This window comes from Rattus rattus, chromosome 17 (genome assembly GCF_011064425.1).
Source record: "Rattus rattus isolate New Zealand chromosome 17, Rrattus_CSIRO_v1, whole genome shotgun sequence".
NCBI classification, from domain to species: domain Eukaryota; kingdom Metazoa; phylum Chordata; class Mammalia; order Rodentia; family Muridae; genus Rattus; species Rattus rattus.
Window position 1 is genome coordinate 31458151 of NC_046170.1, and position 144179 is coordinate 31602329.

The window sequence follows — 144179 nt, forward strand, 5'->3', positions numbered from 1 at the left end:
TGACTGAGAGATGATATAGTAAGGCAACATCAATGATCTGTTGATGACACTGGGTCCTTCTGGTCTGCTGGCTCGTCATATTCAAATCACTTCTTGTCTAGATCTGTGTGCTGCAAACTATCAGTTATGTCTTACCAGCACACCTAAGCCCTTCTAGCTGTCATGAGGAACTTGTACCAAGAGGCAGAAGACTCTATTTTCTGGAGTGTTCTAGAGCCTTCTACTGTGTCCTGCCTTGACAGACACCAGAGCAATCAAATCCAGTTTGCCACCCGAACATGAGGTAGCAGTGTCCGGAGCCTGTCACGTTGTTGTCCTCGTCCTGACTGTGCAGAAGCACCCTGGCTCCACTCTCTCCAAAGATGTCCTGGTCTTCCTGTGGTGCTGGCCAGGGCCTCAGTGCCGTTCTTCCTCCTTGGCTGTTTATACCACTCTCAAGGTTACTTCTTAATGTGTCCCTGTAAGGCTCAAGAGGCCTTATGTAGAATTCGTAATTAGAGCACTGAGTCCCTCAAGAAATAGGCACGCAGAGTACAGAGAGAGGCTTGTTTAACTCCTTGACCTCACACTGCTTTATGGCGCTCTGCCCCCAGCTCCCATAGAGGGTAGCAGATTCTTTGGAATTCTGACACACCATGGGGACATAGAGAAGACAAAGGACTAATGGGAACTTAGCGCCTAAGAGTCTGCTCCACAGGAGTGCTCTTAGGCCACCATAGTCAGTAAGACCATGGACATTCCCTAACAATTCCTAATTCCTGAATAGAGGACACCACCTCCTGTGGGAACCAAGTTCTGCCATTGTTTGAACCAACTGTCAGAAAAGAGGGTGCTTTTGGCGGGGAGAGGGGTTGTGTGGTCTGAACCCAGGGTCCACTGAGGAAGGCCAGGTATTGTTCAAGGTGGTTTAGTTCTTTGACAATGAGGCAGGGCAGCTAACAATGTGGCTGAGAGAGCAACCCACCCCCCACTAAGAACTCTGATGTGCTCACATGCGAGTATCGACCAAGAGAAAAAGCTCAGTGACCCATGTCTGCCTCAGGTGTCCCTGTGGGTGCCTACTTATGTAGTTCTCTGCCTCCATTTTGCAGTCATCACACACAGCCCAGTGTGTGGCCGGGCAGGGCTGCAAAGACTCCTCAGGTTACACCTATGAGAAACAGCCACTTTTAGACAATAGCCTCGCCTACTTTAGGCAGTCTGTCTTGCTGGTAGTTTCTCTGTCCCCCAACTCTGTCATTCCCATCAGAAGTGACAGAGTGTGCTCTGAAGCAGAGAGGACCTTCTTTCTCCTCAAAGGCCTGGACTCCTGTGGGCCTGAGAGACGGCTGACCCTCTTCTGGCTCGGCTTGAAGTGCTTCGAAATCTTCCTTATACAGAACACACTTCTGTGTCACTTGGACAACTTTAGAAAATATTTTATTATGAAAAGTTGAAATCCATATCGAAGCTGAGAATAAAACGAGGATTGTGTACACCTCTCCAGGCTCAGTAACTACCAACACGTGGCCGTCGGCTTTCATCTTGACCTCCCTATTCTCCGGGACACCTTTAGAAAAAGATGGTCAGCTTTTGAGAGGGGCTGGGAAAACTGCATGCACACATCTGCAGCCTCCCCTGCAGCCAGACTGCCATGATGACCCAGGTCTGCTGTGAGTCTCACTGATGCCGACACACGTTGGTACATACACACACTTCAATTAGTGCACGTACCTAAGTCAGTCAAAGCAGTATCACCTGGGTCACAAGTGCCCACACCCAGGAGAAAGAGACAGCCTTTTCTACTTTTTTTTTTGGAACTGAGGACCGAACCCAGGGCCTTGCGCTTGCTAGGCAAGTGCTCTACCACTGAGCTAAATCCCCAACCCCAGCCCCAGCCTTTTCTAGAGAGGTAATGAACACTGAATGCAGGCCATGGATGGAAAGACTATTGTGAGGGCTAGCAGGGCTGACACCCATAGACGAGTCTCACTGATCCACACTGACTTTGCTAAGAGGAAAACCCAAGTTACCGTTGTGTGCATGGCCCTTTAGCCTAAGGATTGCAGAGTATCTGCATATACGGCCAGAGCTGGCTCATGCACTGATGATACTATGGCTGCTGAGATGGGATGCTGGGGTACACAGAACCGCAAGAGAAATACCAAGCCAGTGCAGTGGGTGACATGCCAGGCAGACTACAGGTAGGCCCCGTCTTACAGGTATGGAGGTCCTATCCTACTGGGGTGCTGGCTGGTTCTGGTTACATGACTTCCTTCATCATCTAAATCTCAGTAGAGACCATCTGTCATGATGCCAGCTTGGTATGCCCTGTGTCACCTGTACAGTCCTTTGCAGATGGATGTGAACAGACCATGAGTTCAAACGTAGCTTGTAAACTTCCTTTTTGGCTAATGAGATGCCAGCCATCTGGTGCCACCAACTCAGTTTTGGCTGTTACAAATACAATGGGGAAGCCCACTGTGACCCAGTGTTCTTTGGTCTTAGGCTGCCATCAGCTCACTGATGATTTGACCCTCTGAGAGACTGATGTGATTCACACCATCCACAGCCCAGAAAACAAAGCTATGGTAAGGCCACAGAGCTGTGTCTGAGCAGGAAACAGAATGCAGTCTTTGCAGCCCATTTTCTCTCCATTCCCATGCCCTTGGAACAGGGGATGGAATTTAATGCTGTAATGGGTGGCTTGTTACTTAGTCTTCTCTTCAATGCTTCCTGGGCAGGAAGTTTGAGTTGGGAAGTCTCCTAAGGAGTATAAAGAACACGAGGTCTTTGGAATGCTCCCTACCCCATTACTCACTCTCCATCCTAGGCTGGTCTGGAACTATGTAGCCCAGGCTGCCCTCAGATTTGCAGAAGTTCTGGTCAGTTCCCAGCGCTGGGACTGTAGGTGTGTGCCAGCATTACTGGCCAGGATCTCTCTCGACAACACACAGAGCTGAAGGACCACTGAGGTGGAAATACACAGCTTATCCAGTGTCCCCACCTTACACAAGAGGCTCTCACACAAGAGAAAAGCTGAATGAACTGAGAACAAATGCTCAGAGACTCTGCCTGCCCCAGAAAACGCCCTTAGGGGTCTCTGGGAAAGGCTGATTTTAGAGACCTGTGAACGGGCAGGTCTGAGATGTGGCAGCGGGTCCTGGCTGGCCAGGGAAGGGGCACAGCAGCTTTCCTTTCACCAATCTCACAGAGGGCTTCTATTTGTTTATTTAAAAACAAATTTTAAAAAGTAAAATGAAACCAGGTGAGATTAAGATACATAAACCAAACTGCAACGTAGAAAAAGGGACTTGCTGGAAACATGACGGAGACCACTGGAGATTTCACAGACACACAGAAGAGCTCACATTGTCAACAGAATTAAGCTGCTACGAATTCTCCCCAGAACATCAAGGTTTCATTTTGCTCAGCCTGAGATCTCGCTCAATTTCAAACTGCCTGTGGTCCACGCGCTCCAGAAAAGCTTTCCGTTCGATGTACCTGGGTGAAGACAAAATCAGTGTCAGCACAACCTGGCTGAAGAGGCCTGCGCAGCTCCAACCCCAGGGATAAGTCAGGTTTCGGCAAAGCAGCCCACTGGTGAGCCAGGCTGCTGTCTGGAGACTACTCTGGAATCTGACGCCATCCAAACCGCTTCCAGCTTTTCCACAGAAGGATGATTCTGTTCAGACACGAATGAAACTAAACTGGAAGAGGATGGGTTTTTTGTTTGTTTTGAGGTGCCTCCCAGCACCTAGGAGGCAGAGGCAGGGGGATCTCTGGGAGTCTGAGGCCAGCCTGGTCTACAGAGTGAGTTCAGGACCACTGAGGGCTGCTGTGGGAGTGGAAGCAGCTGAGGTTTGCAGAGCTATTCTGTTTCCTCTGCTCTTTCCCTAGATATCTACTCAGTCAGGGGCCAGGCTGCTTCTGCGGCATAAAAAGAAGAGGTCCTTCCCTGAATTCCTCTAAGCAACAAGATGGAACACCCCTGTACCCATGTCACACATACGGTTTGCTTGGAAGTGGGAGTTCTGGTTCTGCTCTGGCTCTCAGGCCAAGGTCAGAGATCTCTCCCGAGGCCTCCTTCAGTCTTCCCAGACAGGGTGGGAGGGAGGCCAGCCTACGCTAGCAGGCACGCTGGTCAGAAGGGAGCCTGGCTGCTTAATGGGACACAGCTGCATTTTAATGTACCTTTTCTTGCTATAAAGTGTGCTACGATTTGCTTTCAGGGAGGAATTCTCTGCTGCTAATTAATCTACTGAGGGAGCAAAATTGTCATTAAAAATGGGAGACATAATTGAATCCCTGCACTAATTTTTCTTTGTTGCGCCATGGAAAATGCATCTGTCACTACAAGGTTATTACATTCACGGTGAGGATGTGACCAGATCCAGGCCTGTGCTCCTCACTCAGCCCAGGGCGGGTCTGCCTGCCCTTCAGTTTCCACCCCATCTGCTTGCCGGTGGAGCCTGGGGCTACCGATCCTCCACACAAGGACTGGTCAGAAGACACTTCTCAGGCCAGAGGAACTGGACTCCAATCTTGTCCCTCCTATCTGTGCAGTATAAACTTAGCAGTTCTTGGTTTCCTAGCAATATAAAAAAGGGGGTGGACAACAACGAAGACATATACGTATACTGTTTGCCCCTCTCTCTCCTGTATTTTTATTTTTTTGGAGACAGGGTTGCATGTGCTTCAGGCTGCAAGCTTCTGCCTTTACCTTCCTGTTGGTAGGAGTGTGTGTCTGAACCCTGTGCCTGTCTTATGTGATGCCAGGGCCTTTGTACATACTAGGCAAACACTATACCAAGTGAACCATATCCCCAGGTCCTGAAAAACTGTCTTAACAAAACAGCACAAAATACCCAAACCCAAAAAGCTGAAGACAGCTCAATCCTCCTTACTCAGATGGGCTGCTATGAGGAGTAAGTGAAATAGTGTATTAACGATGCTTAGCATGGAGCATGAGTTCAACAAAGTGGTAGCTAATACTGTCACTGTGATTTTAGGCAGCCAGCTTCCATCAGGGTCCTGAGGACAGCAGATGGCCCAATTGGGATGTGTGCTGTCTGAAACTAGTAACTGCCATCTGGTCTGGATCAGAAATTAGGCTGTGGTGTTGAAACTGTCAATGAGGCCAGACTAGCTAGAACACACAATAATGCTGTGCCTGGGTTTGACACAAGTCTCTCAGGTCAGAGTTGTCATATTTAGTAAGTGAAAAGAAAGGAGACCCAGTTAAATCTGAAATTCAGATTCCCTGGCAGAGAGAACAGTGGCAGATACTGTATGCTCCTTCAGATAGGCATAGAATGGGGACCTGGGTGAGGAAGTATGGATACACAAACAACGCAACGTGGCAGCCTGAGGCCCTCAAGCATGGCTGCTTAGGAAATTAACTGAGGGCCCCACCGACCGTAATCAGTTGTCCCTTACCCTGCCTGACCTGGATTGGATACATGGGAATTGGGAACTTGGTGGCAGGAGTGCCGACTGCCCCTTGAAGAGCCAGGAGAGAGGCCAACACAGGGAGAGATGGTGCTGGTAGGCATCGTGCGTGGGTGTTTCAGAGCTCTCAGGATGGAGAAGGAGAGATCCTAACAACGGATGTTAACCAAATAGGATAAGGGCTTGTAGTGTCTCTGACGTCTACGGAGAGCAAAGTCCAGAATATATGTTAAAGGGGCAGCAGCAACAAGTTACAATCACAGATGCAACTCAGCTCTCCAAGGAAGTCCACTGAAGATCAAAACAGCCACTGGAGCTGCTAAGAGGATCTGGGACAGCGTGGTCTACATGCACGAGGTGACTGTAGACAAACCTTGCATTGGACATGGACTTGCTGAAGTACAGAAGCTGACCAGGTGCTGTGGAGGAGAGCGACTCTGATACTCACTATTGGTGTTTTTGGGTGAGGTAGGTAATCTCTGAACTTCTGTGGATGCAATGAAACTGAGAAGTGCTTTATAGAAGACAGCCACGAGAGCGGCTTTGGGTAGATGCTCTTTCTCTTTTTTTTTTTTTGGTTCTTTTTTTCGGAGCTGGGGACCGAACCCAGGGCCTTGCGCTTCCTAGGCAAGCACTCTACCACTGAGCTAAATCCCCAACCCCTGCTCTTTCTCATTAATGTAATCATATCCATTACCTGCGAGGCCTCAGACCAAGACTGGAAATGCTCCCAAGGAAAGGCTGCCTTGAAAGCCACCTGAGGGTTCACCTACTTCAACTGGGCCACCGGGTTTCCAGGAACTTTAATTGGGTCACAGTTCCAGAACAGACCCGCTGGCTGACAAGTGCAATGGGAATTATGGTTCTTGCTGTTTTTCTGGCCCGTGCCCAGCCCTTCAATCAGACTGACCCACAAGGAAACTTAGGGCTGAAAGGGTGTGTCATCGTCTTCTGCTACTATGCCTTTATGGCCCAGTTAAGTAGCAGATTTTTTATTTTATTTATTGTTTATACATACGAGTGCTCTATTTGCAGGTGTGCCTGCATGACAGAAGAGGGCATCAGATCCCATTGGTTGTGAGCCACCATGTGGTTGCTGGGACTTGAACTAGGGACCTTTGCAAGAGCAGCCAGTATTCTTAACTGCTGAACCATCTCTCTAGCCCTTGTCTGTCTGTCTGCCCGCCTGCCTGCCTGTTAAGAAAGACTTTCTTTGTATAACTCTGGCTGTCCAGGAACTCCCTATGTAGCCCAGGTTAACCCCAAACTCATTAAGATTAGCCTATCTCTGCCTCCCCAGTGCTTAGATTAAAGGTGTGGGCTACATTATTTGTTTATTATCATTAACAAAATATGCTAATAGCATCAAAACCCTAGGTGATATTCTAGTTTTCCCTTTCAGAGTCAGGTTATACACAATAGATAGGCTCTGACATCTTTTTGATCTTCCTGGAGATTCAGGACACTGGGTAGGGAAGAGCAGAGAGCACTATCAGAGAAGAGGTTAGCACCTCTTGTCAGAGAACCGCACCTGGTCCGTGTCAGGGCTGGTACTCTGTTACTCATGCTGTGGTGCTGGCTCCCTGTGTATATCTGGTGCCACACAAAAGGCTCATATCGATTAACTTTAGCTCTTGGCAGGCAACAGAAGGGCTAAGACTCAGCACATCCTGGGGTAGCCAACAGGGCAGGATTTCTCCACTCTGGGAATGCAACTGAAAGATGCAAACTGTCAGGGCCAGGCTTGGCGCCAAAGCCAACATATCTCATATCACCTCAAGGCTGTGATGGTCCTGGGAGACATCCTGATAGATTTTTCACAGAATGAAAAGTATTTTAGCAGTCCCTCCTTCGCATCGTCCCAATCAACAAATACTTGGCTTCCAAATCAATGAGCTCTGTGACCTTCAGCTTACTGGACAGAGAGCAGTGGCCAGGACCGAGCTTGGTTTCTTGTCACTGTACATTTTATACACTGATCCCATCCACTCAGGGCCTCTGCCTCAACATCACTATTTGGAAAGCTGTGTTGATGGCGCCCACCATCAGGCAGTCTGTGTGATTAGTTGACAGAGCTGGAGGAAGCCATGCTCAACACCTGAACAAAGTCGGCTAACAGCCTGAGTGTTTCTGGGACAGCACCTCACTCTGCTGACTGGAAATGCTGGACAGAAACCTATTCTCATCTGTCATGCTGGTCTTTCCTGATACTATCAGGCTGCCGAACACAGCCAGGGGCATCCATTAGCTAGTGCACCGGGCACTTAGATACTGCAGTTGTGTGGTTCCTACTCTGGAGGCTTACTGCACACTAATAAAACCTAACAGTGGTGATGTGATGAGTGGTGGAGCTATTCCAGAGTGGCCCGAGCCGAGCCCTTAGCCTTCTCAGGGGAGGTACACTACAGAGGGAGGGGCTCTAAGGCTGGACTGCAGCAAGCAGCTGGAGAAACGGATAGAGATGGGCAGGAAAGGCCCTTTTCTTCTGAGTCACTGGCAGCAAATGGTGGGTAAGTCTTAGAACTAGTGTTTGCTTGGGGAGGAAGAAGAAAACAGCTGCCCAGGGCCCACACACAGGGGTGAGGGGCTGGGGAATGTGAAAGGCCAGCCTGGGAGACCTAGGGAGATGCCTCCTTCATATCACCGTGGAAAGTATTCCTCAACAGCTGGCGAGGAATGAAATGAATGAAGCATCCAGCTTTCCAGTAAGGCCTGAGTCTGAGGATGGTCAGTTAATGGCAAGTGGGAGAAGAGAGTTCTAAGCAGAGGCCTGGGGGAGGAGGAGGCATTCTGCCTATTTGCGCCATTCCCCTAACACTCTGAGAGGCTCAGGGGAAGGTCTCCACTGTAAGATGACTGAACGGGGGCCAGTCTTGTCCTCATTAGCTCTTTGTTGCTGTGAGGTACACTGACCACAACTAACAGAAAAGCCGTAACAGCAGGTTTATGTGTCTGACAAGTACTAGTGCATTATGGAGTAAGCCAAGGAAGGAAGCCAGGCAGGAGTGAAGGAGAGTGCTAGGATTAAAGGTCTGGATTACGCTGGCGTAGGGGAGTGGGGGTGGTAGGTAGGTGTGCTGGATTGAATAGGTCTGATCCCCACAGACTCAGTTGTTTGAATGGTTGGCCACAGGGAGTGGCACTATTAAGAGGTGTGGACTTGTTGGAATAGGTGTGGTCTTGTTGGAGAAAGTGTGTCACTGTGGAGGTGGGCTGTGAGATTATATATGCTCAAACTAAGCCTACTGTGAGAGACAGTCTCCTTCTGCTACCTGTGGATCAAGATGTAGAACTCTCAGCTCCTTCAGCACCATGTCTGCCTGGATACCTCCATGCTTCCTGTCATGATGAAAATGGACTAAACTTCTGAAACTGTGAGCCAGCCCCAATTAAATGTCTTCTTTTATAAGAGTTGCCGTGGTCATGGTGTCTCTTCATAACAATAAAATCCTAACAGAGACGGTAGGTTAGTGGTGTGGTGGCACAGGTTTTTAATACTAGCACATAGGATGCAGAGAAAGGTGGATCTCTGAGTTCGAAGTCAGCCAGGTTTACAGATATAATTCAAGGACAGCCAGGGTCACATAGAAAAACAACCCTGTCTGGAAAACAATAATTAAAAAAAAAAGAAAAGGATGTGTTTCCTTAGCCTGGATCATGATTTACCTTATTTTTAGTTGTGTGTGTGTGTGTGTGTGTGTGTGTGTGTGTGTGCGCACGCACACGCTCATGGAAGTCAAAGGAAGGTATCAGATTCCCAGGAGCTAAGCTAGAGTTGCAGGCTCTGGTCCTACTTATATGATCTCATTACAGATGGTTGTGAGCCATCACATGGTTGCTGGGAATTGAACTCAGGACCTCTGGAAGAGCAGTCAGTGTTCTTAACCACTGAGCCATCTCTCCAGCCCTACCCCCACCCTTTTTTTTTTTGTATTTCCATTAACCTCTGTTTGTTGCTATTGCTATTTTTGATTCTGACAGAAACTGATCTACTGGTTTTGCCTGCTTTGACCTCATTTAAGTAGAGTCACAGCCTACCTCCCACACTGTGTGCTCTTCTGATTTATCTATGTCCACTCTCATTGCTAGACAGTAGCCCGCGGTGTAGACAGATGATATCTGACTTCACTCTAACACTGCTGACAGACCTTTGAGTTCTCAGTTTCTTGTCTTGGATGGTGTTCCTATTGTTGGTATATATCTGCAGTTCTCCGGGAATAAAGTTAAAAGGAACTGAATCATGAACATTACTGTGATTATAGACATGACTAACTCTAAGAATCCTAGCTGGTTACAGTAAGTGGTGCCTTCCAGGTTAACCATCCACACCTCTCAGGCTCTCACACGAAGAGCCTGCCTTTTTAATAACTGGTTATGTTCGTCTTAAAATCTACTTTGTCTAACATGAATGTCAGTGTTATCCGTTTTCTTTTGGTTACTACTTGCATAATTCATCTTTTTCTAACCTTTGTATTTTCAACATTCCTTCATTCCACATCAATGTTTTAAAACAAAGTTTCATCTGTCAACTTCTGACCTTTAATCGGAACATTCAGCTTATTCACGTTTAATAAAAATGTGAATAATCCGATAAACGTAGTCTTAAATCTACCATCCTGAGTGTTAGCGTGATGGCTCAGCCAGTATTGCTATTGTTAAGGACCCAAATTCTGCTCCTACCCACACTGGGTGGCTCATGACTGCCTGTACTTCCAGTTCCAGAGGATGAAACATGTGCACATACCCACAGGCACTCATACACATAATTAAAAAGAAAACAAGCCTTGAAACAAAACCCCAAACCTGTCCATCCTATTTTTCTTACTGTTCCCAGGTTAGCCTAGAACTCCCTAAGGATGGTCTTGAACTTCTGATCCTTCTGTTTCCACCTCCAAGTGTTGGACCTACCAAGTCCAGTTTATATGGTGCTGGGATTGAACCCAGTGCTTCATGCCCAATAGGCAAGTGCTCGACCAAAAGAGCTACACCCATCTCAGCTTTCTCCGAAGTAGACAACTTTAATTGTTTTATTATTATGTTATGTGTTTTGCTTAAATGTATTGAAAGAGGAAATTGATGGTTGTCACTGCCTCCAGTTCCCCACCCTCCCTGGGTACAGGGAAGTCCCAGTTCAAAGAACAATGAAAGAGGAAACTGGCAGTAGTCATAGCCCTCCAGTCCTTTACACACACACACACACACACACACACACACACACACACACACACACACACACACACACACACACACGTACAGGGATATATGTCCCAGTTCAAAGAACAACCACAAGATGTACATTCCCAATCGAATCAACTGCACCTGCACTTGTAGCTGGTCAATTAGCCCGAAAATCAATACCCAATTCTGCTGTTCCCTTTTTTAAATTTAGAAAGACCCCTTGGTGGTTTGGCCAATCCTCCCCCTACAACTCTTCCCAAATGCCTAAGGCCAAGGCACGGACATCCCCACTTGTGGTTTTTTTCTTTATAAACCCTGATACCCTGGGGCCTGAGCCTCACCACCACCATTCTCCTGTCCTGTTGCTCTAGTGTTTGCATTGGATGCTGAGTCCTTGGTGGTCTTGGGGTCTAGCAGATTGGGCTTAACATTACCTGGGCACCACGTGTGCTGGGTGCCAGTGGGGGCCGGAAAAGCCATCAATCCCGAGACTGGAGTTACAGATTGTTGAAGGCTGCCATGTGGGAGCTGGGAATTGAACCAGGTGTTCTGGAAGAACAGCCAGTGCTATTAACGACTTACTGAGCTGAGCCATCAGTTTTCCAGCCCGTGTGTAGGTCTTTTAAATCGTTTTTTTAAAGCTCTCACTTTAAATCTTTTCTTTTCCACTGTATTTTATTAACACTCCCTCATCTCTAACAGCACCCCCTTACTTTTTTAAGACCTCGATCTGCTTGAACACAGTGAATGCTTTCAACCCACATGATCAATACTCAAGAGAGGCAATCCAGGGTAGTACACTCTGGCCCTTCTGCTATTTCAGATCCCTGTGCAAAATTGGATACCTTAAACTGTCTGACCTGGATCCAAGTGGTTAAGCAACCACATGATCTTGTTTTTAAAAAGTAAAACATATTAGATAGCATCCAGGTTGATTTAAATAACATTAAGACATATTTAGAAATATATACTCCCAGGGCCAGTGAAATGGCTCAATGTGTAAAGATGCTTGCTGCCAAGCCTGGTGACCTAAGTTCAATCTCTGGGACCCACTATGTGAGGAACGGCCTGAAACCTGTCATGTGCCCCCCTCTTCATAAATAAATGTAAAAGAACCAAACCAACCAAACAAACAACAAAAAAGGGAAACCAAATGCTCCCAGGTTGGCTCAATACGGTTACGGACTAGTAAGAGCTGGGTGTGATATGCTTGCCTATAATCTCACTCAGCACTCAGGAGGCTGAGGCAAGGGCTAGCTTGGGGCTGCACAGCAAAACTTTACCTCAAGAGAAAGAAATACAACCCCTAAATTAGCCCCTCCACTTGTTCTTATTATAACTCAGGATGTGCATTTATTTGTTTATTTATTTATTTACCTACCCGCCTGTTTGTTTTGATTTTTTTTTTTTTTTTTTTTTTTTGAAACAGGGTCTCATCTGGCTAGTCTGGACCAGGCTGGCCTCAAACTCAGAGATCGATCTACTCCTGCCTCCCAAATGCTGAGATTAAAGGCTAATTTAGGCTAATGAACAACTTGAATGGCACGTACTTATTGTGTAGGCCTTCTTGTGGGTGTTTCTCAAAGTGCTCTGTGCACATCACATCCCTGTAAGTAGTACATACACTCTGCATTATCTCATAAGACCTGCACATCTGGAGGGAAGGTGTAAGATTATCCCAATGTTCTGAGATAACTGCTACAGTGAGGGCAGGGTTGATGAGAGGCCGGACCATATAAAAGCCCAAGCACTACCTCAGGGGTGAGAAATGCTGACCTGTAGCCATGGGCCTTATGTTTCTTTATGTTCTTTTGCATTCCCTAAACACTTAATGAGCCCCATTTTTGTCTACTCACCTGAAACAAAACAAACAAATACCCCATGCTCGAGAACTGGATGTGGTGGCTCTTACCAGTGATCCTAGAACTTGGAGGACTGAGACAGGAGGATTACCTTGACTGTGAGGCTGGAGTAGGTTACAGAGTGAGATCCTTTCTCAACAACCCCACAGGGAAATCAAAAGAAAATAAACATTAACAAGGAAAAGATCACTTTTGACTTGTGGAATATCCTTGTGTTCCTGAGTGGTGGGAAATGGTACAGCAATGGCCTCTTACGGATCATACAGGCTACAGCGAACAGTGCCATGTTTAGGACTACAGGAACACAGTGGAACAAACTAGCACCAAACCCTTCATGATAATGTGACAGTGTCTTGGCACCTGAACTAGGCCAGATTAGCTGAAGGCCAAGTGATCCAGATTAGGATAAGCCAGTCATGGTGAGCCAGACCCTGTCTAAACCAAGCGACTTACATTCACTGACGCTGTAACTCACTAACAAACAGTCCTGGGAACACTGCTGCTGACGGATGGGATCGGCGCATCTTGGAACAGAGCTTCGCCAGGTACTGAAGCATGGAAGGCCCTATTTGCTTAAATAGACTGCTGCAGAGCCCTCAGGCTACGGAGGACCTCTTACCCTTCTTTCCCTCGGTTATGGATGGCCAGCTCTTCACCAATCCCTTCTTCCTCCTTGAAGCTCTCCCAGTCCAATTTGGATTTCTCAAGGGTGCTCATTTTCTGTTTCTTGGCTCCAATTTTCCCTAAAAGGCTGCTCATCCCACTTGTTCTTTTTATCCTATGGAAGAAAAATGAATATGAGAACTCTGATTTTTACATTAACAGTGTTTTTTACAATTTTTGATGGACAGGAGGATACCAGATTGAAGCTTGTGTCTCAGTAGAAACCATGCTTGTACCTAGGATATTTTCTTTGCTGTGTGGCAACCATAGGTAGGTATTGTCCTAATATGCCTCCTACCTAACATACATGACTGCTCAGCTGTACAGCTGACAGGAAGCCCTCACCCTGGACCTCCTTGTGCTGTGTGGCAGGTCTCTGCTTGCAGGGAGGGCGGAGAATGGTGAGGTTCAGGCAAGGCCTTGCAATCACACACACGCACGCAGAGGCTCGAATTCCAGCTCTGCCCCAGTGACTCAGGGCTAGCTGTTCAAGTGCATGCCCTGGTTTCTCAATCTGCACTGAATGCTCACTCATGGGCAGTGAGGAACTGTCCATGCAAAAGGCCAAAACAGCATCCGGCACAGGGTCAAGGGTGCAGTTAACTGTTGGCCACTGTGAATCACTGTCCTCGTTTGTGCTTTGAAGCCCCAGGGTACTCTTCCACAGACTAAGACAGTTCCCAGTACATATGAGCAAGGAGTCACAGCACTGGAAAAGGGCCTTTTAAAGGCAACTGCCTTTCAACTCCCGTAAGCTGGGGCCGATTTTCCCAGGAGGTGGAGAACATCCCGAAAGCAGAGACTGTACAGCCTGTGCCCTGCTTGCTGGTGATGCTATCTATCACGGGCTCTGGGAGAACCCCAAATGCCAAATTCAAGTCTTGGCAGGTCAAATGCTTCCAGTCAATGCTACATGAATGAGATAAGAGAAGAGAGGCAGCTAGAGTTTGTAAGAAGATGACAGCAGGGGAAGAAAGCATAGAAAGAACATGGACTAAACAAACAAACAAACACCCTATCTTTTATGGGTTGGGGGCAGGAATGTACGGCCCAGAGGACAACTTTGTGGCCTTGTTTCTCTCCCTCTATCTGATAATCATTACCAGACTTATAGGCTTGTGTTGTTGGGTGCCAAGGGCCTTTGCCCACCAAGCCATCTTGCCAGCCTGCTTTTGGCTTTATGAAAGTAAATGAGCTGTCTGCTGGAAGAAATCAGAGGTTCCTTTCTGCTTCACAGAGACAGGCGAGAGCTGAGACACTGAAGCAGTGCCTGCTAACAATGCCACGCTTACTCTTGTGGTACTTTCTCTGCCTCTGCCCATCTGACCTGAGTGTGGCCTGTTGTAGTTAGTGCAAGTTACTGTGAGTATAGTTAGTAGTGGTCTTCCCAGGTTAGTGCCGAGGGCAGTGTCTCTGAGCTGACCTGGTATCATTCTAACTCATCATGAAACCATGGGCCACCGGCTACCTGTGTCCTTGGCCAACAGGTCAGTGCCCACACCAGACATAAGACTTGGGAGTGGTATATTCTCACTCTAGTGACACTGGTCCAGAGGATGTTAGCATCCCTGTCTAGGTCACACCCCTTAATACAATGGACTCGCTAAGATCAATTCTGAATGGCTAGGCAGGCATCACTGTCCTTGTGATGAGCTGGATAAATAAGCGAAGTTCAGAGAGGTTAAGCAAAATACAACAAAGGTCAAAACAGCAGAAAATACAGACCAGGACAAAATAGGACCTCAGGACTGGAGTAATCTCCAAGGTGAGAAGCTGTTTGAGAGTTTTTTGTGAGCAATTTTGTTGTGCTTAAGATAATTCTAAATTAGACCAAACGCATTGAATGTACCTATGTAAGGGACCCTGGTCCTTTGTGTGCGGTAGTATTGACCTTCTGTAACCAGGACAGAGTTCATTGCAACTAGGTGGTAAATGTCCCATTAAGGACATATGTGTTCCATGTTCTGCTTTGCTCTGTGCCCTGTGAAGCCCTGGGCCTCCTGTCTGCTTCTAAGAGACCTGGAAAGAACTGAAGAGGGGCCCTAATGAAGAGGCCGGCAGACCTGCCACTGGGGTTGTGAGAAGGCACCAGACCGTCAAGTAGCTCCACACTGCTGAGGACTAGGAACAGAAAAGCCATACGGCCTGATCGTTGGCGATGGTGAGAAAGAAATGAGCAAAAGGGGAAACAAATAGACAAACGGTGACCATTTAGTAAAGACCCCGAAGGAGGAATCGCTGGGGCTGTTTAATGTTATTCAGACTCGAGATAACCAGACTCCACTTTAGGAGAAAGTAACCCGCCACAGTCCACAGTGGTGGACTCCTCACCAGTGGCTGTGCTTGACCTCACAGTAAGGGACACAAACCCTGTAGCTGCATGCACACTCCAATTTCTACGACTGCTCAGTTGGGAGAAGCGTCTACTTTCCCTGTTATTCGGAGCTCATTGTGTGCGGGATCCGTGCCTTCCCTTTTTCTATTGAGATGGTCTCACTGTGCAGCCTCGGCCAGTCTGAAGCTGACTGAACTCAAGAGATCTACCTGCCTGTGCTAGGATTAAAGGCGTGAGCCACCACACCCTGCCGCTTTACTCAGTCTGTCTCACCCACAGGGAAGCAAAAAGCTTACTCACAGTGAAAGAGTGCTGGATTTTCAATTGACCAAGTCCCAGATTTGATAGCACAGTTACCCAAACAAAAATTCCCCCTCACAACAGAAAGACTGAATAGCATGCTTGAAATGATAGATTAGGAAAATTAATCCCAAACCTGAACCATCAAGCACGGGGCCGTGTTTGGGAACACTAGTGACATTTCCTCATACAGCAATATACAGAGTTGGGCTCAAGTCTACACCTCTCATATCAAAACTGGCAGAACCACTAACACGCAAGTCATCTGCAACAAGACTCCTGGCAGAGATTTACGTTTTCCTTAGTGTCTGTTGTCTGTTTACAAGGGAGGGGCACACACATGAACTACTGCCCAGGGCCATGCACAGGTCTGACACCTTGTACGAATGTGAGGAAACTCAGGCTGAGAATTCCCTGTTGCGGGCTTGGGGCTGCTGGATTCCTAGATTTAGCTGAAGTCTGTAAGAATGAAAAGTACAATCCAGTCCCCGGCTGATTTCACCACCCACCCGTTAACCCATGTCCTCAAAGCCCAACTTCAGGGCAGAGCACTCAAGGAAAGGACTGACCGAAGCCAGTCACACATCTCCAGACCCTCGCACCTCACCACTGAGTTGGAAAGCAGAAACCAGGAGGAAGTCCTAAAGAACCTCCAGTGGGTTCAGGCCCCAGAGCCTTCCCTCCACATTACTGGGCTGACAGAACACAGGGAAAGAGTAGCCCCTGCCAGCGAGCAGTGAGGACGAGAGAAGCTATGCAGATTCCCAGCTTTTCATTAACACAGCGCTCCTCACATAGCCTGTCCTGTGATAATCCAAGGGCATTTGCTGCTGTGGTTTGACTTCAGATGGGTTTTCTCCCTGAGAGAGGGTCTCGCAATGCAGTCCAGGCTAGCTCCAGATTTTTAAAATATGCGATTATTTTGATGGCAAAAGTCCTGAACTTCTCTTCCAAAAACAATGCTCTGAGCTCCTTTCCATGTGCTAAGTGTAGAGGTCTGATCTGTCCTGCTGTGGACTCTCAATACAAAAGAGACCATGTTGTCAAGTGACACCAGTGTGACTGGCCTGCTGGGCTCTCACCACACCCCAGGAGACAGTTACTGCCCTCTCCTCTGTGCAGAGGAGTCCTCAGCTGATCTCTGAGACCAAGCAGCTCAGTGGGTTTGCGTCTACAGTGTGGTCTGTTACTTGTGCTTACTAACTTGCCTAGTGCAGAGCTTTTGGAGGGAATCTCAGTCTGACCAAGTGTTAGGGACTGGGCGCGCCCTTTTTGCTTCTTTCTTGGCACACACAGCGCTTGTCATACCTGGTTCACATATTTAATACAGAAGGATAATCCAGGGGATGGAATGCTCTGTGTTCAGCACTGAGTAGCCAAGGCAGAACCTGCCAGCCTGGGCTACACAATGAGACTCTTTTCCAAAAAAAAAAAAAAAAAAAAAGAAGCAGCAGCAAAGACAAAAAGCCAATGGATACGCTTTCCCAGCAAGAGTGTGAGCTGTAAGGCATGGCATGTCACCTTCCTGCTGTCCCTACTTCTGAGCAAGCTTATGACAGAGCACGCCTTGATTCTTTAGAAATCAGGATTCCACTAAGCTAGTGTTTCTGTTTGCATGCAAATGCTTGAATTATATAAAATAGACATCAATTTTAGCTTCAAAGCTGAGTTGCTGAATCTGCCTCTAACCAAACCTAACTGATTTGACACATTCAAATGGTCAAGTAACCAGAGACTGGGAACTGTGGCCCACACCTATGATCCTAGCAGGGCTCAGATGGTTAAGGTCACCTTCTCCTACAGATACATTAGATGTGGGACAAGAGGGAGAAAAGGAGGCAAAACAGGAGGGAGGGAATCCCTAAGTACATGCTTCAACATGGACGATCCATGGAAACACTACATTAAATGAAAGAAAAAGTCATGAGACTGCAGATGACGTACATGAAATGTCCAGAGCAGGCAAATCCGTGCAGACTAGAAATACTATGAGGTTAAGAATTTCCACGACAGAGGGAAATGGAAGGAGCTGGAGAGCTGGAGTCAGTCAATGGCAGCTGCTATGGCTGGGATAGGAACTCTCCACACCCTGTTCCCCCAAAGGCTCAAGTACTAAAAAGGCTTGGATTCCAGACTGGTGCTGTTGGCAGGTAAGTGGATCACTAGCCTAGGAATGGATCAATCTGCTCAAAGCTGTAAGAGCTACCAGGAAACAGTGCCTGGTGAGAGGAAGAGGGTCACCGGAGGCGTACTCCTCCTTTACTTTTAAAAACCTGATACACGCTTGCCTAGGAAGCGCAAGGCCCTGGGTTCGGTCCCCAGCTCCAAAAAAAAGAACCAAAAAAAAACAAAACAAAACAAAAAACCAAAAACCTGATACAGACTTGCTATGTTATGTAGTCTGGACTCAAATTTATGTTCCTCCTGCTCATCCTCTGTGTGCTGGACGTGTGCTACCACATCTAGCTTTAGGCATGTCTTCTCAGGGTGTATTTTTGTCCCTGGACCTTTCCTTTTCTCTCTGCTTTCTGGCTACTGAGTTGAAGAGCTTGTCCCACCATGCCTTTCTGCCAGTGTGCTGGCTAAGATGTCAACCTGACGCAAGTCAGAGTCCTTTTGGAAGAGGGAACTTTCACTAGGAAATAACTGTCCCCACCAGACTGTTGTGTGGGCAAGCCTGTTGTATGGCTTGATTGATGGTTGATGTGGGAGGGCCCTGCTCATTGTGGGAAGTGCCATCCCTAGGCTGGTGGTCCTGGATGGTATAAGAAAGCAGGAGCAAGCCAGTGAGTAGTACACCACGGCTTCTGCCCCAGTTCCCACCTCCAGGTCACTGCCCTAACTTCCTCCCTTGACTCCCTTGGATGACGAACTGAGTTATAGAAGTATATAGGAAATAAGCCCTTTCCCCCAGCAATAGATAACTAAAAGTGTTGGTGTCACATATCTCAAAGCTGACCACAGGCTGAACTTCTAAAACCACTATGGAAAATACATAACTTCAAAATTAAATAGATAAAGGGCCAGCAAGGTGGTTCAGAAGATAAGGAGTTTGCTGTTTGATCCCTGAACCTAGACAGTGGAAAGAAGGAACAGATCTACCACCCCTGAGCACACACACAAAATACATAAACGTAAACAATTTTTTAGCTAATAAACTTTTCCTTCCTGGGCTATTTTTCTCAGGTATGCCACAGCAATGAACGTGACTAACAGCAGAAAAGGGGTGCAGGACTCCTTTCTGGGACAATGGAATCTCCCCTGGAGCGTTCCACGGGAGCTGTTGGAAGACATGGCTCAGTTTCCAGATTCTGGTTCTAAAACTGTGCTTCCAGAGGCAAAGTCAGCTAACTCTACTCTCAATGGGGACAATCTCCCTCAGTAAAGCTATTCCAGAAAATATAACCATTTCTCTACACGCTGAACTTATGTGCCTAATTAATTTCTCATCATTCGGGGAAAATAAAAGGAAATAAAAGCTATTTTTAAAGTAAAAATGTTACTCAGATTCCCAAAAGTACCTTAAAATTGAATTATGTGGTCAATCAGGCTTTCAGGCCAGACATGGGGGCACATGTCTTTGATTCCAGCACTTATAAGGTAGAGGCAGGCAGGTCTCCATGAGTTCAAGGCTAGCCTGGTCTACTAGTGAGTTCTGGTCCAGCTAAGACTGCATAGCGAGATCCTGTTCAAGAAGTAAGCCAGCCAACTCGTCAATCAGCCAGCCAGCCAACCAAAGACACAAGGCTTTCTGGCACATGGTTTATAATGATACTAGTGAGGGAAATGGTCCTCAGTCTCTACTCACACCTCCCTGACCTCGCTCGTAGATGCTCAGGAGGGCTGGGCTGGGCTGGGCTGCTCTTAGAAGGAAGGAACAGGAACACGGTTAGTCAGCGGTTTGTGGTGGTTGCCCTTCACCCCGACACCACCACTTGTTTTTATAGCAATATGAAGATAATTTAGAAAGGTCATGAGAAATAGTAGAAAACATTCCAATTTGAAAGTGTCAAAGCGAGAGATACTGTGGTTATCTGAATAAGCCTCACTGAGACTCACCAGTTCACATTTACCACACATACCTATTGTAAGCACACTTTGCTCTGGGGGAGAGTATGGGGCTATTTTAAAGGAACAATCGTTATACCACGGCACCTCTCCTTTTTTTTTTTTTTTTTTCCGGGGCTGGGGACCAACCAGGACCTTGGCGCTTCCTAGGCAAGCGCTCTACCACTGAGCCAAATCCCCAACCCCCACGGCACCTCTCAATACTTGAGTTTGCACCTAAGACTCCTGCAAACTCAACGCCTCATTTATACTGAAGAAACAATGCTGACACAAGCTCTAACAGGGCAACCTCTGAATTTTCATCAGCGACAGTCCCTGGTCATACTCATCCCAGCACAGCACATTTGGAGGAGTCTTAATCTCCTTTCAAACTTTCATCTCCAACAGTCTTCTGCCTCCTGGCCTTGGTGTCATTACTAATTTTTAAGAGTCTACTCTGGCTGTCTCATGGACTGTAGCTCACTGGGTTTATCTGTCTCCCGGGGACAGATTGAGGTTAAACATTTTTGCTGAGCTTGCTACTGTGAGGCTGATCTGCTGCTGCACCCTCTCAGTGGTGTGTGACCTGAGGTCAGAGCAGAAGACACCGAGTGTGGGTCCCATGGTCAGCGAGGACTGTAGCTACACGGCCTCCCTCTGTTGAGAATTAATGTTCTCAGAAGCCCAGCTAGTCCTGGTTGCTTATTTCTTCTAGAACCTCATTTTGTAAGCCCAGCCATGTCTAAGTACAGACGTGGTACAATGAACAGGGCAGGATCCTATTAGAAGGATTAGCGGACACAAGACCTCCAGGATGATGAGCTCCTGCAGGAGAAATTCTGAAACTCAGGAGAGCAACACTAAAGACATGGCAAAGGATTCTGAGATTACTACAGAGTCCTGGTCTCAACAGTACAGCAGTAAGGACAGGGCCTCTCAGGCCAACACACGAGAAATGCACCTAGATGTGTAAACCATGAGGGGTCAATGATGAGAAGCTGGTGGGAAGGCAGAGTCTCTGACTCTCAGACATCTAGGACATCCGACTCCTAAGTTTCCCTTGTCCAGTTCCATTCCAGTGCAGTTAGTTTACTTATTCCCAGGGAAAGGTAATTCCACAGCCCTTCCAGCAGCTTCCTTCCGGGAGTCATCCCAAGGTGAGGTTGGGGAGCCTCATGGTAAACAGGGAAAGGCACGCCACTGCTTCCTGGCAGTAAGGAAGGAAGGGAGAGGTGAGGACGTTGAGAGGGAATATCCAGTTTAATGGAAGAGGATCATGCACAGAGAGGGGAGGATGTTTTGTCCCTGAGCTGCAAACAGCTGTTGCTTTCCTTTGTATTATCACATTAGGTCGGATGACTTATTGACCAACACAATAGACCATTTACACTTCTGAGATGGAATTTTAAACAAATTATTAAACACAGCTTCTAAGAAAAACCGTGCTGACATTTTGCTTTATGTACAGCCCTGAGAACTCAGTGGAGGAAGACGAAGCTCATTTTCCAGATACTGATTCCATATGGGCTGCCAACCACTCCAAACACCAAAGCTAAGGGGAGCCCAGGCAGACTCGGAATCTGCCATTTAAAAGGTAAGGATCTCTCTGAAGGAGAACAGTGCCTAGCTTTCTGCTCTGCCCCTGCCAAACCCATGAAGGTCAGGCACGTGCTGGTCTGAGGGACAGAGCTATATGCTCACACACTTATACTCCTGTTAGGACAATATGGCTGAAGACATCTTCCTGAGCTAGCCAGGGTGAGAAGCAAAGCAGGAGACTTACGTGTCTCAATGATGGGCTGTTTGTCTATCTGCTGAGTGAAGACTTGGCGTATTTCCTAAGCCCTGGTGTTCTGCTTTTTCCAGAACTTTCAGCATCCCTTCCTCCCCCAACCCTGTCTCCTTACAACAAACGAACCCTGCGGAGGCTGAGACACAGCTCACTGATGCGGCATTGGCCTAGCATTTCCTAGGATGCAGCGAGCCTGCCCGAGGTCTCAGTTGCAGTGTCAAGGAAACCAAGCTCATGCCAGCTCAGCACTCAGGAAGGGGATGCAGGAGGAGCAGAAATTCAAGGCCATTTTCAGCTACACTGAGTCTGAGCTCAGCATGGGATACATGAAACCCTGTCTCAAAACAAAGAGAATACCGAACAACCAACCACTGGTCAACATTTTAAAAGACAGGTTTAGTGGTGCATGCCCATAATTCAGGGTTTGGGGTACTGAGGCAAGAGAGGAGTAGGAGTTCAACTTCAAATCCATCTATAAAGGCAGCTTGAGGCAGCATGAACTACATGTGATCCTCAGTAAAAACAAGGAAAAACCCAGATGTCAACTTAAGATAAATTTAGAATTCACAGGCATCTCCAAGGTTGAGGTCATGTTTAAACGTCAGGACACGTGGTGGTCTCCATCAGTGCAGAAACAATTCCCTCAGTCCCATACCACAGGCACCCCAGTTAAACTGCTGGTCTGCCCCTTATTAAGACTAGGAGGCACACTAAGCACACGGCACTAAATGGACTTACACGACCTGGCTCACATACACTTTGCAGACATTTCCCCAAGCCTTTGCTAAACTTTTGACTGCCACTAAATATTATGTGAAATTCCAAGTGAGGAGATGGGGCTCTCCTACAGCAGCATTCAGTCGGGGGAAGGAATGTGAGATACGGTTTGTGTTTGTGAGACAGCGTTGCTCTGTGTCGCCCCGACCACCCTGGCACTCCCTCTGTAGATCAGGTTATTCTTTTTTTTTTTTTTTTAAATATTTTATTTATTTATTATATATGAGTACATTGTAGCTGTCTTCAGACACACCAGAAGAGGGCATCAGATCTCGTTACAGATGGTTGTGAGCCACCATGTGGTTGCTGGGATTTGAACTCAGGATCTCAGGAAGAACAGTCAGTGCTCTTAACCACTGAGCCATCTCTCCAGCCCCGACCAGGTTACTCTTAAACTCACGGAAATCACTTGGTTCTACCTCCGGAGTGCTGGGACTTAAGGTGTGAACTACTACCACAGAGAGATGTCCTTTTATTAGGTGAGGAAGCCCCTAGCCCTCCTCCTATGGGGCCCAACTCCGAAACTCCTTTTTGGTCAGCATCTCCAACATGGCTGCTTACTCAGCTGCCAGAACAGTCAGTGAGTCTAGTCTCAGAGAAGCCACATCCTGCTAAAACCTCACTGGAAAATGCAATGTTTACCTCAACCAATCCTTCTACCTCCCAGGGCAGTTCCGTCTCTCCTCAGAATGTTCCACAACAGCTTTTGCCTTGTCATGCCACCCCTGCTAATCCAGAATCTAACGGATCCCTGAGAAGCAAATATCTATTATGCAAGTGATTCCTGGAAGGTAGCTGGAATCCCGCTTCACTCTGCTAAGAAAATGCAAAGGATTTTTAACAAAGAAATAATCTCATGTAACTTGGGACCAGCGGGAGAAAATTCTTTCTCCCCTTCACTCCCCTTTCCCTCTTTGTTGAACTCAGAAGTGGTTTTCATAGATGGTATCCACAGCCAGGCTATCTGTAAACCACAATATTGCTTCTTTAACAGGTGGGAGATTTTTACTCATTGCCATCAGTGACCCTCCCAACCCCACCCCAAATTCCCATCTTTAAGGCAAGAGAAAATGGTTAAACACAGCCTCTGACTGATCATTAGATGTTAAAGCAGCTTTCTCATATGCAAATTAGAAGGTTCTCCAAGGCACAAATCCTATGCTAAATGATGCTGCCTCCCATTTGCATCCAGGCCCCTCAGTTCACCTGCTTTTGTGTTCATGGTCAAAACATCTCCAAAGGGGAAGACAATCGCAGGCTGTCACTGGCTGACAGGCCATGAAACAAAGCTAGCAGACCCACCAGACAACTAAGCCAACTAAGAGGCTGCTGTAAGATTCGAGTGTGACTGACCCTGCAGTAGCAGCACATGCCTTGTGGATCTCTGTGAGTTTCAGGTCAGCCTGGTTGACAGAGAAAATTCTAGGATGGCCAAGGCCACACAGAGAAACCCTGTCTTGAAAACAAACAAACAAACAAACAAACAAACAAACAAACGAGAAAGAAAAAGAGAAGAGCTTGCTGTTTGTCCCCACGAACTGGCCACATGCTCTGGGGAATGTGGTGCCATACTCCCTTGATGAGTGTGGCTCTCATGGTTTTTCAGTACAACGCTTCAGCACACCTTCAAGGAGTGTATGGCTGCTCCTCTTTCCTGGGGGACCAGTGGCTTTGTGCTATCTGCCCCCGTCACCCTGAGGCTTGGCCAGTAATCCTGCCATGGATGTTCTCACAGTCCAGACAGGAAGGAGACCGAGCATGACCACTGACTGTCACAGTGACCTGAATGACACAGCTCAACGTGGGCCCTCAAGAAAACCAGAACCCAACCCAAGCTTAGCCGCAACCACTCAACAAAGTTCTCCTGGGAATGAAAATGACGGACATCATCCAAGTATAAGCTACTATCCTTATGCTCTGAAACAATTCATATTCTCAGAGAATACAGAGTCCACCCACATAAGGCATACAATTCAATGTGGGTTTTTTTTTTTTTTGAAGGGGGAAGGTTCAAGATGTGGTGTCCCTGGCTGTTCTTGAACTCAGAGATCTGCCTGTCCCTGTCTTCAAAGTACTGCGATTAAAGGAGTGTACCACCATGGTCAGCACAATGGTTTTCAATATATTACCATAATCTAATTTTAGAATACTTTGCCATTACCACAAAAATTCTCATAGTGAGTATGGGTAGGATAGCACAATGCCTGAGAAGTATTTGTGTAGCAAAGTTCTAGGTGTTATCAATACTACCTTGGATCTTTCAAAAACACTGGTTACTAAGGTTTTGCAGCCAATGAAGAGAATTATTTACCCTACCCTGTAATTACTAAACATTTATTTGTAATCTGAACAAGTTAAGTTCTCTGAATCTCAAGTAATCAATTAGTAAAATGAGAGTAATGATAACCACATTGAAGGATGATAATTAATAACTAACCCAGAGATACGACACTGATAAACTCTTATCTATGGAATGCCTTCAGTGAGCCAAACCCCCTGGTGGCCATTAGAGACAGAGTTCTTCTCCTTTAACTCAGTCACAGGAGACAAATATGCAAACAAGCAGTTACTTTCTTTAAAAATTGCACTCGGGAAGTGCAGCTGAGCAGGACAGGGATTGAAGAGATGAGGAAAGAAGAGAAGAAGAAAGCAGTGTCTCATTAGAAGGGCAGAAGAAATGTGGCAGAAGCAGTAGAACAAAGGTCAGAGCATCTGCAGAGTGGAGAATGCCACAGTGCTCGGCACACTACAGAAATACGGTTTTCCAGATGTCTCCATGTGTCCCAAACAAGTGCACTCTAAAATCCATACACATACAAATTTAAAACTTTTAAATATTTGTTTTTATGTATGTGTATTTGTCCACATTTTGAGTAGGTTTTGAGGGCTCTAAAAGGAGTTTTGGATCCCACGGAATTGGGGTTAAGGTAGTTGTGAACCTGGTATGAACGCTAGGTACCAAACTTTGGCCCTGGAAGAGCAGAAAGCACAGTTGAGTGATGAGGGTCCCTGTGGTCCCCAGGTTTAAACTGTTACTGCTAGGAACAGTAGTGGACTTGGGGTCTAAGAGCTTCCTGTTCTGCTGTTGGGAAGGTAAGTCATGTCTGGCAGCAAGGTACATTTCATCCACAACACCCCTAGAAAACACCTTGGATTTCAAACCAAGAAAAGTCTATCTATTGCGTCAAAACTCCCCAATTCCCAGAATAGCTTTCTATGTAGCCTTGATCTGATTGGTAATTTCAGTTTCTCTGAAGATCTTTGGGAGCGTCTAAGAGTCACTCACCTTTTGGACATTTTCCCCAGCATTCACTTAATGGATGTGTCACTTCTAAGGCACTGGTACTATAATGCTCTCATGACACACAAGTGTTCTGACTTCAGTCTGGACTATTTTCTCTAACTTAGTCTCACACACCCAACTGCCCACTGCAGTCTCCAAGGGGATACATGAGACATGCTCTACCTGAAACCCTCCACATCTTAGCTAACCCCTGTCTTGTTGCCTTGACCTCTACTTCAGGAAACAGCCCACATGGGCCAAGTCTCTAGCCACTTCTTCAACCTAGGCTCCTCTCTCTCATATCCTTTTGGTCAGCTTCCTCGCCTCCTGAGGTCTCTGCTGGAGAGAACACTGGCCGGCCAGTTAACACTCAGCTGTCACGCTCACGCTCCTGCTCCACCGCTCCTCCTCATCTTCTGTATTCCCCACACACTACCTCTTTCCTGCAGCGCCTACGATTCACGTATACTTATGCAGTATGTACTTGCTTACGCAGTATGTATTTACTGCATACTTTCTTTGTATCTCCCTCTAGAAATGGAAATTCCACGAGAGCTGAACCAACTTCTCTTTGCCCAGCCCACTGCCGAGGATCAAAGCTATACTGTTAGGCTCCGGAGACAAACACTACACGAATGTGCTAGTCCCCAGTGAGTTTTGTTCAGATGTGACCTTAACACTTGGCATATTTCCTGGTCCTGCTATACACTCCATAAATATTTGTTAAAAGAATGTATGAATCTTGGGAAATGTCAATTTTGTATATCATGCATAAACTCTCCTAAGTGAAATGCATTTAAGAAAACTGCACGGGCTAGGGTCTTCGTGACTGCCCTTCCCTAGCCACTCCCAGTGCAGCTGTGGACTTTGAATATGCAGAGGACAACTGTCTACTGTCACATATGACAGACATTCTTACACAGTTGTCAGCAGCTTGGAACTTACTGTAGCTGGCCTGTACCTTCCTGAGGTCTGCAGGATGTTGTATTACTTGTCATAAACTCTAATCCTAGATACTTAGTCACAATCCCATATATGACAAGAACTACAGAGGAAGAGTAGAAAGGAAGGCTGATGAATCTTCTTCCTTCTTCTAGGACAGAATTTACAGAAAGTGAAAGAAATTTTATGTGAAAATGGAACTCTGTAAAAACAATCATAAAACCAACTGAAGACTTCCTATTGTGCAGGCTTTTTTCACTTTGATGACACAGCTGAGTTACCTTTTCCGGTGTGTGTTTTTGGAGGGGCTGTAGGGCTTGTGTATGTGTTTTGGGGGTTAGTGTTGTATGTGGGCATATGTACAAGGATGTGTTGCTAGCAACAGGACACTAGGTAAGCATTCTGTCCCCAACACTGTATACTCCGGTCTTTGGGAAGCAGGGCTATTTTCAAAGTTCTATCTAACTTGATGAACATAATAAAGTTCTATCTAACTTGACGAACATCATCGGAGCAGTTAGCTAACTCAACACTCACACAACTGCAGATTCGCTACAGGCAAAAGATAGCTGCAGGCAATGGAGCCCTCCCTCCAGCTATGCCCAGCCACACCAAAGTGAGACTCATGCAGACACCAGCTTCCTATTTCCTGGGGACTTGAGCTGTGTGCACAGCAGGACATGAAAGGCAGTGACGCTAGCTAGGAAGAGGTGAGAAAGGAAACTGGTGTTTCTCACTGGTGGGGTTCCTAGTGCCCACTACGGGCCTCAGAGATAAAAAGAAGACTAGAAGACTTCCTAAGATCCAGGTATGATGGCTCAGATCTGTGATTTAGTCCTCGGCAGATCGATCATGGAGAATTACCATGACCTAGAGGCTAGGCAACCTACACAGAAAAACCCTGTCTCAAAAACAAACAAGAGGACCATAGAAACTTTCAGAGGAGGAGGTGTGAAGTGAGGTCAGATACAAAGACCCCCAAACTCTAAATCGTTCTGCACTCTCAAGAGCAGCCCTGGACACTGGAAGCCTAACGGCTGGCAGAGCGGTCTTCCCGCCATCCTGAAGACACTTCTCACCTGCAGGGATGGATGAGCAGTGACATGAAGGCAGAACAGTCATTCCACACACTTAACCTCTCCCAAGTCTATTCCTCAGGAAGGCACTAGAAGATGAGGCCTATCACAACCCAGAAAATAAACCTAAAAAGAGGGAGCTACAAGCAGGGGAATAGGAAAGGTCCACAAAAGGGTAAAAGGCAGCCCTAGAAAAAGCTGCACAGAAGACTGACAGACCAAAGAGCAAAGAACTGAGGAGGAAAGACTTGAGACGGAACTAGGAAGGACTGGAGAAAGATGGGTAGATTATAGAACGTAGGCTAGGATTATGGCTCGATCAGAATAGGTGCCTAGCATTTGTGAGGACCTGACTTTGTTACTCCATAAAAAAAAAAAAAAAATCCAACGTAGGAGAATATAAGACAATAAGTATATAATATAGTAGATTCTTCAGGCAGATTTTAAGCTTTGATGAAGCATGGAAGAAACTGAAACACAGACAATCAACCAAATAATAAAACATACATTATTTGTGAAAAACACAGAGTCCACACCCTTTAGGTACTGAGCAACACACACACAATAATTGCTATGAAGAAAAGGTGCTGAGGGTGAAAGCTGGTGCAAGAATTCCTAACCTCCTTGCCTCACATGGGAGGGCAGGCAGCTGCTTAGTTTTTCTACCTTGAAAACAGAATCCAGGGCCTTCTGCATGCTAAACATGAGTTCTACCCAATGAGCTACGTCCAGCCAAGTTGGAGCTTCTTAAAAACTAGAGGAAAATAACAGAATGTGTAAAACTTCTAAAACAAGAAGCAGCACTACAGAAGCATATTATTTTAAAATATGGAAGAAAACACACACACACACTACACGCACATACACACTCACTCACACTCTCACTGGGATATGATAGAGTTCATGGCACAGACTTTCAATTCTAGCACCCAAAATGCAGAGACAGGTAACAGTTATCTCTAAGGCTAGCCCAGACTATTCATAGAGTTCCAGGCTAGCCAGGACTACACAGTAAGACCCTACCTATATTAAACAACAAAAAAAAACTTAAAAAAAAAAAAACATTGATAGCAAATTTTGATTAACCTTAAAGTCTCCTTTTGGGGGAAAAGTTGCAGTGTGACTCAATGGTGTAGCATATGCCAGGCCTATGTGAATTCAATTTAACATCCACCTAAAGCGGAAAATCCAGGGAGTCTGCCCTTTCCTCCTCTCCTGCTGCAGTCCTCTGCACCCTGCTTGCTCTTACTGAACACCATGCTTAGGGATCTGCACGTCCCTCCATGGCATCAAAGGTCCCAGATGGGGCTGTTTTCCCAGCATCTGTGTGTGTCACCTCTCAATTAGTTCATGTGCTCATTCACAATGTCCAGCACTCCTTCCTCCGTGCCAGCAGCCATGCTGAAGCCAGGGACACAGTGTACCCAGGTTCCTGTTCTTGGGAGCTCTGGCTCCTAACACTGCATGATAAATAGAATACCAAGAACTTCTGCTGCCTGCTTCTCCCTCCAACACTGCTAAATAGTGTTTAGTGTTCCTTAGAATTCTGTCTAAGAACCACCCCACAAGATGGCTGTGTGGGTGAAGGCTGCCAAGCCTGATCACCTGTGTTTCATTCCTAGACTCCACATAGTAGGAGAAAACTGACCCCACAAGTTGTCCTTTTACATATGTGTGCATACAAATAGAAACACTGTCAAAAGGGACCCCACTAGGTCCCTAAAGCATCCTTTAGGAGGAAGGCAACAGCCTCTACACATTACTAGGAATACACTGGGGGTGAGGACCAGCATTTGAGCACATTTTTGCTTTCTTTGCTGAAGCACAAGTAGTTACCCAGACATTAAAGCCTAGACAGAAGCTGACTTGGCCGTAACTGGGTGTGGTTACTAAAAAGAGGCAGGTTTAAAAAACAATGAATGTATAGACTTAAGATTCAGGAGTGGCCAGAATGGATAGCTCATCTTCTGTATCTGGCTTTGAATCCCTCTTTAGGCAAAATTCACTTAATTTATTGCTTTTTCTCCATTAAAACTCTCATTGAGTACGGTGCTGGAATGAAGACCGGTGAGAAGCTAGAATATTCTTTTAGTACCTGACAGAAAAGGTTTCTCAGAATCCCACTTCTTAGTAGATGACTGGATGCTGGATAACTGATAACCAGAGCACGAAGAGTTAATTGTCTGTGACAATGACCCTCCCTCTACAACTAATCAGCTCTTCTCCAAGTACACTGTATCCAAGTAGCACACTTTTGCTCTTATTTTGAAGGCTCTAGGCGGGCCATCTAATCTCCAGGAAAAAAATGAAACAAATTCCAGCTCTTAAAACACAAAGCTGGTTTTGTTGACCCGGGTTCCTTTCGTGGGGGGATGTGGAGCCCCCCTCTCCAGCTGGGGGGGTTGCTCCAGGAGACAGGAGCTTGAAAAAAAAAAAAAAAAAAAAAAAAACAAAACTCACCACTGATGTGATGGTTCACTCCTGTAGTGCCAGCATTTAGGAGGCTGAGGCAGGATGATGATCAATCCAAAGCCAGCCTTAGCTCCATAGTGAAACTCCACCTCAAAAATACCAAAGGAGCAGTACTGTGTAGTCTTTGTGCCTGTCTTGTTCCAATGGAGGCCAAGCGGATTGTACCTTCGAGTCAGGCACTCGTGGCATGGCAGAAGGGCGATGAATCTTGAATCTTTTCCCACACTCTATTCCTCCCACCCCCATACTGAGATGTATTATGCATAGTAAAACACTGGCCCTCAGTCTACCAGAGAACACTTCCATTCTAGAAAGTTCTCTGATACTTTCCTATGTCCAGTAATCACTGTTCTGACTCCTCTCATACATGCCACCTCATCTTGAACTACAAAGAGATAGGGCAGTGTGGTATCTACCCTTGTGCGGTTGCTGTCCTTACCAGCACAGTGCTCCTCAGACTCGGGTTTGACGTGTACTAGTGAACAGTCCTCGGGATCACCACTCTGCTAATCCATCCTCCCATCCCGGGACACCTGGGCTGTTTGCACTTTTACACTATTAGGGATAAAACAGTGTAAATAAAGCAAAATGGTTGCATGAAGTCTCTAAACTCCACACATTCTCACTTCTTTTGAATAAAAACAGAAGCAGACTTGCTAGTGTGGAGTGGGTGCACATTAAACCAACGACAATGCCCAGGAGTTCTCCAAACTCTCCTAACAATGCCCAGTAGTTCTCCAAACTCTCCTAAGCACTTCCGATAAGTTCTGTGTCCATGCCAACATTCAGTGTTCCTCATCTCATCAACTAACATGGAGGGTGACTCTCACTTCCTTGAAATCTCTTTCTGAGGAACATAGTTTTGTGTACTTAGTTATCTATCTTCTTTTATAAAGTCTATCAATTTTTATTTAAAACACTGGGTTTCTTTTTTTTTTTTTTTTTTTTTTGGAGCTGGGGACCGAACCCAGGGCCTTGCGCTTCCTAGGCAAGCGCTCTACCGCTGAGCTAAATCCCCAACCCAAACACTGGGTTTCTTATGTAGTCAAATTATATATACAGATATGTATGCATATACCAAAATACCTCCAGTAAACATTTCCTATCTTTCCCTGCCTACTTATTTTCTTAATAATATTTCTTGATTAGCAGGAGAGGTACCCACATGGCTACTGGGTCAACACGAGAGAGAGAGAGAGAGAGAGAGAGAGATCAATGCCTCAGATTTAAAGATCAAATAGGGGCTGGTGAGATGGCTCACTTGCTATGCAAAGTAGCACCCTGAATGTGATCCCTAAAACCCACACAAAGTTGGACAGAGAGAACTGATTCTACCATCCCTGACCTCCATGCATGCTGTGGCATGTGTGCTCACACATATGTATGTACATACCAATAATTTAAAAAAAAAGAAAAGGAATATTTCAACTTGCTTATATTTAGAAGTCTGAATCATAGATGGTGTCTATCTGTATGTACATACTCAGCACTGGGGAAAGGTTGGGAGATCCAGGTTAGCCTGCACCGCAGTGAAGACAGTCTCAATGGCCCACCCCACAAAAGGAAAACTGTCTCTAAGGAAAGTTACAACATTACACTCATCCCACTGCCTAAGCACAAGCTAATTCTAAAAAGTTAAATCTTTGACGGTTGCCTCTTTCAGATACATGCTGTGTTTGCTTCAGGAATAAAAAAACCCACAGGAGATGGCTACATGGGACATGCCTCTGTCAAACAGGAATCAAGAAGGGAAGCCCTGAAATGCTATTGAGATTGCTACAAACCACAGTGGTGGGGCTTTAAAACCAAAAGAAGACAAGAAAGGAAGCACTTCAAAGCCTTCGCTCCACACTGATTATAACCTCGAACACTGTTCTTCTCATACACAAGCTGACTATGCTTAAGGAAGGAAGTTGTGGTGGTTAGAGAAAGGTGTGACCATGACAAGGCTTCTGGGCTGCACTTCTAACTCCTCTGCTATGTGGACTGCCCCAGCCCTGGAGAAAGCACTTGGGCACATGTTTCCCTTCAGTGGCCGAGGTACCAATTTACCTCAGGAGACACTGAGAGCTTTACTAATTATTAAGGCTTTTCAAGAACCTATGTAGAACAGAAGTACTGGATTATCAGTTACCTCATGGTCCTCTAGAAAAGCCCAGAACTGGGCTCCCCGCAGTGTGTGTGGCACCTGTCAGCCCTTTATAGCACTGTAACCATCCAAGACCCTCCTCTCCTCTTAAATCCCAACAAACTCCTTTAAAACAACAAGATGAATACAAGGACCAGAAGAGTATGACGCTGAGAACAGAACTGTCACAGTGACCTCAACTGTACAGAGAATCTTGCAGTTCCACTGGCTTTTCTAACAGCCTGAGACACAAGCCAGAGACAGTCTACAAGGTTGACTGAGGTAAGCAGAAGCCGAAGCAAAGGCACAATAAATCTCCTGCCTTTTTCGGAGCTGGGGAATCGAACCCAGGGCCTTGCGCTTCCTAGGCTCTCCTGCCTTTTTCTACTACTTATGTTCACCGTGGGCTAGAGAGGAGGCCCAGAGGTTGAGTCCTTGCTGCTCAATCATGAGAACCAGAGTTCAAATCCTAACAAACATCTGTAACTCCAGTTCCAAAGGATCTAATGACCCCTTCTGGTCCTTGGCAGGCACCCAGTGTCTTCACACACATACAGATGCATGCACACACACACACACACACACACACACACACACACACAATAAATCGAGAGAGAGAGAGAGAGAGAGAGAGAGAGAAACAATCTCAGTTCAGCAAACTGAAATATGGAGACATAATTTTAAAATGAGCAAGAAGATAACACAGTCAAATATTACCTACCTGTTCCTCACAGACCCTTTCACCCAAGTTTTAAAAAGGTTAAATTTTTTGTTCCATTTACTTATCTAACTTATTGTGTGAAGTGTGTGCATATGCTTGCACACACCATAGTGTTTTATGTGGAACCCAGGGGACAACTTTCAGGAGGACATTCTCTCATCTGCCTTATGGTCCTAAGCCTCCATGGCGATCATTTACAGTCCATTTCCCACCCATACACAAAGGACATCCTCCCTCCTTTGAAGGTGAATGACACTTGATGGCACAGAAGGACCATAATTTATCCTGGTTACTACAGATGAGGAGAAGGGGATGGTGTGGGAGAGCCAAGTCACTGATGTTTCAATGTACAGGCGGCCTATAAGAAACACAGGCCTTGAAAAAGCAGGTTACTGTTTCGGCAAAAAAGAAAAAGACATCTTCTGACCTGAATCTGAGGGTTTGGGGATGGAGAGATGGTTCAGTGATAAGAGCACCAGCTGCCCTTCCAGGGGGCCTGGGTTTGAGTCCACGCACCCATATGGTAGCTCAGAACTGTCAGTAATTCTAGTTCCAGAGGATCGGACGCCCACTTCTGGGCTCCACAGGCACTGCATGCATGTGGTGATTGGACATGATACAAAGTCCCCATACACATAAAGCAAAACAAAATCTGTGTGGGGTGTGTGTTTTGTTTTATTTTATTATTGTTTTTTGTTTGTTTGGTTTTTTTTTTTTTTTTTTTTTTGAGACAGGGTTTCTCTGTGTAGCCCTAGCTGTCCTGGAACTCACTCTAGACCAGGCTGGCCTCAAACTCACAGAGATCCACTTGCCTCTGCCTCCCAAGTGCTGGGATTAAAGGCATCTGCCACCATACCCGGCTTTACTTTTTATTTTATTTTACTTTGCAAAAATGTCAAAATTATGTTAGAGGGAAAAAAACAATCTTCAACAAATAATAAGAGGAACCTAGGCATCTACACATAGTAGAACTCAGTTCTTATCTCTCACCCTGTACAAAAAGCAATTCCACAGAGACCAAAGACCTTTCTGTAGGATCTGAAACTGTTAAGAGGAAAATCAGAAAAAGGATTTTCTGAGTAGGATTTCAGCCACTCAGGAAAGAATGCCAATAACTGACAAGACCCATGAAATTTAAACATTTCTCCACTGCAAGGGGCACAATCAAATGAAGAAGAGATGGTCTATGGAATGGAAAGAAACATATACATATGGCTAGCTATACATCAGACAGAGTAGTAATATATAAAAAATACAACTCAAAAAACTAAATAGCAAGGAATCAAAAGATCCAACCAGTTAAACAGGATAATGGAATGAACAGTTCTCAGAAGATGATTTGAGTGGCAAAAAACCATGAAACAAGCAAGCACTATTAAGTCATCTCCCTGGCCCACCGTTTACCACCTTAAACTGTATGATTCCGTGGCTTGTTAGTGTAGTCTCAGTGTTCCATTAACTCTTACCAACACTTAATTCAGAATGTATTCTCTCCCCAAAAGAAATCCCCCAATCCCTCCCACTTCCTTCCCTGATCCCTCCCTCCTCCAGCTAGAATTTCCTGCACTCCGAGGATCTTCCACTCCTGATCCCACCCTTCCAAGTGTCGGGATGGTAAGTGACCACACCACACCACACCACACCACACCACACCTGGCTCTTCCTATGCTGGGAACACTTCTTCTTGTGTAATTCTTGCTCCTCTCTACTTTCCCACTCTCCCACAGCTCACACTGCCTGGATACTGGGACTTAGGAAATGGTACTCCTCATTCTATTTCTTTTTTGTCATTCTTACCACTTCTTTATGTATTATTATTTTTTATACAAGGTCCCATGTATTTCACGTTGACTTGAACCTGATCCTTTTACCTCCACATCCTCAGAGCTGAGATTACAGCCATGTGACATCCTGCTGGCTTATTTAATGCTTGTGATGGAAGCCAGGACTGTGTACCCACTAGACAAATATTCTAGAAAGTGAAGCAGATCTACAACCCCAAACATCTGGGTTTTTCTTTTTGTGTTGATTTTATTTATGTGTGTGTACATGACAGACAGACAGACAGACAGACAGACAGACAGACACACACACACACACACACACACACACACACGTCAGAGAACAACCTGTGGAAGCTGGCTTCTCTCTACCACGTGGGTTGTGGGACCTGAACTCAGGTTATCGGACTTGGAGGCAACTCTTCTTGGGTTTCTAAATAAATGTAACACCAGCCTTACAAGTACCACAATCAGTTTATCAGAATCTAAATGATTTTTCTGTTGTTTCTCTAGATCTGCAGGACTAGGAAATGACCCTAGAGGAGAGACAGCGTTGACAGCTCCCATGGCCTCTTTTAAATCACAGGACACCACCAACAATCAATCACTAAGAGAAAAAAAAAATGATTTGGGAGAAGAAATAATTTCTGGTTCCTCAAATACAGCCTGATTTAAAGGAGACTTCTGTTGTACAGCAGGCTACGGATGAGATCTGCTTCCTTTAATGAGATACTTATTTAATAATGCTTTCTTTTCCTCATCTACCACACTGAAATAGTTACATAAAACCCAAGCCACTTAAATTGCTCTACTGGAAAGTTTTTTGTTTGAATTATAAGAGGGGGAAATTCTTTAAAGCATCAGTCCTCACAGATCAGTGCACTTCTTTTTTTTTTTTTGGTTCTTTTTTTTTTTCGGGGCTGGGGACCGAACCCAGGACCTTTGCGCTTCCTAGGCAAGCGCTCTACCACTGAGCTAAATCCCCAACCCCATCAGTGCACTTCTTAACCCTCACTGAGAAGCTTCTAGCTACAGTGGGTGGTGACTGGCCAAAGGGCAGAGAACAGGAGACTGACTATAATGTTCGTCCATCCCTCAGTGGAACAGAGCCCACTCTCCCCTCCCCAAAAGCTCAGTGAGCATCGAGGAAGAGGGGGAGAAGGAGTCTAAGAGTCAGAGGCAGTAGATGAGTAGATGACCATCAAGAACAGGCCTCTTCCATACCCAGTGGGCAGCAGCACGCTAAAGTCCTGTGTAAGCTCAGACCAGACCAAACCCCAGCATGAGGGGGGCGGGGGGCTGGGCACGGAATCGCACACGCTGGCATGTGTTAGATGCTGGGAGAGAAGGGATTTTCTCCAGTGGATGACCACACAGCCAAGAGTATTTGGGCAGCACAAATTAGTTTTGTTGTTTTTTGTTTCTGAAGTGGGATGGATCTGAAAGGAGGGGTAGATCTGGGAGAGGGATGAATATAATAAAAACTCACTGTATGAAACTCTTAAAGAATATGGGATAAAAGCACCATATAAGTAGAGGGCGGTTTGGACTGGGGCAAAGGCTGAGTGGTAGGTGCCGGCCTTGCTATTCTCAAACATGTAGGTCTGATCACTACACATATACCACACAGTAAAAAGAACAGTTTTACTATGGTCCTGCAGTAAGAGAAAAAAATGGAATAAAAAATTTCTCTGCAAATGGAGTCAAAATTCAAATAAAAACTCCAAGTCATAGAAGCCCCTCTGCAGACTCCACTTCTCTGCCTCGGATTCTTTTCTCGCTTCTGGTTCTCGTTCGCTCAGTAAGAGTTAACTGTGAGTTAGAGGAATGTTGTTTCAGCTTTACAGAATGCTCTAAGGACAGGGTCAGTGCAAGGACCAGATTCTTCATGAACTCGTTAACAGGACGGGTCACTGTGGCCTCAGGGTTCATTCATCAGCAGGAAAAGCTCCACTGGTAATGGCTAGTTGTTTCCTGTACATCTCAGAACGTACAGCAGAGCCATGGTCTCTATTGTGAGTCTGCTTCCTGACTGGGAAGGAAAGAAAATACTTTCATGATGACTATTCTTTTCTTAGGCTGGTGTTACATTTGGCCAAAAGACATCACGAGCAAGGGACAGGGCTTCTGCCCCAGGCACTGTCTAATGCCCCCCTTTCCAGTTAATTGTGCTCTGATGATGCTTGCTTACTTTACCGGTTTTTAATGATTTTTGTGTCCATACTGACAGTTATCATTAGGACAGTTTTGCAGTAATTGCCTTCTTTTGACCTGTAGAGCCTTGACCTCCCGTTCCTACTCCCAAGTGAGATTCAAGGCTTTCCCGTGACATTCAGAAAGCTTTGTTGTACAATGTCGAACCTCAGCACCTAACCTGAGAAAACCATTCAAGATTACCATGCTGTCAAGATTACCATGCTGTCAAGAGAAAGCCAGGCGCTTCTCTCTAAAGCAAGAGACTGGTGGATTGACAGAGGGCTCCAAAACACAACTCTTAGACAAGCCTCTCAGTGATGGACAGAGACAGAGTGTACTCAGCATGGTGCTCACACAACCACAGGCAGGAAGGTTTCTCTCAACTTTATATCCATAGCAGTTGGGCAGGAAATGGGGACAGGGTGGTTGTGGGAAAACTGACCCACAATACCCATACTTTTCATAGCTTAAGACTCAGCATCTCTGGAGAAGGCAGAGCTCTGTTCCTCTTCCTGCTTTCATTTACTCTCACTGCTAAGATCCTCTCTGCATGCTGGGTTCATGTTTTTCTCCAATAAAAAGGCACCATGCATGGATCCATGCCAACAGCTCTGGTTGGAAGAATCAACTGTTTCAATCTCGTATCTCTGTTTGTTCTTGACCTTGCTGAGGTCCATTTCCCTACAAAAAATGTCAGCTCCCACAGTCTGTTTCACACCTAAAGCCCCAAGGCTTTTACCCGATAGACATTTTAGCTTAGAGCTTTAAGATGTCTGTCATTGGTCTGCACAGAAGGAAACACCATCCCTGCCACACCCCAAGCATAACAGTACAGTAATAGGAGAGGAAGGTCAGGTTCCTACAGTGGATGACTTGAGGTGGAGCAACATGGATTACAAGGACTGAGGTTCAATAACCTTAAAACAATGGCTCCGGTGTGGACCTTTGGCCTTCATGATAATCGCCTGTGAGGACCTGGCCTAGTCAAAGTGTGCTGCATATTCAGGGTTTGCTATTACAGGCCTGAGGTCAGTGCCGAAGGTCAGGAGACTACATCCTGGCTCTGACAGGAAAGAAACAGGCGAACAGAGACAGAAAGGCAAACTGCTTAGCCTCATGCTCTGTCAACTTGACAAACCTCTCAGGGAACCATCGGCTGCACATCATAGAGACTGAAAGAGAGGATGCAGGAAGCCACAACTACACAATCTACAATAGTCAGATTTTGACTTTCCAAAGTAGCTCTAAAAACTTCACCAAAGAAGAGTCAACACTCCTGCAAGAGAGTCTATGCCATCCACTCCCACTCTGGAAGCAAACCTCTACTCCTCTCTGTTCCACTGCTTAAAAAGGCGCTGTGAGTTCTGTCAGTCAGTGGCCTCCCTACCCTGAGAGATGACTTGGTTTGTCTTGGGAAAGTGCATGTGGCCTCATCTCTCCTTTCATCTGACAGCGGTCAGAACCACGGTGAAGTCTGAGAGCTGGAACACACTGACAGAACTAAGTACTGACTTTGAGTTACGGTCTCACTGTATAGCTCAGGATGACTTCACTCTTACAGAAATTCCCTGCCTCAGCCTCCCAAATGCTGTGATTACAGACATGGACCACTACACAAAGCACTATATCTTTATTACAAATAGAAAACTGAATAATAAAAAAAGGAAGCTAGTGAACAGAGACCCTGTTACAACTGGTGAAGACCCAGAAGATCCGGCAACTTACTACAAGACAAAACTCATATGGATCCTAGAAGAGTGGACGACTTTCGAATGAGGTAGACGAGCGAGGAGTGGCGGGAATGGACATCCTGTCCTGCTCTTATCTCACTGGAAGGTACCGTGTTTCTCACAGTACGTATGCTGGAGATGGGACTTTCCTACACGGGCCTTATCAGGGTGTTCCGAGGTTGTTGAAAGTTTATCTGCTTACCGGTTGTAATGACCATTAATGGTAATAATTACAAACTACTTTTCGGCACCTTTGTGCACCTCTGTGGCTGTTTTAATTTCTCACAGGAATAGTGAGTGGAATTATGGGGAACATGGTATCTGTGCTGGCTAGTTTAACGTTAATTTGACACAGGCTAGAGTCATCTGAGAGAAGCGAGCCCCAATTAAGAAAAGGCCTCCATAGACTGGTCTACAGGCAAGCCGCTGGAGGATTTTCTTAAGTAGTGACTGTTAGAGGAGGACTTAGTCCATGGCGTGTGGTGCCACTTCTGGGCAGGCAGTTCTTGGTTCTAAAAGAAAGCAGGCTGAGGGGTTGGGGATTTAGCTCAGTGGTAGAGCGCTTGCCTAGGAAGCGCAAGGCCCTGGGTTCAGTTCCCAGCTCCGAAAAGAAGAACCAAAAAAAAAAAAAAAAAGCAAGCAGGCTGAGCAAGCCCTGAGGAGCAAGACTCAAAGCAACTCCGGCCTTCAAGTTCAAACCCTGCATGAGTCCCTGTCGTGACTTCCCTCAGTGATGGAAAGTTGCCTGGAATCATAAGCTGAAATAAACCCTTTCCTCTCCAAATTACATTGGTCACAGTGTTTCATCACATCAATAGTGACCCTAACTGTATAGTAACTATTTTTTTGAGAAACTGTCAACTTCCTTCCTAAAAGGCTGCAAAGCACATCATATACAATAAGGGTCTCAGTATCTCCACTCTACGTCTAACTCTTATTATGCTCAGCGTCTTGTTATTATTGTTCTGGTTTTTTGTTTTGTTTTATTTTGTTTTTGAGAAACAGCCCCTCTGCAGTGCACACTGACCTGAAACACAATCCTCCTGCCTCAGGCTACGGAACATTGGGATAACAAGTGATGAACCCAACCACCACTACTGGCTCATCTTTAAAAAAAATTATTTACTTTTTATTTTATTTTACATGGGTGCTTTGCCGCATACACATCTATGTACCACAAAAGTACCTGGTGCCTGGTGGGGCCAGAAAAAGGTACAGATGTTGAGAATTGCTATATGGGTTCTGGGAATCCAACCCAGGTCCTCTGGAAGAGGACCTTTTAACCTGAAAGCCCCCCAATTATTATATGAGCTATCCTGGTGGGAGTGACGTGGAATATCATTATGGTTTGATCTGCATTTCCCTAACTAATTATATACAGCAAGCTCTTTAAGTAAATATTATCTTAACTGGCCATATTTTAAGTACCAGATAACCTTGAATCCCACTGAAATTCTTGCCAGAAACCACAAGAACACAGTGTAAGTCTGTTCACTGCAGGACTTTATGTTGTCACAGAGATGAGAAATGGACCCAAGTTTAACAAGGAAAGTTACCCAAATACCACAACTACCTTGGTTGTCAAACAACCGGTAAGAAAACTTGTGAGTGGACGATCACGTGACTCCAGGGTATGTGAATGGAAACCAAATGGGGGGAGCTCTGTGGTACAAGAAGTTTCATCTGTGGAAGCAAATATAGCCGCGCTTATGTGGAAACAAAGCCATCTTTCTCATAGCCAAGGAGCCTAATTTGTATCCAATAGTGAATTACAAAGATAAAGAGGGGAAGCCCTTCCACAGTCTCTAGTGACTTCAAGGACAAACAGAAGCAAAAATAATAGATAGCCAACACCGACTTATCATACAGGCGATGATGGTGGCGCTGTCTGTCACTCTGAGGGTGGGTGTCCTGAGATAACGTAGATGTGTATCTAGATCTCGCACCCCTCCTGCTGCTCTTCCTGAGTTAAGGAGGAAGAAGACTCCTTCTTCCAAACTTGGTTTAGAAAAGCCAGCCTGGGGCGGGGGGGAGAATGAGAGAAATAGCTCAGCGGTTAGGAGCACTGACTACTCTTCCAGAGGTCCTGAGTTCAAATCCCAGCAATCACATGGTGGCTCACAACCATCTGTAATGGGATCCGATGCCCTCTTCTGGTGCGTCTGAAGACAGCTACAGTGTACTCATATAAATAAAATAAATTAAAAAAAAAAAAAAAAAGGTGCCAGACTGCCTTCAGAGTCACAAAATAAAAAACAAAGCCAGGGGTGGTATTTTTTCAGTCAATTGAAAAGCCCTAGAAGTAAAACCAACTAGGAAACAGCTTCTTATCCCTATTGTCTCGAGATTTTCCTACTAAAAGGAGCCAGGCTGTTCAGTGACTCTCTAGAGAAACAGGATTTATCAGAATGGCTCACAGGCAGTGGTCTACCCGGCTCAGCAATGGCTGCCCACCAATGGAAGGTCAAAGAGAACAGTAGCTGCTTGGTCCACAAAGCTGGAAGTCTCCACTGGTCTTCAGTCTATCATAGAATCCCGAAGACATAGGCTCTAAGGTCAGGAAAGGAACAGACCTGCCAGTGACAGCAAGCAGGCAGACAGAGCTAGTGTCCTTCTTCCATGTCCTTCAGACAAGCAGCCAGCAGCCCGTGGGGCCCGGATTAAAGGTGGATCTTTCCACCTCAAAAGGTCTACATTAAAAGTGGGTCTTCTACCCTCAAATGATTTAATTAAGGGGAAAAAATCCCTCACAGGTGTACTCAGCCGCCTGAGTCTCAGCTAATTTTAGATGTAGTCAAGCTGACAACTACCACAAGCAGAAAATGCACAAAATGAGTCTGGATTACTTGGCCACACCAGAAAAAAATGGCAGCTGTCAAAGGGTATGTGAACTTATATGAAGTAATGATAGACAAAGATGAAAAATGTGCAAATCGGTAAAGATGGGAACTACAATAAACTGAAATAACACCAAGTATTCATTACATTCACAGGTTCAAAAAATGACAATCAAAATCTGAAAAATAATGTAATGGCTTCATGATACAAATACTTAACCAGTCACTATTGAAAAATGTTAATAACTGAGTCAGTCTGCAAACACGTAAATAAATAAAAACATTTACTTTTCATATATGAACTAAAGAGAAATTTTGTTAATCTTTGATTTTTACTTACAATACTTATAAAGACATCAATTTCTCCTCCTCCCTCAGTATTTTCCAATCATGACCAGATTTAAAACCATCAGCAGCTACTAATATCACAAAACACTTTTAAAATTGAAACAAAAATTTAAATTTTGTGGGTTTCCTAGTAACAAAATTTTATTCAACATTTTTAATACCGAGCATGATACAGTCTTGGTAATAAAAAAGTAATACAGCGAGGGGTGGTAGCACTTTTGTTCCTGGCACTGGGGGAGCAGAGTTAGAGCTGTGTAAGCTGGTCTACACAGTGAGTTCTAGGCTAGCCAGGGCTACACAGTGAGACTCAGTCCCCAGAACAAGTAACAAACATTTATATATGTATATATGCTCAGATATATATGAGATTTAATCAAGTCTCTAGATCCAATTCCCAATCTGTAAGAAACACAAAGGCCAGAGAAACATTAAATGTCACCATGAAGTCAGGTGGGTGCACATGCCTGTAACACTAGCACTTGGAGGTTGAAGACTAGAGGTCCAGATATTCAAGGCCAGTCTGGGCTACCCAAGATTCTGTCGGGAAAAAAAAAGCCTTTCTTTGAGAATGTATCCAACAAAATCTAGGATATGGGAGATGCCATGGGATAAGCACAATCTAGTTTCTTCAACATATACAGTCCAGGTGTAAATAAATAAATATTCACTAAGGCTCAAAGGCACGGAGACTACCAACACTACCTTTAATGGGCAGAATTGGATCCAAGTAACTGCAGAGCCAGTGAACACCAGACAACAACAGGCTCTCTGACCATGATGGGATGCCTGCAGCAGAACAAAGTCCCCTGGTCCAGGCTGGCCTCACACCTGCTCTCTAGCTGAGGATGACCTGAATGACCTCCTGACCCCTGACTCTATTTGCCAAGCGCTAGAATTATAGGAGTGTGGCATAAAACTAACTTAATTTTTACATACTGAAGCTGAGTAAAAATAAATAAATAAGTGAATAAGAAAGGCCTGTGAAATAATGATTTTAAAAGTCGTTAGGAGGGTTTTGGCTTCTTTCCCGAGAGCTTTGTATCATTTACTGAACTCTCTGCTCTGTGCCTTTCAGAGAACAGAAAAGACTATCTGTAACTGAAATAGAACGCTTATCCGCTCTGCTGCCAGTATTATTATGTTTAAAAGGATTTCTGCAGAAATTATCATAAGGAATCTTAATGATACCACCCATGTCTCCCCTGAAACAGGTGCAGTCCCCTCATACCAATATCACAACAGGAAATAAGCTGGACTGCTGGGGCGAACACAGCATTTCCCCGCTGAGGGAGTATTTTAGGATTTACAACCTTCATGTATTTTCTAGTTCTCAAAATGAATGACATCCACACAGGGGAAAGCCCTTCACTTAGAAAATGGACAAAAGCATCCTCACGCCAGGAATGCCCAATACCTCCCACGCTGATGGTTGTTCCTCTTCCAACATGACAGCCGTGATCAGTTATAGGGTACCAGGATACTTATCCGTCACCCTTGTCTCTGCCTTTGCCTCCTGCTCCCACCTCCTTGGAAAAATGTCACGATACAGTGGGAAGAAGAACCCCAGTTGTAAAGTCAGATAATCTGTCTCTTAAGACATTGAGCAAACTAATACAACTGTATGAACTTGGTTTTTTAGATGTGTAGAAGTGGATAAAACGGTTCCCTAGTCTTAGAGATGATGCAGATTAGAAAGTCATGATAGGGTTATGGGGACTGGAAAGACAGCCAGGGCTGAAGAGTGTTTGCTGCTCTTGCAGAGGACTCAATCCAGTTCCCAGCACCCATGTACAGTGGCTCACAATTGCTTGTAGCTCAACCTTCAGAGGATCCAATACACTCTTCTGGACTAACTGGATACATCACGTGTATATACAGCCTCTCCCACCACACACACACACACACACACACACACATACACACACACACCCCTCATTAAAAAATAAAAATATTTTTAAAAAAAGCTAGGAGTTCACTAAGTAACTGTTACTTCTGTTCTCTTTGTGTCTGTCCTACTAAAAGAACAGAGAGCCAAGCTCTATAGCCATCACTACCTGAGGGGCGGCAAAGTGTCTCTGAGGAAAGGAAGAATTGGTACTATTTCATTTTAAAAGAGTGACTGGCAGATAAAACTATACTCATTCACAGTTGGAAACTTCATAGACACAGTCTCATTTCTCAAAAATGAACTAAGTCTGTCACTTCAAGGAGAATGGCTAACAGCTCTGGTTGCCAATGTCAAATTGTGAGCTTTAGCATTTTGAAAAATTTATACATACGACCATGGGCTGGACAACCTCCCAGTGCTTTCTGCTTCTCAGGAAATTGGCAGTATAATAATCAATGTTATTTACTGAAGCTACTGAGTGATGTCAGCCAACATTAGAAGAGCAGCATAGTCCAGCAACTAGGTATCTTCCAAATGAATGATGTCATGCTACAGGTCATGCTGGCGAGAAGCTCCTCAGGCTGCGATGAAACTGTATCAGGCGCACAGACAGGGCTCAGACTGTACTCATAACTAAAGCTGAGGAAACCAGCACTCTCCACACTGTAGACAACAGCACAGGACAGCCAACATTAGCCAACCTGCTAAACCGCTCCTTCCTCAACTACCTGTCTGCAGAAAGCAATCTGTCAGAGCAGACCACATGCTCACACAGATGTGAGGCTAGCTATGCTGTATTAAGCCGGACATTAAAGAGATGTACAACAATGCTATTTTTCCTAATTAAAAAAACATATTAACATGCAACAGGCTTATCCTTATTGTTATTAAAAAATGAATTGCAAGTTGAGCACAGACACACATCCTTATAATCCCAGCACTTGAAAGGTAGAGGCAGGAAGATTGTTGTAAAGTCAAGGGCTACCTGGTTTACAAGTGCACAGGGCTGCACAGTGAGATCTTGTCACACAAAAATGAATAAACAGAAAAGGATATCAAATATTTTTATTTTCTCTCAACTCTAATTTTACTTACAATAAATAACAAATTAAAACTCAGCCAAGGGCTGGAGAGATGGTTCAGTGGTCAAGAGAGCATTCGGCTTTGCCAGATGACCTGACTTTAGTTCCTATTACCAAGGCAGCTCACTCCTCCACACACACAGCGCACACCCAGAGACATATACATAATCAAAAATAATAAAAACAAAATGTATAAACCTGCTCAATAATTCTGAAGAGTGGAAAGAGCCTGAAGAACAAAAAGATCAGAACGCTGATTTAGAGCGATGTGCACATTAGCTTCTCACACATTAGCAGGGGAAGCCAGAGGTTCTATTAACAGGGAATAATTCACACCCACAGCTCTAAAATAGCAAAGCTCTGTGGAAGCAACTATGCTGTTGATTAAGTGTTAGATTCTAGTCAGTGCATTAGCACCAACCCCTGCAAAAAGACCCAGGGGAGGAGAGGGAGGGGGAGGCGGGAAAGATAGCACGGCCATTTTGAAAACCATTCAACCAGTCTTCCCTGAAATAACAGCGTAGTTATGACCTGTAAGCTGTCATCACTATACCAAGACTAACCACCTCTGCTCACCTTCTGCCAGATTCTCTCTCCTACAAGGGTTAGCAGCCAGCAAATCTAGACATTCAGGACCATTAAATATTATGCTTTGTTTACTGTGTTACCTCAAATCCCCTGACTGAGCTACTTTTCAAGGAAATAGTTGTCCCCAGTGTATGACTACAGTCCTAACTACTTAGAAGGCTGAAGCAGAAAGATTACTTGAGCCTTTGAACTGGAGATCAGTTCAGGCAATACAGCAAGACTATCTCAAAAAACTCCCCAAACACAAAAGACCACCACAGCAAGTTTGAGGCTAATCTGGGCTACATTGAGACCCTGTCTCAAAAACAGCGATCAAAAACCATCCAGAGTATTAAAAACTTATTTTGTGATTAACCTGCCTCGCCCTTCCACTACGCCCCTCCCACCCCTACCTGACTTTGGTGTGCTGGGGATTGAACTCAGGGTTTTGTGAGTTAGGCAAGTAAGTACTCCATCAGCATGACTCATCTTTAGCCCACACTGTGTCTGTATGCACACAATGTTCTAGATGGTGATAGACCCATCATGGCCACTGACTCAAAACTGTCACCAAATGTAAGGCTGTAGGTCACATCTTATTTCCACCGGTTATTGGCCTGGGAGGAGGGGCAAGTGGAAAAGAAGGGTCTCACCCAACACAGTAATGTCTCAGAGCAGAAGGGAGAAATAGCATTTTGCTATCCCTTCCCCTTATGGGTTCCTGAGGGCCAAAGAGTCAAGTTGTATGCCAAGTTTACACACCTGCATATGTGTATGCCTTTTCTAAGAAGCAGGTCCATCATCTTTGTCAAATATCAAAGGCTTCATTTAAGATATAAAAAAGGTTAAGATTGGGCTGGAGAGGTGGCTCAGCGGTTAAGAGCACCGACTGCTCTTCCCGAGGTCCTGAGTTCAATTCCCAGCAACCACATGGTGGCTCACAACCATCTGTAATGGGGTTGGGTGTGTCTGAAGAAAGCTACAGTGTACTCGTATACATTAAATAAATAAATAAATCTTTAAAAAAAAAAAAAAAAGTTAAGATTTACCTGAAATGTAAATAAATATTAAAGTATAGTGAGAGTAAATAAGAAGTCATCTAAGAAGTCAGATCAGAAATGACTTCTGGGGCCAGGGGTGCACACCTTTAATCCTAGCACTCAGGATCTCTGAGGCAGGTGGATCTCTGAGTTTGAGGCTAACCTGGTTGTATGAAAGCAAGTTGTAGGATAGCCAGGGCTACACAGAGAAACCCCTTGGAAGAGAGAGAGAGAAAGAGAGAGAGAGAGAGAGAGAGAGAGACAGAGAGAGAGAGAGAGAGAGAGAGAGAGAGAGAGAGAGAGAGAGAGAGAGAGAGACAGGCACAGGCACAGACACAGACACAGACAGAGGGGAGAGGGAAGGAGGGAGGGAGGAAGAAAGAGATGACTTCTGAAACTCAATCCTCCTGACTGACTGTGGTGCTCTTTCTGAACCCCGCAGACCAGCAGGTGCTTTCATGTCTGGCTTTCCCCACACCCCACACCATACGCACAGTCCCAGGACTGCCTTGTAGTAAGCAGTCTGCAGTAACTCCTCCTCACTAGATGATGCAATTAGTGATGAGGAAATGCAAACCAAACCTCTAGGAACAGCACTGCACACTTGAATGGCTGACAACTTTCCAACCTTCTTACAGTAAGCACTGGAGTGACAGCTCTGCCTACTCTGAAAACCACATATACATCTCCTTACTTTAACAGTCACCATATTCTAGACAAGCCAGAGTATATTTACAATTCTTTAAAACTTCTAGCTGTAACTCAATGGGTCACGAATCAACTTAAGAGGCTGTCTTAGTTAGGGTTCTATTGCTGCGAAGAAGAAACACCACGACCAAGACAAGTCCTATAAAGGGGAACATTTCACTGGGGCTGGCTTACAGTTTCAGAGGTTCAGTCCATTATCATGGTGGAAAGCATGGCGACCTGGAAGCAGATGTGGTGCTAGAGGAACCAAGAATTCTATCTCTTGATCAGAAGGCAGCCAGACCATCTTCTGCAGGCAGCCAGGAAGAGGCTCTTTCACAGTGGAAGCAGCATCAACACAGAAGGCCTCAAAACCTACCTCAGCAAAGACACACTTCCCACAAGAAGGTCATGCCTCTTAATAGCACCACTCCTTATGGCCAAGCATATTCAAACCACCGCAGAGTCAGAGCCAGTATTTAGTTTTTGTCATGGTATGGAAAAAGAGAACACTTGACCCAAACCTTCATCTTCCTAATAAAGTTGTTTTGGGGCTCCAGAAACCCTGTGTCTCAGTAAGGAAGGAGGGAGGTAAGTGGACAATGAACAAACAACTCCCCTGAGGGCTACAGAAGGCAACCACATGAAGAAGGCTGCCTGAAAATGTGCTGTACTGCTTACCCATTCACTTAGGTATGTTCTGTACGCAAGAAATGTAATAGAAAGAAAGCAAAGCTCTACTACCAGAAGTACCTTCACCTGGGTGTGGGGTGTGATGGTTTGTATATGTTTGGCCAGGGAGTGGCACTACTGGGATGTGTGGCCTTCTTGGAATAGGTGTGTCACTGTGGGCATGGGCTTAAAACCTTCACCCTAGCTTCCTGGAGTCTCCCACCAGCAGCCTTTCAATGAAGATGTAGAACCCTCAGCTCCTCTAGCGCCATGCCTGCCTAGACGCTGCCATGCTCCTGCCTTGATGATTATGGACTGAACTTCTGAACCTCTAAGCCAGCCCAAATATATGTTGTCCTTTGTAAGACTTGCCTTGGTCCTGGTGTCTGCTCACAGCAGTGATCCCCAACTCAGACAGGGAGTGCACACCTTTGATCCCAACACTCAGGAGGCAGAGGCGGGCATAGTTCTGAGCTGAAGGCTACTTAGTGAACACCATAACAGCCAGGACTACAAAAACAGACCCTGGGGGTTGGGGATTTAGCTCAGTGGTAGAGCGCTTGCCTAGCAAATGCAAGGCCCTGGGTTCGGTCCCCAGCTCCGAAAAAAAAAAGAAAAACAGACCCTGTCTAAAATAAAGAAAAGATAGATACTGCTGATACAGAAGCAAGCAAGCCAGAGCAAGCAGACCGGGTTCCCACTGCCTAGAGTTTACAGCCTCCTTCTGTCAACATGGTCCTATGAATGCATGCAGGTGACCCTGCCCAGTAAACTGTTAGAGCTAAAATGTTGGGTGTAAGCCACAACTCACATCTCTATAAGCAGCCACCAATATTAATGGTAGAATGATCCTTCTTTAAATATCACAGAACTTGCTTCTTTCAGACAAGAACTAAAAATCTCATTTAAAAACCAAATGTTAGGGGGTTGGGGATTTAGCTCAGTGGTAGAGTGCTTGCCTAGCAAGCATGAGGCCCTGGGTTCGGTCCCCAGCCCCCCCCCCAAAAAAAAAAAAAAACAAAAAACTAAATGTTAGGTCAGATATTATAATAATTTAGAAAGGATAACCTTTCCTACTCCTTTGTTGAGACAAGGAATCTCTACATATCCCTGGCTGTCCTGGAACTCACAGAGATCTGTTAGCCTCTATATCTTGAGTGCTGGGATCAAAGGTATGGACCACTGAGTCTGGCTAGGGATAATCTTTTAAAAGGCTCGGGGTTGGGGATTTAGCTCAGTGGTAGAGCGCTTGCCTGGGAAGCGCAAGGCCCTGGGTTGGGTCCCCAGCTCGGAAAAAAAAAAAAAAAAAAAAAAAAAAGGCTCCAATGATGAAACGCAGTTTGTTTCAACAGAGCTCTCAGGCCCCTACAGAACCACTCTGAGCACATGGGCGTGCTCTCTCTGTTGTCTGCTTTCTCTGAATCTCTTGATGCTGTTTCCTCTTCAGTTCCTGTTTTCTTATATTCATTTTCAGCACTTTTGTTAATTCTTTGTCTTCCTCTTCTATCCCACATTGTGTAGCCATGGCATGGGCTGAAGCATGGTTTAAGAAAACCAACAAAAAAGTCTCTCTTGACCTCAATTTCCATCCATACAAGAAGACAAAAAAGTTCAAGAATTTAATGAAGTTACTGGATCCTGAGTGCTTCTGTTTAGATCAAACATATTCAACTTCTTATCTCATGTGAACTTTAGTGGTTGTCAGTAGTCAGACGGACAGTCCTGGGTGGGGAACGCTGGCCCCTTTCTACTTCTATCCTATAGGCTTCAAGGCAAAGGAAGCTTTGGGAATGGATGTGGTATTTCCTGTGTGTAATCCAGTACTAGGGAGGCTGAGGCAGGAGGACTACCAACGTGGGTTATAGCTCAGACTATACAGCAAGACTCAGACTCAAAAACAAACAACCCAGTAAAAACAAAGAATCCAAAAGAGAGAAAGAAAGAACACTTCATACTGAATAGCAAGTCTCCACGCAGGCCAAGGCTCAATGCACTCTGTGGCACATTGCTTTGGACAGAGACAGGAACAGGATACAGCTTCAGAAGTGTTGATAGCAGTAATGTGTTAACATACCTTAAAGCTGACCTTTGGCCAACATAGTTTCAATTGGGAAAAGTCAGCGTCCTGTCCTTGAGGCACAGCTAGCATCTAATACTGAGCTACATAACCTACCTCAGAGGACAGTTTTTGAAGCCAGGCTGATAGCAGCGCACGCCTTTAATCCTAGCACTCAAGAGCAGAAGCGGGGGCCTCTGAGTTTGAGGCCAGCCTGGTCTACAGAGTGAGTTCAAGGATACCCAGGGTAAAAACTCTGTCTTGGAAAACAAAACAAAACAAAACAAAAAACAAGAAAACAAACAAAAAGAGTTTTAGAGACAGAATCTCATGGAATTTAGCCTAAGCTGGCCTAAAATTTATGATCCTCTTGCCTCGCACTACTGAATGTTATGAATACAAGTGTACAACATCCCAACCACCACCCAGCTGACTTGTTTTTAAAATTATGAAATAATACTATTTTGATATTAATATATATTAGGAAGTAAGTCAACAAGTTAACAAGTAAAGATATGGTTGGGCCAGGTATAGCACTGCATGCCTCCCCTAATCTTCTGGGGTGTTAAGGCAGGTAATCTCGAGTGTGAGCTCAGTCTGGGCTCAGTGTTGTGAGACTGTACTCTAAACTAAAAAGGAAGAAAACTGGGTAGAGCTGAGAAGTAGCATGCTTGCCCAGTGTAAGTAAGGTCTGGATTCAATCCCAGGATGGGGAAAGGCACTTTTAGAGCAGGTATGGCTTTGCTTAAGAAAATATGCTCACTATAGTTCAAGAAAATATGCAGCGCGCACACACACACACACACACACACACACACACACACACACACACACGCCAGACTTCGCCCATAGCACAAGCCGTAAGCCTGTGGGCTGACTGCTGTACCTTCCACAAGACTACCTGTTGCTCTTCATTTCGTCCCTCACAAGTAAGCCTGGATTGATGCTACGTAGGATGTGGTTCTGATGCTTCGAGCAGGAGTCTGGGTGTGAACAATGAATGTCCTGCTCCTCAATTGGTTCTTGATCGATAAATAAAGATGCTAGCACCAATGGCTGGGCAGAAGAGGGGGGATTTTCAGGTTCCTACAGGCAGGCTAGAAGAATAGAAGATGCCGGAGGAAAAAGGATTTGCCATGCTTTGGAGGCAGAGAGAGCCACCAGACATGAGAAATCTCGGGTGGAGTGGCCTGGGGTAGTAGACAGGAAATTAGAAAGGCATCTAAGCTGAGGGCAGATTCAGAGGTGCTGAGCTGGGAGTGAAGGTAAGGGCAGCAGGCTTAGATGTGCCCAGCCATTGAGCTAAAAAGCATATAAAAATAAATGTGTGTGTGTTTTTCCCCCCAGAGCTGAGGACCGAACCCAGGGCCTTGCGCTTGCTAGGCAAGCACTCTACCACTGAGCTAAATCTCCAACCCGACCTTTATACTTTTTTGTGTGTATTTTTGTTGTTGTTGCTTGTTTGTTTTTAAGCAAGATCTTATTGCATCCTAGACTGCCCTCAAACTCAGGTCAAATTCTCCACTGAGTGGCCTCCAGAAAGCTGGGATTGTGGGCCTGAGTCACTAGGCACAAATCCCATTTACTTCTGACAGCAAAATCTCTATCCTACAGGGCTGTTTTATATATAACTGCTAAGTCTCCCTTTAAACAAAGAGACTGCATGGAAGCAGAGGCCAGGGCAGGAGGCTTCTCATGGAACTCAAGCTGCAGCACAAGGTCTAGCTGAGAGTCTACTACTGTGGCAGCTGTAGGTCTTGAGCAATGGACAGCCTTACAGTTTATGAGCCTAACTGTTAGCTCTGAGTCCGGCCACTCACTTTCTGCAATGCAGTGGCATGTCCGCTCAAATACTCAAGAATCACAAGAAGACAGAGCATTAGGCCACCTATACTCAGGTATACAGTGCTTGGCATAATGTTCTGCATTAGAGCCCTGACAAAGCTAAAGTCTGAGGAAGGAGGGAGGGAGGGAAGGAGGGAGGGAGGGAGGGAGGGAGGGAGGGAGGGGTGGGAGGTTCATCTAGGAAAAACACTTAAACACACCCCACCCCCAACAAAGTGACCACACAATCTTTACAACAGAGGAGACTTCACAGCTGAAGTCTGACCCGAAAAGCCACTTTCCACGGTTAACCCTGAATGCTCATCTGGGACCTACACACAAACAAGAAGAAGGCTGGAAGCACTGTGACCCACACGGAGGGCTGGAGCCCAGCTTGATGATGCAGTGCTGTAATTTCAGCATTCGTCAGGCTGGGCCAGGCAGGAGGACTTGCTCACATTTGAGGCTAGCCTGAACTACAGCGTGAGTTATAGGTCGCCTCAGGCTAAAGAGTGAGATGCTGTCTCACAAACAAAACCACGCCCACAAGCATCAATCTATTAATTAAAGCATCTTTTTGGCCAGAAGATAAAGGTTTTATTTAATAATTAAACTTAAAATGGCTATTAATACACAAAGCAAAATATACTCAAAAAGTATCTGAGAGTCTGCCTTTTACTCTCTGCTGCCTCTGAACCAGCGAAGGACCCTTTGCCTCCAAGACCTATCACCAAACCTACAGTTCTCAGTGTCACAGGACCTACAGAGGCCTCACATCTTTCCAGGGAGCTGAAAAGGTTAAAACCACTTTTGTGACAACAATGAGACAGTATTTCCCTTTTTCTCTTATAAGCTATGTTGGCATTTTCCACAGACCATGTATTATAACTCTGACATCTAGTGGAAACACTAGGTAGCTGTTAACGAGCCATCCTCTATGCAAACAGATACTAAGGAGATTTTAAAAAATATAAAAATGCCACATTTCATACTAGAGTTATTTTTGCTTTACAAAATACACACAAAATTATGCTAGCCACATCAACAGTTTGCCATTCTATTACAAAATCATCTCACTGTGTGTGGAGGGTGTGAGTGCAAGTGCCTGTGTTTACAGGTCAGAGGACAACATCAGGTCTCTGTCCTTATCTTCCGCCTTGTTTTGAGGCAGATCTCTTCAATGCTGAATAAATCAGGCTAGCTGGATGCCAGCTTCTGGGGATTTTCTTGTCTTTGTCTCCCAGTCACAGAGGAGCTGGGATTATAAAAGCATGCTACTGTACCAGGCCTTTCTTTGTACGAACCCCCAACTCCAGTCCTTATACTTGCAAAACAAATGCTCTCCTTGCCAAGCCCTCTCCCAAGCCCCTAAGCACTTACCACATGTATGCTAAGCCAGGAGGCCTCATACACCCCTGTAATCACAGCACTTCAGGGTAGAGACAGGAAGATCAGCAGCTCTAGGCCAACTTGAACTACTACAAGAGACCTTGTGCCAAAAAACAAAGGTGAGCATAGTGGAGCAGTATTCTAATGCCAGCACTTGGGAGGCAGACACAGGTGGATCTCTGGGAGTTTAAGGACTGCCTGGTCTATGTGGTGAGACTCTGCCTCAAACAAAAACAAGCCATCAAAGACAGGCTGGCCGATGGCTCAGTGGGTCTACATGAGCCTAGCAACCTGGGCATGATTCCCATGTGAAGGTGGAAGGGGACAGTGACTCCTCAGCTCTTCTCAGTTCCATATGTGCATGTGCACACACTGTACATGCACTTATAAAGACAGGACTTAGAACGGCCAGTGGGTTTTGGTTTTCTGTTGTTTAAATCAGACTACAGGCTTAATTCCCTGACCTGGAACAGACATAGTTCTGGCTTGGAGGTGAAGCAGTGAGAGTTTGTTGGGTGCCCCTCTCTGCAGCAACTGCTCTCAGCTGTCCACGTCCACTGCTTGCTCTAGAAGCCCCTTCAGACCTGGGTTTACTCAGCTACATTTGCCGAGACAAAAAGCAAGCACATTTCCTAGGCCACATTCATACAAAATAGCACAGGCCCCGTTTTACACCTAAGCAATCTCATTTCATTCATTCTTTGATTATATACTTACATGCGTGTGTGCATGCATGCACTCAAGCTATGGTGCAAATGTGAAAGTCAGATGACAACCTGCAGGAGTCTGGTTTCCCTTCCACTGTGTAGACCCTGGGCAGAGAGCTTGGGCTGTCAGGCCAACAGCATTACCTGCTGTGCCTTCGTGCCTGCCCCATCTTATCTATTCTCGCTTATCCTTACATTTCACACTCTCTGGATCCTTCTCTGAAGAAAGTGGCTGGGTGATTTCTTTAATATACAGTTGAATTAAAAATAATTCACACAGTTATATATTCTTTACTAAATGCCTATAGCAAGACGCCTTAGTTAGGGTTTTATTGCTTTAAAGAAACACCATGATCACAGCAACTCTTATAAAGGAAAATATTTAATTGGGACTGGATTACAGTTTCAAAGGCTTAGTCCATTATCATGATGTTGGGAAACATGGCTGCAAGCAGGCATACATGTTGTTAAGAGAAGCTGAGTTCTACATCTTGATCCACCAGCTGCAGAAGGAGACTATGAGCCACACTGGGTGCAGCTTGAGCATAGGAGGGCGTCCTCAAAGCCCACCTCCACAGTGACACACTTCCTCCAACAAGGCCACACCTATCCTACAAGGCCACACCTCCTAATAGTGCCATTCCCTGTGGGTCAAGCATTCAAACACATGAGTCTATGGGGCTATACTTATTAAAACCATCACAGGAGGTCTAGAATAGAAATGTACAACAGAAATATAATTTAAAACCCTACAGTAGCCATTCTAAAGTAACAACCTTATTTTTAATTATTTGCTTAACCTAATACATCTAAAATATTATATCAACAATATCATTATAAAAATTGAGACTTGCTTATTCTCATTATTAATTCTTCAAACTTCAGTGTGTGTTATACTCCCAGCAGCTCTTTTAGACTGACCTCTTCCCAACGCTCCACAGCCACACATGGCTTAGAGACCACTACGTCAGACAGCAGAGGCCTAAAACAAGGAAGCCCACAGCTCTCCTTAACAAGCTCCGAGGGACTTGACCCCCTTTTCTTGCCTCTGGGATAGCAGCCACACTCATGGTGCACATACATACACGGAGAAAAACACTCACACACATAAAATAACACTAACATTTAATAATGTCTTTAAAATTAAAAATTAAAAAAATGAGTAAGACTAGAAGACAGACTTTACACATATGCACACATGCCAGACAGTCATGTGAAAAGACATTATCAGTGTAAAATTTCAAGGCAATGCAAGCTAAAATGACAGGAAATACCATTGCACACTGAAATAAAAGACAAACCACACCAAATGTAGACAGGATATGGGCCAGTCAGAGCTCTCATGGACCAATGAAAAAATCAAATGGGATGACCACCCTAGAGAACAGTTTTCTGTTTGCTGTAATATTTAACACTTTTATCCTGACTTGACATGCCCATTCCCAAGTATTTATCCAAAGGAAGCAAAAATGTTTGGCTATGAAAGACCAGGAGACCGAGTATGGTGATGCATGCCTGGAACCCCAGGTAGAGGCAGGAAGATTAGGAGCTTAAGAGCAAGTCAAGGCCTGCCCTGCCAAGGTTACACAACACAACCTCCCATCACATCTCCACACTCCCCACCCCCATCCCAAAAATGATTTACAGATAACCATGAGCTGGTGAGATGGCTTAATGGGTAAAGGCACTTTCCAGTAAGCCTGACAACCTGAGGGCCATCCCTGGAACCCACAACGTAGAAAGACAGAAACCCCTAAAGTTCCCTTCTGGCTTCTACAAGTGTATATACGCACACTTACACACACACAGGAGAATTTAAAACATTATAAACAAAACCAAAAACCTGTAAGCCAGCCCAGCAGTAGGCTGGATGGACACAGTCTGCTACATCTATACAATGGAGATGAACAGGAATGAACTACTAATACACACACCGAGGAAAATCTCAGAAACAGCAAGTCAAAGAAGCCAGGAACAAACAGCAAAATACCATACAATCTGTTCACATAAAGTTCTGAAATAGGTGCAGAGGTGTGGGACAGAGTATGAAGAAACTTTCTGGAGAGATGGCATAAAACATCCTAGTTGGGGTTTGAAGCATACAATTGTCAAAACCCACTGAGCTGCACAGTGAGGGTCCCTGTGGTAACTAACCTACTTCCTGTCTTGAAAGCTACATGCTACGAGGCCAAAAGAGTAACAATCAACAGAGGCTGCTAAATCCACAACAACTAAGCTTCCATGCAGATGAGGAGCAGAGTGTGGAGAATTCGCACTCAAATGCTTTCCTTCTTTCTTTCATCGTACAGTGCCGTGGGCCCACCCAAACACCTCAATTTTACTAGTCAGTTATTTATAAATGATATTAACGCACACTAACCACAACTAAGACCACATGCTTGTCTCTCTGAAATCTTATTTTCATGTGCCCTAGGCATGAAATAGCTTTGGCCACCAAGCCAGGCATCAAGCTAGGATGAACTAAGGCCTTGCCATCTGCTCTGCCCTGACTGATACAGGAACACCACCACCATGGTGTCTCTCTGCAAAATCTTATTTTCAATGTCCAAATTAAAGAAAGAAAGAAAAGAAAAAGAAAAAGGAAGGAAGAAAGAGGGAAGGAAGGGGAATGAAGTATGAGAGAGAAGCTATGAGAAGATACAGAAAACACTCGCAGGGTTAGGGAAGAATCTAGTCAGTTGAATCTCAAAAGAACAGGACATGAAGCTATCTGGCATGCTTGAACTGAAAAGGAAAACAGAGAAGTCGAGAAGTTTCCCTGGGCATAGTGACACACACCTTTAATTCCAAGAGGCAGAGGCAGGTGAGTCTCTGTGAGTTAGGGACCAGCCTGAGCTACACAGCAAGCTTCAGGTCAGCCAGCGCTGCATAGTGAAACTTATCTCAAAAAAGAAGACAAACAAAAGGAAGTGATGCCTCCACCTTTCCCTTTACACCACCCAGAAGCATTCCCCGAAGCTACGACAGGTATTTATATTCCAGTGCCTTAGCAAAACACAGTATCAGACCCGACTGCACCGGGTTTTAGCTTACACCCCTACAGCTACATCACCCAACGACTTTATCCATCACGGCCTAAACACTGGGTAACGGACACTACAGATCAAAAGCCCTTCAGCACACTTTAATCTGGAACCTGTGCTATGGGGAGAGAGCAACTTAAGGGCTTTCCTGTTGTCCACAAGGCAGCCCAAGTTAAGACAGGAAAGGCTGACAGAATGAATGCCATGTGTTTCCTGGCTAGAAAACAAGGCTACCAGGCACATGGCAGGGCTTCTGAGTATCCCAATAAGGATGTGCGTTCTGAAATGTTATCGTGGAAACAACACTTCCACACAGACAAGTTGACAAGAAAGAAGGGAAATAGCAGAAACTGCAAAATAGGCCTGTGGGGTGGGTAAAGAACTCCATACATATCTATACTTGAACTACGTGATTAAGCTGAGGTGCCATTCCAATTGCATTTCTGGCATTGCAAACTGTTTCAGACTTAGCTACTTGCCGGACACAAGCTATGGAACCACAGCAACCTGCTGTCATGACCAACACTAGAATAGACATTCATAAAGGATAGCAAGTCTCCAGAGACAAATGTTTACTTGTTGCTTTCTTTGTAACGATGACGCTGAGGATCATGTATGTATGTAATGGCGGCGGAGGGAGAGGGAGGGGAAAGGAGAGGGAGAGGGAGGGGAGAGGGAGAGGGAGAGAAATTGCTTGGATCACTTCAAATTTCACCAAATGCAATCACAACTCTGAACTAGTTGTTCAGTCTGCTGGCTAGCATTTATGTCAACTTGACACAAGCCAGAGACATCTGAGAGGAAGGAATGTCAATTGAAAAAAATGCCTAAAATCAGGCTGTAGGTGAGACTGAAGGGCATTTTCGATTAATGATTGGTGGGAGAGGACCCACGCCATTGTGGGTGGTGCTATCTTGGGCAGTGGCTCTGAGTATATAAGAGAGCAGGCTGAGCAAGCACCCCTCCGTGACCATGGTCAGCTCCTGCCTCCAGGTTCCTGCCAGGAGTTCCTTTGGACTGCTTTCATGAAAGACAGTGGCATGAAGTGTAAGCAAAATAACCCTTTCCTCCCCAGGTGCTTTTGGTCAGGACATTATTCATCACACTAACAGAAACCTAAGACACTCAGAAACATGAAAAAACCAACAGGTCTTCTGTGAAGGACGGCTAAGACATTTGCCACACAGTGACCTAGAAATAGTAGACAGACTGTATCACTATTTTAAAAACTGACAAAAGAAAGGGAACCTCTACATTTCAAGGAGGAAGTGAAAAACCACAGTAGTGCACATGATCTGATAGAATGATTGAGGGCAGGGAGTGGGTTTTAATAACTTCCGGGCCTGGGTTTTGTAAACCAAATCAAAACAGAACTTGTCTGGTATAAGAGAGGCGAAACCGAAGCCCTGACGTCCAGAAGACGGACTGAGGAGTATGCTCATGTGATGCTGCAGGGAGCACAGGAGAGCGCTCAGGGTCACGAGTGAGTAATGAACTGAGGATTCAAGACTAGAATCTTAACTTCAGCATGTACTCGCTGATCAGTGGATTTTAGCCAAAAAGTTCAGTGTACCTAGGATACAACCCACAGACTGTAAGAAGTTTAATGAGGAGGAAAGCCCAAGTGAGAATCCTTCAATCCCACTTAGAAGAGGGAACAATATAATCACAGGAGGCAGGAGGGAGGAGCCTGGGTAGGAGAGGGAAGGGAGAGGAGAAAAGGGGAACAGGATCAGGTATTTGGGGAGTGGGGATAGGAAAGAAGCCCAGAGGGCCAGGAGAATGAATGGTAATATGCAGCTTCTGGGGGTAAGCGGAGGGGACCCTCTAGAAAATCCCAATGACCTGGTATGTGAGAGACTCCCAGGACTCAACGAGGGTAAACTTAGCCAAAATGCTCAACAATGGAGCGTGGGAACCTGAAGAGAACACCTCCAGTTGACAGGGCCCCAAGAAGAGGGACAGAGTTACCAATCCATCATCAAAATTTCTGACTCAGAATTGTTCCTGTCTAAGAGAAATGCAGGGACAAAACTGGAGAGCAGAGACTGAAGAAAAGGCAGTCCAGTGACTGGGTCAATTTGGGATCCATCTCATTGTGGGGGAGGAGGGCAACAAAGCCTGACACTATTCCTGATGCTATGCCGTGCTTGCAGACAAGAGCCTAGCATGGCTGTCCTCTGAAAGGCCCTACAGATGTAGATACTTACAGCCAACCATTGGATGGAGGTCGGGGACACCTATGATTGAGTTAGGAGAAGGAAGGATGGCAAGTGCTGAAGAGGACGTCAACCCTATGGGAGAAACAACAGTGTAAACGAACCCAGACCCCTGGGCGCTCCCAGAGACTAACCCATCAACCCTATGGGAGAAACAACAGTGTAAACGAACCCAGACCCCTGGGCACTCCCAGAGACTAACCCATCAACCAAAGGGTATACTCAGCCTGGTCCGAGGCCCCCAACACTTATGTAGCAGATGATTGCCTTGTCTGGCCTCAGTTGGAGAGGATGCATCTAATCATGTAGAGACTTCAGGCCCCGGGGAAGGGGGATGCTTGAGGGTGGGGGTACCTTCCCGGAGGCAAAGGGCAGGAGGAAGGGGACTGGGATGGGGACTGGGAAGGGGAATGTAAATAAATGATTTTTTTAAAAAAGGACAAAATTAAAAGAACTTGTTGGATTGGGTACAGGGTAGGGGTAGAGAAGAACTCTGAAGTCTGGGCACACGTGAGCAAGAGAGCAGAGTACATCCCCCATCCCCCAACACAGAAAAGGGCTGTGCAGGTGGAACTGCAGGACTGGAGAGAGGCTTTTGGCAAAGCTACTTCTAACATCAGGGCTCACCAAGAGACGGGAGTGAGGGACCTGCCCAACAATTACTATAGTAAAAGAGATTTCCCTCAAACTTCTGACTATGAGGTACACTCCCTTTTCTTCCTCCACACTTCTCAAACATCTGGAGTGAAGGAAGGGCTCTCGGTTGAAAATGGAAGGCATGACAAGGCACAGGCTCCCCATCCTTCCTCAAGTTAGCTGGTAGCTGTCAGGTACCGCTAAGAAGCATATTGTGCTTTTACCGTCTTAGACATTCAGGCTTCCTAGGTCAGACATATGCTCGTATAGACTCTGTCATCTCCCCTTTCGCTTCTTTAGGTTTTTCTAGATCACCTGTTTTCAAAGTTTTAAATTCTTTCACCTTACATATACAATAGCTTTGTTGTTTTGGCAAGAGCCCCGGACCATGTAACTGGACACAACAGATGCAGGTCAGCCTGGTCTTCATCCTCAACCAGAATGACCAGAACACCACTGCTCAGTCTCTCCTGAGGAAAATCCCAACTGAAATCAAAAATGTAATATGATGTGAGTCTTACTATATACTCATAACCATCACAAATAGTGCTAAGATTCTTTTGCCAGAACTCTGGTCAGAACAGATGCACTGACTGTCATGCTCCAGGTGAACACAGGCTTCACCGACACTAGAACAGAGGTAAATCCACACAAAAGCGCCTGAGAAGAACAGCATAGAGCGTTTTTAAAGCTTCAATATTAAAAATGCAGTCCCTGAAGTGGCCACAATGTCTCTCTTTAACTTTTTTATATTTATTCTTTTTTGGGGGTAGGGAGTGAACCTGGAGACCATCATGAGTATCACATCCGGTGTGTGGAGGCCACAGGACAACTCACGGGGGTCAGTTCTCTCATGAGATTTGACAACAGTTGTGCCATATGTTAGCATGCCTACTTGTAATTAACAAAAAAATCTCCACAAATAAAACTTAGTTTTACAAAAATGAGAGGGAAAATCATTTTCTAAAGCAGAGTTGAGAACAAACCAAACTGTAACTTGATATATCTAGAAATACTAAACAAAGGAAACAGAACAAAGAAATCTCTTATCAAAGACTAATCTAATTAGATAAACAAAAATATATAGCACTGTATAGGCTTAGGACTGCTTTGTGCACCTGAGTGCTTGCTTTCTCAGGACTAACTCTGCCCTCTAGTGCATACTCACTGCTCACTGCTGTAAGTGACCAGGAGACTCTACCCCAGATGATGACAATGCTTACTGAAGGTCTTCCCCTCCTTCTTCACAAACCCATCCCCACCAGTAAGCTGAGTAAATTCTGCAAGTGCAGTCACTTCACATGCCCATTCTACCCACGCAGAAAGCCTCAAAAGTACTTCAGTATTTTTCACACCAGGAGAAGTGTAGCACAATTAAGACCATAGTCTAACAGAAATGGTCTATGATACAGAAACACCTCTCCAGCTCTCCAATTGTACTTTTTGAAGACTTCACACACAGATCTTTTGTTGTTGGGTTATTTTGTTAAGACGGGGTTTGCTAACATCCCTGGCTTGCCTAGAATCTGTTATGTGGATCAAGCTGGCATCAAACCTGCAACAGTCAATCTTCTTACCTCTGGCTTCTAGGACTTCAGTCACCACAGTCAGTTAGAGGGTTTTTTTTGTTTTTTTAAAGAATAGTTTAAAAGCACCTAAGGAGGCTGGAGATGGCTCAGTGGTTAAAAGCATTGGCTGCTCTTGCAGGGGACACGGGTTCAGTTCCTAGAACCTATATACAGTGTGGCTCATAACCATCTCCTGAACTCTACCCTCTAAGGAATCTAACATCTTCTGGCTCTGTGGGCATCAGGCGCATGAGACACAGAAACACATACAGGCAAAACTCCCATATGCATAGATTAAAATTTTTTGAAAAATTAAAGAGCTTGTTCTAGCTACTGTCTAATCTACAAATTCTTGTAGGGATATACTCCAGAGGAATGAAAACACCCAATAACACAAAAGTTTGTACATGAATATCCACAAAACATTTGCAATAAACAAATGTAAAAACCACCCTAAGTCCGTTAATTAGCACCTATATAAACAAAATGGAGTATAACCTTACAATTACATTAGTCTACAAAGGGCATAGAAAAGAGTAAATTATAGACAGATGCTGCCACATGAACCCTGGAGATATTATGTTAAGTCAGAGGGGTCAGAACGAGGACTGGGGAACCACTGGGAACCACAGTGGTTAAGAGGACTCACTGACTTGTTTTTTGAGACAGGGTTTCTCTGTGTCTCCCTGGCTGTCCCGGAACTCGCTCTGCAGACCAGGCTGGCCTCGAACTCACAGAGAGTACCTGCCTTTGCCTCCTAAATGCTGGGATTACAGTGGTACACCACCACCACCACCCAGCCTGACTTGCTGCTCTTACAGAAGACCCAGGTTCTGTTCTGAGTACCCACAGGACAACTCATCACTACCTATAACTCCAGTTCCCACAGACGCATGCACACGTGCAGACACACATGCTGGCAAACTCTCATACATACATACATAGACATAGACATAGATATAGATATATAGATCTCTCTCTCTCTCTCTCTACATATATATATATATATAATGTAAATACATCTTTTAAAAAGGAAAAATATTGGGATTCCACTCGTGAAATGCCTAAATAAACAAACCTGGACCCAGAAAGTCCATGAGTAGACTGAGGGTGAAGACAGAGAGTAGCTGGTAACAGGTCTAGTGTTGTAGCTGCCCATTACTGTGAATATATCCCATGAGTATGCGAGAAACTAATAAATGATAAAATTCAAACTGATAAATTACATAGTGTCACATTTAGACTCATGGAAGCTGTATGTTGTTTTGAGGCCAGGTTTGGTGATGCACACCTGTAACCCCAGCACTCAAAGGTTGAGGCAAGAGGATCACAGGCTTGAGGTCAGCCTACCTATATAGTAAGACTCTGCAATATAAACAAACAAACAACCATTCCAAATATACATTTCTTTTTTTAAAAAAGATTTATTTATTTCATGTATATGAATACATAGTAGCTGTCTTCAGACACACCAGAAGAGGGTATCAGATCTCATTTCAGATGGTTGTGAGCCACCATGTGGTTGCTGGGAATTGTACTCAGGACCTCTGGAAGAGCAGTCAGTGCTCTTAACTGCTGAGCCATCTCTCCAGCCCCCAATTACACATTTCTAAACAAACAATGCATTGTTTGTTTTCTTACAAAAAATTACTTTCCGATCTCTCATATAATCAGAGGTCTGTTTGCTAAAATATCTATTTTCCTCTATTATTAATAACTACCAATAAACTTTTACCCATGACATCCTAGACAGTTCTATTAGGACCCTGCTGGAAGCCTTACTTCTTGAACTGAACCACTCAAAGGACTCAGCTCTGGAGTGTGTGCAGGCTTTTAATATACATTCGACTGTAAACACATCATAGGAGAAAAATATGAACACAACCAAACAGCAAAGGAAAAGAAGTCAACTGAGACAGTCAGATTCCAGAACCAGTTCCTCCAGTACTGTGGCTACGTCTGATTTCTAACACTCTGAGAGGAATGCTCACTACTCTATCAAAACTCAATGATTGTGCTCACTTAAAAACTAAAAATGAGCCAAGTTCATAATTACCAACTTCTCAGGACTCTGGGAAAAATCACATTAGCTGTTTAGACAGAAAACCATCCACAAATGTGAGGTTCCTGGGACAGTCAGAGACACCGACAACTGACAGACCACTGGACCAGTATTATTTACTGTTGGTTTTCAGGGGAAAACATCTCACGTAGTCCAGAAGGACCACAGACTCACCATGCAGTCAAGGCTGGCCTTGAGCTCCCAGATCCTACTGCTTCACCTCTAGGTACTAGGATGACAGTCTATTGCCCAGATCATCAATTTGAGACATAATTTTCATATGGCTCTAGCACAAATCTTTTCTGTCTTTGGGACAAATATGCCTAACCTGATACCACCAGGAGGTTGTCTGAGGTTCAACAACAAAGCCTTTTTTCCTATGTCCAAAAGGCAAGACAAAAGCACATGGGAAAAACAACTCAGTGCTTACAGCCAGGACTGAGTTCTGATGAGACTAGGGGTAATCAAGTCAGACTGGAAGAAGAGAGCAGTGTGGGGTCGAAGCCCAGCCAGCTTCCAGCTGTTAGAAGCTCGATGCAAGAATTCAGTGTGCAGAGGAAAAGGGAGATCAAGAGGCTTGGATGATGAAGCCATGGGATTTAGACACACTTGGTAAGCACTGTGTAAGCACTACCAAATGTAACAGCCTGATACTGTCCTCTAATTAAAAGAGGGTTTGCTCCATTCCTGACACACTAACTCTGGCTTTTTATAGCCTAAGCACATGCTATTTTAAACATGTGGAGGAAATGCATTTTCAGATCCAAACACTGGCTCTCTGTATCTGTCCTTATTTGTTACTGAAGGATGTGGGACAGGATGTTTTACTCTGCTGCACTGGTTTTCCTGTATTGCTTAAATCTGTTTAGAGAAAACGAAAACACACGTTTCTATAAACGAAAGCAATTCCCAAAGTGGGGGTGGGGGTGGGGGGCAGGAAAACATTTTACTGTATACTTCTCCTTTATATATTGGATGACTCCTGCAAACTCTTCCCTTGAAGGACCTTCCATTCATATGGAACTGTTGCAGATTCTCATGTTTTCAATGATAAAATGAGTCTACTTTCAAACCCCAAAGCAGATGATTTCTTTTGGCATTCCAAGCAGTTTTCTGAGACACGGGTTTAAAAAACAAGCAGATACACCTTGAAGGGCCATTTGAGATTTTTTTTTTTTCTTTTTTCTTTTTTTTCGGAGCTGGGGACCAAACCCAGGGTAGGCAAGCGCTCTACCACTGAGCTAAATCCCCAACCCCCTATTTGAGATTTTAAATGTCCCACGTTCATGCACTTTCACTCAGATACTTAGATATCCTATACTCTGGTATATTCCGTTATAGCTTTCACAGAAGTTGATTAGCAGAGATTTCATTTGACCTTTTGTCAGGGAGTCAGTAGGTCATTCATCTACTGGAAAGTAGTTTACTAGAATGGCTGCCAGTAATAGCACCGTTTCCAGCTGCCCTTACCCCAGGAGCTCTTCTGTGCACAGCCTGAGGACAACTCCCCCCTTACTATAGTCAGACTCTTCTCAGACCTTTTCTCAGGAGTCTCCATGTTGACCCTTGTCTGCCAGGGCTCTACAGCTCGGGTTTGGGAGGAATCCCTCCCAGTCCATTTAAAGAGACTGTCCTTTGCTGAATCAGCCCAGATGCACCTAGAAAGAGTCTTCAGGACAATCAATACACTGATAAGTAACAGAAAAGGCAGCTGGCAGTATCTGAGAGGCCTCTTCCTTTCACCTACTTCCTGGGTCTCCCTGGAGTCACTTCTCACATAAATAAACCTTTGTCTTGTATTCTGCTACTGAGTGTATCCTCACAACGCACACCACTTTAACACCACTATTCAAAGTCAGGCTAAAGAGATGAAAATTTACCTACAAAGTTTAATAGGAAAAGCTTGTGAATTTTTTTTTTTTCTTTTTTCTTTTTTTTGGAGCTGGGGACCGAACCCAGGGCCTTGCGCTGTCTACCACTGAGCTAAATCCCCAACCCCGCTTGTAGATTTTTAATGGGAGAAAAAAATGTAAAATAAAACTTTCCTGTTTGTCAGACAAGATGACACACACCTTTAATCCCAACACTCAGGAGAAAGGTAGATTTTGGTAAATTTGATACCAGCCTGCTCTACACAGTTAGCTCCGGGCAAAGTCATGCCTTGTCTTAAAAACAAGAAAAACAAACAAACAAACACCAACTTTCCTGTTCACACCAAAGGTGTCTATGTTTAATGAGGTGACAGTCCCCATCTAAAAGGTCACAGAAGTCAGCTTAGGAGCCTGGCCTACCCTGTCTCCGCTGGCTGGTCAGAGATGCCCTGTGATGACGTCTATGGCCATCTCCTTACAGCCTGCAGCCTTGGGCATCTCCTTTTTACTTTTTACATATGTTAAGGCGGGAACTTTTGTTTTCTCAAAGAAAAGGAATTCTAACCGTCTAAAAATATAGTATGGAAAGATCAAAAGAAGTAAACAAAGTTTCTTTTTTTAAAAAAAAAATAATTTTTGACTGTTTTCTTTGAGACAGGGAGTTTACTCTGATGCCTAGGCTAGCTCGGAACTCCTTGGCTCACGTGATCTACCTATCTCAGTCTCAAGTAGTTAGACTACAGATATAGATCCCCGTCCTACCTGACCCTCTGATGTTCCTTTGCCATCAGGGGTCTGGAACTAAGAACTCTATTCAAAATTTATTAAACATTCTGATGAACTGCTAATATTGTCATGCAAAAATAATAATTTTAGGTATGCAATTTACACGTTCATCTTGGTGGTTAACTTCTTTCAGGTTGGGATTTTTTTTTTTTTTTTTTGGAGCTGGGGACCAACAGGGCCTTGCGCTTCCCTAGGCAAGCGCTCTACCACTGAGCTAAATCCCCAACCCCTCAGGTTGGGATTATTAAATAAGCAATTCATGCTAATTTTTCTAGCAAACGCCATCTGGGTAGACTTCTGACAAGGCAGAGTTTCATTCCTTATGTCATAATGGAGTGGAGACAGCTGCAGTTAGAAACAGGTCCTCACACAGAGAAGAGTTTCCCAGTGTGCCAACTACACCTGGAACTGAGACAAATACTCACCCTGACCCAGCAGGGGGTGGTGTCGCCGCTGAAGTGACAAGAGCATGTGGTTTTTCTTTCTCTGTTTGCTTGAGGAAAGACTTGGCTTCCTTAGATGTGGCATCTACTTCCTTAGTCACCCTATTTCAAGGAAAGAGAAAACAAACTTACAAGTGGGATAGGAAGCAAAAATTAGGGAGCTAGAGAGATAGCTTAGCAGTTAAGAGCACTGATTGTTCTTCTAGAGGACCCAGGATCAATTCCCAGGGCCCACACGGCTGCTCACCACTGTCTGTAACGCCAGCTCCAGAGGATCCACCCTTACACAGACGTACATGCAAGCAACACCAATGTACATAAAATTAAAAAGGAATAAAATGTTTAAAAAGAAGCAAAAAATTGGGGGGTGGGGATTTAGCCCAGGGGGAAAGCCCTTGCCTAACAAACGCAAGGGCCTGGGTTCGGTCCCCAGCTCCGAAAAAAAGAAAAAAAGGAAAAAAAAAAAAAAAAGAAGCAAAAATTATAGCAAAGGAAATAAATGAAAACCAAGAACATGCCACTGAATTTTCAATAAATTCTGGCCACTGAGTCTTATGAATAAGTTCACTCTAACAGATCTATAAATAGGCATTTCTCAGACTGACACTAACAAACAAAACAACAATATAGTTCAACGGTCCCCTTCAAGTCTCCCATTCTATCTGCCAGTGTGAAGACTCCAGCTTCCACCGAGGCTCAGCTCACTTGGTTACTAACTCAGATCTACAGAGACCCTGCCTGCACTCTCCCTCACTTACCAGATCAGCACCAACTCAGAGGGCCAATCAACAGTGAGATGGGGATGGGACACAGAGACAAAAGCACTGCAGTCATTGCAAGAAGAAAAGCAAACAAATGGGAATATCCCACAGAAGGCTCCTACTCACTCTATTCCTAAAACCCCAAAACAAAATGCAATTTCTTTAAACTGGGCAAATTAGAGCTACCTAGGGAGTGGCAGAATGTGACACAATCAGATAAAAAGTTCTAAAGGGGGGTTGGGGATTTAGCTCAGTGGTAGAGCGCTTGCCTAGCAAGCGCAAGGCCCTGGGTTCGGTCCCCAGCTCTGAAAAAAAGAAAAGAAAGAAAAAAAAAGTTCTAAAGGATGAAATAAAGACACTAAGGCGCCTCATATTTCAGGTAAAGAGCAGAGAAACATGCAACCCCTGTTTTGACATGCCAGAGCAACACAAACATTTAAGGAATTTTGCTTAAATTCCAATGTACCAGTGGGCAGATCCAAAACTACATCAGTGTATTATAAATATTCAACCAAAGATTAGCCAAAAATGATAAACTAAACCCATCTATGAGGATGTACTAGTCTCTACCACCTTCTAGGATAATTTTTCTAATGAATAGTCACTCTCTGCTGTATTTAACACTGAATTAACATTGTGTAAGCAGCACAAAGCTAAGCGAGGAGCCACGATGACACAGGACAAATTCCAGCTAAGGCAGGGACACACGGCACCACTCCAAGGCTCACACACTGCTGCTGCCTGCAGCTGATACTGGCAGGTCTGCTCTACAGCACTGTCACCCTGACAGGAAGCTCATTACGTCTGTCCCTAAGGATTAAAACTGAAATCTAAGCAGCTACTCGGCTTATTCAACGATCCAGAGTCTACACAGCAATGCTAGTCAAAATTCTGTCAACAGATGGTATTTTCCAAACTGGTCGTCACACATTTCCTATCCATATGCTCCTCCCGAACCTTAAGCAAACCCCTGCAAACTGAATGGGGTTTTATGACTGTGTCACCTAAGGGAGTCCTGTGCAAGGCCTCCTGAAGCTTTTCTGCTCTGGGAATGTATCTTTAGAACTCCATCCACTCTACAGCACAGATCACACGGAAAGACACAGACAGACGGCTGGGCAATCATCCCTAGTGTGAAGGTATCTGAGTCCTTGTAAGAGCATCAGGAGAGGAAGTAAGTGGTCTTGAAAGTGGTCCCAACACTGGTTCAAGGGAACAAGCGAGGCTGAGCAACTGCCTGTGGGGACCCAGTGGCCTCGGCAACTCTGAGAAACTGCAACGGGACAGCCAGCTGCTTCATGCAAACTTTAGGTCATCTGTTATATTGCCAATCAATACCCAAATTAAACCTACATCAAAATCTTGGGCTTAAGGCAGAACTCAAAATACTATACTGAAAATAGAACCTTTGGGTTTCCTTGTCTTGTACAGATCTACAGAAGACTGGTGAGATTAATGAAGAAGCAGCACATACTTTACTGTCCACATCCTGTCAAAGTCCCACAAGAGTGACAGATAAATGTGACCAACTCCACAACAGCAGTAAGCGGAGGGACAACAGAGAAAGACGTCCATCTAACTTTCAGAAAGTAACACACCAGCCGGGCATGGTGGTACATGCCTGCGACATCTCCACATAGGACAGTGAGCAAGAGCGCAGGAGTTCAAGGCCAGCCTCAGCTAAGTGAGATTCTGACTCAAAAGGGAGCAGCCAGTCTGAAGTACTAGCTGGCTCTGGTTTCCTCTGATCTCCGGAGCTTGTTGCCATGTGGAATGGATGACAACAAGAAAGCTGATTTGTTTTACAGAACCCTAGAAAGGCTAATTAAATTTAATGATCAAAGGTGGAAGAGAGGCGCAGCCACAACCAGCTCAAAGTCTGCATTAGGAACAAAGCCTCTCTTACATCAAAACACAGGCTCTATCCCAGCACTGCTGATCCAGAGGGACCCAATACACTTAGAGAAAACAGAAGGACAGGCATGAAGAATAAAGCCCCATCCTGAAATTAAAGAATTAATGCAAAGCCGTCCTTAAAGGCTGTATTTGCCAAGGGCTGAGAGACAAGGCAAAGAGCTAACCAACCCATAACGTTCGTAGTAAGAAATAGTTTACTGGGGTTGGGGATTTGGCTCAGTGGTAGAGCACTTGCCTAGGAAGCGCAAGGTCCTGGGTTCAATCCCCAGCCCCGAAAAAAAGAAAAAAAAAAAAAAAAAAAAAAGAAATAGTTTACTGTTACGCTACTGAGGCACACAGCTGCTGCCCAACTATAGTGCAGTCTAGTCTGAATTCAAATAATACACACTTCAGAAAAAGGGAAAAATACAACAAAAAGAATCTAGAATTGAAGGGTGAGGTTGAGCAAAGAGCCACACAATACTTTGACACGGCACTTTAAAGGATCAAATCACAGCTGACTTCAAGAATGCTAGGAAACGAAGAACGAGTGGTCTAAGCAGCAAAGAGAAGAAAGCAGCAATCATGACCTTATGTTGGGCTTTGTTGTTCTTGTCTTGTAGCAGGCCTGACAAGACCCCAGTACACACTTCGGTAAACATGTTCTGGAAAGCATGCAACAGATGCAACAGGACACGTAAAGAAACATGATATGACTTCTGCCATTAAAAACTCATAGTCTGGGGGTTGGGGATTTAGCTCAGTGGTAGAGCACTTGCCTAGGAAGCACAAGGCCCTGGGTTCGGTCCCCAGCTCCGAAAAAAAAAAAAAGAACAACAAAAAAAAAACTCATAGTCCAGCAACACAGTCAACCACAAAAGCAATGACAAGACAAGAAACAAGTCACAGTGGAGGGTGGGGAAATCTAACCCATGGGAATATCCTTCTTAACCTCCCTGCCAATGTCTACAGCCCCCACCGGAAACACTATGTAGCCTGAGGTACTTCTGAAGGAACCTAATCGCTGACACAAAGTAACATCAGACTGCTCTCTGCTGGTAGCATCCCTAGAGCAACTCCACTTCCTGCCATTTTGTCTCCCAAGACACGTCTCGCAGTAAACTCCAAGCTGGCCCTCTCCTGTGCTCAGGGCCCCAGGTGCCAGAGAGTAAGCTCCCTTTTAGGAAGCAGTGAAGGATTTAGCTATCATAGTACTTTTAAGTAGGGGAATGGTTAGCTTATAATCATCTCATGCATGAGGGACTCCTGATAGGAAAGGGTCTATTAGCAACAATAATTAATTCACCTGCTTTTCAACAGAAATTCCATTTTAACTTCATTTTCACTCACTCAACTTCCTGGAAGGTCTTTACTTGGATGGAACTTTTCCATGACTGGAATTTTCCAAAAGGTGAATCATTTTGGAAAGTCTGAGCTCACAGGGTCAGCTGGCTCTGCCATAGGAAAGGGTAAGAACGGCAATCACCTCCCTTTCCCAAGGCTTCAAGAAAGTACACAGTGCTCACCGAGGAAAGACAAACAGAACAGCCAAATCCTAAATTCTGCCATTACGACCAAGTTAGAGAAACTAAAAAGACTAATCTCATGCCAACACTACTTCATGCTTTCACTGAGACATTTCTCCCACTAGCTCTTTCACATTTCTTAAAGATGCAGGGATGCTCTTGAGACAAAGACAAAAAAGGAGAGAAACAATGATGTCAAGAAATTAAAAAAGATATCTCAAAGACAAACACCAAGTTGTGCCTTGGAAGTCAAAGTTCAAATCTCCTAAGCTCATTCAAGAAAGCTCCTTACAGTATCTTAAATATGTGCTCTTTAAAAAGTCTTTCCAATAGCCGGGGAGTGGTGGCACACACCTTTAATTCTGGGGCTTGGGAAACAGAGGGAGAAGAATCAGAGTTCGAGGCCAACCTGAAAAATCCTTTCTCAAAAAAAAAAAAAAAAAAAAAAAAGTCTTTTTTAAGATTTATTTATTTATTTTATGTATGTGAGTACACTGTAGCTGTCTTCAGACACACCAGAAGAGGGCATCAGATCCCATTACAGATGGTTGTGAGCCACCATGTGGTTGCTGGGATTTGAACTCAGGACCTCTGGAAGAGCAGTCAGTGCTCTTAACTGCTGAGCCATCTCTCCAGCTTTCTTTTGTATTCTTTTGGGAGAAGGAGTTTGAGAAGACACTCACTCGTTCTGTTATATATATCCCAATAATATATAATTGTTTTTAAATTAACGTGTTTTACTGAGAACTATAAATAAATCCATGTGCTGAGTGTGTCCTGTTTTATTTGACAGACAGTGCTGCCCTCTTCTGACAAACTGTACACATGCAGGCTCCCTGAGTACTCTTCATTATTTACAAACGTGGACAGTGAGAGGGCAAGCCTTTGATCCCAGCACTCAGGAGGCAGAGGCAGGTGGATCTCTGAGTTTGAAGCCAGCCTGGTCTACCAAGTGATTCCAGGACAGCCAGGGCTACAAACAAACCCTATCTCAAAAAAACAATCAAAAAAGTCAAGAGTAGTATCACATGAGTGTAATCTGTACACTTGGGAAGCAACAGGCAAGAGAGTCAGTTCAATGTCAGCCTGGGCTACATTAGATTCTGGCTCAAAAAAGAAAAAAAAAATCAGGGACATATTAAATGATAATATTTATAAACAAGTTTATGAAGTTCATAATTTTATCAGAAACTTGCTGACTTCTCAGAGCAACAGTAATTAGCTACTTTGTTCTTTATGAAGACTGTCCTGCAGATGCTCTACCTTACATGTGGGAAGTGATCCCAGCCCACACAGGCTTTGCGACAGTCTCAACATGTTGTCCTAAATGGAACTTGCTCTACAGACTTGGCCAGCTCTCAACTCTGCCTTGAAATGTCTTGTTTTTTAACTTGTATTTTCTGAGGTATGTTAATTCACTCTCTATATTTTTATTGTTTGAGAATTTAATCAGGCACTTAATACGCTTTGACTAAGTTCCTCCCTATTCCCTCTCTTCTGATCTCTCCCTCACCACCATTGTACCATATCCATTTCCTACTTCTTTGTGTATTTATCTTTTTTTTTTTTTCTTTTCTTAAAACCCACTGATCCCATTCAGTGCTGCTAACATAAGCCTGGGTGTAGGGAACCTAGAACATGGATAGTCTCTCAGGGGCCACATTCGTAAAGAAGACTGATCCTCCCTCTCTGAGCAGCCATCAATGACCAACAGCTTCTTAGCTAATTCAACTCTGTCACCCACTTCCTATGCTGGGACTTTGAATGATTTTTAAAGGCATTTGATTGTAGCTTTTAAAAAAATATTTATTTATTTTATTATATATAATCACACTGTAGCTGTCTTCAGACACACCAGAAGAGGGCATCAGATCTCATTACAGATGGTTGTGAGCCACCATGTGGTTGCTGGGAATTGAACTCAGGACCTCTGGAAGAGCAGTCAGCGCTGAAGTCATCTCTCCAGCCCCCAACAGGTTGTGTGCACACTGTCAGAGCTGCTCCAACTTCTCATGTGCAAATGCCCTGCTGTGTCCAAAAAAAGTTTAGCTTCTTTCCTTTTTCTTTCTTGTTTTTTGTTTTTATGTTTATCAAGACAGGGTTTTTGTTTGTTTTGTTTATTTGTTTTTTGCATAGTCCTAGCTGTCCTGAAACTCACTCTGTATACCATGCTATCTATGGATCTCACATAGAGAGATCTGCTGCCTCTGCCTCGAAAATGCTAGGATTGAAGGCATGCATCATCACCTCCGGGGTGGATCTGTAAACACTGGTGGTTTACTGTCAATGTTCTGCAATTGATTTTTGGAGGCAAAATCCATTAGTAATTGACATCATCAATAACTATGTGCTAGATCTCAAAGTGACTAACTGCCAAGAGTGCCTTACAACGGGAGCTCTGACAGATGCTGCCCATGTCCTTTAACTCAACACTAACACTGGGTTACTGAGGGACATCTAGTACTGTCATCACAGTAGTGTTTAGTGCAGTGGTTCTCAACCTGTGGGTCACAACCCCAGCAGGGAGGGGAATCAAACAACCCTTTCACAAAGCTCACACATCAGATATCCTGCTATCAGATATTTATGTTACAGTCTATAACAGTAGCAACATTGGTTATGAAGAAGCAACAAAATAATTTTAAGGTTAGGGTCATACCAACATGAGGAACTATATTCCTAATGTTACAGCATCAGGAAGGCTGAGAACTACTAGTCTAAGGTGATTAACTGGAAACTAAACATATAAGGCAAGCAGTAATCTAAACTGTGTATTCTCCAATATAAATGGTGTGGACCCTTAAAACACCAAATGCACTCACTACTCAATCTTGAACTGGGTCCTGACTGTGTAAGAACTAGAAAGAATATCAACGGAATAACTGGGGCCTAAAAGGCTGTAACCGAATCATACACAGATCTACTCAGAATATGGGCTTCAAAACTACTTGTTACTGGGAAAAAAGTGAAAACAATCTTTAAAAAAAAGGGGAGGGGGGTTGGGGATTTAGCTCAGTAGTAGAGCGCTTGCATAGCAAGCGCAAGGCCCTGGGTTCGGTCCTCAGCTCCGGAAAAAAAAAAAAAGCCACCTGTTACTGATCTAAGACAAGAGGTACAGTAACTTCAATGAGCATAGGGACATCGGTTGAACACATTACATTATTCATACTTAGCCATTATGACCACTGCATTAAAAAAGAGTAGGGCTGGAGAGATGGCTCAGCTGTTAAAAGCACTGACTGCTCTTCCAGAGGTCCTGAGTTCAATTCCCAGCAACCACATGGTGGCTCACAACCATCTGTAATAAAATCTGATGCCCTCTTCTGGTGGGTCTGAAGACAGCACAGTGTACTCATATGTAATAAATAAATCTTAAAAAAAAAGAAAAAGAAAAAGAAAAAGAAAAAAAGAGATCCTGACCAATACAGATGTGGATGCTTGAAGCCAACCACTGGACTGATCACAGGGACCTCAATGGAGAAGTTAGGGGAAGGACTGAAGGAGCTGAAAGGGACTTATCTGGCATCAATGGGAGGAGAGGCCCTTGGTCCTGGGAAGGACTGATGTCCCAGTGTAGAGGAATGCTAGGGCGGTGAGGCCACAGTGGGTGGGCGGGTGGGGGGAGCATCCTCATCCAAGCAGGATGGCATAGGGGATTTGCAGAGGGGAAACTGAGAAAGGGGATAACATTTGAAATGTAAATAAATAAAATATCCAATTAAAAACCAGAGATCAGTCCAGTTAGGATAAAACTGTCAAGGTGAGTCATTTGCAACAGGATCTGCCAAGAAGGCTTAGTAGATAAAGGTTGCTAAGCTGGGCAAACTGAGTTGACTCCCCAAGGACCCCGTGGTGGAGACAGAAGCAACTTCACAAGCTGTCCTCTGGCCTTCATCCACATGCCGTGACAGGAGTGCCCACACCCCTCACATAAGGACAACAGAACACTGAACACGGGTGAACCTGCGTGAAGAGTGTTGGCATGAGGGTGCTCACTGTAAAACCGTCCTAAGGATACTTCACGAAAGAAAAGGTTTCTGAGAAAAATTTTCAAATGAGTGACTTTGGTACTGGAGAGATGACTCGGAAGTTAAGGGCTCTGGCTGCTCATCCAGAGGTCCTGGGTTCTGTTCCCAGAACCTGCATAGTGGCTCAGGACCCTCTGTAACTGCAGTTCCAGGGGATCTAACACCCTTTTCTGACATCTTCAGGCACTAGGTATGTACATGGCACACAGACATACACCAGGCAAAAGACTCACAAACATAAAATCATTAAAAGTAAGTTTTGCTGTACGCAGAAGCTTATGCACTTAGGAGGCTGAGCAGATGGAATATCACAACTTCATCCACTCTGGGATACACAGTAAATTCCAAAACAGTCTGGGCTACAGTGAGACCCAGTCTAAACATTTTAAAAGTTAAGCTCCGGGCTGGAGAGATGGCTCAGCGGTTAAGAGCCCCGACTGCTCTTCCGGAGGTCCTGAGTTCAATTCCCAGCAACCACATGGTGGCTCACAACCATCTATAAAGAAATCTGATGCCCTCTTCTGGTGTGTCTGAGGACAGCTACAGTGTACTTATATATAATAAATGAATAAATCTTTAAAAAAAAAAAAAGTTGAGCTCCATACTACTTATAAAGCTGTAAATACAAACCCTCAATTTTTCAAAATGTATTTTCACTGGACAAAAACAGGCAACACTGTGTATTAGTGGGTTATATTCTATGGATCAACCAATATAGGCAGAAAACATATAGTGGGAAATACATCTGCACAGAACACGCACACATTATCATCCTTCTCACTAGTCCCTACATACTGTGCCACTTCCGTGGGTCGACATTACCAAGTATTACAAATCGGATATTTAATGCACAAAAGAAGTTATGTATAGATTATATACTGACACCATGACATTTTATATATGGGATGTAGGAATCTGAGGACTCCAGCATCATCAAGGGGTTCTACAATCTACACCCCACACAGAGGGAAGGATGCAAATCCAGGCAAACAGGCGTTGCTTTTGAAAGCAATAAACACAAAGGAAACTATTATCAGACCACATCCAAGTCTAATCTGCTACTGACATAGAAAATAAAAAATTATTATTACAAAATTATTGCTCGAATTCTGACCTCATTGCTCTAAATTATAAACTACAGCTTTTACATTATAATTTTAAATAAATGAGAGACTGAAAATTCTAGGCATGTGGGTCTTACTTAAAACAGCCACCATAACTCCCCCAAAAAACTAATCAAACAAAATACCAACAAGCTGGTCTTAGTGGCACACAACTTTAATCCCAGCACTCAGGAGGCAGAGGCAGGTGGATCTCTGTGAATCTGAGGCCAGCCTGGTCTACACAGTGAGTTCTGAGATAGCCAGGGCTACATAGTGAGATTCTGCCTCTAAACAAAGCATCCAGGAGGCTGAACTACTCAAAAGCCTCTAAAATAAACTGCTTTTGTAAACTAAGATAAACTCATAAGCCAGCTCAAACAATACTAAGGGGACAAATAATACTGAGGCTAAACTTCTCTCCTAGGACTTTCAACCGTTGCCTGACTTAAGCGATCTCACCGGCGATGCTACCTCACAGCGATGGAAGGAAATAAAGGATTTACCCAAAGCACACACAGAGCATGGCAATGAACAAACAGAAATACAAATTCCCAAATGCTCTAAGGACAGACATGAAGCAGAACTTATAGCACCGCCTTGTAAAAGCACTAGTTTCCAACCACAGAAATCCTCTTACCTTACTTCTTCGCCAGCAAAGTCAAACACCTTGGTAATCTTCACCTTGTCTGATTCTTTAGGTTTCTCTAGTTCATCTGCTTTCACCAATGGTTTACTTGAACTAGTCTCTTCAGTCTCCTCTGCTACCTAAAACAAGTAAGAAATGGAATCAGGCCTGCATAGCACACACCTTTAAGCCCAGCACCCAGGAGGCAGAGACTCAAGGATCTCTGAGTTTGAAGCCAGCATGGTCTACATAGAGCTCCAGGCTGGCCGGGGCTACACAGTGAAACCCTACCTGGAAAAAAGACAGACAGACAGACAGACATCACTTTGACCAAAGTGTAAGACTAAAAGAACTGTCTGAACATGCTGCTTAGGGCTGCTCTCTCATGTTTCATCTCCAATCAGTTAAACACTATTGGAGGACCTGGAGATGACGTATAGTTAAGAGCACTGACTGCTCTTCCAGAGGACACAGGTTACATTTCCAGGACCCATAAGGCAGCTCACAGCCACCTATAACTCCAGTTCTGAAAACTCTGATGCCCTCTTCTGGCCATCATAGGTATTAATGCATGTGGTGCATAGACATACAAGTAAAAAACATACATATATAAAAAATAATGGGGTTGGGGATTTAGCTCAGTGGTAGAGCGTTTGCCTAAGAAGCGCAAGGCCCTGGGTTCGGTCCCCAGCTCCAAAAAAAAGAACCAAAAAAAAAAAAAAAATATATATATATATATATATATATATATATATAACGCAGATATACACTGGAGAGGCTGGATAGACAGATGGTTCAGCAGTTAGAGTTTTCGTTGAGAACCTGAGCTTACTTTTTAGCACATCCATCTGGCAATTCATAACTGCCTGTAACTTGAGCTCCAGGGTAAACTAATGCCTTTGGCCAAAGCCGACACCTGTACTGACAAGCACACACCCACAAATACTCATAATTAAAAATAACGAGTGCATTTTTTAAAATTTTTACTCATATGTCTAAATTTTTATTTAGACATATGTGTGTGCGTAGGCCACATGTACAGGTGCCTTTAGAAGCCAGAGAAGGCATCATATCCCCTGGAGCTAGAGTCGCAGGCTTTTGAGAACTACCTGACTTAGATGCTAAGAACTGAACTCAGGACCTCTGGAAGAGCAGTCAGTGCTCTTAACCACTGAGCCATCTCTCTAGCCCAACAAATAACTTTTTTAAAAGATTATAAAAGTCTGCTGGAAATTTACCTGATTAAAACAGTCCATTTTTTTCTACTGTTAAGAATAAAATGCTTTCGGGGTTGGAGAGATGGCTCAGAGGTTAAGAGCACTGACTGCTCTTCCAGAGGTCCTGCGTTCACATCCCAGTAACCACATGGTGGCTCACAACCATCTGTAATGGGATCTGATGCCCTCTTCTGGTGTGTCTGAAGACAGCTATAGTGTACTTAAATATAATAAATAAATAAACCTTAAAAAAAAAAGAAATGTTTTGTTTTTCCCTTAGTGAAGTCACTATCAAAAGGCATCTAGTTTGCTTTTTGATTTGAGATGCCAATTTCAAGTCAGTTTGCAAATTAACACTAGGAAGTTCCTGGGAACTGAGGGTGTTTCTGGGGAGGCGTTCATCCCATCAATCCCTAAGCTTACCTTAACTTGTGGACTTGGGGCTGCTTTTGACTTTGGTCCTACATCATTAAGGAAGCTGGCCCACAATTCATCTTCCTTCTTCTTCCTTGCATTCTCTGACCCGAGGCCTCCTTCTTGCTCCTCTTCATCTTCTTCCCTACTGCTACCTCCAGAGTCTTCCTCGCCGTCTTCCTCTTCGTCTAACAAGAGGCCGCTTTGTTTCCTCTTCCTACTCGCCAACAGCCACCCAGAAAAAGGAAGACAAGACAGAATGCACAGTCACTCACTTCCTTTCCTCAATCCACGGATCACCTTACACACTTCAAAGTTTAAATCTGGAATCACTAGTAACACAGTAAGAGAAATGGAGAAGGCAAACTGAGATTGAATTTTTTAGAAATATTTATTCGGGGGTTGGGGATTTAGCTCAGTGGTAGAGCTTGCCTAGCAAGTGCAAGGCCCTGGGTTTGGTCCCCAGCTCTGGGGGGGGGGAAAAAAAAGAAAAAAAAAAAAAAAAAAATATTTATTCGTCAGAGAGTCAGAGATGGCTCGGTGGTTAAGATGGCTCTGCTCTTCCAGAGGTCCTTAGTGCAATTCTCAGTCACAACCATCTGTAATGAGATCTGATGCCCTCTCTGGTGTGTCTGAAGACAGCTACAGTGTACTCACATACATTAAATAAATAAATCTTTAAAAAAAAACTATTTAAAAGAAGCTTACTATTTAAAAAAATTACTCATTTATTTATGTACATACGTGTGTTCCTGATGCATGTATGTGAACTATATACACATTTACTTGTGGAGGTCAAAAGAGGATGTCAAATCCCCAGGAACTAAAGTCACTGGCACTTGTGGGCCACCATGGAGATGCTGAGAACTGAACCCAGGTCCTCTGCTAGAGCAGTAACTGTTCTTAACTACTGAGCCATCTCTGTAGCCCTAACTAAATTTTTTTTAAGTATGTTTATTCAGCAACAATGGTACAATTTAGAATTACACCATATAGTCAAAAAACAAAACAAAACAAAAAAACCAAACCCACAAGTTTCTCAGTGTTTTCAAATTCTTGGCATGTTACTCTTTGAGACTCAGGAACAATAAATCAATACCCTAGCCATTCTCAGAGGTTTAAATATTATATTTTAAACATATTTCTAACTATCTTCACAGTCTATAATTTGAAGAGCTGAAATTCTTATTTAAATAATAAAACACATTGAGTCTAGTAGTACTTACAAAGTTTAACTATATCTTGCAGGAATATTTAAGGAAAAGTTAAAATTCAGGTCTCCCAGTAGATAACAGCCCCTCATGGACTCCTACATGGACAGTCCCTGTTAAGAAATTACTTTGCGGGCTGGAGAGATGGCTCAGCAGTTAAGAGCACTGACTGCAGGGTTGGGGATTTAGCTCAGTGGTAGAGCCCTGAGTTCAGTTCCCACACCCCAAAAAAAAAAAAAAAAAAAAGAGCACTGACTGCTCTTCCAGACGTCCTGAGTTCAAATCCCAGCAACCACACGGTGGCTCACAACCATCTGTAATGGGATCTGATGCCTTCTTCTGGTGTGTCTGAAGACAGCTACAGTATACTCAAACATAAAATAAATAAATCTTAAAAAAAAAAAAATCTTTGTACCAGTAATGTAACGGCATCTTCTAACAATGTTTTCTGTAGCCTTTTGCTATAGCAAAGACTATACAGTCTAATTGTTCCTCCATAAGGGGATGATTAAGTCAAGTCAGGCCTATTCATAAAGTGTAACACTATAGTCCCTGAAAGAACAGGGTGTATCCAATGGACTGCCATGCTGCCTTTAAAGCAATGGCTAAGTGAGAATCTCCACGTGAGGCCTCCCTGGAATCGCACTTACTCAGAAGACAGACAAGAGGCTTAGGAGTAGCCCAGCCTGAGCAACATAGTGAAACCTGTCCAAGAGTGAGCGTGAGCATGACATAGTGTGCCACCATTTTTATTTTTAAACAGAGAGAGCAGGAAATATGTACCCACACTGAGTGTGACAGCAGCTAAGGTAACAGCTTTCCAGGGTAAGACCAGAGGGGGTATCCTATAGCAACAAGACTGCTTTAACCACATGCACATTTTACTTAGTGATTTTTTTTTAAACTAAGACCTAAAACTTTTTGAAAATGGTTGAAGGCCAAGATTTTAATTTTAGAATATCAACAAAAATTTCCCTCATACAGGAAGGGGTTTGAAAACCCTAGCAATAAAGCTAGGAGCAATGGTTCATGCCTAAAACCCCTATGATTCTGGAGGCTGAAGCTGGAGGCTAGCCTAGGCTACATAGACCAGCTCGTGCTACAGTGCAGGTACATACACAATGCTAAGGAAGAAAGGAAGGAGGGAGGGAGAGAGGGAAGGAGGGAGGGAGGGAGGGAGGGAGGGAGCAAAGGAAGGAAAGACGGGCAGGCTGGGTGGTGATGGCATAGGCCTTCAATCCCAGCACTCAGAAGGAAGACACAGGTAGATGGATCTCTGTGAGTTCCAGGACAACCAGGGCTACACAGAGAAATCCTGTCTCAAAAAACAGCAACAAAACAAACAAAAAGGCAGACAGACATCGATCATGAGAGCACTCAGTCATAAAGACGTCTCTTCTTGTGAGGTCTGCAGGACGGCATCACCTGGCTGGAATGCCCTGAGCCTTCCTTCTTTGCCCTTTGGTTTTCTCGGCCTGCTCTTCACCATCCACTTCATCTTCCTTCACTAATTCATTGACATCATCTTCACTGTACTCGCCACCTGAAACCACAGAACAGGTCGGTCAGACGATCGAAATGAAAATGTTTCATAAAATATTAAGAATGAAGTCTGGGGGGGGGCTGGAGAGATGGCTCAGCAGTTAAGAGCACTGACTGTTCTTCCAGAGGTCCTGAGTTCAATTCCCAGCAACCACATGGTGGCTCACAACCACCTGTAATGGTGTGTCTGAAGACAGCTACAGTGGACTCATATACAAAATAAATTAATAAAATCTTTAAAAAAAAAAAAAAGAATGAAGTCTGGGAGGGGTAGGGGATTTAGCTCAGTGGTAGAACGCTTGCCTAGCAAGCGCAAGGCCCTAGGTTCGGTCCCCAGCTCCGAAAAAAAAAAGAAAAAAAAAATGAAGTCTAGGGCTGGAGAGATGGCTCAGCGGTTAAGAGCACTGGCTTCTCTTCCAGAGGTCCTGAGTTCAATTCCCAGCAACCACATGGTGGGTCACAGCCATCTGTAATGGGATCTGATGCCCTCTTCTGGTGTATCTGAAGACAGTTGCAGTGTACTTATATATAAATATAATAAATAAATAAACCTAAAAAAAAAAAAACAAACAAACAAACAAAATGAAGTTTGAGCCAGGTGTGGCTGTGACCTAACTTGGCACTTTGGAGGTGGATGCAAGAGAATCAGAAATTCAAACTTGTACTTTGTTACCAAGTGAGGTTGAAGCCAGCCTGGGCTACATGAGACCCTGCCTCAAACAAAACAAAAATCCTAAAACAGCAGCTACAATAAAACAAAACAAAACCTTTGTCCCCCTTTTAAGATAAGTATTTCTAGCCAAGAGTGGTAGCCCATGACTTTAATCCCAGTACTCCAGACGCAAAGGCAGTGGATCTCCATGAGTTTGAGGCCAGTCTTGTCTACAGAATGAGTTCCAGGACAGCCAGGGCTATGTAGAGAGACCCTGTGTCAAATGAAACAAAGCATCTCAAGGAAAACAGAATCATAAGATCACATATCATAGATTCCATAATCAAGAAGTGAAAAAAGAGGGCTGGAGAGATAGATGGCAGCGCAAGGGTTAAGAGCATAGACTGCACTGCTCTTTCAGAGGTTCCAAGTTCAATTCCCAGGACCTGTCCAGGTTACCAACACCTTTAACTTCAGATCCACAGAAATCCAACTCCTCTGGCCCATGTAGGTACCTACACTCCTGTGAACACACTCAAACTCTGACAGAGAAACACACAGAAACAGAAACACACACACACACACACACACACACAAATTCTAAAAAAAAAGACAGTAAAAATTTCAGTTATATCAAGCTGTCAGCTGATAACAAATCAGAAAGGTGACAATGTGAATCGCATTCATTTTTCAAACTTATTATTTATTGACAAAAGTCAACATTGCTGGCCTTTGGGCACATTACAAAGCTCTAGATGGAGGCTGGAGAGAGGGCTCAGCGGTTAAGAGCACTGACTGCTCTTCCAGAGGTCCTGAGTTCAACTCCCAGCAACCACATGGTGACTCACAACCATCTGAAATGGGATCCGATGCCCTCTTTTGGTGTGTCTGAAGAGAGTGACAGTGTACTCACATACATAAAGTAAATAAATCTTAAAAACAAAACAAAACAACAACAAAAACCCAAAGCTCTAGGTACAGTAGCACACACATGATACTTCTTAAAAAGACTTTTTAAGACTCAAGTGCTTATGTGTGTGGGTAGGGTTATGGGCATGTGTGGGGGCAGATACTTGTGACATACAGAGCTGGAAGTACAAGTGATTGAAGCGATCCCATGTGGATGTTGGGAACCAAACTTGGATCTACCACAAGAGTACCTCACTTTCCTAAACTCTGAGCCGTCTCTCCAAACTTGAGTAGACTTCGTCGGTTTTGACAGGCATATATTTGACTCATCTTGGAAGCTGTCTTAACTAGGGTTTCTATTGCTGTGATAAAACACCATGACCAAAAGCACCTTGAAGAGGAAAGAACTCATTTCATCTTACAACTTATAGTCCACCATGAAGGAAGTCAGGGCAGGAACCTGAGTTCAAGAACCAATGCAGAGGCCATGGAAAGATGCTTTTTCCTGTCCTGCTTCCATGGCTTGCTCAGCTTGCTTCCTTATAGCACCCAGGAGCGCCAGTGCAGGAGGAGCACCACCCACACCAAGCACCAATCATCAATGTGTGCAGCTTGCCAACAGACCCACCTGCTGGGGGCATTTTCTAATTGAGGTTCCCACTTCCCAAATGACTCTGGCTGGTGTAAAACTGACATAAAACCAGCCAGCAAGGAAGCATTCACAACAAAGTTATGAACAAAGTGGTTCACAGAGAACAAATGAAGAGATGAGAACCATGAGGCAGAAAAAAAAAGCCCTGTAACAATAAAATCCACGTTTCTAGCTACACATTTTCTTTCTGTTTGCCTTCTTTCCAAGAGTCTTTCTGTTTGGGTTTGGTCTGTTTGGACAGCCATGTACCCCAGGCTGGCCTCAAACTCACAATGCAGCTAAGACTGGCCTCGAACTTCTGATCTTACCGCCTCTCTCTCCCAAATGCTGACTACAGAAGTGCATTATCACACCTGGGAGCCAAGTAACACTGTTCACAGCTTCTTCACAACAGAATCTTCTCAATATGTCATCAATGGGCCTTATTAAACTAAAAACTAGATTTAAGAGTTTTGTTCCATGATGTGATTGATGCAGGCAAGGATCCTCAGGTTCTCTCTCCCACTTCTACTGTACACGGTTTAGCTCTCTCCCTCAGCTCCTCCTTCCACAACCGAACGGTGTTCAGAGGAGCACGGCCCATAAACATTCTTTGTGCCTCTCCTCTGCAGTCATCTATGGCCAATGTTCTTCCTTCACACCTCTGTCACCTTGTTGCTGCGGTACCCATTGCTATGGCTGTGAATGACACAAAGCTGTCAGTTCGCAGGCTCACAGGGTGTATATGGAGCAGGAGGGAGAGCGTGAAAGGGGCCCTGGGGCACAGCACATGCTGCTTGGCCTTGTCCAGCTCACCTCCCAGAGTACAGAGGTCTTTGCAAGTTACCTGTGAGGAACACTATGGAGAGATGCTAAGTAATGCCTGCTCAGGTAGCTCAGCTACCTCTTCTGTCTGTCCATCCGTCCGTCCATCTGTCTGTCTCCCTCCTCCCCCTTCCTTCCTTCCTCCCCTTCTCCCCCACTCTTTCACCAGATTCTGTTGTGAAGATCCCAGGTGTGATAATGCACTTCTGTAGTCAGCATTTGGGAGAGAGAGGCGGTAAGATCAGAAGTTCGAGGCCAGTCTTAGCTGCATTGTGAGTTTGAGGCCAGCCTGGGGTACATGGCTGTCCAAACAGACCAAACCCAAACAGAAAGACTCTTGGAAAGAAGGCAAACAGAAAGAAAATGTGTAGCTAATGATGTTCACTAAACACCATTAGCTAGTCTGGGATTGACTACGTAAACCAAGCTAGCCTCAAATTCATCTCTGAGCCTGTCTGTCTGCCTGCTTCTACCTCCCAAGTGTTGGGATCACAGGAATGTAGCACCACACCCTGCCCTCAGCTACTATCCAGACTGGTGGCCGGGAGCTATCTGCTTATGCTTTCTGATCCTCAGCCTTTTCATCTGTAAAATGGACAGTACAAAAGCACACACTCTGAAGCACCGTGTGAGTTAGTAGTAAGTTGTCACTGAACTGTTTAAAAGGTGTATGCACACAAAGGGCATTTGAGAATGGGAACCAGCTAACCTCTTATCAATGGTAAACCACTGAGGCCCTCTGAGCTTCCTTACAGCTGAGAGCAGGGAGCGGAGAAGAATGCTCCTTCTCATCATTCCTGCTCAACATCACCATAGAAGTATCAAGTACAGCATGTCATGCAAAAGAAACATGGAGTACCACAAAAAAAAAAAAAAAAATCAGCTTTGATATCATTGTCTACCTCGAGAATCCTGTGGCATCTACAAAACCCTCCAGAGCTGAAGTTATGGGTTTAACAGTTTTGAAGAATGCATTACTTTAGCATGTTAAAGTATTGTGTTCTCATGTTCTAGCAACCAATAAGCAACTGGAAATAAAAGACCTACATAGACATGAAACCGTCTGTTGTCACAGACTGGTAGAGAAGATTGTTAAGTTATCAATTCTCTCCAAACTGACCTACAGATTCAGTGCAATGCCCAACAAAACCCATGCAAGCATCTCTGGAGTGACTAATCCACATGAGCCATAAGAGAACCTATCTGGGTGTAGGCAAAGTGCTGGGAGAAGGGGACAGTAACTACTGGGAGAAGGGGGCAGTAACTACTGGGAGAAGGGGACAGTCACTGCGACAGTGCAGAAGGTCTAACACCTCTGGAATAACTAAGATTCCAGAGAAACAAAACAGAAAACAAATTCTGGGGAGAAGCAGGCTCACTGACTGCAAAGTCACACCACAGTATCCAATGATGACAATGAGGTCGATCTCTAACATCAGGAAAATGGGAGCAAAGGGAATATTCCTTCTGAGACCAACAGATCCACTGGGGAATCAAACCCAAGATACTACTCATGCCAAACAAGTCCTCTACCTCTGAGCTGCATCTCCAGCCCACAAGACAGACTTGCTGGCAACACCAGCATCAAGCAAATGAAGCAGCACTGTCACAATTCTTACAGAAAATTGCTTCCAACCTAAAATTCTATTATCAACCAACCATCAAACAGGCCTGAGGTAACTTTCAGACATCCCAGGTCTCAGAATAATGTTTCTGCCACGCATCCTTCCTCAGACGCCATTACACAGTCTCTTCTCATTTTGGTGGGACACAGCAAAACACAAGAGCAGCACAGTGAACACAAGGAAATCTGAGGCGGACACAGTAGTGCACACCTAGAATCATTGCATAGGTGGAGAGAGGAAGATCAGGAACTCAAAGTTAGACCAGTTACATGTGGACTGCAAGGCCAGCCTGGTATGTATAACACCCTTTGATAGAAAAAGACAGAGGGAGAGACAGAGACAGGCCAGCAGACAAAGAGAGACAGAAAAACAGACCCAGAAGGACAGAGAAAGAACATGAGAATACAGAAAAGAAATAAAGGTGACCCAAAAGAGTAGTAATGATGCTGAAAGACCCAAGGATTAAGATTCCAAAAGGCAGAGAAAAATCACACCAAAAAGAAAGCAAGGCCAAGGCCGAGATCAACTTCCAAGAAATGGAATAAAAACCCAAGGAATCTAAGGATGCTAGGAGACGATTTGGGCAATTGTGAAGATCTAGAGTCAAATTAATGGTAAGGGCATAGGCAGCTAAATTAAAACAGGGAACAGCAAGATGGCACAGAGGATATAAGCATTGCCACCAAGCCTGACAGCCCAAGCTCTATCTCTGGAAGCCCCATGGTAGAAGGAGAGAACCAATTCCTCCATGTTGTCCTCTAACTCCTACATGCACATTCTGGCATATACTTGGACACACAGAGACAGACAGACAGACAGACAGACAGACAGACAGACAGGAGAACCAATCCCTCCATGTTGTCCTCTAACTCCTACATGCACATTCTGGTATGTACTTGGACACACACACACACACACACACACACACACACACAGAGACAGGAGAACCAATCCCTCCATGTTATCCTCTAACTCCTACATGCACATTCTGGCATGTACTTGGACACACAGACAGACAGACAGATCCCCTCCCCCGTCCCTTTTTCTCCTGCTCTCACTCTCTCTCTGCTTGTAAAACAAAACAGTCATTAATACCAGAGAAAGGTAGCCCAGTTAAAGCAATCACAGCATATCACACGGCTCAGCTATGAACAACAGGGTGTCCTTCAATCAGCAAAAAGATAAACATGGCCTACTTAATCTAATCAAAACAGGTACAAGGGCAGGTGGGAGACTTGGAGAGGGCCTAAAGGTTGAAGAATGGCTGGTGGAAACAGGAGAATGAGCCCTGGGTGCTCAATGAGACTCACTGTATGAATAAAGTCAAAGGAAACTAGCCAGGCAGACTACAAAAGGAGAAAGAGGTTTCTTCAACAGACAAGATACCTGACATGACATTCAACAAGCACACATGCAGGCAAAACACTCATGGACATAAAATACAATTTAAAGAGATTTTAAATTTTATTAAATTTTTTAAAAAATTGGCAGAATGGGGTTGGGGATTTAGCTCAGTGGTAGAACGCTTGCCTAGCACCCTGGGTTCGGTCCCCAGCTCCGGAAAAAAAGAAAAAAAAAATTGGCAGAAAGATATTAAAAAGATGGTTTATCAGTTAAGAGCCCTTGCTACTCTTACAGAAAGGACTGGAGTTCCACTACCAGCACCCATGACAAATACCTGTACCTGTTAAATCCAGAGGATCGGACAGTCTCTTCTAGCTTTCTCAGGAACACACACACACACACACACACACACACACACACACACACACACACACACACACACACAGACATAGACATGAAATTTAAAAAGTAAGTCTTAGGGCTGGAGAGATGGCTCAGCAGTTAAGAGCACTCGACTACTCTTCCAGAGGTCCTGAGTTCAATTCCCAGCAACCACATGGTGGCTCACAACCATCTGTAAAGAGATCTGATGCCCTCTTCTGGTGTATCTGAAGACAGCTACAGTGTACTTATATATAATAAATGAATAAATCTTAAAGAAAACAACAAAAAAGTAAGTCTTAAAGTTCTTCCTGCACACCCCACACCCTGTGGTACTCATGTGCATGCCGCCCTGTGGGGTCTCTAGAACCAGAGGCCAACACAGAGTATCACTCCTAAGAAAACTGTCTACCTCTTTTGAGACAAAGTCTCTCATTGGGCTGGAGCTCACAAATTAGGTGAGAGCAGCTTGCAGAAGGGCACCCTCTAGTCTGTCTCTTCCCAGCACCTCAGTATCATCAAAGTGTTGAGCATTTACGGCAGGCATTTTTATAGAACATGATCCTGTAAATTGAATTCAGGCCTTCATGCTCGAAAGGCAAACATTTTACCAACTGAAGCATCTCTCCAGACTCACTTCCTCTCCCAGGACAGGGCCTGGAATTCACAATGCTGAGCAGACTATTTTTTTTTTTTTTTTTTTTTTTTTAACTTTTATTTTTTATTTTATTTTTTTTTATTAACTTGAATATTTCTTATATACATTTCGAGTGTTATTCCTTTCCCAGTTTCCGGGCAAACATCCCCTCCCCCTCCCCTTCCTTATGGGTGTTCCCCTCCCCACCCTCCCCCATTGCTGCCCTCCCCAACAGTCTAGTTCACTAGGGGTCCAGTCTTAGCAGGACCCAGGGCTTCCCCTTCCACTGGTGCTCTTACTAGGATATTCATTGCTACCTATGAGGTCAGAGTCCAGGGTCAGTCCATGTATAGTCTTTAGGTAGTGGCTTAGTCCCTGGAAGCTCTGGTTGGTTGGCATTGTTGTACATATGGGGTCTCGAGCCCCTTCAAGCTCTTCCAGTTCTTTCTCTGATTCCTTCAACGATCCTCCTGCCTCAGAACCCATCAAGTTTCTGGGTTATAGGCTTATACTACCATACATAGCACAACATAACTTTTTGATTGGACAGATAAATAAGAATGACTGGGTGTGTGTGTGTGTGTGTGTGTGTGTGTCTCTAAAGGAAGATGTGGGCATCTTGTTCTAGGGTCTCAGTCTTCCTAATGTTGAGACCCTTTTAATAAAGATTCTCATGTTGTGGTGATCCCCAACCATAAAATTATTTTTGTTGCTTCTTTATAACTTAATTTTGATGCTGTTATGAATTGTAATATAAAAATCTGTATCTTCTGATGGTCTTAGGCCACCCAGGTGAGATAACTTTTTATACCTTATTTTTTGAGACAGTATTTCTCACTGAACAGAAACTCACCAAGCCAGTGAGATCCCAGGACTGTGTCTGTCAACACTCAAAATGCCACTGTTAGAGGCATCCACAAGACATGTCCAGCTTTTACGTGGGTGCTGGGCATTTGAACACAGGATCTTATGCTGTAGAGCTGGCTTTCTCATCCACAACCTCTAGAGCTGCTTTTCACCTAAGCTACTACATTGGAATAAATAACTTTAGAAAAAGAGTTAAGCCAGGGCCAGGTACAAGATGAGGAGGGGGTATGCTTTGGTATTAAGATATATTGAACTGGAGGACTGGCTCAGTGGTTAAGAACACGGGCAGCTTTTTCAAAGGGCCACTTTCAATTCCTAGCCCCTATACACCAGTCCACAATCGTCTATAATTCAACTTCCAGGGGATCCAATGCCCTCTTCTAGGCTCTGAGGACACTGGGTATACATGTAATATACAGGTATATGTGCATGTAGGCAAAACACCTATATACATAAAATAAATAAAATGAATAAAAATTTTAAAGGAGATCTGTCTGGACCTCGCCTAAGCTGGATTCTTAGTGTGCTCCTCTACGCCACCCCCAGAAAAGAAGATAGCTAAGCCATTAACAGTGTGTGTTTCACTTCCAAAGGCTCTATCTGACTTTGGTTCCAGAGTTGGGCGGCTCACAACTGAGTGTACCTCCATCACCTGGGGATCCAATACCCACTTTCGTCCTCTCTGGCCACCTGAACACACTACTATATACACACAAATAAAAATAATAAGGAGTTGGCCAGGTGGCTCAGCTCCACAACCACCTGTAACTCCAGTCCCAGAAGCCCTAGGCACGCACAGGATGCATACATTCAGGAAAAACACTGATATACATGACATGAAATGAATCTTTAAAAATAAAACTTTTTTAAGAGTTCTTAAAAGAGGGCAATGGGTAGCTACTGCAAAGAGACAAAATACGTTATCACATGAACTTTCTAACAAGCCGATCCCTTCTGAACCCAGAGGTGGGCAATTCAGTCTCGGACGTGGAGGAAGCTGGCAATTCCCTTAAAACAACCTCCAATGTCCGGGTCGGCTTCTAGAACGCTTCAGGGCGATAGACCGTACGCTCAGCCCGCCAGCTTCGCGCGTCTCTTCCCGCGCTCCAAGGGGGCGGCGGCCCAGGAGAACAGCTGTGCAGAACCGACACACACGTGTTCCAGGCCGGCTAGGGGCCAGGGTCCTGAGGACCGGAACTCCAGAGCCCACGCGCCGCGGGGGCCTCGCGACCACAAGGCCCACGCCCTGGGGACCAGGAAAGTCTCGAGTGAGACGTGAAGCGTGAGAACCACCCTCTTTTCGCCTCAGGCCGAATCGCTCACCCGATGGCACGTAGTCCTCATCCTCGTCCGATGTGGAGAAATCTTCAGAGTCGAATTCTTCCATGCTGCTGTCACTTGGGGCCTGCTACCAACACGACTGCGGCCACTGCCCCAAAATAGCGAAGCTCTAGGGCGAGACCATAGAGGTACAGGACCAGCAGCTAGGGCCGCCCTGGAGGGGAGCGCACATGCGTAGACGGTGTCACGTGATAAAAGACGACACTTCCGGCTGTTGCGGTTGGTCGTTCTACACTCTCCGGGCCCTTGTGGGATTCCGGACCCTCCCAGAAGCGATGCATGCTGGGGCTTGTAGTTTTAGATGCTACCGTGCATCCTTGATGGAGAATGGCTTATCTATGGAAAGTTCTTTCCCTTTAAACTTGTCTATTTTCAAATTTGCTTACTCACTATTTTTTTTGTAAGTCTAAAACCAGTGATTAAAATGTTACTCCCGGACATGCGCAGCGAGTAAAAACTGAGAGTCGAAGAGATGCTAAAGTTCCCAGCAACTTTTTAGCAAGGCTGAGGTTCCGCCTTCTTGATTCAATTTTCTCTTTAGAATCGAGTCTTTAAATGCAGTTTAGTGCCTTTCCCCCTGCAGTTTTGTTTTTTTTCTGGGTGATTTTACTGTCTAAAACGGCTTCCAAGATTACTACCAAAACTCTTGTCTGATATTCTAAGCGTAAGAAGGCTGCTACGTGCCTACCTGAGAAAATCTGCTTGTTAAGTAAGCTACCTTTAGGCCTGAGTTACAAATACTGTTGGCAGTAAGTTCAACGTTAATGAATCAACAATCCGGTAATCACCTAAAAGAGAAAAGGAAATCCGCTTATCTGTGAGGGAAGCCACTGCACAAAGGGCTAAATTGACCCTATAATGCATGATGAAACAACGGGAAAGATGAATGGAAAAGCAGTTAAATCTGTGAGTTCGTGAGGATTGGAGAGATGGCCAAAAGAAAACAGTACTTGTTGCTTTTGCAGCAAAACTAGTTTCGGTTTCTAGCATTCCCAACATGGTGGCTCGCTACCGCCTTGGGCACCAAGCGTGTACGTAGTACACTTCGATACACACGTGCAGGCACTTACACATAAAATAAAAATAAACAAAATTTTGAAAAGTTTGTGGATTCATGAGGTGGCCTGTCAAAACCGTAAGATGGGGGTTGGGGATTTAGCTCAGTGGTAGAGCGCTTGCCTAGCAAGCACAAGGCCCTGGGTTCGGTCCCCAGCTCTGAAAAAAGAAAAAAAAAAACAAACCGTAAGGTGAAACTGAAAGCCAATTTTTATGCCTCAAACACTACCTTTCTCAACCAGCACCTTGATCAAGGTGTAATTAATTACAGCTTTCAAGATATACGATACAAGAAAGTTACATTAAATCCTTGAGAAGGATTTGTTTATTTCTTGTTTTCTCGGTACAAGGTTTCTTTGCCTAGCCCTGGCTGTCCTAGAACCCTCTCTGTAGACCAGGTTGGCCTCAAACTCACAAGAGATCGGCCTGTCTCTGCCTCCTGAGTGCGGGGATTAAAGATGTGCTATACTATACCCGCCTCATTTAGGAGGGTTTTTGTTTTTTTCTTTTTTTTTTTTGTTGTTGGGTTTTTTTTTTTTTTTTTTGTTTTTTTTTTTTTTTCCGGAGCTGGGGACCGAACCCAGGGCCTTGCACTTCCTAGGCAAGCGCTCTACCACTGAGCTAAATCCCCAACCCCTAGGAGGATTTTTTAAGGCCAACAAGAAAACCATGATGAACTACTGCAAGTCACTCACTAAAAGCAAAGTCGCTGGTTACATTAGCACAGGATGGGAAGCTATCAAGTCAGCTCTATCAATACCTATTAGAAAAATTAATGTGTCCCCAGCTCCGAAAAAAAGAAAAAAAGAAAGAAAAATTAATGTTTGGCCAGAATGTAGAAGTTTTTGAAGTTAAATAGTAAAAAAATAAGTATTTAAAAAACTGTGATAAAAATATAATGTACTGAGAATAACTGAAGTTTTGGAGCACATGAAGGAGGAAGATGTGGAGGGGACCTTAGGGAAATCAGTAGGACCAACCAATGCTCTGGATGAGTGGATGAGATGGGGATGGCAATGGGAATCAGCCTAAGAACTCATAGCCACCAAAATATCAGCGTGGAATACTGTCTAAAGGGGAGTGGAGAGGGTGACATAAAAGAATGTGACCTGGTACTTGATTGTGGCCTCAAATTTAAGCTCGTCACCTCCTCTGCATTTGGCCCTTACAATGAGATGCTTAACACAATGAGGCAGAAAGCCCAGGAGAGTGGCACACAATTTTAAGTCCAGCACTCAGGTGGCCGAGGTGGATCTCTGTGAGTTCGAGGCCAGCCTGATCTCCATAAAGTGTTCCAGGTTAGTCAACACTACATAGTGGTACTCTTTTATTATTATTATCATTATCATTATTATTATCATCATCATTATTATTATTATCATGATGATGATGATGATGATGATGATGATGAGACAAGGTCTCTCTGTGTAGCCCTGGCTCTCCTGGAACTTACTATTAGAACTCAAAGATCTGCCTGCCTCTGCCTCCTGAATGCTGGGATTAAAGACAGGTTTGTTCCTCACCTCCCAGTTGTGATACTTGATTTGTAAAAAAGAATGAAGAAACAGAGAGAGAGAGAGAGAGAGAGAGAGAGAGAGAGAGAGAGAGGAGAGGAGAGGAGAGGAGGGAAGGGAAGGGAAGGGAAGAGAAGAGAAGAGAGAAGAGAAGAGAAGAGAAGAGAAGAGAAGAGAAGAGAAGGAATGAGGCAGGAAACAAAGGATAAAGGAAACAAAGCAGAAACAATGATGCAAAATTTTCAGGCCGACTGGGAGGGAGGGGAAACTGCTTACCTCATCAAGTCATCACGCCATCAAGCTGTGAGAACCAAATATCTGAGGTGGAACTGCCAGATGTTGATGGGTTCTGCTCTTCCTCTCCTGCAGAATAAGCTCCACCTATCTTTCCTTGGTTTTCAGGAAGCAAGCCAAAGTTGAACAGGTTAGCCACCGTGGGCTAGCATCCTGCAGTACTGCCAGTGAGCTTTTCTTTAAAAAAAATAAAAATAAAAAATAAAACTTTTGGTTCTTGTTTTACTCCTTTTTTTATTTTTTTTATTTTTTTTTACTCCTTTTTTTTTTAAAAAAGATTTATCTATTTTTCTGTATATGAGTACACTGTAGCTGTCTTCAGAAAGAGGGCACAGGATCCCATTACAGGTAGTTGGCTGTGAGGTACCATGTACTTGGTGGGACTTGAACTCAGGACCTTCGGAAGAGCTGTCAGTGCTCTTATCCACTGAGCCATCTCTCCAGCCCTATATAAAGTTTTAAGTGCTTCCTCTTTTGATCGTTTTGGAGTTCATTTGTGCACACAACTGTGTTCACTGTGAGAACTGCACAGTGTGTCGTGGTTTACATACTGTTTCTCATACCTCATGACTATGAAAACAGTACAGTTTCTGTATAGAAAAGCAAATTCCATTAAATGTTGGGAGTGAAGTGCATTCACTAGGAAGCACCCTATATTTATAATACAAGGCATCTGAACAAAATCACCTCACACATACTTGTGTGTTGATCCCCTGACAAGTGCCAGGGACTCAGAGACCTGACCCTAGGGCATTCAGTATTTGCTAATTCAGCATTAGACAACCCTTTATACCATAGCTACTGTGTTCGAGACTGCACATGGACACATTAATCTTTCCTTCAGGTGAATCCATAAAACTGTACATAAACTACCATTTTCAAATTTAAATATCATCATGATCCACTATGGGCAACAATGACCAGAGATAAACCTGGGCAAGACACTGAAGATTATTGGCTACTTGTGTGAAGGAGCGTGTGTTTTCCAGCCCCGTGTTGCCCCTTAGGATGATGCTCTTCACTACAGAGTCTGGGTCACCCACTTCTAGAACTATTTAAAGGCATGGCTGTGATTAAAGGGTAACCTGATACCTGCAAACTTTTAAAGAAAATAGGTTTATAGGGAGACGCAATCTACATATCGAAAATTTTCTCACTGAAAGTATATAGCTCAAATTTGTGTAGCCCTATCCCATCAGTGTTAGAACGCTTTCGCCACACCCAAGAAAGACCCTTTTCCCATTAATAGTCATACCCCTTTCCACCCAATCACTAGTATGTATGGATTTGCCCGTTCTGGACATTTTATGTCAACAGAATCACACATTGTGGTTGCTTTTTCTTTTTTTTTTTAAGATTTATTTTATTTATATGAGTACACAGTAGCTGTCTTCAGACACACCAGAAGAGGTCATCAGATCCCATTACAGATGGTTGTGAGCCACCACGTGGTTGCTAGGAATTAAACTCAGGACCTCTGGAAGAGCAGTCAGTGCTCTTAACCACTGATCCATCTCTCCAGCCCTGTGGTTGCCTTTTTATATCTAGCATGCCATTTACCAATGTGGAACTGCGCCCTCATATAAAAATATTTTACCTTTTGGGGACATTTCCAGGCTGCTATCCAAGGGGATTCCCTTGTTTATCTATAGCCTTGCCAACACTCTATGCTGTCTTTAGAGATTGAAATAGCAGCTCGAAATGCTCCTGATTTGTTTTTCCTTGATGACAGAAGATATTAAATATCACGTCCCTCTTGGTCATTGTATATGGTCTTAAAAAAAAACAAACCTTTTTTCTTTCTTTTTTTTTTTTTTTAGATTTATTTTTTTATGTATATGAGTACACACACCATCACTGTCTTCAGACACACCAGAAGAGGGCATCAGATCCCATTACAGATGATTGTGAGCCACCATGTGGTTGCTGGGAATTGAACTCAGGACCTCTGGAGGAGCAGTCAGTGCTCTTAACCACTGAGCCATCTCTCTAGCCCCCCCTGGCCCCCCAAAAACGCCTTTTCAATCAGGTGTTGTAGTACATGCCTTTAACCCCAGCACAGCAGACAGATCTCTGTGAGTCCACAGCCTGGTTTGCAGTAGTGAGTTCCAAGCCAGTCTGGTTTACATAATGAGACCTTCTTTTTTTTTTTTTTTTTTTTGTTTTTTTTTCGGAGCTGGGGACCGAACCCAGGGCCTTGCGCTTCCTACCCGAGACCTTCTTTCTCTTATACACACACGAAGTCTCCTCAGAGTCTTTGCCTATTTTACACTGGTTTTTCTGACGGCGTAAGTACTTTCTGTATTCTGTGTGTTTGTCCCCCGTACCTCTGCCTAGAGAATAGTTCCTCCAATCTTCTGAGGCCTTTCTGCACTTTTTAAGGTTGTATTTATTTATGTATCTGAGCACACTGTAGCTGTCTTCAGACACACCAGAAGAGGGCATCGGATCCCATTACAGATGGTTATGAGCCACCATGTGGTTGCTTGGAATTGAACTCAGGACCTCCGGAAGAGCAGTCAGTGCTCTTAACCACTTTGCATTTCTTGGTAATTCCTTTTGAACAGAAATTTTTTGATCATGTCTAGTCTATTACTGTGTTCTAGCTAAGAAAACCGTCGAAGCATAATTCTACCTTGTATCCTTTTAGGATCAGAATTTTCATTCTTATATTCAGGCCTATGATTCCTTAAAACAGACATTTCTCTTTAAGCACTTTTTGTTCTGTTTTGTTTTGAGATATGGTTTCTCTGTGTAGCCCTTGCTGTCCTAGAACTCTGACCGGGCTAGCCTGGAACTCACAGAGATCTAACTTCCTCAGCCTCCAGAGTGCTGGGATTAAAGATGTCTGGCCACCACTGGGTTTAAAACTTATTTGGCGTGTGTGCGCCGCCTTGCCTGCGCTTGCATCATGAACATGTGGGCTCTGTTCTCTCCTTCCGCTTCGCAGGCCCCGGGGGGAATGAACTCAGGTCATCAGGCTTGGTGGCAGTTTATCCACTGAGCCATTTTGCTGGTCCTAAAAGCAGACTCTTCTGATCTGAAAGTAATCGACTATTAGCAGAATCTAAACCTAGTCTTTTGAATTTCATTATTCTTGGTCTTCCTTTCCTTGGACATTACAAACCCCGCCCCCACTCCTGTGACCAATAGGGTGTAGCCCATCCCAGAGGAATCTCCAAAGAAGAAATGAAGTTTGCCAGCAATCCTCCCCGACTTCTTCTAACACTGCATGAGAGTAAAATCCCCAGCCAGTACGAGAACCACTGCACAGTGTCAAGTAATAACGTCTTTTTTTTTCTCCAAAGGAAGGGCCTCTGCAGAGCAGATTGGCCTAATTTGTAACAATACTCCTGCCAAAGGCTCAGAGTGCTGAGATCACCGACCGGAGTCACCACGTCTCACTATTTAGTGGGGAAGGGAAGTGTATATATCATCATGTTCACGTATACACATACGTGTGGGTGTGCAGGTATGAGTGTTTGTGTGTGCTTGTGAAGACTAGAAGTTGGTATTGGATGTTTTCCTTGCCCCCCCCCCCCGAGCTGAGGACCAAACCCAGGGCCTTGCGCTTGCTGGGCAAGCGCTCTACCACTGAGCTAAATCCCCAACCCCTTCGAATCCTATTTTGGACAGGGTCTCTCGGACTTGCACGCAGTTAGCTACCCTACCCTGAAACCCCCTCCATCTCCTGAGCACTGGGTAGGGTTACAGAGAGGGAGCTCCACACCTGCCCAGCATCTGCATGGGTGCTGGAGATCTGAATTTGGGTCCCTGTGCTTACACAGCAAGTGTTTTACCAACTAAGCCACCTCCCCAACTGACTTTCAGATGCTTTTGTAAAGTGGTGCTTGGCAGGTCCTCTAAGGCTCTAAAACATGCACTGGTCCACCTAGGGGCATTCTACATTCAACTGCGTAGCTCCAAGGCTCTGGGTTTGATCTCTAGCAACAAAAATTAAAAAGATTAAAAAAGAAAAGGGTCAACACTTAAAAATGGATGGGTTTCAAACAGTCTAGAGTCTCAGCATCTCTTTAAAAATACAACTAAATACGGCAGCATCAGGTCATCATCCAGCAGGACAAAAAATAGGCTAGAGCCAGGCGACAAGGGTCCCTCTACTCATGGGCAATGCAGTTAGATTGGTGCTAAGCCTCCAGCTTGTAAGGTGCTTGGTTCACTGTGGTCTTGGCAATAATTTAAGGGATCATCCTGCCAGACTCAGCACCTTTAGCTCTTCCTCTCCCAGTCTCCACTTTCAAGTGTGGGTTGTGACTGTTAGGGAAGCTGAAAGCTCTTTTCATTAAGTCTCAGGTCCACACAAGCATGGGGACTTCTGGCTGAACCCTGATGGCCCACACGTGATGCTCAGTGTCCTTCCAGGATGGCAGACATGTCTCTTGATCTGACCAGTAAGTCACACATGTGCACACGTATGTAAAAAATTACCAAGCTGTACGTCAACATTCATGCACTTACTGTACACAGATGTATTGCTTAGAAACATTACATCTGGGGGCTGGAGAGATGGCTCAATGGTTAAGAATACTGGCTGCTGGGGTTGGGGATTTAGCTCAGCGGTTCTAAGCGAGCGCAAGGAGTCCCCAACTCCGAAAAAAAAAAACCAAAAAAAAAAAAAAAAAAAAAAAAAAAAGAATACTGGCTGCTCTTCCAGAGGTACCGAGTTCAATTCCCAGCAACCACATGGTGGCTCACAACCATCCATAATGGGATCCAATACCTTGTTCTGGTGTCTGAAGACAGCTATAGTGTACTCATATAAATAAAATGAGGGGTTGGGGATTTAGCTCAGCGGTAGAGCACTTGCCTAGCAAGCGCAAGGCCCTGGGTTCGGTCCCCAGCTCCGAAAAAACAAAAACAAAAACAAAATAAATAAAATGAATAAATCTTAAAAAAAAAAACCCATTACATCTGAGTGTGGTGGTGCACAACTTTAATCTCAGCAGAGGCAGGCAGATCTCTGAGTCTGAGACTAGCCTGGTCTGTACAGTGAGTTCAAGGACAGCCAGACAAAACAGTGAGACCCTGTCTCAAAAAGAAAATTTTTTTTACAAGACAAAAGAATGGAAAAGTTACCCCAAACTGGGTGATCAAACTTGCTGAAAACAAGGAGGCATATTGGTCACTGAGGACATTAAATTATAGAAATCTGTGGAGTTCTTCCAGTAGATCATTGAAATTGCAAATTATTTGTATATTACTCAGACATCTTAGTGTAGGATCATATAAAAGCTTTTTTTCCACATGTGTTTGAAGGGAGCCATATTGGATTCGGGCCTGGCCATTTTGTGACTGTATAGCTCAAAGTGGCTACGTGACTCTTGGCCACACATACTCCTCTAAGAGCCTCTCCCATGAATTACGGCACAGGAAGATAACATTCACGGGATGCTTCAGCCTAAGCAAAAATCAGTTATCTCCTGAGTCAACACCCGGTGTCTCCACCACCTGACCTCATCGCCTGACTTCTTTGCCTCCAGCTATCACTGCCTATACCCTCATCTCCCCCTCCTTCATGTTTCACAAAGGTCACTCCCCCTACCTGAAAGCCTTAAAAGCTGTAACATTCATCCCAATAAACGAGACCTTGACAACAGAACTTTTGCTTGGTCTCCTTCTTCTCCTCACCCCCTTTTGGCCCACAGGTAGAAAGCCTCTTCGGGACCCTGAATAACTGGGTCCCCACTGGTGGGGACATGCATTGTGTACATGTATGTTCTAGTGTGTGTGTCGGCATACATGCATGTTGGGGCAGAAGTTAGCATTACTTGTCTTCCTCATGTTATATTTAGTGAGGTGGGGGGTCTCTCGGCAAACCTTCAGGGATCCCTGAGTTCTAGAATTACAGGCAGGTCCTCCCCATGCCTGTTTAGCTTTTACTGTGGGTGCTGGGGATCTGAGCTCTGGTCCTAATGCTGGCCCACTGAGCCATCTCTCCAGGCTATGAACAAATGACCTCATCAGTAGTTAATGAGTGATGTTACCTTTAAGCACAGTCTCACCACACTTTCTGAAAAATAATTTAGTTATAAATTATTATGAAGGTGAACGTAAGAGAAATACAGTTAAACATGTAGAATTTTACTATAAAAGCTTGCAATAGAAACACAATTCCAGGGCTTGGCACGATGGCTCAGTGGTTAAAAAGGGCTGTCTTCTAACCTCTATTACAGGCCATGACAAGCACATGCCCATGCTCCCACCAGTAAATAAATTAAAAGTGAGGGTGGGGGGAAAAGGAATCCAGGCACAGTAGCAAGTGCCTTTAATGCTAGTACTTTGGAGGCTAAGGCCAGCAGATCACAGTTCCAGAACAGCCTTAAACAAGTTTTAGGCCAGCCATGGCTGCATAGTAGGTCTTGTCCATACAAATAAATAATTAGAGAAAAACAAATTGAAGAAGAAGAGGAAGAGGAGGAGGAGGTGGTGGTGGTGGTGGTGGTGGTAGGTGGGAGAAAGGAAAGAAAAAAGAGAAAACAAACAACTCCAGAGCCAACTGTGGTGGTGTGCCTGTAATCTCAGTGCTTCGGAAGCAGAGATGGGAAGACTGCCACAAATTCAAGGCCAGCCTGGGCTTCATGAAGAGTTGGAGGCTAGCCAGGTACACATAGCAAGACACTGCCTGAAATGAAATCTAAAAAAACAAAAAAATTGCGATCCCAACTCAAAGAATCCAAAGTAATTCTTTATTGATAATAAACATTTATACTAGCATTAGAAATATCAGTAGAAAAATAATATTTAAATAAATCTCTAATGTACAAAGATTTGATCATTTTGACTATAGCGGTTGAGTGCAATAATCTAATATAAAAAGTTAAACCGATTTTGGTCATAACCAGCCTTACACAGTTACACAAGAAAGAAATACAAGTTCACAAAACCTTCTGCTCGTGGACCGTGAATGGTACCGGGCTTCACATTCCAGGAAAGAGTTCCTTAGGGAAGGTTGGCATGTCCTGCACTGTTGCAATAACTTAAGGGAAACAAAAGACATTGGAATCAAAAGCCAACATACGATTTAAAAACCTAAAGGACACAGGAAGGACGCCATTACTTGCATGAACTGCTGCTCGAGACTCCCAGCCTCTCCTAAGTGGTATCTGGGTGCAGAGGAAGTTTACTAAGGCATCAAGAGATTAGCTTTTTGGTTGGGGGTTGCTTTCTTTAGATTTCTTTTTTTTTTTTTTTTTTTTTTTGTTTTTTTTCCGGAGCTGGGGACCGAACTCAGGCCTTGCTTGCTAGGCAAGCACTCTACCACTGAGCTAAATCCCCAACCCCGCAGGTTGCTTTCTTATCTCAGGACTTAAGAGAGGATGAGAGGGGGAAACATGCAGGAATCAGAGACAAGAACGTCCTTTCAGGGAGGAATCCCTCAAGGTGATGTGTTTAACAGAAACCGTGGCAAATAACTGGAGTTTGAGACAAGGGGAGGAAGAGAAACAGAGATCCAAGTGGAATGCACTCTTTAGCATTGAAATGAAAACACGTCAAGCCACAGAGCTCAGTCTATAGAATCCATGTACATTCATCCACAAAAGAATGCTTCACACAGTCCACTTGGTGGTGCACGCATACTTGGGAGGCAGAGGCAAGTGGATCTGTGTGAGTTCGAGGTCAGCCAGCCTGGTCCACAATGTGGGTCCAGGACAGCAAAGGCTATTACACAGAGAAACCCTGTCTGGAAAAACCAGGAAAAAAAGGATGCTTCACACACATTGGGATAGATGTAATCTGGAGATACATTTCAAGTGTTTGTTTTTAAAGCTGATGAAATGTATGGAAACAAAAACACCCTAACTTTTATGTCTTGGTTGTAAATACAAATAACCTAACATTCTAATCATGGATGAATATGTTCACGAGTTATGTTTTCAGGGGAACAGCCAACCACCAACTCACCTATGTGCTTAAGGTATAAAATTACATCCCCAAGGCTGCTTGGTAATACAGGGCAGCCTTCTAGTGATGCCACCAGCTCCCACAAGGCCGGGTACCATATTCCAGTTTCTCCGGCTGAAAGGATGTTTTCCAGATTCAAAGTCCCTCAGACTGAAAATGGAAATCTTTTGTTGGAGGAAAGATTTGCACTTTTTGCTGGGGAATATGAAGAGCCATTCATTGCATTTTAGTTGCCCACCAATTCGATGAGTCACTGTAGTTTTGAAGTGGTGGCCAAAAGAAAGAGCCAATTATTTTGGGAGCCATCCCTGCAACTTCCCCTGATGCCATTATGGGGCAAATTGATCCGCCTGGCTATTTTATCAAATTTTAAAATCATGTGTACATGGGGACTAGAAGTATGTGTATACAGGTGCAAGTGCCCACAGAGGTCCTCTTGGCTACTTAAAAAGAAATTCTAGTCACATTTATTTATTTTCCTGTGTATGCGAACAGCATGTGGACAGCAGAGACAAAGGCAGGAGTTGGCTCTCTCCTTCCACCACGTGGATCCTGAGAACCGTTCGTGCTGAACGATCCTGCCAGCCCCTCCTGGCTACTAGTTAACCAGAAGCTGAGAGCGTATTGCTTTAAGATAAATTTATTTCCTCATAGGTTTTGAGCCTTAATCTCACAATGAAAATTTTCTTTAAAAAATGTCAGTTAATGACCAGAAGCTACTTTGAAAGCAGGTAACAACAGGGCTGTTGTATTTTTTTGCAGTTTATATAAAACCATTGAAAAGATGAAAGGTGCTTTAAGTTCTGCACCAACTTTCCCTTCTGAAGGTCACAGTTTGGAGGCCCTTTTAAGGAAAAACCAAGTTAGGCAATAGAGTTTAAAAATTAAAATAGCTAAAATCGCGTTTAAAAAACTACTACTACTACTGCTCTTTAAGGATACAAATTCTCTTGAAGAAAAATAAGATAGTGTCTGAAGAGGATGGTTTAGGCACTTTTTGGGAGTGGATACTCAAACACTGCAAGAGCGGGCCAAGGAGCCACTGCTAGGTAAACACAGTAAGGGGAAATCCAATACCCGTTAACTCCTTCAGCAACACTGCGGGAGCACAGACTCAGCAAATCAACAGAAACCACCACGACAGACTCCAGCAGAATCCTGCAAGTATCTTCTCATCTGTGCCTGAGGGTCCGAAGTGCACCCTAACCGACCCGGCTGTGAAGTTCAAGTCAAACCACTTAAGAAAGTCTGAGTGTTTTCAGGGACGGTAAGTAAAATGGGGAGTGTTAAAGATGACAAAGTATCATGAACATTCTTTGGGAAAAAGAACCTCAATTAGGCATGACAGTGATGCCTACTGTCCCAGCTACTCAGGAGGCTGAGGCAGGAGGACGCCTTGAACCCAGGAGTTTGGATCAGCCTGGGCCACAAAGCGAGACGTCATGTCTTAAAAAACAAAACAAAACAAAACAACGACGATAAAAACCCAAACCTCAATTAGCTAGCTTATTTTGATCAAATGAAAAATTCACATCTCTGGAAATATATTAAATAATCAGAGGTCAAGACAGTTACCCATGACAAGTCACATTCTCAGTGGTCACCTACTTTGGAGAGCGGAACCAAAGCTGTTGCTTTGAACTCTACTTCAGCTCTCTGCCCGTTACATTCCACCAGTTTGTTCTGAACCAACCCAAACCAGTGTGGCTTTACGGCCAGGACCGCTAAGCCTTCCGCACAGTGCGGCCTGCCCCCCAGAAATCAGCAGCATTCTCCACCGTTGCCGGGAAACGATGATACATCTTTGCAAAGGAAGGATGGCGACTCCCAGGCATCGCTGGCTTAGGTGATGGCGTGTGCCTGTACATCTCCTTAAGGTGCCACAAAAGAAGGAAAGCCAAGGAACTTGTTTTGGCTGAGAATGGTGGGTGTCCACAGGGGTCTTCAATTTCTGGAGCTCCGACTAGAAGAAAGGGCTGTGGTGGTCTTCACACTCTCAGGCCTCCTAGTGGCTTCCATTTGAGGGATGAAGAGACCATGACACTGTCCACTCCTTTTGAGGAGTCTAAAACTCAGGGATGACATCACAGTCAAAGAGCGTATGCTATAGAGTAGCTAAAACCCGTAAGAAAGAGACTACCACGACACAGAAGGTCTGCCCGGTGCCCAGGGTGAGGGCTTCAAAGGGGATCATCTCCTTCCCTGCTGCTCGGTAGACCCCAGCAATTGCTGCACCTGGTTCAATTCAAGCGTGTTGAAAGAGAAAAAAATGTAATTAGTGAACAAAACCTGAGACTAACGACATCACAAAACCAAGATTTAAAATTTCCCTGTCCAGAGATACACTTTAAAAAAAAAGTTTATTTATTATATTTATATGAGTAACACTGTAGCTGTCAGACACACCAGAAGAGGGCATCAGATCCCATTACAGATGGTTGTGAGCCACCATGTGGTTGCTGAGATTTGAACTCAGAACCTCTGGAAGAAAAGTCAGTGCTCTTAACTGCTGAGCCATCTCTCCAGCCCCCAGAGATAGACTTTTTATTATTTAATTATGAACAAAATGTTTTGTGCTCTGTCCTTTCTGATGACCATGCTAACTTTCTTTATGCGGTTTGCCAAGTCAGCATTTAGATTTGGACTCTCTTAGCTTGAGCAGAAACACTGGTGCCAACCCAGACACCCCATCTCATCTTCTACACCCAGACCTATGTTGACCCAGCTATCCATCTGAGAGTCACAGACACTCAGGTAGACAGAGGGTGTGGCTCAGTGACAAAGCACGTGCTTCCGGTATACAAGGCTGTGGGTTCCATTCTCACCTCAAAGTAAAGGAAGGCTACACAATCTTTTTTTTTTTTTTTTTGGTTCTTTTTTTCGGAGCTGGGGACCGAACCCAGGGCCTTGCGCTTCTTAGGTAAGCGCCCTACCACTGAGCTAAATCCTCAGCCCCAAGGCTACACAATCTTAAACTGTGACATGAGATACTATTACCGTGCTTTGAACAAGCAAGCAAACGGCGTTAGATATTTGACTTTGCCTCCAGCGGCCATCAATGTCACCAAGGTGTCAGAGCACAAGTCTCATGGGGCCTCCATAACTAAGCTTTCTTAGAGAAAAGAAAGAAGCCTGAGGAACCTGACCTGGGCCCTCCCGTGAGATATGAATGAGGAGAAAAGAAAGGAAAATCCGAGAGAGCAGGAAAAGGAAACACTACTGGAGAGCCTTGGAACACAAATGAGCTCGTGCTCAGCTACTGTGTGCCAGCGATGGCACCAGGTCCTCCGCATGCAGACCTCTCAGCCCTCAGCGTTCAAGGGCGGGGTCTCAGGGGCCAGAATGGCCACGCAGACACTGCAGCATTCAGTGACACAGCACACAGAGAAACGACATACAGCATAGGAAGGAAGGAAGGAAGGAAGGAAGGAAGAAGGAAGGAAAGAAGGGAAGGAGGGAAAGGAAGAAACAAAGCCAGCCAAAGAAATCAAACACGTTTCTATTCAAAGTTCAGGGTTTAAATTTATAGTAAAAATAAATAAGGCAACAAATTAGGAATTTACATTCCTATGTTTTACAAATATATTTATGATTATATATTATATTTTTATAATATAAATGTGTTATGTTATATATTACATTTTTACAATATAAATGTGTTATATATATATAAATATATATATATACACACACACACACACATATATATATATATATATTTTTTTTTTTTTTAAATAGCTGAGGCTAGAGAGGTGGCTTAGTGGTTAAGAGCCCCAACTGCTCTTCCAGAGGTCCTGAGTTCAAGTCCCAGCAACCACAAGGCGCTCACAACTGTCTGCAACTCCAATACCTGACACCCTCACATAGACATACAGGCAGGAAAAACACCAATGAACATAAACCACACCAAAATACGACCTGTGACTGCTAACGCACATAATGGTTTCTATTTTCATTTTATTTTGCTCCTATTTCTAGAAAATAAATACACATGCTTCTGTGTAAGTATAAACTGTAAAATGATTTATCATTTTTCATTCCTCTAGCTGTGTCAGGGACATGGAACAAGACAAAGACAAAAAAAAAAAAAAAAAAAAAAAAAAAGCAGGTTAAAAATAGTTTGTAATTTCCATGTTATTCCAGTCTCCAGTCAGGAAGTCTGGGAATTTAAAAATACCAATCCGACACTTTACTTCCTTTGTGTGGTGCTGGGGTCAAACCCAGGCCTCAGACATGCTATGTCAGCTTCGCCACTTTACACGCCTCAATTATCTTCCCAAACAGAATCATTCTCCATCCCTAAAGGAGCCACACCCGAAAGAGTAGAAGCAATCAGTGAACCGCTCTGCAAAGCCCGGGTCAGGGAAACTGGGCAGGGGGTGCCGAGCCTTCCAAAGGGAACTGCTTGTGCTCTGCTAGGGGCCCATCGCAAAAGGTTTCAAATCTGACTTGGAAGGCCAAAGAGATTGGCCAGCTAAAGGGACTCGAGAGTTAAAAAAACAAAATAAAATCCAATAAAGGAATACATTAAAAAATAAGATCCACACTTGAAAGCTAATAAAACTCATTGTGTGGGTGCTGGAAAGATGGCTCAGTGGTTAAGAGCACTGACTGTTCTTCCAGAGGTCCTGAGTTCAAATCCCAGCAGCCACACGGTGGCTCACAACCATCTATAATGAGATCTGATGCCCTCTTCTGGTGTGTCTGAAGACAGCTACAGTGTACTTATTATATAATAAATAAATAAACCTTAAAGAAAAAGAAAAAATTCATTTTGCGTGTGTGTTCATGAACATATACACACACACAGACATAGACACAGACACACATACACACACACACACACACACACACACACACACATTTTCCCATTCTCAATGCTAGAAACCAAACCCAGGGCTTTATGCTTGTTATGCAAGCATTCTACCGTGGAGCTAAATTCCCAGCCCCTCCCACCGCCCACATCCCAATTTCTAAAATGAGTCCTAAAGCTAGGTGACTACCCACATCACAAGTTTTTGACTGGTATTTTAATGTCTAACATACTTGTCAAGATTCCAGCAGTAATTGGTCCCACGATGCCCATCAACAGGATGCTTACAGACATGAACCTACCATATTTGTGATGTCTGAGGGTGAAGAGGGCCAGCAGTCCAGCAGGGACATGAAAGAACACAGAAGACATCAGTGCCCACAGGAACACACCATACCACATCTCTGGGAGGGAAGAGAAAGGCAAAGCTGGAGTCACCAGCCTTCCCAGTGAGGCACTGCCACGGGGCCCAGTCCCAGCCCCTCTACCCGTTTTTCCCATTTTTGTCAGCATGAAGTTCTCTAGTGGGTTTTGCTGTTGGCATTTTTGTTTTGTTTTTCTGGGTAGAGAAATCTTTTTTTTATTACATTTATTCATTTTACTACATGTGTGTTTTGCCTGTCTGTCTGTCTGTCTGTCTGTATGTATGTATGTATGTATGTATGTATGTTCACGTTTGATACCCATAGGGGTCAGAAGAGGACTTTGAATCTCCTAGACCTGGAGTTACAGATGGTTGTGAGCCACCAGCTGGGTGCTGGGGGCTGAACCTGGGTCCTCTGCAAGAGCAGCAAGTGCTCTTAACCTATGAGCCTCCTCTCCAGCACCTTGTTTTTGTTATTGTGAGACACGGTCTCATCATGTGGCCCACAATAGCCTCACACCCAGTATGCAGGTGAGGCTGGCCTTGAACTCTGATCTTCTTGCCTTCCTTGAGTTTATAGGCATCTGCCACCATGCTAAGTTCTGTTGAGTTTTTAAAGAGTTCAAAAACTTCTACTCACAGGCTAAATACAGCAGGACTTATTTAAACTCATTTATAGGACGTGTAGACACAGTAACAAGACAGTTCCAGGAGAGGCAGGAAGTCCTCACCTTACCCGACTGCTAGTTAGCACCCAGATCTGACTTGCAGCCTCCAGAACTGAGGAAACAACCGTTTCAATGGTCTAGCCTGTGGAATTTTGTTACACCAGCCTGGCTATAACAAACACCCACTCACTCATGCCCCTGAAGTATAACACCTACCCAAGGAGAGCCACCAGGATCCTATTGGCACCATTCTGATTTGTAGAGCACAGCACACAGGGACAAACCAACCCACCTATTGCCCCAACCCCCAAATCTCGCCTACCCACCACCACCACCCGAGCCCTATGTGTTGGCTATTTCTGTGCCCACATATAGTACTACTTATGACACTCTGAGAGGGGAAGAAGGCTTTATTACATTAAATGAGTAGTTTATAAAAATGCTCTCAGGATAATTATAGACTTTAAAAGCTATCACAAACTTAGATCTACAAAACACTTAAAAAAAAGTAAGTGATTTCTTTTTAATCTACTGCACCTTAATTTGCCAACTGTTTAATAGCTATTTATTGATCGATGTAGAGTTCTTTTCATTTCCCTGGCTCAACACACGGCCAAAAATGTTTCTCTGTCTTTCAGCATGTCCTTGTTCACTGCTTCAAACCAAGCGCAGTATCGGCTGGGACGTCCTCGGCAGCTGTATTGTTGGTTTCCTGCTGCTGTAACACAACCTTTTAGCTCAAGGTTCTGTGAACTGGGAAGTCCAAGACTGACAGGGCCCATCTGTGAGGCCTTCTTTTTTACTTTTTCCTCTCCCCCTCTCTGTCTGTCTCTCTCTGTCTCTCTCTCTCTCTCTGGGGTGTGTGTGTGTGTGTGTGTGTGTGTGTGTGTGTGTGTGTGTGTCTGTATGTGTGTGTGTGTGTGTGTGTGTGTGTGTGATCACAAGATCACAAGTGTACTGGGTGTCTCTTTGATTGTTCTCTTCCTCATATTTGGAGGCAGAGCCTCTCACTTGAATGCAAACCTCACCAATTCAGCCAGTCTAGCTAGCCGGCTTGTTCTGAGGATTCCTTCTTCACCTCCCAGATGCCAGGACTACAAATTGGCCACCATGCTCACACAGTATTGGAGAGTCAAACTCTGGTCCTGGTATCAAAGCCCTGGGTTCAATCTTGAGTGGAGAAACATACATGTACATACACACAGAGCTTCCACACGAAGGAAGAGCAGTCACGTGGAGAGCTGTGTCCTCCAGATGATACTGAATTAACAAAAGGGCTTGAGGGCTGGAGAGGTGGCTCAGAGGTTAAGAGCACCTAAGATCCAGAGGTCCTAAGTTCAAATCCCAGCAACCACACAGTAGCTCACAACCATCTGTAATGGGACCTGATGCCCTCTTCTGATGTGTCTGAAGACAGCTACAGTGTACTCATATACATAAAATAAATAAATCTTAAGAAAGAAACAAAAAAATAAAAGGGCTTGCTGATGACCAGCTCTCTGCCTTTAACCCCCAAACTGGGTTGTCCTACTCCCAAGAACAACTCCAGTCTAAAAGAATAGGAATGGGAGTGCCGGGCAAGCCAGCACTCATCCTTTCAACTGGTTCTTCTCCAACCTTCTGCTCCAGGTCAAACAGCTGGGTAAACCCCTATTCCTGGTGAACCTTTGTAAAGCTGGTGTTATACGCAGACCACATCTGTCCCCCTGAGGACTAGAGTCTTGTCCACTCCTGTGGCTCCTTGCTGGAACTAAGCTGCCTGGATGCTCCTGGCCCATCAGTTTACATCAGTCAATGGTATACTCCTTGCTTGCCAACTGTCTCCAATCTGCCAGGAGATCCATGTTACCTCAGCTCTAACAATGACTTACTCTCAGGGCAACCAACTGTGGCCTGGCACCTCTCTCCTGATTCTACTTGTCTTGGTCATTGTTCTATTGCTGTGAAGAGACACCATGACCAAGGCAACTCTTCTAAGAGAAAGCATTTAACTGAAGCTTGTTACTGATTTCTGGGGGTGAGGCCATTAGCACCCTAGTAGGAAGCAGACAGGCAAGGTACCAGAGCTAAGAGCCTAAAACTGATCCACAGGTACCAAGGGTGGGTCGGGTGGAGGAGAGACTGGGCCTGATGTGGGCATTTGAAACCTCAAAGCCCACCCCCATACCCCCAATGACATACCTCTTTCAATAAGGCCATATCTCCTTATCTTTCTTACTACAACTCCACCAACCAGGGACTAGTCATTCAAACGTTTGAGTCCATGAGGGTGGGGGTATTTTTTTCAAACAATAGCCAAGGCTGGCCTTGACTTCAGGCCTGAGCCCAGGAGGGTTGGCCTCAAATTTACAACCATCCTCAGCCACTCAAGGGCTGTGTCTACAGGTGTGTGCCATCCATCATACCTGATCACTTTATGGAAAACAGCAACTCTGTCCCTTGACACACTCCAGCCACTTACTCTGCCCTCTCTCCTGTCTCTTACACCAGATATTGCAGCCTTCCTTTGCTCCACGCCTCTATGGAAAGAGTGATCCATATGGGAGGGCTTTTGTTTTGTCTATCAAGGCCCTTTTAACAGAGACCCGCCCTGGGCTGGAGGGCATCAGATCCCATTACAGATGGTTGTGAGCCACCATGTAGTTGCTGGGAATTGAACTCAGGACCTCTGGAAGAGCAGTCAGTGCTCTTAACCTCTGAGCCATCTCTCCAGCCCTGGATCTACTCTTGACTCCAGCAACAGCATGATCAAAATATTATTGGGTTTGCTTAATTTGACATTAGTTTAGTGAAATGCTATGTTCAGAGGATGACAAATGACAACTAGAAGACACCACGGTGGCCAGGCCTAGAATCTCAGCAGTAGCAGCAGGAAGGCTCGGGTTCTCTGGCTACCTCAGCTACCCAATGAGACCTTGTCTCACACAAACAAACACAAAGAGATGGCAAGAGAGATCTGAGCAGGTTAGAATGAGAATTTGGCAGAATCCTAGATGTCTGCAAAAATTGCTGGAAATGGCTCGGCCCAAACTGTACTCTTCCAGAGGTCCTGAGTTTTAAGCAACCACATGGTGGCTCACAAAAAAATGCCCAATTCTGGTGTATCTGAAAAGTTTTTAAAGAACAAATCTTTAAAAAAAAAAATCAATTGCAGAGAAATCAAAGCTTTTTTAGTGCAGAGAAACCACAGAATATTTTAGGGCAATGATCTGCCGTGAGTTGGCGTAAAGTACAAGTAACCTTTTCCGTGGCACCAAAATAGAAAGGGAATCAGGCTCAGGACCCTGAACGAGATTCCTAGTAAGAGGGCCTGAGTGTCTCAAAGCAGCGTGAAAACTTCAAGTACCCATTGTAAGCAGAATTCCAAATAAAGATGAGACACTGCCGGGAAGGGATGTGCTTACTGCACTTTGGTCAACTTGGGGTCACGGGCTATCTGTTCAGCATTAGCCTTGAGATTAGCACGTTGTGATCCAATCCATGTTTATACCTCCAGTCTGGAGCGACAGTGGCCAGAAGACCTGATGAAGGACTGAGTCCTGGTAAATGGTACCCCTAGGTCTCACAGTCATAGCAGGAGTAAAACCCCATACATAATGTAGATTAGCACCTTCGGGAGAGAGTCTGGGGAGATGGCTTAGGAGTTGCTGCTTTTCCAGAAGACCCGAGTTCAGTTCCCAGCGAGCTCCGGGTCAGTATCGAAATGAAAAGCAAAAAGCTGAAGTAAACAAGCTGCTCTAGGGTAAATGAGACCTAAGAGTCAGGACAACCGAATTCAATATGTGGTTCTATTATTGTGTCGCTCTGGCTGGCCCGGAACACACTATGTGGACCAGGCTGGCTTCCAAGTCACAGACATCTGATTGTTTCTGACTCCGGAGTGCAGCAGGCGTTAGGCTTGTGGCGCTCCACACCCCGTAACATCTGACTCTTGAGGAGCAGCTGGACTTAAGGAAGGCTTCTCTTTTCTCAGCTCACAGGCTATCTGCTTTTTTCCTTTCTTAGTAAAACAACTCTTTCTCTCTCCAAATGAAAACAGAAACAAAATGAAAAACCACAAAGGAGAAATGGCTCGGAGGTAAGTTACTGCTGCTCTTCCAGAGGACCCAAGTTTGATTCCCAGCAACCAGGGCAGACAGCTCGGCCACCTGTAACTCCCCGCCTCTGGCCTCGGTGGGCCCTTGAACTCAGGTACATACACCCAAACACATGCACACATTTAACATAAATATTTTTAAAGAAAAAAGCTATTTGGTTAACTGGAGAAAAATTTAAATCAGGCCTGTTTAAGTAACATCGCTTTATAAGAAGTGGTGTGATTTGGGGGTGCTGTGACAGGACGCGCCCCTGGTTCAGAAGTTTTGAGCTTAAGAATCATAAAGAGTCGGGGTTGGGATTTAGCTCAGTGGTAGAGCGCTGCCTAGAAGCGCAAGGCCCCTGGGTCGGTCCCCAGCTCCGGAAAAAAAAAAAAAAAAAAAAAAAAAGAAGGAAAGAATCATAAAGAGTCTCGACTTCTGCAGTACAGGAAGTTAAAATGGGATGTGTACACACAGGGACATGGATGTGACAAAGACAGCAAGAACCAGAATAGTCCTGCTTGCAAAATGTGATTTCCATCAACACAAGTCCATACAACCGTGGCCCCATAGTCTAAGGTAGCTTGCCATCTAGGCTTGCCTAACTCCACCTATGATGGCCTCACAACTGCCTAATAAGCCTCAGCTTTTAAGCAGGTTATGTGACTTTGTACCACCCAACCTAAGCATACGGACACTTGCTATTCTGTGTTTCACGTTCTCAGGTTTGGAAATTTCCCAAATCGTTGGGAGAGATATAAGAAAATGAGTGAGAACAGACTGTATCCTAGGAAAGTATGAACCCTTCGTCTTTTGGAGAGGGTCTCCAGAATGGGGTGTGTGTGCATTTATTTGTAATCACTGTCAGATTTGTTTATTTATATATTTACTTACTTGTAATCACTGCCAGGTGTAACACTAATACTTCTGAAAACAATCTGAACTTCCAGACTCTCCTTGTGGGCAGGATCACAAGCTAACACCTAACACCTTCAGGTGCCACAAAACACAAGGATAATCACCTTGTCAGCTACTACACAGGCAGGTCCCAGGTGTCCACCGAGAGGCGCCTGGCAGTCGCTGCCCAGTAGATGAGACTCACAGGTTAGTCTAGCTTAAGGTTGCCGTCAGCAATCCCACCGTCCTCTTTTTTTTTTTTTTTTTCGGAGCTGGGGATCGAACCCAGGGCCTTGCGCTTCCTAGGCAAGCGCTCTACCACTGAGCTAAATCCCCAACCCCCCACCGTCCTCTTTTACAATGACACCGGGCCAGCTTCTCTTTGCTGCAGTGTCCTAATGCCCTCCCAGCACCCCCCAGCTTCTTGTCGTCTTGCCTTAAAAAATCCAAAGCAAATAATCATGCCCTCCCCTGAAGGCCTTGATTAATGAATCCAGGGGATTATTCTCCTCCCCACACCTTTCGGAATTGTAGCAGTTCTACGGTGTAACTGTAACTTTAAAAGCCCTCCTGGCAGAAAGAAAGCAGCGAAGCCGTGTAGGAGCTAAGAGCAATTCAGAAGTTGTGTCTTAAGTTCTTCAAGGTGCGGGTGGAGGAACCTGCAACAGGTTTGAGCAAGTGAGTCCTCCACTGACAAGCTGGTGGGGAGATGGGTGTAGGACAGAGTCAGAGGACAGGGTCAGCACTCAGGTTCTCAGAGGAAATATCGGAGCAGTCTCTTAGGATGGGGCAGCTGTCGCCCCAAGCGCGATTCCGGGGCTGCCTCGGCCTCGCCCTAGGAGGCAGGCGACAGGTGCGCAGTGCGCAGGCGCGGGGCGGGGCGTACCTGGGAAGGAGCAGAGCGAAGTAGAGTTGGGGCACAGGGTCCCGTTGCCCACCCGCGGCACGAGCTTCAGGCTGAGGATCTGCTGCAGGAGCCCGGCTGAGCCGCCGCCACCACCGCTCCCCTCGCGCTCCATTCCGCCGCCATCCACCGCCCGGAGCGCCGCGGAGCACCGCACCTCCACAGCCACAGCGTCACCTTTGGCCGGCCCTCTCCTTCCGCCCACTCCAACGGCACTGCTATAGTAATCGTTTCTCCTTCCAATCACAGGGCGCCGCAGATAGAGGGGGCGGGGCAACGGTTGTTCCCGCCCCCCTGGCGCTGCGTTCGATTAGAGAAACCCCGGCATGCTGCGCCCCTAGTGGCAAGTTTCTCCTGCTCCTCCGTCTGGGTGTGTTGGGCTTTGCTCTTCGTTTTGGTGCCACCCTCAAGTAGGACAAGTCCGTCGAGATTGCTTAGCCGGTAGAGGCGCTTACCTCCCTCCAAACATGAAGGATTTGTCTTCCATCCCTAGGACTCACATGGTGAAAAGTGAGACCCAACACCCATGGGTTGTCTCTTTTTACCTTCACACCGTGTACTGTGCACATACACATACACTCACATAAATTTAAAAAAATAGTATAAAAAGATAAAGCACCCAAATAAATAAATAAATAAATGTCAATATTTATTTATTTATAGGACCAACATCCTATTCAAATTTCTCTGTAGGGCTGAATGTTCACGAACAGAAAACCAGCTAGCTGCACAATACCCTAGATTCCAACCCCGGTGGCTTAGCATGTCAAAGACAGGTTCACTGGGAAGCAGTTGTGTACATTTTTAATCCCAGCAGTTGAGGAGGAAGAGGCAAGGCAGATTCTGAGTTCAAGGCCCGCCTGGTCTACAAAGTGAGTTCCAGGACAGCCAGAACTACACAGAGAAACTCTGTCAAAAACAAAACCAAAGCAAATACAAAACAAAACAAAAGGGTTCGATTTCCAAATAACCGATAAGCAAAAATGGACTTTAAAAAAAAAAAAAAAAAAAAGGACCAGAAATTTGGTAAGTCACTGAAGTTGAAACTTTTAGGAGCTGAAACGAAAAGAACTTCTGGGGCCAGCAAAATGGCTTAGCAAGTAAAGGTACCTGCTGCCAAGTCTGGTGACCTGAGGTCCGTCTCAGGGACCCACATGTTAAAAGGGAACACCCGCAAGTTGCCCTTTGACCTTCACACTCCATGGCAGAGGTTCCCACACACATATTGCCATGCCCATCCCTGGTTGCAAACATGACTACATCGGGAACGAACAGAAACCCCAATGGCTGGCTAAACCTTCGAGGGATTTAAAATAGGAATACCCATAATCTGGATATTTGAGGAGGAAGATCCACTTTTTTTTTTTTTTTTTTGGTTTTTTTTTTCGGAGTTGGGGGAGCTGGGGACCGAACCCAGGGCCTTGCGCTTCCTAGGCAAGCGCTCTACCATTGAGCTAAATCCCCAACCCCGAAGATCCACTTTTGATCTGAGCCACCCCATCTACTGGTTTGAATATGCTTGGCCCACAGGAAGTGGCACTTATTAGGAGGTGTGGCCTTGTTGGACTAGGTGTGGCCTAAGTGTATCATTGGGTAAGCAGGCATTGAGGACTCCTAAGCTCCACCCAGTGCAGTCTCTCCTGCTGCCTTTGGATCAAGACTCTCAGCTCCGTCTGCAGCATGCAAGCTGCCATGCTTCCTGTCATGATGGTAATGGACTGAACCTCTGAAACTGTGAGCCAGCCCCAACGAAATGTTTGCCTTTACAAGAGCAGTAAAACAGCAGTAAAACCCTAACTAAGACACTGGCATTGGAGCCTATTTTGGGATTCCCAGTGTATACTGAAGACCAGCAGAGTCATCCAGCCTCATGGACCGAACAACTCCTGGATTCTTGGACCTTTCGTTGGTAAACAGCCATTGTTGGATTAGCTGGACTACAACCTGTAAGCTACTCTAATAAATAAATAAATAAATAAATAAATAAATACACACACATATATATGTATTCAATAAATAATTTAACATATTCATTAATAAATATAAATATTTAAGTCCTCTGGATTAGAGAACCCAGGCTAATACACATATATAATAAATAAATAATTTAAAAACCTTTTTTCAAAAAGATCTATTTATTTATTTTATGTATTTGAGTACTCTATCTGCATGTACACATGCATGCCAGAAGAGGGCATCAAATACCCATTACAGATAGTTTTGAACCACCATGTGGTTGCTGGGATTTGAACTCAGGACTTTTGGGAGAGCAGCTGATGCTCTTAATCGCTGAGCCATAACTCAAGCCCAATTTTAAAACCCTTTGAGGCAGCTGGGTTTGTTTTGTTTTTTGTTTTTTGTTTTTTTTAAGTAGATTTAGACATCTTGCTGGCATTTTAGATTTTGTAGGACTTTTGCTTTTACATGATAGAGGGAGCAATGCCAACAGCATTTCCCATAAATGTGCTATGTCCAAGGAATGCCCAGATGTTGTTCATCTCCCTCCCCCAAAAAGAGAAGTAAAATTAAAACGTTGGGTTGGGGATATAGCTCTGTGACAGATGCCTTGTCTTTTTTTTTTTTTTTTTTTTTTTGATTCTTTTTTTGAACTGGGGACCCGAACCCAGGGCCTTAGCTTCCCTAGGCAAGCGCTCTACCACTGAGCTAAATCCCCAACCCCAGATGCCTTGTCTTATATGACTGCAGCTCCGGGTTTGAACCCCAGAACTACACAAAGGTCCCTAAAAGCCTTCTGGGGAGACCCCGTAGATAGCCTATAAAGAAATGAAAATTTGGTAGTTTGACAGCGAAGTGGAAGGGCCTAGAAGGCAATGCATTGATATTTTGTAGGGAAAAATGTATTTTGAACCTTCAAGTGTTTGCCTTTCCTGGTTATTCAATCCTCGCATTTCTCTTTTGGAATAAACTCCTACAGTTTCTATTACCTTTTTGGCTGGTTTGTTTTGTGACAAACTCTTGCTACATTGGCTGGCTGGCTTGCAACTTTCTGTGCAAACTATGTCTGGCTTCTATTACCTTTAAAAAAAAAAAGAGGGGTTGGGGATTTAGCTCAGTGGTAGAGCGCTTGCCTAGCAAGCGCAAGGCCCTGGGTTCGGTCCTCAGCTCCGGAAAAAAAAAAAAAAAAAAGGAAGGAAAGAAAGAAAAAGAAAGAATAAAAGGAAAGGAATGCCTGCTTGCAGGACACATGTAAAACTGGAGTGATGCAGAGATTAGTGTGGCCCCTGCACAAGAATAGCACTCAAATGCATGAAGCCTTCCGTATTTTTATAAGCATGAAGAAGAATCTAAAGGAACAGAAGTTGGTCTGAAAGTGTAAAAGAGCCAGGTCTGACAGCTCCTACCCATAATCTCAGATCTGAGAAGAGATGGGAAGATTACGGATGAGTGCAAAGCCTGCCTGAGCTGTCTCAAGCCAGGGAGGGGGCCAGAGAGGCAGCTTAGTGATCAAGTGTGCTTCCGGCTCCTCCAGAGGACCTGCCAGGAAGCTCACAATAGCCTGTAAGGACCCAGAGGACCCGACGCCCTCTCCTGGCCTCTGAGAGTAACTGTAAACATGTGTCTCTCACCCACCCCCACACACAAATCAATATATTTTTCAAATGCGGCATCGACTATGAATCAAATTAAGAAACAAGAACTTAGTGTAGATAAGAAATAGATCAATAAAATCACTTTAAAAGTTACACTGTGGGGCTGGAGAGATGGCTCAGCAGTTAAGAGCACTGACTGCTCTTCCAGACGTCTGAGTTCAATTCCCAGCAACCACATGGTGGCCCACAACTATCAGTAATGAGATCTGATGCCCTCTTCTGGTGTGTCTGCAGACAGCTACAGTGTACTTATATACATAAAATAAATAAATCTTTGAAAAATACTAGGTAACACGCACATTAAAACAAAACACCCTGGGGGTTGGGGATTTAGCTCAGTGGTAGAGCGCTTGACTAAAAGCGCAAGGCCCTGGGTTGGTCCCCAGTTCGAAAAAAAGAAAAAAAAAAAAAAAAAAAAAAACAAAACACCCGGTCTGGTAGAACCAAAACCAAAGTCAAAACAAAATGAACAACAACAAAAAACTCGTTTCCTCATGATATGGTAAGATTCTATACTGGTTCAGTACCTGTGCAGTGAAAGTCTCACTTTAAATTATGTGCAAAACACACAACATTGCTCTTTCAAGGACTTTTGTGAGATAGCTCATTAGAAATTTTTTCCAAGACAGGGTTTCTCTGTGCAGCCCCGGCTGTCCTGGAACTCACTCTGTAGACCAAGCTGGCCTCAAACGCACAGAGATCCACTTGCCTCTGCCTCCTGACTGCTGAGATTAAAGGCGTGAGCCACCAATGACTAGCTATGAAATTACCTTCAATGTGATTACTAAAATTTTAAATGACTGGAAAAGCATGGAACAAAAAGAGAAAGAAAGAGAGTGTATGGGAGCTGGTTGTGTGTGACAGAGAGGTGAAGAGTTCTAGGCCAACCTGGGCTCCATAGTGAGTTCCAGGCTATCTTGGTCTACAGAGTGTCACTATCTCAAAAAAATAGATGAGCTGGTGAGATGGTTCAGTGGATAAAGACATTAGCCACACAAGCCTATTCATATATACATGCACACATACATGTATGCATATGCACAGACACATGTGCATGTTCACACACACACACACACACACATGCACACACATGCCCGTACACGCACCTGCACAGGCGCACACACTTTTGCTTGCACACGGTAATCATGGCTTTCTTTTTTTTTTTTTTTTTTTTGGTTCTTTTTTTCGGAGCTGGGGACCGAACCCAGGGCCTTGCGCTTCCTAGGCAAGCGCTCTACCACTGAGCTAAATCCCCAACCCCAATCATGGCTTTCTTATGTGTATGAATGTTTTTCCTATCTGTGTGTGCCACGTGTGTACCTGGTGCCCATGGAAACCAGAAAAGGATATCAGATCCCCTGGAACTGGGTTACAGACAGCTATGAGCCACCATGTGGCAAACCCAGTTCCTCTGGAAAAGCAGTCTGTGCTTAACCACTGAGTCATCTCTCTGTTCCACAGATAAAGTTGAGAGAGAGAGAGAGAGAGAGAGAGAGAGAGAGAGAGAGAGAGAGAGAGCCAACCATGAGGAGGAAGTAGTACCTAAAGCTAAATCAAATAGCTTATAAGGGGGTCAGGCCACTCATCTGATTTGGGCATAGAGAGCATAAAGAGTCACTCGTAGGATATGCTGAAGAAACAGGCAGAAGGATCGGGAGTGGGATGTCAGCCTGTGCTATACATCTTGTGGGGCTTGCTGGCACATGCCTTTCATCCCGGCACTTGGGAGACCAAATAAGGTAGATAGACCTCTGTGAGTTCAAAATCAATTTGATCTACATGCTGAGTTCCAAGATAGCCAACGATATACAATGAGGCTATCATTGTATTAAAAAAAAAAAAATCTTAGGGCCTGGAGGTGGTGGTGAACGCCTTTAATTTTAGCATTCAGGAGGCAAAGGCCGGTGGACCTTTGAGTTAGAGGCCAGCCTGGTCTAAAGAGCTAGTGCCGGGACAGCAAGGGCCAAACAGAGAAACCCTGTCTCTCTGAAACAAACAAACAAACAAATGATCCTGTTAATGATCAGTTGGGTAGATGTGTGGACCAGGAAAATTCCAGTTCAAGCTAACGCTAAGGAACAGATCAGCCAGTAGAGGGCAGTGTGACAAAGGCCTGGGAAGGGCTGGATAACCCTGCCTCTCACTTGATTCTGGCCAGGAAGATGACTCTTCATCATTATGACAGCTGGTGGGAAAAGCTACCCACCCCTGACCAGGATAAAGACTTCAGAGAAAAACACCAAATCCCAGAAGCCATAGGGAAGGAATTCACACGTAACCTCCAGTAATTAGGTGACTCTTAATGGAATCTGAATGTGGTGGTTTGACTCCATATACACACGTGCACAGCCCAGTGAGGTACTTTGGGTTTTGTTTTCTTTTGGTTTGGTTGGTTGGTTTTCAGGGTTTTTCTCGTTTTTTGTTTTTTGTTTTGTTTTTTTGGGGGGAAGGGGTGGGGGACAGGAGTATAGCCTTGGCTGTCCTGGAACTCACTCTGCAGACCAGGTTGGCCTCAAACTCAGAGACCACCTGCCTCTGCCTTCCGAGCACTGGGATTAAAGGAGTGCACGACCACAGCCCAGCAGCCAGTCACAATCTGCAGCTGGTGTATATCAATTACATCAAATAGAGCTGTGAGAATTGCTGCTTTGGGTCTTGGTTATTTGTTTTTAATTTACTCTGCGTGTGTGTGTGTGTGAGAGAGAGAGAGAGAGAGAGAGAGAGAGAGAGAGAGAGAGAGAGAGAGAGAGAGTGCATGCGTGCACATGCGTGCAGTGAAAGTCAGAAAATTGGTTATTTTCTTCCACAACCCGGGTGCTGAAAGCTAAACTCAGTTCACCAAACCTGACAGCAAATGGTTTCAGTTACTGAGCCATCTGATTTGCATTTCACCCCCCAAAGATTTGTTTATTTCTTACTTTATCTGTGTGTGTTCTGTCTGCACGAATGTGCACTGTGTGTGTGTGGAATCCCTACGGAACCTAGAAGAGGATGCGGGTCCCCCGGAAACTAGAGTGACAGATGGTGGTGAGCTGCCATGCCGGTGCTGGGAATTGAACTCAAGTCCTCTGTAAGTGCAGCCAGTGCTCTCTGCAGTCCCCTACTGTGTAAATTAAAGCCTTTCGCTAACCAAACTCCTAGATCACTGATTCTCACACCCTTCCTATGACTGTAACCCTTTCATCCAGTTCCTCATGTTCCGTTGACCCCCAGCCATAAAATTATTTTGTGGCTACTTCATAACTAACTGTGCTCTTGCTCCTGTTACAAATCGTAATGTAAATATATGTGCTTCCCGGTGGTCTTAGGCAACCCCCAAAGGGGTGGAGACCATAGGTTGAGAATCGCTATCCCAGACACGTGCTACAGGATCAGTACTATAGTAGTAGCCTAACTCCAGGTGTAGCAAGGCAGCCTTTGCACGTGCGGCTCTGGGAACAGAGTGCCACTCGTTGATTTAGGTACATCAGTAACTGTCACCTGTTCACAACTTGGTCTGCAATAAAGTGTGATCTGAACAAAAGGATTTTCCACACCCGGGTGGCACACATACATGCGTGTAGGCTACTCACACGTACCCATGAAATAAAATAAAAACACATTTCTTATGCAAACATTAAATTTGAGCTGAAGTCGATTAAGAAATAGCAAATACCACCAGGTGAGGCGGCCCGGGCCTTTAATCCCAGAACTTGAGGGGTGAAAGCTGTGAATCTGATCTTCACAGGAGGCCCTGGATATCCAGAGCAACATGGTTAAGATCTTGAGTAAACACTGAAAAGAACTAGTGAGGGGCCCTTGGGCCGGAGAAATGACTCAGAGGGCAAAGGTGCTTGTTGTGCCAACCTGACAACCTACATTCAATCCTGGGATCCCTAAAAACTTGTCTTCCCAACACCCCATACTCCACAAATAAATAAATAAAAATCAGTAAATGTAATCATAGAAAAAATAGTAAATGCCGAAAAACCTTTCGTTACGCAAACCCTTTTCTGCCTATACACAAGGTCAGACTGCGTAGCTCAGGCTGGCCTGGAGCTCACTAGGTCTTGAAATTGAGAGCAATGAGATTCCAGGCATGAACCATGATGGGACCATGGAGACCTGCAAACAAACGCTATGCGGTTCATTTCCTGTCACAGATTTCTATTGTGTTCCTTATTAGTGGTAGTGTATATGTGCGGGTTCTACACGTCACGGGGAGCATGTGGAGGCCAGAAGAGAACCTTCCAGGGCTGGTTCTCCCCTTCCACTGTGGGGTCCTGAGAAGGAACTTAAGTCATCAGGCTTTCGTGTGGCAAGTCCTTTTAACCCAGTGAGCCTACACTCCGTGGCGCGGTGGGGAGGGAGTACTGGGGAGAGAGCCCAGACCGTTGTGTAGACTGTAAGTGTTGTACCGTGACGCCACACCCTGGCCCTCACTGTTCCGTTTAAACACGCTAGCTCGTGTTGGAAGACAATGTTTGCGTTGTTCTTTTCTGCCTATGTGATTTTTCAAGGCAATCATTAATGAACCTTTTTCTTTGTGTTAGTCTGCCTTTTTGTTTATTTGCTAGCCGAGTCTCGCTACATAGTCCAGGCTAGATTTAACTAATTTATTTATTTGTTTTATGTATGTGAGTACACTGTCACTGTCTCCAGACACACCAGAGGAGGGCACTGGATCCCATTACAGATGGTTGTGAGCCACCATGTGGTTGCTGGGAATTGAACTCAGGACCTCTGGAAGAGCATTAAGCACTCTTAACAGCTGAGCCATCTCTCCAGCCCCTCCTACTCCCCCCGCCCCAGGTTAGATTTAAACTCACTACGCAGTCCAGGCTGGCATCAAACTTGAAACCTTAGCCTCCCAAGTGCCGAGATTGCAGGCATGTGTTACCACACTCAGCTTGATCTTTTTACTGCAAAGCCCCCGCTGAAAACCTGTGAGACCTTCTCTACAAGGTCTAGCCTAGGAACTGGTGTGCTGGCCCTTATGCTATACTATACCAGCCAAAGTAAGTCAAAGCCATAGCCCAATTCAATGAGGGGAGATGGGCAGACAGTGGAGAGACGGGGAGAGGGAGAAAGGCACATCTTAGTAGCAGGAGCTGCAGTCACGTGGCAGAGTGTGAATGGAGTCATTGATAACTGTTCACTGGTTATGTTGTCCCGAACCAGCACGCAGGGCAGTGCCAGTCAATCAGGGCTGGGCAGTGTTCAGTGATGACTACTTTGGCAGAGTGACAGGATAATCACTTCTGGGTCCCCAGACTTGTCTTTGTTGTCCCCAGTCAACCAGGCCACCTTCAACCTTTGTCCTGAACCCTATCTGGGTTGATTTTGAGGTTTACTTGAAACCTACCAGGTCAGGAGACTCACCCTGAGCCTTGCTCTGATTGCCCAATGGACAAAGATCCAGGATTCACCCCAAGGCTTGCCTATGGTGCTCTACACGCAGAAAGGTAAGCCGCTGTCAATCGGCTGCCCCAGCACCTCCAGAATCAGAGAAAAATGAATGAATTGTAGCAAAGCATATACAATAGAATATGCTATTCATCATGCCATCAGTAGAACGTGTGACTTGAGCCATAGTAAAGGAAACACATGGGTTGTCACTGTCAGGCGAGGTGCTCAGCCCTATCTATACCAGAGACCTCCTGGATCCCAGTAAAGACCAGAATCTTCTCGTTCTTAGCTCTGGTGTCCTACGCAGCTGCTTCACCTCACTATGCCTGTGCACACCGTAGTAACTGGGATGGTCTGTTCTCAGGCTGACTCACTTAACAGTGATCTCCTTGGGAGAAGGGGTGCAGCTGATTACTTTGATCTGCAATGACCAGCGCAAAGCAGGAAGGCAGACTGGGGAAGAACGTGCAGGCAGGAAAGGGATAAGGCAGAGGGACTGCCACAGCCCACCATCTTGCTATTTTGACTTTTGAGATAGCTGCAGACAAGTGCTTGGGTGACCCCCTAACTTCAAGGGACCGTGTCATAGTCAAGGTCACATGATACTGCCCTCCAAGCCTGGTGAGGTCCTTTGCATTGGTCTATCCCGATCTCTAGTATGGTTCATTTGCTGGGACCATTTGTGTTAAAGACGACGCTGCGAATTGAGCTACCTAAGCTAAGCCTTTCTGATGTGGACCCCCAAATCCATATGGTACAGTCCTGCGCTGGGCATCATGTCATGCACCTCTAACCCAGCTCAGGAAGCGGAGGTAGACGGACTGAGAGTTTGAGGCCAGCTCAGACAACATAGTGAGCCGTCAGAGAAGAAAGGAGAGCTAGCAGGCACGTCTCCAAGGCGGTGACATTAGGAGGCAGACTGTAGAGCAATGACTAGGTAGACTAACAGGTTGAAGCCCCCACAATGGTAGGGGTCCCCTTACAAAGCAAGCCTAAGGCTGGCTATGGTGGTGCAGGCTTCTAATAGCAGCACTGGGAAGCCCGTCAGTGGTGGTGCACACCTTTACCCCAACACTCTGGAGGCAGAGGCAGGTGGATCTCTGAGTTTGACGCCAGCCTGGTTTATAGAGTGAGTTCCGGGACTGCCAGGGGTACACATAGAAACTCAAAAAAGGCTAATAATGCTGCTGCTGCCGCTGCCGCCGCCGCCGCCGCCGCCGCCAATGATGATGATGATGGTGATGATGGTGGTGGTGGTGATGATGATGATGGTGATAATAATACCAGCACTTAGGAGGCATGGTTAGGAAGATGACCATAGCTTGGTCATAGGTTGGAAGAGGTCAACCTGTTATACTTAGCTGCATAGAAAATTCCAGGCCACTTTAGGGCTTTATTCTAATACATAACAAGCCCCAGTTTCAAAATAAATAGGCCTCAAAGAGCCGCCCTATCCCTTCCTACAGCTGAGCACAGAACTACAAGTGCTGTCTTTGTAAGTGATAGTCTTTTTTTTTAAAGATTTATTTATTTATTTGTTTGTTTATTTATTTATTATATATGAGTACACTGAGGGGTCTTCACACACACCAGAAGAGGGCATCAGATCTTATTACAGATGGTTGTGAGCCATCATGTGGTTGCTGGGATTTGAACTCAGGACCTCTGGAAGAGCAGTCAGTGCTCTTAACCACTGAACCATCTCTCCAGCCCGTGATAGTCTTTTTTTAAGGAGGTGTCTGATTGTGTCTTTTATATTATCTTCTAGATTTATATTACTTTTAATTATATGTATACGCACAAGAGTGTGGGTGCGTGCCCAGGAAGGCCAGATCCCCTGTTGCTGGAGTTACAGGTGGCCACCTAACATGGGTGCTGAAATTGAACCCTGGTCCTTTGGAGGAGCAGCAGTTGCTTTTAACCACTGAGTCATCTCTCCAGACTGCTTTCCTATTATTTATAAGTTACGCAGTCTGTGCGGATGGAGCTTCATGGTCAACTTGATCCGGTTGAGCTTTACCTCGGGGATTAGTAAAGCACACCTCTGGGTGTGTCTGTACACCCCTAGGTACGTCTGTGAGGGCTTTATCTGAGACCATTAGACCATGAAGGCTCTGACTTAATGGATGAAAAGCTTCAATGACTCCCAATAAGATGGAGTTACTGGAAAGTCGTTAAAAAAGGAATCTGACTGGAAGAAGCCCACAAACTAATGACACGGGGCTGTGTCTTGGTCTGGCCCACTGATACCCCCCTTTTTGTTTCCTGGTCATCATGGGGTAAATTGCTCTGCTCCACCATGACCTTCTGTCACAATGAAACGACATTTCAGAAACTCTGAGCCGTCTCTCCAGCCCTGGTTCCTTCCCTTTCAACTTGCTGTCTCTGAGCAGCTGTGAGAAAAGGGACACAGGCACAGTCTGAGGCATTTTGTTACACTTGCCTAAGTAGACGAAGGCCACTCTCTGAGCTGCCCGCTAACAGAATTAGGGTTTAGTCATCTTTAATCCTAGTACCTGGGAAGCAAAGGCAGGCGGATCTCTGAGTCTGAAGCCAATTTGGTGAGACCCAGGACAGCCAAGTCTATAAAGAGAGAACCCACCTCAAAAATAGACAGATCCATGGATAATAGATTAATTGATTGGTTGATAGATAAGATTAGGGCTTTAAATGTGCTTATATTGTCAACAGGGGCAGAAACAGATTTTTTAAGTGACCTGACCTGTAGCTTGGAAGATGAGAGGGGTGCGTACATCGCAGTTGGCAGCCTAATTGCCCAGCGTGTCTGAAACCCTAGTACCACATAAACCAGATGTGGAGGCGTAGAGCCTTTCATCGTAGCACTCAGGAGGGAGAGGCAGAGGTTTCTCCATCTCGCCTCAGCTGAAGCCGTCTTTGGTTTCTGCCTCCTGCCCTGCAAAGTCCCATGGGAAGGCACCCAACCCTGTTCTAGAAAACCATGGTTGAGATGTCCCAGGTAACTTCTTGTTCTTGGTTCTCGTTACACTGTTTGCTTGCTTCCCCCTGCAACTGCCAACCAGGATGTAGTTTTTCTGTGTTCCTTGTCTTTAAAAGCTCCTTGAAATATGCATTCTGGGCTGCTCTGTGAGAAGTGGCTCTCTCCAGGCAGTCACTGGCCAGCTTAACACAGATTCTCAATTCAATCTTTGATCATCTTGAGTCGTCTTTGGGTCTCTACCTCAAGGAGACAGGAGGATCATAAGTTCTAGACCATGCTGTGGGGATGGCTTAGTGATAGAAAAGTGGTTGCCTGTTCTGAAGACATGAGTTCAAATCTCCAGGACTCACTAAAAGTACAGTGAAGTAAGAGGTGGAGTCAAAAGACTCCCCAGAATCTCACAGACCAGTGTGGTGCGCTCAGTGGAAAAAAACAAGACTCTGTCTTAAAGAAGATGGAGAGGTGGCTCTGAGGTTAAGAGCATGGGCTGCTCTTCCAGAGGACCTCGGTTCGATTCCCAATACCTACTACATGTTGGTTCACAACACATGTACACACCTACACTAACAAGTACATACAACAACACACACACACATACACACACACACACATACACAGAGACACACACACACACACACACACACACACACACACACACACTCACACACACTCCACAGCTGAAGAGAAGGCCGAATGTTCATGGAGTAAAAGCACTTATGATCTAAGTTTGATTCCTGGAACCTACAAAGTTGACCTATGACCTCCACCTGTGAATTCTCACACATACATCATAATACAGTAATAAATTTTTTTAAAAATGTGGAAAGAGAGGACACCCAAGGTTGTGCTTTGACCTCTATGTGCATGCTCTGGCATACACACACCCAGAGTCATACACATGAATCGTGGTTTGAATGAGAATGGTCCCAGAGGCTCAGATATTTAAATGCTTGGAGGAGCTGTTTGGGAAAGGTAAGGTGTAGCCTTGTTGGAGGAGGGGTGGGTTTTGAGTTCTAAAAGCCCTATCCGGGGTTGGGGATTTAGCTCAGCGGTAGAGCGCTTGCCTAGCATGCGCAAGGCCCTGGGTTCGGTCCCCAGCTCCTGAAAAAAAGAAAAATAAATAAATAAATGAATGAATAAAAGCCCTATCCATTTCCCAGTTGGCTCTCTCTTTCTCAGGATGTGAGTTCTTAGCTATTGCTCTACAGCTCCGTCTGCTGCCATGCTTCCTGCTGTGGACTCTGACCCTTTGAAACCGTAAGCCCCAAACTAAATGCTGTCTTTTATACGTTGCCCTGGCCATGCTGTCTTATCATGGCAATAGGAAAGTAACTAAAGCATGAATGTATGCACACCTGTGGGCACGCGCGCGCGTGCACACACACACACACACACACACACACGAGTTTGAAGAGCCTGGGCTACATGATCGACCCCTCCCCCCAAAAAAAGCCTGCCGTCTTCAGATCATGTGTCCTACCCTTTGTCCTAAATCCCACCAGTTATTGAAGGCCCCACCCATGCCGAGAATCAGGAACGAGCAACCACGATGGTGACGATGTTGTGGCAACAATCCCGAGTTCCTGGATCACTGTGTGCCCCCATGTGGTTTCCAGTGCTTGCTGTGTGGACTCAAATCCACTTCCTTGTCCTCCCCTGAGAAAGGAAGCCCTCTCTTCCTTTAAACATTTACTCTACACTTGCCAGCTCTTGTTTCCCGAGTTTGGGGCTAAGCTCTCTGCATGCCCAGCATCCCTTAAAAGAGCCCTTTGCTGTCAGAGCTGGGTGTGGTTTGCAGGAAGTGCTCTCACTCTGCTTGGAAGGATAAAGGTGCGGCAGAACCAACCGTAAGCCATGACCTGCCCACACCAGCCCCCTAGACACTCTTGGCTATGCTTGGCTTGCTGCTCAGACCTCCCCAGCTCTCTCCTCTCACTGCCTCCTTCTAGGCTTTCCCAGATCATAACTTTTCAATTCTCGGTTATAGGCCCAGAATCTTAGCATTTCCTGTTTCCTCCTAGCTGTATTCCTAGGGGAAAAGTATATCTAGGGATTAGTGCTGATAGGAGGCAGATCTATGAAAACCCGAATTACCCACTGTGGTCCCAGAGCAAAGGGCAAATCCATCTCCTTCCTTTATTTTTCTTAAAATGTGACCTTGAACAAGTCCTCTGACTTTTTTTTTTTCTTTTTTTCGGAGCTGGGGCCCGAACCCAGGGCCTTGCGCTTGCTAGTCAAGCCCTCTACCACTGAGCTAAATCCCCAACCCCAGTCCTCTGACTTCTTAAGATGCTTTTCAAGGGGCTGGAGAGATGGCTCAGTGGTTAAGAGGACTGGCTGCTCTTCCAGAGGTCCTGAGTTCAATTCCCAGCAACCACTTGGTGACTCACAACCATCTGTAATGAGATCTGATGCCCTCTTCCGGTGTGAACAAAGACAGCGACAGTGTACTCATATAAATTAAATAAATAAATCTCAAAGAAAAGAGATGCTTTTCACACACGATAGGCTCTAATCTGGATCACGCAGCGTATTTATGATGTTTATTTCCATAATTAGGATCTTTCATCTCAGGACAAACCAAAGGTTCATTAAAAAGCCGTCGTCCTCAGGCATGGGGTATACGCCAAGTCTCCCTCCTAGAAGGTCAGGTAGAGAATCTAAGGGGAAACTACAGAGGCATCCTCTCCGATTCCTCCTTGACCGTGCACATAACTGTCCAAGTCTTTCATGGATTGGGAGGCTAGGGCACAGAGATGGGCAGAGTTCAGGGCGAGCCAATGAGGGGCAGGTGCACAAATTTTAGGAGCCACCCCATAGCAGCGCCCTTCCTCCACTCCTCACCAGACCTGGTATGACCAAAGAGGGGAGAAAGTCAAAGAGAAAGGAAGTGCTTCAGTAGGTGTCTGGCTGCCTCTGTGACCTCAGGAAGTGGACAGCTTTCACTTTCCATCGACAGTACTTGATGGGAATCCAAATCCTAAAGGACCAACCCAAAGGAAAACTATAATCTGGACAAAAAGAAATGTGGGATTTGGACTCCATCCTTTCCTGATACAGGGCAAGACCACTCCCACTTCCGGTCACTTGCTTTTGAGTTCTCCAAGCCCTTTATCATACTCCAATAGACCCTAATGTCAGAGCTGGCTCTCTCCGCTAAAATTCTAAGATTCCGGTTGCTTATCCGTGGACGACGCCCACTTGAAACTGTCCATGCCTCGTGGCAGCAGGAGGTCCAGAGAGAGGTCCCGTTGCTCAAGCTCCGAGTGCACAGGCCGGTAACCGAGCAGCTGCAGTGCACCCGCGCACAGCTCCTGGACCCGGCGAATCTTGGCAAAGGGCAATGTGTGGCGCCAGGCCTGGGATACACTGAGCGCATCCCTGGATGTGGTCTTGAAGGCCTCACGGCGTGCGCCTGGCCCCGAGCCATGGGTGATGTTGTAAATCCAAGTCTGGAGCTGCGGCGTGAGACCCAGGCCAGTGAAGGCATAGAGTTCACGGATTACGGTGAGCGGGTCTCGGGCCAGGTCTTCATAGCGCACCAGGCGGTAGCGATCTTGCAAGAAGGGCGGCGGCTTGTGCAATGCTACCTCTGCGATGCGCACATGGCTGCGGCACACCTCGCTGACCACGCGCAGCCGGGGGTCCGCCTCCACCCACGTGCCGTTGGTACCCAGGACGATGCCATTGTCCCGTGCCAGCGCCTTGGCTGTCTGCTCTCGGGAACGTAGCACGGCCCGCGGGTCGCGTACTAGGTGCACGATGCGCAGGTTGAGCGCAGGGTCGCTGAGCAGCGGGTAGAGCACCTGCAGGTTGAAGAAGCGCACCTCCTTGAGCACTACGTGGCTGTAGGAGCTGCAGGCTTCCTGAGCCAGGCCGAAGGGCCGCGTTGCACACAGAGGCTTACACACCTCCTCGCTGCTAATGTTGCCCCGAGCGAAGGCGTCGCAGACCGGAGGCGAGCACAACGCGCGGCTCACTGCCCACTGGAAAAGATCCGAGATATTGCGGCGCCAGGGCAGGTAGGCATCGAACACGTCCATGTCGCAGAGGAACACCGAACGGATCAGGTCGCGCACGGCCATGTGGAGCGCGGGGGCACTGGCCTGCGACAACGCATCCCACACGTGCCAAGCTGGCTCCATCAGGTAGAAGACATCCGGGTGTTGGCTGAAGAGCTGGCCCACGAAAGACGAGCCGGAGCGCCAGGAGGACAGCACCAGCACATGCACATGCTCCCCACGGCCTGCTGGGGACGATGGCATTTGCCGGGAGACCAGGAAGACCAGGATGCCGGTCTGCACTATCAGGAGCGAAAGCACTACAGTGCTGGAGAAGCGGGGTAGCCGCATGCCTCTGGCTAGAGCCTATAAAAAAGAGAGGCAGGGTTAGGAATTGCAGTTCAAACTTGTGTCCCAGGCCCAACTTCTGCCTGGTGCAAGCTGTGCTCTCTGTGAATTCGTAAGAAGGACCCTAAACTTCTGTTCCTCCTGCCTCTGGCTCCTAAGTGCCGGCATTTCAGGTATGTGTTACCACACCTGGTTTAGCAAATACTAATTTTTTCAAACAAAATTCCTGCCTTTTGCTTAAGAAACCCACTTATGCTGCCCTGGCTTTTCAGCATCCTGCCTCTTTACTTCCTGTTCTGTGATCTTAGGACCAGGCAATCTCACTGAAACTCTATTTACTCATCTGTTAAAGGGGGATAACACAAGCAAGCATCTGGCTTCCGGGATTTGTGGGGAACGACTGAAGGAAGCTTAGGGGACGGAGAGTGTAGTAACTCCCATGGTTGAAGACCACGGTGTGCTTCCAGGTCGTATGATTTTTATTTTAATTAACAAGCTGCACAATTTTTGATATTAAAAATAAACAGGGCCTGGTGAGATGGCTCAGCAGGTAAAGACATATGCTTCCACTCCTGACGAGCTCATGTTAAATTCCTGGAATACACATGGTGGAAGGACAGAGCCGATTCCCCAAAATTGTCCTTGTCCTTTGACTTCCACATATGTATGCACCAACCCTTCCCCCCCCCACAAGGAATGGGGGGGGGATCAGGGACCATGTGTATCTAAGTAAGCCCTGCACCTCAGGCACAGCATAAGCCAAGGATGACACTGCACACCAGGAACCCTAGCACATGGTAAACAACGGAGGAGGATCAAAAGTTCAGTCATCCTCAGCTACATAGCCAGCGCTGAGGCAAGTCTACTAGGTTACCTGAGACTTTCAGTCAGGAAAAGAAGCAAGCACAAAGGCTGGAGACATAGCTCAATGGTAGAGCTCTTGCCTGGCATGCCCAGGGCCCCCAGGTTCAACACACACACACACACACACACACACACACACACACACACACACACACACACACACAGAGAGAGAGAGAGAGAGAGAGAGAGAGAGAGAGAGACAGAGAGAGAGACAGACAGAGAGACAGAGACACAAAGAAAGATAGAAAGACAGAGATAGAGACAGAGAGAGACAGAGACAGAGAGACAGAGAGAAATAAAATAGCCAATATCACTGCCATCACCTGGGGAGAAAGTGCTGAAGTTAGGACGTCCTCTAGACCGAGGATGTTCTCTGGAAGCCATGGGTTTCAGAAGAGCCCAGTGAAGTGGGAGAAGCAGAGAGACAGAGCAGAGGCGTGCCCATGGCAGGCTGTTGGCCCTTCCCCTGCCGTGAGTACTCACTGCTGTCTAGGGCTGGGAGAGCTGCTTGTGTTGCTCACAAACCCATGGGAGGTACCTGGAGGTTCCTCGAGCCTGTGAACACAGGAGGAAGACTGGTCAGAGCCCCAGAAGGGAGATAGCACCGCTCCCAGAAAGCTCTCCAGGACGGGGGCTGAACCTCGCCCTTGGCAGCTTTTCAAATGAGAAGGAAGGAACATAGGCTTTCCTGGTGGAAGAGGAGAGAGGGCTGGCTTTGAGTCCCCAGACTGCCGTGTGGGAGAGCAATAAAGTCAGGAGCAAGTGATCTGACCTCTCTAAGCTTCTAACACCTTCTGCAAATCTTGGGCCTCAAAGTTACTAAGGGTTGAGAATGGCCTTGATTCTGTGACCTTTTGATCCTCCTGCCTGATGTGTGAGGTATGCGGGTGTGTGTGTGTGTGTGTGTGTGTGTGTGTGTGTGTGAAACCCCCCAGGCTTTCATGCATGCTACAGAAGCACTCGCTTCAGCAAACCCCATCCCATGGCTTCGAACTCTAGCCTCTCGCCTCAGCCTCCCAAGAGCTAGGATTACAGGCATCTGCTTCCAAGTCCAGCCATTGAACCTCTCAGGGTTGCTTCGAGGGATGACGTAAACACCTGTGAGGAGAGAGGGCTTGGCATGGAAGGTCTCTGGGACAATGAGCCTTCCAGAGGACACTTATATATCTTCTAAGATAGATTTACCTCTAATGTCTAAGGTCTTAGTTTTCCATCCCTGTACTTCTTTGCTTCTGCCTTCAATGGGAGACTTCCTTTCTTTGAAAGGGAGAGAGTGGAAGATTTCTCCTTGATTTCGTACATTTCTCTCCCACCTCACCTGCTTCCCTATAAACAGTGCCACTTCGAAAGAGCTGAGGTCTAAATTGGGAACCCATCCCTTCCCCAAGCCTTCCTCTCACCAGGAGATCTTGGGGGATGGGCAGAGACTACTTAAACGCTGTCTTTCCTGCTGCCCGGCTGGGACTTCATCATGACCCAAGCCAAGGTGTTTGTCACCTGTGTTCTAGTAAAGCCAGAGCTCTGCTTAAGTGACTCATGTACTGGAAGCGGTGCCATCTGACCCTGCTACTGAAATTCAAAGACCTGGAAGGACTTCAAATAGCCACTCGGTCTCTCAGCGCCCAGGTCCTACCTGGGCTTATCTCCTAAGGATTCCGTGGTTCCCACACAGGTTCACTGTAGAAGTCTGAGGTGTGATAAGGGTTTTATCTTCACAGTTGAGTTTTACCCTCTCCACATTCCTAGAAGGTGGAGATAATAATCCCTATCCGTTTTCATTGAGGCAACTGGAGGAATACCCAGTCAGCAAAGAGTAGCAAAGGTGTCGCTTAGCAGTAGAGTGTTGACCTGGTGCTGATGGTGGGTGGTAGAGTAAGTGGGTTCAATCCCAGCAGCCCCTCCTACACTTGAATAAAAACAAAATGAAACAAAAATACGTCCAGTGTTTTTTTTGTTTTGTTTTTTGTTTTTTTTCGTTTTTGTTTTTTTTATTCAGGTGCTTGCTAAGCAAGCATGGGGACCTAAACTCATATCCCCAGAACCCTCATAAAAAGCCACTGTAGTGGCATGTTCTGAACCACAACAATGAGGGGTCTACACAGACAGACCCTGGGGCTTGCTGGCCAGCCACTCTAGCCAACGAAGAAGCGCCCAGTTCTCAACGACAACAACAACAACAACACCACACATACACACAATAAGGCAGGAGCCTGGATTGATTCCCTTGCCCCCATAAACCAAGCAAGGTAGCAAATGCCTGTACTCCCAACCCTTACCAGCTCTTTCTTTCTTTCTTTTTTTTCCTTTTTTTCTTTTTTATTATGTATACAGTGCTCCAGCTGCATGTACACGTGCAGGCCAGAAGAGGGCACCAGATCTCATTATAGATGGTTGTGAGCCACCATGTGGTTGCTGGGAATTGAACTCAGGACCTCTGGAAGAGCAGTCAGTGCTCTTAACCGCTGAGCCATCTCTCCAGCGCCGCCCCCCCCCCTTACCAGCTCTTAACAAAGAGTGCTAACAAAGAGTATTACTGAGGTCACCGTCTCCTACACAGAGAGTTGGAGGCCAGGCTGGTAGGCATTAGACCCTGTGTCAAGCAAGCAAACAATAACATTGGGCCATCTGTCTGCTCAGAGGTAGTGTTGAGCTCAGGGGATCATCTAGAGTCTGTTCTGGCCTTTTGCCATTTTACACATACATATGTATTTTTTTTTCCTTAAATGCCTGTTAAAACTTCTGGTTAAATCAGTACTAAAAATGTATGAGATATGATTTTAAAAGGCAGTTGACAGCCACGACACACAATGTCCTTAAGAGGGTGTTTCCTTTTAATAAGTTTCTTATCTTTGATAGTAAAACGAATAAAAGCAACACCTGTTAACGCATGCAGGTAACCTCGGCACTTGGGAGGATGAGCCAGGAGGATTGATTGTTTGAGGTCATCTGGGCTGCACAAGACCCAGTCTCAAAAAAGAGAGATGTCTCAGTGGTTAAGAGCACTGACTGCTCTTCCAGAGGTCCTGAGTTCAATTCCCAGCAACCACATGGTGGCTCACAACCATCTGTAAAGGGATCTGATGCTCTCTTCTGGTGTGTCTGAAGACAGCTACAGTGTACTCATGCATAAAATAAATGAATAAATCTTTAAAAAAAATTGTAATATTTTTTAAAAAAAAAAAGCAAACCAAAACCTAAATAAAATCTGTAATAAAACCATTAGAGCCCCTTATCTGCTAAAGTTGCAATGAAGGGAGGGAGAGAGAGATGGAAACAGAAGGAATGTGAGAAGCAGAAAGAAACGAGAGAACTTGGAAAACCAGAGCCTCAGGCCAGAGGGTTTAGTGTGGGAGAGACTCTGACCATGGAGTTGACAGTCTAGCTATGGACATTTAGGACCCACCCCTAGGGTTGTGTGTGTGTGTGTGTGTGTGTGTGTGTGTGTGTGTGTGAGAGAGAGACAGAGACAGACAGACAGACAGAGAGTTTCAATGTTAAGAGTACTTGCTGCTCTTGCAAGGTCAAGGACCCCGGGGGTTTGGTCCCTAGGCCCCCCACATTCACAACTTAAAACCATCCATAATTCTAGTTCCAGGGGATCTGGCTCCCTCTTCTGGCCTCCACAGGTACCACACATGCATACGGTGCACATACATGCATTCAGGCAAAACATGCATACACATAAAATAAAAATAAGTCAATCTAAAAAATAATAATAACAAAACGGGGGGATGGGTGATCAGAAGACTTATCTATGGCCAAAAGACCAGTGAATAGCCCAGACACCCAAACTTGGAAGGGTCACGGCTGTTTCTTTCTGGGATTCTGGTCTAATCTACCCCTCTGCTTCTGCCAAACCATCTTGGACGGCACCTCGGGACTATCTAAACCCGATTGTGCCCATCTGCCCAGCTTTCCAAATATGCTGCTAATTCCTATGCAGAACCCTGTACTTGAGGGTTCATCAAAAGAGCTTCGAGGCTCCAAACCCTTCCTCGGCTCTGTAGTCCCCAACAGAGTAATTTCAGCTTCCTCTGAGGTAACCTACTGCCAGTATCTCTCAAGGCAGGCCACTCCGCCCTGGGCCATACTCCATTTCTTCTTCTCATCTACAGGAAGTATGAGGGTTGGGATTGTGGTTTTGGGTTTTTCTTAAGAATCTATCAGTTTGGAGTTGGGGGGCAAGGCCCTGGGTTTTCAGCTCGGAAAAAAAAAAGAATCCTATCAGAGGGCTGGGAGATGGCTCTGTCTGCTCTTCCAGGGTCCTGAGTTCAACTCCCAACAACCACATGGTGGCTCACAACCATCTGTAATGAGATCTGATGCCCTCTTCTGGTGTGTCTGAAGACAGCTACAGTGTACTTAAATATAATAAATAAATAAATAAATAAATCTTAAAAAAAAAAATCTGTCAGTTCTCAGGGGTCTGGGATGGGACTTGGCAATGCGTGAGCAGTCTGATCATGACTGTACGTATTAGGCACGTGTTCTTTGCAAGACAGCCTCTAAGCTAGGCATGGTGTCGCACAGACATGTGATCCCACTATCTGAGAGGCAGAGGCAGGAGGATCAGGAGTTCAAGGCTAGCCTGAGCTAACTGGAGCCACCTCAACAATAATAAAAACAAAACCACCACCACCAAAAACCAACCAGACAAATGTAGATTTTTTTTTTCCATGAGGAAGCCTTGCTTATTCATTCCAAAGTGCCCAGGTTTTTGTAGCAGGGCCCTAGACCTTAGCACAACTGACTCCATGATGGAAGAACCATTCAGGCTGTAAAACTCAGCACGCAGACCGCACCACCTGCCAAAACCAAAACAAAGGCCTAATCCATCAAAGTCCGCAGCTCTGGGGAAGTCTCTAAACGTACCAACTTTGCTTTTTGGGCTTCTGTAATTCTGCTTCTGGCTTACTGTTCTTGCTAACTGAAGTATGTCAACCGAGAACGTGGTTTTTGTGTTTAAAAGCTCACCCTGAGAAACGTTCGAGGCTACACCGGGATCCTAAACACCTAGTGTAGTTGTTGGGTGTCTGGTAAAGACTTTCTACTGGCTTAAACCTACGTCGGAACGGTCCTCTGGAGACCTAGCAAGATGCCAGAAACCTGACTTTGAGACACAGAGAGTCTCAGAGCCTCTTGAAGCAAGGAAGAATACACGGTAGTGAGGGAACTCCTAGGAGGTGTGCAACCCGAGACGTTCGGCCTAACGCCTCAGAGGGGTCTGCCACCTGCACAGGTAAGTCTGGTTAAGGCACCTTCTGTTTGGTCATGAAAGACAGGTATGTGGCTGGATCCATGTGAAATGTCATTGGATACCTCTGTGTGTTCTCTCTCTCTCTCTCTCTCTCTCTCTCTCTCTCTCTCTCGCTTTCTCTTGCTCTCTCACTCTGTGTGTGTTTCTGTCAGCTCTGTTTCCCTGTATTGTTCAGATGCTTTCCCTGGTGTGAGACCCTCCCCCAAACCAGCTTAAGACCTTTGCCCACTCCTGTTGGGGACCCCAATCCTTTTGGCCCTGTCAGGTCACCCAGAGAAACCCCTCCTGAACCTTCACCTGCCCACTTCAGGAGCCGAAGTGCTTGCTTGTTTTGTTGCTTGATTTCTGCTCACTATCAAGGTTGACCCCAGTGTGGAGGCAGGGAGGAGCAGGGCCTCTCACTGGGGGACCCCTACCATCTAAGCAAAATGCACAGAGGGAGGGAGAAATAGTTTCCCCAAGTGAGCTTTCTCTCTGCTTCACTTCATGGCTGCTCTTAGCAACCCTGGGGAAGGCATAAAGTTTCCCTGGGCTGAGCCCAATGGAAAAGGGAAAGTTCAATTTCTTTCTCTTTCATGATTTATGTCACCCTTTAAACCAATGATCTATTTTTAAAAAAAGTCCCTGGGCAAGGCAGAGAGACCGAAGCCAGACAATACAGTGGGGGACAGAACAGATTTTCCCTTCTGTCTAACATTGACCAGAGAGGAAGACTTTAAATTTTTTTCTGGGAGGTCCTTTTAAAAGGGATTAAAGGCATCTGCTAAAAAAGATTTCCTTTGTCATTCAGTCAGCCCCAGACATTTTTAAAGTTAGAAAAGTTGAAAGGTATAAATAGGTCTTGGTTGTCTGAAGTAGCTGGAAGGTGCCTCACACCAGAGATTAGCAGACAGGTTTGGCCTTTGAAAACCAAGTCTAAGCCTAAACGATGGCTTACGTTTCTCCCAAGAGCAGCACAAGTCCAAAGGTAGGTAGGGTGGCGAGCTGGAGAGAGCTAAATGGCTGGTGGGGGATAGAGGCAGAGGGGTCGAGCTTCCGGTGAGACAGCTGCCAATTACACTGGTGTGGAACACAAGACTGACCTACGTGAGCTTGTGAACAACCAGATCTTGGGATTCAGAATTTAGCATTTAGTTTACACAGCACCAGACCAGTCCCCAGCAACTGAAAGCCATGTCACCTTCTCTGAAGATGAGACACAGACTTACAGACTGTCAGAAGACTATCTCCTAGCTGAAAGTTCTGCTTTCAGTCAAAAGATACAATTGGACTGGACTCTCTCTCAGACCAACACCAAAGATTCCCCGGGGCTATGGGCAGAAACCAACTTCCTGGGACTATAATTGTTCAACTAACCAGTTCACGGGTGTCCTCTCAGATTAAACAATACCCACCGATCCTGGAAACAAAAGGGCAAACTGCAGTCCATATTGCCGGGTTTAAATAGACAGGCATCCTGGTGCCCTGCCGGTCACTGTGGAATAGGCCTCTTCCTACCGAGGAGGAAAGAACCTGGAGCCTCTGATTCTCATGAGTCTGATTCTTCCAGAGAAACAGGTATCTACCCTCTTGGACCTGTAAAGTGTGTTCCTCAGCCACCCATTGCAGACTTGAGTCAACCCATCTTTGCTTTTTTTTTTTTTTTTCTCTTTTTTTTTTTTTCAGAGCTGGGGACCAAACCCAGGACCTTGCGCTTGCTAGGCAAGCGCTCTACCACTGAGCTAAATCCCCAACCCCCATCTTTGCTTTTAAGTAAACAGACCCAGTGTGAGATTGCAGCAGGCCATAGACCAGGTTGCCCCAGGATTTAAAGAAGCTAAATGCAGACTTCCTGCCCTTCCGTCAGAGGTTTCCTGGGAAAACAGATGATAAAAAAGCCACTGAGGGACTGCAGCCAGAATTACAGACACTGGGCTACAAAATGTCAGCTAAGAAAAGCCAGTTTTGTAGCAGGGCTACTTATTGTGGCTATCAGGTAAGGAGAGTTAGTAGAGAAGCCCTCTCAGGGTAGGACGGTTGCTATCCTTCAGACCCCAACTCCAAAGACCAAGAGACAGGTTCAAGAGTTTCTAGGTGAGGCTGGATACCAGTTTATGGAAATAGCAAGGCCTCTATACATTAGCACGAAGTGGGTCACTGAGCCCCTCATTTGGACTGAAACAAAACAAGACAAAACATACTTGTGGCTGTAAAAACAGCTCTGATGGGGGCTGGAGAGATGGCTCAGCGGTTAAGAACACTGCTCTTCCAGAGGTCCTGAGTTCAATTCCCAGCAACCACATGGTGGCTCACAACCATCTGTAATGAGATCTGATGCCCTCTTCTGGTGTGTCTGAAGACAGCTACAGTATACTTATATATAATAAATGAATAAATCTTAAAAAAATTAAGAACGGAACACCTCAGCTGTAGAGATGACTCAGAGGTCAAGATCACTTGTTGCTCTTCCAGAGGTCCTGAGTTCAATTCCCAGCATCCACTTGGAGGCTCTCATGACCCCAGTTCAGGGGGATCTGAACTCCCTCTCCTCTTGACCTCTGCTGGAACCAGGCACAGACATACTTGCAGGCAAAACATTCGTATACATAAAATGAAATAAGTAAACCCACAAAATAAAAATAGAAAAGGAGCAGAACTCCTGTCACTCTCCAAGGTAGAGAGGGAGACTGCCAAGAGAAGAGAACGGACCAGAGAAATAACGAAGGCCCCCAAGCACGCTGACAGCCAGGGATGCAGATTCTCCACTGGAGAAAGCATTCCATCTCTGCTTAAACCAGTCAAGTTGAGTTTCTGTGACAACCAGGAGTTCTGGTTAGACAGTGGGTGCTGGCGGGAACAAAGAGCTTCTAGGGGCTTGGCCATGCTATTTCTCCACAGGGGAGCTAATGTATCAATGACAGTGGCTCAGTCTGGTGTGGTGGGGCACACCCGTGATCCCAGCACTGGGAAGAGGAGGCAGGAAGGCCAGAAGTTTAGTGCCAGCCTGGGCTTCATGGAGAGTTCTAGGCCATCCTCGGCTAAATAAGACCCATGTCTCAAACAAAAAACACCATCAGGCCAGCAAGGTAGCACGTGCCTGTGATCCCACTACTTGGGAAGCAGAGGCAGGAGGATCACCAGAAGGTTTGAAACCAGTTTGCCCTACATTTCGTTGGAATCATCTCAGAGAGAATGCTTGCCCACCGGATACTTCTCCACTCTGTGTTCTTCGCTCTTTTCTGAAGTGCTGCATTTCAATAAGACAATTGTGGAAAGGCCACAGGAGAGCCAGGAGTGGTCACTCACTCTGTAATCTCGGCCCTCTAGAGGCTTAGGTAAGAGTACCGCTCCAAGTCCGAGGCCAGCCTGGGCTAACTGATGAGTTTCGGGGCAGCCTGGGCTGTAGGCTGAGACCAAATGCGTACATGACATAAATAAATGTTTTGAAATCAGACACCCCACCATTCAAGTCTAATTAATTAGGAGTAATTATTTAGGCTTTCTCCCTGCATTTCTGTCAGTGGTGTTCCCTAGACATCCTTGGCTATTTCATAGCCTGAGGGATACTGGGGAGGCTGTTTTCTGCCTGGTTTGCAGAGGGGAAACTCGAGAAACAAGAAACATCATAGGCACTGAGCTGGAGCCCAGGGACTTGCAGCTGAGCTCCACTGACAGCTGCTCCTGTCACCAGCCTGTCCCTGCCCTGGCATGGCATCTAAGGAGTGACACATAATACTGGCAGGCTCAGATTTCTCTCAGTTTGGTGTCAGCTGGAGGCCATCCCTGCTCAGGAATCCCAGTGGCTGGGCACATCGGATTCTAGGGGAGGAGCTCAGTAAACATCACACCTCCAGGATGTCCAGGCATGCAAAACTGCTGGGATGAAGCCAGCATCTTCCTCGGGGAGAAGGATGGATGGGGAAAGGGAACGGAGGAGAAAAAGGAAACCGAGAGAGAAAAAGAAAGAGGGGAGGAACTAGACTTGTGGTGGATCAGGAGGCAGCACAGTGGATGGGCATGGTGGCTCTCACTTTACATCCAGCAGAGGTAGAGAGACTCTGCCTCAAAATAAATGATAGATGATAGATGGATGAATAGATAGATAGATAGAAGATAGATAGATGATAGATGAATAGATAGTAGATAAATAGATGATAGATGGATGGATAGATAGATAGATAGATAATAGATAGATAGATAGATGATAGATAGATAGGTAGGTAGATGATAGATATGTAGGTAGATGATAGATAGATGATAGATAGATAGATAAATAGATGATAGATAGATAGATAGGTAGGTAGATGATAGATATGTAGGTAGATGATAAATAGATGATAGATAAATAGATAGATGATAGATGGATGAATAGATAGATAGTAGATAGATAGATGGATAGATAATAGATAAATAGATGATAGATGATAGATAAATAGATAGATGAGGGGTTGGGGATTTAGCTCAGTGGTAGAGCACTTGCCTAGGAAGCGAAGATGGATCCCCAGTCTAAAAAAAAAAGAACCAAAAAAAAAAAAAAAAATAGATAGATGATAGATGGATGAATAGATAGTAGATAGATAGATGGATAGATAATAGATAAATAGATGATAGAGGATGGATAGATAGATAGATAGATAGATAGATAGATAGATAGATAGATAGATAGATAGATGTATGTTAAAAAGAGGCAGCATAGTAAATACAACTTGTGGAGGGATTCCTGCAGGCCGAGTCCTGTCTGTTTTCTGATATGATCCTTGAAATGAGGAAATGGGTTCAATGAGGAAGCAGGATCTGAAGTTTAGGAAGATTAATTTGCCTTAAGGATCCTCACAGCAGCTGAGTCAGAATCTGAACTCTAACAGCCTTCCGGGCAGAGGCTCTCAGAGGATTCATCACCTACTTAGCCCACATTTCCTTCCACTGAGTACCTTATTAAAGTTACCCCCAGGTAATACCAATTGGGTTAAGAGTGCACAGATACCAAGGGGGCAAAAACAGATAGGAGAAGAGACAGCTACACATAACATATCTAGGAGAGACTATACCTAGACTAGCAAAGAGTTCCTGTGACCAGGAGAAGGATTAAGAAGACCTCCCTTCCCAGCCCCCAGAGAAGATACACAAATGACTGACAGGCACATCCTAATCACCAGGGAAATGCAAATCACCCTGTAGGACAGCTGCTGAGGTAAAAGAGCAGGATGGTCCAATGGCTGAGGACACTTAATTGCCCAGCCTGACAACCTGAGTTTGAGCCCTGGAATCATATAGTAGAAAGAACCAACGTCTTCTTTTCTTAAAAAAAAAAAATGTTGATTTTTATATTATGTTCATTGGTGTTTTACCTTCATATATGTTTGCGTGAGGGTGTCAGAAGCCCTGGAACTGGAGTTAGAGACAGTTGTGAGCAGCCACGTGGGTGCTGGGAATTGAACTCTGGGTCCTGTGGAAAAGCAGCCAATGCTCTTCTTATCTGCTAAACTGTCTCTCCAGCCCCAGGACCCAACTTCTAGTAGTTGAGCTCTGACTTCTGTGGCACATACGTCTGGGCATAGATGTATTTTTTTAAAGAGGGACCTGGGCATGGTGGTACATGTGTTTAATCCCAGCACTCAGAGGCAAAGAAAGGTAGAGCTCTATGAGTTTGAGGCCAGCCTGGTCTACATACCTGGTTTCAGGCTAGCCAAGGCTACATAGTGAGACCACATCAGAAAGAAAGAAAGAAAGAAAGAAAGAAAGAAAGAAAGAAAGAAAGAAAGAAAGAAAGAAACCCACAAAATTTGAAAAAGGAATAGCGGGGATGGGGATTTAGGTCAGCGGTAGAGCGCTTGCCTAGCAAGCACAAGGCCCAGGGTTTGGTTCTTAGCTCCGGAAAAAAAAAAAAAAGAAAGAAAAAAGAAAAAGAAAAAAAAAAGAAAGAAAAGAAAAAGGGATAGTGCAAACTAGGAGTACAGTAGAGTGATTAAGTAGCTTATAGTGGGGCTGGAGAGATGGCTCAGTGGTTAAGAACACTGACTGCTCTTCCAGAGGTCCTGAGTTCAATTCTCAGCAACCCCATGTTGGCTCACAACCATCTGTAATGGGATCCGATGCCCTCTTCTGGTGTGAATGAAGACAGCTACGGTGTACTTATAATAAATAAATAAATCTTTTTTTAAAAAAAGTATCTTGTAGTACTAAGCCAGTTGAATGAAGGGAAAGAAAAGAGAAGGGGGAGGCAGGAAGGGAAGTGGAGAGGGAGGGAGGAAAGGAGAGGGACTGGGAGGATTTTTAAGAACTTTTTTTTTTTTTTTTTTTTTTGAGACAGGGTCTCATGTAGCCAGGCTGGACTAGAAACTTGCTGTGTAGCCAAGGCCGACTATGAGCTCATGGTCTGCCCATTCCCCTAGTTCTGATATTATAAGCCCAAGCCAGAAGTTTTAAAATTACAGGTGTTGCTGGAAATACGAGAAGTTGGGCCCTTATTCAGTGCTGACGAGAACGGAAAATGGTGCTGTGGAAAAAAAGAGTCTGGCAAGTTCCTTGGAGGGCTAAACAGAGTCAGCACATGATGCCGTTCTTCCCTTCCAGGCTATAGGCCCAATAATAGTGAAAACATATGTCCACTTAAAACTTGCTCAGGAATTTTCCTAACAACGCTGTGTGTAATAAACTCAAAGCAGAAACGCCTCAAATATCGATCAATTGATAAGCAAAACGACTGTATACCTCACAACAGAAAATTCTCTGCCTTGGGCCAAGGAGAAGGCTCAGCAGGTGTGAACACTGGCTGTGGAACCCTGATGACCTGAGCTCGATTCCCAGAATCCATTGTGGAGGGAGAGAGGTATCTCCCCAAAGTTGTCCTCTGACCTCCATATGTGGGTAATGGCATGCATGAGCCTCCATTTGGACATATCACAATGCACACACACACACACACACACACACACACACACACACCACCACCACCACCACCATTAATAATAATAGCAATAAATAATAATGATGATAATAAGTAAAGAAAATTCCCTGGCAATAAAAAAATAATGAGAGGTGGATCAGGAGTTCAGGGCTAGCCTGGACTACATGAGACCTTGTCTAAAATCATCATCTATTGGGAAATGACACAGTTGGAGGCCCATGTTCCCGAGACCCTTCTTCCTTCTTTAGGTGTTAATTAAGCAAGCCCTAGTTTGCTTGGTTGGCCCACCAGCTAGAGATCAGAGTTCCCATGACTCCTTCCCAGAATTCAATTAATTTATTTGACTGGCTCACAGAACTCGGGGGAAGACTTTTCTTCATTGTTTTATTACAAAGGATATATATATATATATATATATATATATATATATATATATATATATATATATATATATATATAGTGGGAAAGAAGGAGTAACTTCATGGTCCTCTACGGTGCACAGACCTATAGTAATCTCTCTGAACTCTGTCCTTTGGGTTCTGTAAACCACTCACCTTTATGTCTAATGCTACGCTGTGTGGAGAAACCCAGCAAAGCCTGTCAGTCTAGATTCTTTCTGACTTCTCTGTGCAGCATTCCTTCCTCCAGGGTATAGGGTACAGAGCAAGACCCCTCATGATATCTGTCTACTTTACACAAGCTGGTCAGACAGTTTCTGGACAACCAGTAGCTCCAAGGCACACTCTGAGAGGGGGCGGGGGCGGGGGGGCGGGGAAGGTGAATTCGAGTTTCTGTGACCTGACTTGGGGGAAAAAGAGAAATTCTAGTTTATATGATCCGTGTGATCTGCCTGAGAGAGTCAGGGATTATCAATGAAGACAAACTATCTTAGGCAGTGCTAGTGCACACCCAAGCACTTAGAGGAGGCAGAGGCAAGCAGATCTGAGTTCGAGGCCAGCCTGGTCTACAAAATGAGTTCTGGGTAGCCAGGATTATGCAGATAAGCCCCTGGCTCCCTCATGTACTTGGTGCCTATAGCTACACTCAGGAATACATGTATACACATAAAATAAATATCGTAAGAATTACTAAGAGTCAGGGCTGGAGAGATGGCTCAACGGTTAAGAGGTCCTGAGTTCAACTCCCAGCAACCACATGGCGGCTCACAACCATCTGTAATGGAATCCGATGCTCTCTTCTGGTACATACATATGTAAAATAAATAAATAAAAATTTTAAAAAATTATTAAGAATCATAGAATCATACAGAGGGACCCTGAACTATGAAACTCCCCATAGCAACACACGGGACGTCATGTAGGGTGTACATTTAACATATCCCTGTGCTTCCTTGGCAGAGCACTTATAGAGGCATCTAGAATGCCTCTAATTTATTTATTAATATTTATTTATTTGTTTGCTTGTTTATTTATTTAGAGACAGGGTCGCACTCTGTAACCCCGTCCGGCCTGGAACGTGCTATGCTGTCTTCAAACTCAGATCATCTGGCTTGTGTCTCTGAGATTAAATGTACAACCCTCTGCAGTGAGAAGTCTGGAATTTTGGGCTTCTTTAAAAAGCACAGGAATACCATAAGAATGTGTTTTTTGTTTTAATATCCTGTGTGGGGATGGGGGCTGCTTCACAGTGGCTGAGTATTGCTTGCACACTATTGAGTGTGCACTTGAAGAGGCAAGGTTTAACCAGCTGCAAATAGTTTCTGTGATTGTGTGACGTTTGGAATTCTGGGAACTTTTCAGAGGGTGTGTAAATGCTAGAGCTCCACTAGGCGGGGGTTGGTGGTCATTGAGGGTGGGTTGTCTGTGGTTTGTTAGTAGTCGTGCTCAAATCAGAAACAAAAAGAAAGAAATTAGATTCAAAGATCTGTCTTTGGGCTGGAGAGGTGGCTCAGAAAGAACTGACTGCTCTTCCAGAGGTCCTGAGTTCAAATCCCAGCAACCACATGGTGGCTCACAACCATCTGTAATGAGATCTGCCTCTTCTGGAGTGTCTGAAGACAGCTACAGTGTACTCATATAAATAAAATAAATACATCTTTAAAAAAAAAAAAAAAAGATCTGTCTTTTTCTGTCTCTCTCTGTCTGTCTCTCTCTGTCTCTCTCTCATCTAGTGATAGTGGGTGAAACTGGGGATGGGGGATACAGGGTGGAAAAAAGAACCCCACAAAATAGTAAAGACCAGCTATAAGGAAAGAACTAAGAAAAGAAATTAGATTCAAGGATCTCTCTCTTTGTCTCCTATCTAGTGATTCAGGCTGAAACCTGGGGGGGGGGGAAGGGGGGAACAAAGGGTGGGAAAAAGAACCCTCGAAGTAGCAAAAGACCAGCCACAGCCCTCCAATTAACTTCCCAATGACTTCAT

The 144179-nt window shown here is 45.0% G+C and overlaps 3 protein-coding genes and 1 pseudogene across 4 annotated transcripts; 1 reads left to right on the top strand and 3 right to left on the bottom strand.

Annotated features, from left to right (window-relative positions):
• Positions 1 to 1402: 1402 nt before the first annotated feature.
• On the bottom strand, positions 1403 to 90153 carry Cfdp1 (craniofacial development protein 1). Its single transcript, XM_032888213.1, has 7 exons — positions 89957 to 90153; positions 80646 to 80763; positions 78019 to 78226; positions 76391 to 76518; positions 66422 to 66541; positions 13090 to 13248; positions 1403 to 3483 (listed from the first exon to the last, which is right to left on the bottom strand). The coding sequence occupies exons 1-7, from the start codon at positions 90018 to 90020 to the stop codon at positions 3393 to 3395; spliced, it is 888 nt and encodes a 295-aa protein (XP_032744104.1). The 5' UTR covers positions 90021 to 90153; the 3' UTR covers positions 1403 to 3392.
• A 9909-nt stretch (positions 90154 to 100062) lies between these two features.
• On the bottom strand, positions 100063 to 112680 carry Tmem170a (transmembrane protein 170A). 2 transcript variants are annotated; one of them, XM_032887922.1, is made up of 3 exons: positions 112466 to 112680; positions 105877 to 105978; positions 100063 to 102996 (listed from the first exon to the last, which is right to left on the bottom strand). In XM_032887922.1, the coding sequence occupies exons 1-3, from the start codon at positions 112596 to 112598 to the stop codon at positions 102866 to 102868; spliced, it is 366 nt and encodes a 121-aa protein (XP_032743813.1). In that variant the 5' UTR covers positions 112599 to 112680; the 3' UTR covers positions 100063 to 102865. The 2 variants fall into 2 exon arrangements, with proteins under 2 accessions (XP_032743813.1, XP_032743812.1); XM_032887921.1 differs by having other exon boundaries at positions 100551 to 102996; positions 105808 to 105978.
• Positions 112681 to 115671: 2991 nt separating this feature from the next.
• LOC116886794 lies at positions 115672 to 115770 on the top strand (annotated as a pseudogene).
• Positions 115771 to 126946: 11176 nt separating this feature from the next.
• Positions 126947 to 128802, bottom strand: LOC116886247 (carbohydrate sulfotransferase 5). The gene has a single exon (XM_032887660.1). It carries the CDS (start codon positions 128791 to 128793, stop codon positions 127606 to 127608), a length of 1188 nt encoding a protein of 395 aa, XP_032743551.1. The 5' UTR covers positions 128794 to 128802; the 3' UTR covers positions 126947 to 127605.
• Positions 128803 to 144179: the final 15377 nt, after the last annotated feature.

Bases quoted from the DNA above. Each gene is read 5' to 3' on its own strand.
- LOC116886247 (XM_032887660.1), bottom strand. From the start codon at position 128,793: ATGCGGCTACCCCGCTTCTCCAGCACTGTAGTGCTTTCGCTCCTGATA.
- Cfdp1 (XM_032888213.1), bottom strand. From the start codon at position 90,020: ATGGAAGAATTCGACTCTGAAGATTTCTCCACATCGGACGAGGATGAG. The intron at 80,764-89,956 runs GTGAGCGATTCG...CTGTGGTTTCAG, and splicing joins TGAGGACTACGTGCCATCGG to GTGGCGAGTACAGTGAAGAT. The intron at 13,249-66,421 runs GTGAGTATTTGT...TTTCTTCCATAG, and splicing joins CCACCCCCTGCTGGGTCAGG to GATAAAAAGAACAAGTGGGA.
- Tmem170a (XM_032887921.1), bottom strand. From the start codon at position 112,598: ATGGAGCGCGAGGGGAGCGGTGGTGGCGGCGGCTCAGCCGGGCTCCTG. The intron at 105,979-112,465 runs GTACGCCCCGCC...CTTCCCTCCCAG, and splicing joins TTCGCTCTGCTCCTTCCCAG to AGATGTGGTATGGTGTGTTC. The intron at 102,997-105,807 runs GTATGTTAGACA...GAATTGAACCAG, and splicing joins TACTGCTGGAATCTTGACAA to GTGCAGCAATTGCTGGGGTC.